Below are 142,955 nucleotides of genomic sequence, written 5' to 3' on the forward strand. Positions count from 1 at the left end.
TCGAGATGGATGTTTTTTCCCATAAGAAAGAAAAGCACATGGTCCCAGTGTTTGAAAGGCAGATGAGAGGTGGCCCCAGGTAGCCAAGGCAGCAAGATCGGTCTGTCCTGGCAGATTTCATCTGAGAACAATCTTTGCATTGAAGGCAATTTGGAGAAGGAATCCCAGTTTTGGCCATGGCCTGGAGGAGAAGGACAGTTCTTTCCCATAGGAAGGAAAACCTAGAGCCCCAATGCTTCAGGGGCCGATGAGAAGCCCTCAACATGCCAAGGTCAGCTGGACCTGTCAGGTGGTCCTCAGGAGGCCCAGCCAGCCAGACCTACTCCATGTTCCCTTGGTTCCATGGGACCCCACAGTGTCACAATGGTCTCCTTGGTTCCATGAGGCCCTGGAGTGTCCCAATGTTCCCCTTCCTTCTGTAGTGTCGCAATGGCTCCGTGCTTCCATGAGGCCTTGCAATGTCTCAACGGCTTTCTGGTTCCACGAAGCCCTGATGTGTCACCATGGCCCCTCGGCTCCATGCGCCCTCGCTGTGTCACAGTGGCTCCTCTATGACACTATGGGCTGCACAAGGTCACCATGGACCCTTGGTTCCTTGGGGCCCCCAAGTTTCACAATGGAGTCCTTGATTCCATGAGGCACCACAGTGTCACAATGGCCCCTTGGTTCCATGTGGTTCCGTAGTGTCACCGTGGTGTCCTTCGACCCTCATTGTCACAACTGACCATGGTTCCATGAGTTTCCATAGAGTAAGAGCTGCAATGAGAGATGTGGGATGCCAGGTGGCTCTCAAAAATGCAGTTTATTGTGTCCAAGATGCTACAGCAGTCCAGGGTCATGGGTGACAGAGCCTGTGCCTGTGGCTGTCAGCTCCAGCTTCAGACAAGCCTGAAAACCCTTTAGTTTAGGTTACAAATGCATTATATGCTTTCCTTGCTGAGCATCCTAATACAGAAGAACCAGTCTATACCTTAACTTTTACCTATAGCCTATCAGAACTATTACAATTACCATATTCATGTTACTATTCTTCAATCATTAAAGTTACTACGTTACAGTTAAGCTTGTTTAGATTAACAAGCTAGAAGTTGGTTTTCAGTTTTCTTCCAGTGGAAAATTCTGAGACCTTTTTTCTACTTGTAACATCGGCAGTCTTGTTTGCCAGTGGTATCTTTTGCTTGGTAAAAACATCTTCTTGTTTGACATGGGTTTATCCTTTGCTCTAAGCCATAAACCCCCTTCTAAGTAAGATACCCTTTGCCTTAGCTATCCAATAAGACTGGCTCAGCAATTCTTTTCTTCTATATCAAAACTTGCTTTCATTTCTATTCCTTCTTCAGATTTTACATTCAAAAATCTTTCTGCCAAGCATACATATCTGTGAGACTTTCTTGTGTAACTTTCATCCTTCCCAACAGAGCCCCATTGCCAGGGGTGGTTGCCTTGGGCACGAGCTCAGAGCTGCAGCCAGAGTCTGTTGCCTCGTGCTGGAGAGCAGAGAAATGATGAACGGCCCCAGACATCTCCAGTGTGTGTTGGGGGCAGGGAGAGTTGTGCATAGGTGGGGTGGTCACTGCCCCACCCCAGCCACTGCAGTCTCTGGTGCAGCTCCAAAGTGGCAGCCAAGCCCCTGGCACCTCAAAAACCCCACCTGGGAGAGGGACCAGAGTAGGTTAGGCTGTGACACGGGTGTGACACTGACATGTCCCACGGCCCCAGAGCTCACAGCAGCTGAGATCCAAGGCTGACTGTGGATCTCTGTCTCCCTCTCTCTCTTCTCCTGACTTCCTCTTCTCAAAATCTGGTTAACTTGCAATTGGACAGGTTAGAGTTTGCTCAGTCAGTGCTTTGTCAAGTGCTTTACTATAATTCAATGCTGTTTAAGATTTCCCAAGTACCTCATTCTCTGAAGTTTGCAACTAAAAGTTTGTTCTCCACCCTTCTGAGAAGTTTGCTGTTTTCTCCCCCTGCCCATCTGCAGGCTGTGCCCCCTGTGCGTGCTGCTCCTCTGCCCTGGCCGGCTGCACTCGCCCATCTCGCTGTGCCCCAGCATTTCTCACCCAGCGTTTCTGTGCCCTCCCTGGGCTCCCTGCACCCAGCGCTGCTGGCTCCTGGCACACAGAGCCAGGGCAGGAGCCCACCCTGCCAAGGGGCTCTGGAGCAGGGCAGGGGCTGCGATGGCTTCTGAGCTCAGTAGCTGCTCCTGGCATGGTTCCATGGAGACCGAGCACAGCAATGCTGCTGAGCATTGTCCCTGCTGAGGGTCACACACTGCTGGGGCACATTCCCTGCCTGCAGGATTGCTGAGCATTGTCCCTGCTGAGGGTCCCACACTGCCGGGGCACATTCCCTGCCTGCATGTTGCAGACATCTTTTCATTAAAATCCTTTCATTAGGATTTTTCCTGCTGAAGCTGAGAAGTTTCAGCAACAAATGTAAACAATGGTTATCTGCTGCTGTGAAATGCAACAAGTTGATCCATGATTGGTCTCCTGTGGATGTTTGGATGTACTGACTACTCATGGCAGAGCTGGCTCTTGCTCTCTGCCGAGACACAGATCTTTGTTATCATTCTTTTCTATTCTTAGCTTAGGAGCTTCTGAGGAAACTTTCCATTTTCTTTTCTTTTTAGTATAATTATAATGTAATACATATATATATATCATAAAATAATGAATCAAGCCTTCTGATCATGGAGTCAACATTCTTGTCTCTCTCTCTCATCCTGAAAACCCCTGTGACCACGATCACGGCTGCAGGATTCGTGCCCGACCCAAGTAATCCCATCTGTTCTTTTCAAAATCCTTTCCTGGAGACTGAGGTTGAGCTCCTGTCACAAGATGTGCCACCACCTGCAGCTTCTCTTGGCTTTCCACACTGTGCATGCAGCAGGACTTGCAGCAAAGCAGGACAAAGGTTTTGAGGACTTGACAACTTGTCCTTTCTTTTCCTGGTGGACAGGGGAGTTGTGCTGTGGGTAAGGTTTTCATTGCTACGTTCTAGGCTAAGAAAATAGGAGGTGGTACCAGGAATTGTTAGGGAATACAAACATGGCTGAATGCAGAGAAAGAATTTCCAGAGCCTGCAGCCACAAGTGGAGAGTTGTGTGATAATCATTCCAACCTGTCAGCAGAAATCTTGAAAATTATCTGGAATGTGTAAATGCTCTGATAGAGGGAGTTTGTTTCTGAGTTCAGTGTAGATGATTCCACATCTGGTGCTTTGGTGCATAAATCAAGAGCACAAGCAGTTCGTGATAAGCACCAGAACACAATGGACCTCTCAGAGTACCTGACTGAAACATTCGGAAAAGGAGAAATGCAGGGAATGACCTGGTGAACCTCGCCTGGAAGAAGGGTGAATTTTTCTAATAATTACTAATCCATTCCCTCGTCTTTTTGCTTTCTTAGCAAGGCCATTTGCATCCCAGATTCCCCATGAAGTACGAAGCCTGAGCTTGTGCAAGTGCCTGAAAGATGCCCTGTTCCTCTGAAAGGACACTCAGGCTGGAACAGGAGCTGGAGCGTTCTCTGGGGAAGCCTTCTCCGAGCTGGAATTTGTGCCGTGCTGGGAGAGGAGGAGGAGGGGGAGAAGGCTGGCGCTGTGTGGCAGGAGCAGGAGGTTTGGGCCTCAGGACATTCTGTCTCCACCGCTGGCCCGCAATGGGCAGCCGTGCCCCGGGCTCTGGGCCTGGCCCCGCGTGCGCTGAGCTCCCTGGGCTGGGCTCAGGTTCCCGCTGGGACTGGGCAGAGCCTGGGCTCAAACTGGGGGAAGCAGCAGTGCAAAACACCTCTGGACACCTACATTTCCTGCTGCTGGGAAGGAGCAATGAAGCGAGCTGAGAAGTTCTGGTTTCTGTTACTCCTGGTGGATTTTTTGATTTAATTCCACATTGCGGAGGCAAATTCTGTGACAGCCTCTGTCAGCTTATCCTATTTACACAACGCCAGCAACCGGGCTGTGTTTGAGCACTGCAAATGTGGCCTGTGTGGCTTTAATTCCCCTCATCTTAGTGTTCAGGTGCTGGTGAGCATTCCAGTATTTGCTGATCGTTATGCCTGTGACAAAAATACTGACTTCACTGTCATGAAAACACCGTGGGTAGCACCAACTGAAAGAGGCACTTGCATTTTTATGGATAAAATTCAGGTTGCAAGAAGAAGAGGGCCAAGAGCAGCCATGATCCCCAATTCCCAAGGCAAAGGCACCAGCAGCCTGCTCCTGTCACCTCAGGGTGAGTAAAAGAGCATTGAAAACAGCACTGGAACCTGATCCTTTCTTCCTCTGAGGGCTGGCTCAGGGCAGCACAGGCAGGCCCTGAGCAGTCAGGGCTGTGTGTGGGTGATTGCTGCTCTAGTCCAGAATTGAGCTGGAAAAAGCCCTTGGGAGCCGACGCAGGAGCAGGCGGGAAGGGGCTGGCGCTGCTGCTGCTCCTGGCCGGGAGCCCCGGCTGGGCCGGGTCGGCGCCCCCTGCACTGCGGCTGCTGCTGCTGCCAGAGCCGGGCGGGACTCGGGGACAAGGAACGGGCACGGGGGGACAGCAAAGGCCTGGCGGCTGCAGGGATGGTGGCGCTCGGGCCAGCGCCAGCACAGAGCTTCAGCCTGCAGTTAACCCTGAGGGAAATGCTGGGGAAAGGCTCCATTTCAGCCTTTCTGCACTCGTGGCTGTGAAGGGACTGAAATGAAAGCAGAACAAGTAGGGCCCAACCTGTTCTCCTGCCTTGGGTGGAGCCCTGGGCCTAAGGGTGTAAGGGGCTGTGAGGGGCCATGAGGGGCTGTGAGGGGCCATCAGTCATGAGGCACCATGAAGGGCCTTGAGAGGCCATGAGGGGCCATGGGGAACTCAGAGAGGCCTTAAGGGTCTGTGAGGGGCTGTGGGAGCCCAGGCCCCCCATGGAACCAAGGGTCCATCATGTCCCAGCAGGGCCTTGTGGAACCAAAGGGACCATGGTGACACTATGGAGCCTCACGGTACCACAGGTCCATTGTTACACAGCAGCCACAGCAGGGCTGCAGAATCAAGGAGATCATTGTGACACTGCACAACTGTGCAAACCTGTGAGCCTACCAGGGAAAAGGCAGTAGCAATGCCCTGCAAAGACACACCACAGGCTCCGGGCACTCCTTTACAGCTCAGGGTGAGAAAAGAAACTTCCCCATGGTGTTCTGCAGCACTAGGTTAATTTGTCCCCGTTCTGTCCTCTCCATTGGCCTTCTCTACCCCTTTTACACTTATATGTTCATGTTCTGGTGAGTTCTCCCTTCCCATTGGTGTGTAATCCTGTCCATCTACCTTGGCATTCCCTACTTATCCCTTCTGTTATCAATATTGTTTCTGTTCCTGTTTGTTCCTTATCTCGTTGCTGTTCCCAATATATGGTTTTTATCCCAGCCTGGGATCTTTGCCTCTTGTGCTTTCCATGGGAGGCGGGAGGGCAGCGAGGGCAGCGCGGTTTTAGCAGGAGCAGGAAATTGGGGAATCCCATTCCTGAACCCCGGCCCGTGGAAACCGAGCATCCCAACCGGTCCCAGCCCTGGTGGCCATGGCAACAGCCTTGGGAGTGGGTTCCTGGCTGGGGCTGTGGGAACCTCTTCCCTCTGGTGCCCAGTGACAGGAGTGGAGGGAATGGCTGCAGCTGAGTCAGGGCAGGCTCAGGTTGGATGTCAGGAAAAGCTTTTTCCCTGTAGCCTGCTCTGCGGCTACGGGAGCTGGACAAATGCTGGCTAGCCGCTCCCAGTGTGTGGCCGGAGGAGACCACAAGATCTGCCACTCCAGGGTTCTCCTCAAAAACCCATGGGTAGTGGTGCTCTCTGTGGGCATGGGTGGTGCAGGTGAGAGCATGGCTATGAAACCCCGAGATAAAGGAAGGAGGGAGGGAGTGCACACTCGTGTGGATGCCAAGGTGCGTTATTTCCTAGGCGGGACCAGTGATGGGTGTCAGAGGAGGACAGTTTAGGGAGGCACTGATGAAGGGAATGAGCGTGACAGGAGGAGACACGAGGTGACCAATAAACGAAGCTCAGGGAAGGAGCGTGGGACACAGCTGGACAAGGATTACATAGGCGAGGGAAGAGGCTCTGGAGGAAAATTATACATTGAGTAAGGGATGATTGACACGGAAGGTTCTAGAAATAAAGAGGGGTGGTTACAATGATATACAGGGGAAGTGGGCCGCACCAGGAGGGAGGAAATAAACTTATAAGGGCATAAAGGGAAGGATCAAGGGATCAGTCACCTTGAGGGACAAGCCATTGGTGGGAAAACAAGGGGTAACCAACTTAGGGAGAAACCATTATGAGGAAGTACATGAGGGGAACCGAGGACCAAACCATATTTTTAACTTATAAAAGGGATAACCAACTTTAATACTGAACTCATATAACCATTTTAAAACACGACACCACAGAGCAGTTATACCAGTTTCTGGGGCCCAAAATTTATACATGGGAAGAGATGCAATCATTAATGATTATGTTGTTCACACCAGAAGAAAGACACATGATCCAAGCAGCTGGGATACAAATATGGGAAAGGGAGCGTGTGCAAGGACCTCCTGGGGATCTGAAAATGCCCGTAGTGCACCCTGCCTGGGAGCACAACAGCACTGGGAGAAGGCAAGACATGGAGGAATATAGAACATTGATTATAAGAGGTATCAAAGAGGCAGCTCCATGGAATTAAAATCTCATAAAGCTTTTGATGAGCAGCAAAGGAAGGAAGAAACCAGGACAGAGTGGCTAGAAAGATTGAGAAGGAATATGAAGCAATAATCAGGGGTTGACTCTGATACAGTTGCTGAACAGATCTTAATAAAGATAAATTTTGTCATTCATGCCTGGCCAGATATACTGAGAAAGTTAGAGAAGTTGGTAAGAAAGAAGGTTAGAGGATCTATTAAGGGAAGCACAGAAAGTGTGTGTAAAGAGGGACTAAGAGAAGATCAAGAAAAAAGCCAAGGTATTAATAACTGCCAATAGGGAAGGAAACCAGCATGTAAAGAACAAACCAGATAAGGCAGGGGGATTCCGAGTGCAGAAAGATAGATGGAGGGGAGATGCAATTCCTTGAGACTGGGCACAGAAAGGAGAGTTTCTGAAACAGGAGAACCTATGACCAGTTTGCTTTTACTGTAAAGAGAGTGGGCATATCAGAAAGAATTGACCCCAGAAGGAAAGGGACCTGAGAGTCTGTGAAACTGAGCAAAAAGGAGAAGTGGAAGACTAGGGGTGTCAGGAGGTACCTGACACCATCAGGAGCCCTTGATAACTTTAAAAATAAATCCCCAGGAGGAAGAATTTGAATTCTTTGTAGATGTGGGGGCTGAAAGAACTTGTGTTTGTAGAATCCCAAAGGGGTGCAAAAAGGGTCAAGATACTGTGCAAGTAGTAGGTGCTAAAGGGGAAGAGTTCAAAGCACCAGTTATAAAGCAAACAAATTTTGAAGAAACAAATAAAATAGGAACTGGGGATGTTCCATTAGTTCCAGAAGAAGGGTGAAATTTATTAGGACAGGATTTACAGGTGCAGTTTAACATTGGAGTGCTTCCAGAGGAAGGGAAAATAGTAGTTAAGCTTCTCCAATTAAGCGAGGAAAATCAGGAGAAAATTAAAGAGATGGTGTGGGCAAAACAAAAAAAACCCTGGTAAACAGAACATAAACCTATAGTAATAAAAATAGTTAATAAGAATCATCCAGTTCAGGTATGACAATACCCATTCTCCCTGGAGGGGAGACAAGGACTGCAGCCACTGATCCTGGACCTACTTGAGGAGGGGACCTTAGAACCATGTATGTCCCCTCATAAAACACCCATATTACCAATAAAGAAGTCAGATGGGACTTACAGGCTTGTTCAAGATTTGAGAGAAGTGAACAAAAGAACAGTGAATCCTTACCTAGTAGTGCCTAACCCCTCTACACTACTGAGTAATATCCCCCCAGCACACCAGTGGTTCAGTGTGATAGACCTAAAAGATGCTTTTTGGGGATGTCCACTGGCAGAGGAAAGTGGGATATTTTAACCTTTGAATGGGAGTACCCTGATTCCGGGAGGAAGCAACAGCTTTGGTGGACTGGGTTTCCCCAAGGGTTTTCTGAATCCCAAAACCCCTTTGGTCAAACCCTAGGAGAAGTAACACAACTCTTCTTCATTAAACCTGAGAAAAAGCTCATCCAATGTGTAAATTATTTGCTTTTCTCAGGACAGGAAGAAAAAGAAGTTTGGGAATCCACTATAGTATTGTTAAATTTTCTGGGGGACCAAGGACTTTGGGTATCAAAAGGGAAACTACAATTTGTAGAGTAGGAAGTAAAATTCCTAGGACATGTGATTTGTCAAGGGGCCTGGCAGCTGAGCCCTGAGAGATTTATGGGCATAGTCTCACTCCCATGGCCAAAAACTAAGAGGGAAGTCAGAAGGTTTTTAGGCCTGTTGGGATATTGTAGGCTATGGATTGAAGGCTACATGCAGGCCATCTGGTTCTTGTATGAAAAGTTAGTTGAAGAAGAGATTAGGTGGGGAAAAAGATCATGAACAAAAGTTTGAAGCTTTGAAGCAAAAATTAGTCAGTGCACCAGCATTGAGTCTTCCTGCCTTAGACAAACCTTTCTATTGTTTGTGGATATAGAAAAAAGTGGTAGCACATGGAGTACTAACCCAGGACTGGGGAGGATCCAGGAAATCAGTGGCCAATTTATCAAAATTACTAGCTCTTGTCAGCTGGGTGTGGCCAACCTGCATTCAGGCTTTGATAGTGACTGCCCTACTCATATCAGAAAGCAAAAAAATTAACCTTTGGGGGAAAATTGAAAGTATACACCCCTCACTCAGTTAGAAGTATCCTAAGCCAAAAGGCTGAGCAATGGCTCACTGATTCCTAAGTGCTAAAGTACAAAGCCATCATAATAAATAGTCATTTAGAGCTGGTCGTGAGTAACCAACTCAACCTGGCCCAGTTTTCGGATGGAGAACCAAGTGAGGAACTAATACATAATTGCCTACAGGTTATAAACTATCAAACGAAAGCAAGAGAGGACCTAAGATATCAACCATTCCAAGGAGGGAAATGATTGTACATGGATGGATCTGCACGGGTAATAAAGGGGCACAGGGTATCAGGGTATGCTATAGTGCATGAAGGGTTGGTGGCCATAGAAAAGAGAAAGTTACCTTCCAACTGGTCAGCCCAAGCGTGGGAGCTATATGTCCTAAAAGGAGTTCTGGAAATATTAGCACAGAAAAGGGGAGCAATAGATGCAGACTGAAAATATGGTTTTGGCATATTTTGCATATCTTTTGAAAATTTTAGGAAGAGAGGGGGCTATTAAATTCAAAGGGAAAGGAACTGATTAAAGTGTTAGAAACCTTACAATTACCAGAGGAAGTAGCAGTGGTAAATGTTAAAGGACATAAAAAAAAGGAGCAACTCAGCAGGTGTGAGGGAACAATTTAGCTGATTTAGAAGCTTAAAATGCAACTGAATCAGAGACAGAAAAGCTAATAACAGTATTAGCACCCATGAGAGAAATGCAAAAAATCCCTGTATTCAGTGGGATGGAAGAGGAAGAACTCCTGAAAATAGGAGCCAAGAAAGATAACAAAGGGAAGTGGAGATTAGCAGATAGGAAGCAAATGTTGAATAAACACCTTGCCAGGAAAATGCTAGAAGGCATACATGGAACAACACATTGGGGTACACAAGTGCTAAGTGATCAATTTCTGAGGGACTGGGGGTGCATAGGAATTTTCAGAATAGCTAAGCAAGTAACTGAACAGTGTGTCATATGTCAAGAAGTAAATAAGAATGTCATGAGGAAAATACCCAGAGGAAGGCAAGAACTAGCCTTAAGGCCCTTCCAAAACATCCAAGTGGACTTTACTGAGCTTCCCCAGGTACAACAGTGGAAGTTTTGGCAGTGAGAGTAGATCACGTGACTTATTGGGTAGAGGTGGTACCCAGTGTGAAAGCCAATGCCAATGTTGTGAATAAAACACTTCTAGAATCAATCATTACCCAATATGGGATGGCAAACAGGATTGATTCAGACCAGGGAACTCATTTCACATTGAAGATATTGTAGAAAGTTGTTTAGACCTTGGGAGTAAAATGGGAATTGCACACTCCATGGCGTCCACAGACTTCCAGTTGGGTTGAGAGGATGAATCACTCTTAAAAGAGCTGTAGTTAGGTAATGATTGAAACTCAAATGTCATGGGTAAAATGTCTCCCTTTGGCCTTATCAGGAATTAGAAGCCAACCCCAGTCAGATCGGGGGGTGTCACCCTATGAAATGATGAATTGGGTTACCCTTCCTGACCCCCCCAGAAGGTTGCTGCCTATGAGGAAGGGGAAGCCAATGCCAAGAAATAAGTTATGTCTATAGCACAAAGCTTAGAAGGGCTAAGACATAAAGGGGCAATTCCTCAAACTACCACCCTGGATTCCAGAATCCATAATATTAATCCTGAGGATGGGGTGATGATTAGGCCATGGAGAGATCAGCCTCTTACTCCCCAGTGGGAAGGTCCTTTTCAGGTACTGCTCACCACCAAATCGGGTGTGCAAACTGCAGAGTGGGGATGGACTCATGCCAACAGAGCCAAAGGCCCAGTGGAAGACCCCAAAGAGTGGATTATAACATCCAGGCTGCGTGAAACAAGATTGACTCTCAAGAAGAGACTGAAAGACAACCAGAAAGACACCAAGATGCCCAAAAAGTAGAGTCAAGCTTCCACCAACCAGCTCGAGAACTGTCTTCCTGTTTTAGTGGGTGAGAATTACCAGCATCTGTTGAGGAGAAGTACACAAGGGACTGTAAAAGGTAATGGGATAGCTTCTTAAAGACAATAAGACAAAGGAAGGAGAGCAAGACTGGGTTGGCCACTTTGTTTGCTACCAAGAAGGCTCCATAGCCCTGCTGCGGGTATCAACCCCGTAGGCATGGTAAGGTAGGGACAAAAGGCCATACCAGACCTCTATCATTCCTCAGTTGTCTTTTAATTCAACAGAGGCTGGAGGGCAGGACCGAGTTGGCCTCTGTACTCACTCCTAAGATACACTGACTATGGGTAGCAGCCACATAGGCACGGTAGATGGGAGTCAAAGCCATACTGGACCCCTGGGATGCCCTTTTGTCCATTCCAAATAAGTGTGTCTAAGGAAAACCTGAGATTTTTCTCCTGTTCCCACTGTCCTTGCCTACATCAACAGATGCTGGTATGACTCATTCAAGAGAGACAGAAAAATTTTTACTTAATTGTTTGCGCAAAATGACTTCTAGAAAAAGAAAAGGGGGCTTGTTATAGATGAGTAATCCTATGGCTGACTCTCACAATTAAGGGGTGAATATTAAATATATGTTAGGAGAAGTTTTGTATATGTATAGTTATCCTGCTGCTCCCCCTTGTATTGTTATCACGTGATACAATCAGTAGTCGGGGCATTTGGGAGGGTTGGCTTGTTATTATGGCAGCACCTGACTTCCAAAAAAGGTGTTAGACAGTGATCTCCACCACTGGACAGAGAAGAAGGAGTCAATTGAGAAGACTTTGTGAGGGGCTAGAGGTATAAAAGACAGAACATCCATTTTGTAGATGGGCACATGGTGACTGAATCCTTTCCTCCTGATGCTGTATTCTTTTCTTTATTCAGACTTCAGTTGTATTTTAATAGGATCTTAATAAAGCATTTAAATTTTTGAAAGTGAAAATAATTTCTCACATGGGCTTGGGTAATGTGAAGCAAGGTTGTCCACACTGGGTCAGTTTCAAGATAAAACTTCTCTGACCTGGCCAGACCTACTGAAGAGGTATCCTGGATCAATATCAATCACAGAATGCTGCAATCAGCTCTTCTCTAAAGGGAAAAGTAATAAAACACACTCTTTAAAATAGGAATACATATTTCTTAGAAGCTTATTGAAATATTTCTTCATAACTGCAAAAACAAAACTTCCTGTTGAACTGAACTAGACCACAGAGAAATCAAGGCAGAGCCAGGGGTTGTCAGGACTTGCTTGATCCTAATGAGCCCTGTGGTGCATTTGGAGTTGAGCCCTTGAACCCTGGGCCTGAGAGCAGATTGCACAAACCTTTCCAGGAGTCAAACTCACTGAAAAAACTCAAAGTGTCTTCAGGCATGAATGTGTCCCTCTGAGGTCCATTCCCAACACAGGCTCCTCATGGACTCCTTGGAGGAGAGAATTGGAGGCCAGGATGGCATGAAATCCTCTCAGAGACTCAGTGTAGAAAGGAAAATCCAAAGTACCTTAAAAACCTTGAGTATCTTAAAGTATTAATGAGCACTACTAAGTGTCAGTACAAAGCTCTCAAGGGACTCGTTAAAGCAGAAAACTTGGGCTATGATTGCACAAAGCTCTCACAGAGTCTGTATCAAAAGGGAAACACCAAGTAATTTAAAAAACCTGAAGTACCCTGAAGCATTATTGAGCCCACTGAGTGTTGTTACTGACAAAGCTTCTCCAGGGACTAATTACAGCAGATAATTGGAGGCCATGATTGCACAAACCTCTCAGAGACTCCAAGGCAAAAGCCAAACCCAAAGTCCTTTGAAAAACCTGCAGTCCCTGCAGGGAGCATGAAGGGCCATTCCTGAGCAAGGCTCCCCAGGGACTCCTTCCAGCAGATCCTTGAGGCCACTGGGATGTGGGCTAGGGGGGGATGCTGAGGGCAGGACAAGGGGCTGACAGTGCCCAGCCTGGCTGGGGCTGTGCCAGGAGGCCCTAGTGCCTCAGGACAAGGTGTCTCCTCACAGCCCTTGGTGGCACAGACCCTGCTGCTGTGCCCCAGGGCACCAAGACTTGGCTTCTCTTTGTCCCCACTTGTCATCACTGCCTCCAGTTCTCTGCTCTGCCTGGGGCCTGGGGACACTTTCTCAGTTGTGTCCCTCAGCGGGACCCATTAAAAGTCCAAGAAAGTTTGGAGTTGGATTCTGCCTTGGAGTTCTGGAGAGGTTTCTTCAGCTCCCTCTCAGGGACTGATGTTTAAGGACTGAGCACAAAGCCCCAGAGGCTCATTAAAGTCCTTGTGCTGCATCTGTGCTGCTGAGCTGGGCCGGGCTCCTGGCTCAGAGGCAGCTCCTGGTAACCAAGAAGAGTTTCAAAAGCACATTTCTCTTGATGAGCAGCATTTTTCCAGCCCAGCAGGGCTGGGGCACTGCCTGCAGCCACCCTGGGCACAGCAAAGAGGCGCAAAGAGCTTCAATCAGTCAGGGCTGGGAAGGTGCTGAGAAGTGCCTGGGGCAGAATCACTGCCAGCCCTTGGCACAGGAACCTCTGGCTGCAGGACAATGCAGCTGCAGCTCCTAGAGCCATTTCCTAAAGCTGGAACATCGCAATGCCTACAGACTCTGTGAGTACATTCTCTGCTTGTCTCTTGTGCAGAGCAGCCAGGGGTGCCCAGGCTGTCCTGCAGAGCAGGGTCCTGCAGCCCAGGGCGCTGTGCTGAGGCAGGGACTCTGCTGCCTGCCAGGAACAGCTCTCAGCCAGCCCTGGCAGCTTCTCCCAGCACTGGGGGACAAGATCTGGGTGGGAGGAGACAGCTGGTAGGGCTTGGAAGTGTTCTCATTGAGTGGGGAGGATGCTGCATTGTCCAGGACTGCTCCCAGCATGGCATTTAACTGCAGAAAATTTCCAAGTACATTATACAGGGAGCACAGAAAGGGCCTGCATAAAAGGGAAAATCCTGCTTTTTTAATCCACTGCTCTGGGTTGCCTGGATAGGAAATTGCACATAGATATTTATCTCTCTGTTCAGGTTGAGAAACAAACCTTTTTTTTTTTCTCCAGTCTTATGTATCCAGGCAGTTAGAGAAATTAGCACAGGGCAACTTAAAGGCAGCATCAGTGTCACTTTTCCAGCCTCCTCAGGAATGCTCTGAGTTGCCATCAGAGCCTGAAGAGCCAGAGCTGTCCCTGGGCAGTGCCAGAGCTGGGAGGGTCGGAAGGGCAGAGCTGATCCCCCAGGACTGGGCTTGGCTCTGGCAGCACTGGCAGGGCCCAGCCCTGGGCACAGGGAGGAGCTGCTGGCAGGGACAGTTTCAGGCAGCAGAGCCCTGGGCAGGCAGTGGGGGGAAAGTGTCCCCAGGCTGTGCTGGGACATTTAAAGTCCAAACCCAGCTATTCCATGATTATTTTTCTTACAGATCCCCATGCTAAGACAGCTCAAATGTCCAACAGCAGCTCCATCAGGCACTTCCTCCTGCTGGCATTGGCAGACACGCGGCAGCTGCAGCTCCTGCACTTCTGCCTCTTGCTGGCCATCTCCCTGGCTGCCCTCCTGGGCAACGGCCTCATCATCAGCGCCGTAGCCTGCAGCCACCACCTGCACACGCCCATGTTCTTCCTCCTGCTCAACCTGACCCTCAGCGACCTGGGCTCCATCTGCACCACTGTCCCCAAAGCCATGCACAATTCCCTCTGGGACACCAGCACCATCTCCTACACAGGATGTGCTACACAGCTCTTTTTCTTTAGTTTCTTTATTGTAGCAGAGCTTTCCCTCCTGACTATCATGTGCTACGACCGCTACGTGTCCATTTGCAAACCCCTGCACTACAGGACCCTCCTGGGCAGCAGAGCTTGTGCCCACATGGCAGCAGCTGCCTGGGCCAGTGCCTTTCTCAATGCCCTGCTGCACACAGCCAATACATTTTCCCTGCCCCTGTGCAATGGCAATGCCCTGGGCCAGTTCTTCTGTGAGGTGCCACAGATCCTCAAACTCTCCTGCTCTTACTCCAACCTCAAGGAACTTTGGTTCATTGCTGTCAGTGCCTGTTTATCATTTGGTTGTTTTGTATTCATTGTTTTCTCCTATGTGCAGATCTTCAGGGCTGTGCTGAGGATCCCCTCTGAGCAGGGACGGCACAAAGCCTTTTCCACCTGCCTCCCTCACCTGGCTGTCATCTCCCTGTTTGTCAGCACTGCCATAATTGCCTACCTGAAGCCCCCCTCCATGTCCTCCCCATCCCTGGATCTGGCGCTGTCAGTTCTGTACTCAGTAGTGCCCCCAGCCCTTAACCCCCTCATCTACAGCCTAAGGAACAAGGAGCTCAATGCTGCAGTGAGGAGACTGATGATTGAATGGTATCAGAAACACTAAATTGCTGGCCAATTTCTACAAATCACTTGTAATAAAAGTTATCTTTGATAATTCTTGTTGTTTTCATTTTGAAAGTTTTTATCTGTGTTTTAGTTTCTTAATCTTCTCCACAAAGAAAGGCCACTGTTTGTGCCATTTCTCATTTGGCTTCTCTCCACCTCCCCTGTGGCCACAGACTCTGTCAATGAGGGGCTGTGCCACACTTAACGAGGAACCCACTTGCCGCGGCACCTATACACAATCATGAACAGGTACGGGACATTCGGACCAGTGACATGAGCTTTTTATTTCAGCACATCAGTCTCAGCACATTGTTAGACAATGGAGAGAGGATGTTAACAGCTTGCTGATCCACAGGGAATGCCAAGGAGGTGTGGCATTACAGCATAGCATAAAACCATCTCAGCCTAGATTTCAGCCAATCACACATAGAGCAACACATATTGACAAGCATTCTATCCAATCATATAAAACACACTTAATGGTAGTTAAAACAAAGACTTGCTCAGAAGAGACAAAGAACAGAGCTCCATTCATACTAACCTTCTAAAGATATACAATAAATAACCTTGTTGTAATCCATAAGCCAGTTCTACAGAGGTCTATTGTTATTTGTCACCTATGCTCTACAGCTTAGAAAACATTTTTGCTGCATTTGCAATGCTGACAAAACTTCTGTCTGAGGCCTATTCTTTTTTAACCAATTCATTAAAACCTTCTAACTTTATGAATTTCAGCAGGGCTGCGCTCTCGGTGACTTTAAATGAACTAAAGAATCTTCCAGCAAAGTTTTCTGCAGAGATGCCCTTTTGTTGCCTTCCCTAGTGCTGCAGCAGCAATGTCTGTGTGCAGAGCTGGAGGCAGATAAGGGCTGGCCCAGCAGCTGTGCCCAGCAGCAGCAGCACTTGGTGTTGCCAGTGCTGCTGCCATGGCCCTGCCCCACTGCCCTGGTGGCCCTGGTGTTGCTGTAGGGCCTGAGTGCTCTCAGGGCCGGGCACAGCCTGGGGGGTGGCAGTGCCGGGGCTGCAGCAGGTACAAGCCATGGCCACTGCTGTGGCAGCGCTGACGCCTCAGGCCAGGCCCTGGGGTCTCCAGGCTCCTTGCCCAGGCTCTCTCAAGAACATGGCCAGGCCAAAGCTCAGCACAGAGAACCCCCGTGAGCAGCTCCAGGCTGGCCGTGGGCAGGCTGGGTACAAACAGCATTGCTGGGGCTCTGCAAGGGTCCTGGGACAGAAGGGAAGGAGCAGCAGAGCAGGGGCTGATCCATCCCCAGTGCGCTGGACAGCCCAGGGCAGCGTCCCAGAACGTCCTCATGGAGCTGCCAACAACATCCCCCCTCTGCAGCCCTGGCCTCTCCCCCAGCTCACACAGGTGCCCCATCCTTGCAGGCACAGACACGGCAGCACTGGCTCAGCAGCCCCTGTTTGCATTGCACAGAGCAGGGGAAGCACCCCCATGCTGTTGGTGTGGGGACATGAACCTGAGGGAGCACAAATGCTATCAGCCCCTGGGGCCAGCAAGGGCTGGGGGACACCAGGGAAACCACCCAGGTTTGTGGTGGCCTCTGCAGTCAGCCAAAATGTTTGTTCCCATGAGCTGGGTTTCCTGTGCCACTACAGATGTTGTTGCTCAGAGCCAGGGCTGCCTGGCAGCCACCCCCAAACTGCCCTGAGCATTTCCTTGGCTTTACCTTTGATTTCTTTACTCCTCCTGCTTCATATTTCTTCCTCTTGCTCACTCCAGGGGGCCCAGAACTGGACACAGCACTCAAGATGCTGCCCAGCACAGGGGAAGAATCCCTGCCCTGCTCCTCCTGGCCACACCATTCCTGATCCAGGCCAGGAGCCATTGGCCTTCTTGGTCACCTGGGCACACTGCTGCCTCATGTCCAGCTTGCTGTCCATCAGTCCCTGTAGGTCCCTTTCTGCCTGGGTGCTGGGGCAGCCACTCTGTCCCCAGCCTGTAGCGCTGTGGCCAAAGTGCAGGACCTGGCACTTGGACTTGTTAAACCTCACCTTGTGTGATCTGGGCCCTTGATCCAGCCTATGCAGAGCCCTGTGCAGAGCCCTCCTACCCTCCAGGAGATCCACACTCACACTCAGCTTGGTGTGATCTGCAAATATGTCCTTGGTTCCATGGGGCCCCTCAGTGTCACAATGGCCTCTTGGTAGCATCAGGCCCTGCACTGTCACACTGGTGTCCTTGGATCCACGAGACCATGCAGAGCAACAATGGTCTCCTTGGTTCCATGGGGTCCAAAATGTCACACTGATCTCCTTGGTTCCATGGGGCCCCAAAATGTGATAATGTTCTACTTGGCTCCATCGGGCTTCACAGTGTCACAATGCTATCATTGGTGCTGCAGTTTAACAGGGGCCCCTTGGTTCCATGGGGCCCCAGAGTGTCACAATGGGCCCATGGTCACATGAGGTTCCACACTGTCACAATGGTCTCTGTGGTTTCACAAGTCCCCTCAGTGTCACAATGGACTCCTTGTTTCCATGAGGCCACACAGTGTCACAATGTTCTTCCAGATCCCTTGAGGCCCCATCCTGTCACAGTGGCCCTTTGGTTACACAGGATCCTGCAGTGTCACAATGTCCCCTTGGTTTCATGGCGCCCTGCAGTGTCAGAATGGCCCCTTGGTTCCACTGGGCCCTGGAGTCTCCCAATGGTCTACTTGGTTTTGCAGTGTCAAAATGGTGAAGCCCCTTTGTTAATGGAGGCCCTGCTGTGTCACAATGGCCTCTGTGGTTCCACGAGGACCCAGAGTGTCACAGTGCACTCCGTGGGTCCATTTGGCCCAGAGCACAACAATGGACCCCTGGTTCTGTGGGGTTGCACAGTGTCAACATGGTCCTCTTAGTTCCATGAGGCCCTGCAGTGTCACAATGGCCCCAGAATGTCCCATTCATCACAGAATGACAGAATCAAATAGGCTGGAAAAGACCTTTGAGATGATCAAGTCCAAATAATGCCCTAATACTGCCTTGTCACCCAGACCATGCCACTAAGTGCCACTGGAGAAGGACAGTGACTCTGTCACCTCCCCCCCAGCCAGCCCATTTCAATGCCCATTCACCCTTTCTGTGAAGAACTTCTTCCTATTGCCCAGCCTAAACCTCCCCTGGTGCAGCTTAAGGCTGTGTATTCTTGTCCTGCCCTCCAGTAGATCCACACTCACACCCAGCTTGGTGCCATCTGCAATTTGTGAATGGTGGACTCGATCCCCTCACCCAGATCATCAGTGAAGATAGTAAACAGGACTGGGCCCAGCACAGATCCCTGGGGGACACCACCAGTGCCTGGACACCAGCTGGGTGCAGCACCATCCCCACCACTCTCTGGGCCCAGCCTCCAGGCAGCTCTTAAATCTCCCAGTGAGGAGGGAACCTGCCCAAGCCGTGGGCTGCAGCTTTTCCAGGGAATGCTGTCAGAGACAGTGTCAAAGGATTTGCTGAAGTCCAGGCACACAACATCCACAGCCTTTCCTGCATCCACAGGCAGGTCACCTGGTCATAGAAGGAGACCAGGTTGGTCAGACAGGACCTGCCACCCCTAAATCCACGCTGGCTGGCTCTGATCCCTGGGCCATCCTTTGGGTGCCCTGTGATGGCACTCAAGGTGATCTGTTCCATAACCTTGCCAGGCATCCAGGTCAGGCTGACAGGCCTGGAGTTCCCCAGATCCTCCTTCCAGCCCTTCTTGGGGATGGGCTCACACTGGCATCTCCAGTCCTCTGGGACCTCCCCACTGAGCCAGGACTGATGGTAAATGATGGAGAGCAGCTTGGGGAGCTCACTCACCAGCTCCCTCATCCCCCTGGAATGGATTCCATCTGATCCCACACACCTGTGAGCATCTGAGTGGCTCAGCAGGTCATCAACTGCTTCCTCCTGGGTTACAGGGGCTTTTCTGCTCCCTGTGCCCATTTACCAGCTCAGGAGAACACTTGTCCTGAGGACAACCTGTCCTAATATTGAAAATTGAGACAAACAAGGTGTTAAGTAGCTCAGCCTTGTCTTTATCTCTAGTTATTGTATTTCCTACTGCATCCAATAAAGAGGAGAGGTTCTGTTTGTCCGGTGTTTTGCTATAATTTTATTTATAGAAACATTTCCTATTCTTTTTCACAGAAGTGGCCAGGTTAAGCTCTAGTTTAGCTTTCACCTCTTTCCTTTTCTTTTTGCATAACTTAACAACATTCTTAAATACTTTCTAAATTCCCTGTTCCACTTTCCAAAAGTATGCACCCTCTTTTTACCCCTGAGTTCCCACAAATGCTCCATGGGTAGCCAGGACCGTCATTTTCCTCACTAGATAATATTTTGCCACACTGGCAGAGGCTGCTCCATCCCCTTAAGATTACTTTCTTGAAGTGTGTTCATCCTCCCTGGACCCCTTTGTTTTAAAGGGCTTTTTCCCTTTAAAGATTCAGTACCTGATTTGGTACTCCTCAAATCAGCATCCTAAATAAGCCAAAGTCTGCCCTTCCTAATTCCAGTGTAGAAGTTTTGTTGCTGCCCCTCCTTCTTTCACAGAATATTGAAAACTTGATTATTTCATGGTCACTGTGCCCCAGGCAGCCTCCGAGCTCCACATCTGCCACCAGCCCTTCTCTGTTTGTGAACAGCAGCAGACAGAGCTTTCCTTGGCAGTGGGAATGTTACCAAAAATTCTGTAAAACAGAAAAGTCCTTAACCCTAGTGTAGAATTTAGAAACACCATTCTTTATTCAGTGGGATGCACGGGGAATAGCTCCTCTCAAAGCTGTGCATGCTGAGTACAGGAAAGTTTCTGTTTATATTCTGTATTTTGCACACAAATTCATTGATTGCCTTGGACTAAACATACATATTATCATCATTTCCCCGAAATCATTAACATATTTCTCCTCCCCTTTACCCATGCATTCTTCTCTCCTGGGGGTCTCTCTGGTGGTCCCTGGTGGTCACGGACCCCAATGTTCCAGTGGGCCTGGCTGAGCTGCCAGGACACTGAGGCTGGTGAACTTCCAGTTTCCTTCTCACACAATGGGCATTGTGTGGTTCCCATACGCCTGAGGCTTTGGAGAACAAGCTCCAGGTGTCAGCTCAGCTGGTGGAGAAAATTTATCATCTGGTAACATGAGGTCACAGAGTGGTCTATGACATCACAAAGTGGGGGATGTAAGGTCATGGAGGAGCTGTGACATCATAGACCAACTCTGTGACATCACAGGGCAGCAGTCTGACATCACAGAGCAGACTATGACATCACAGAGTTGTCTGTGACATCAGAGACCAGCTGTGTGACATTAGAGACTGGGCTGTGACCTCACAAAGCAGGCTGTGACATCCCAGAGAGGCTGTATGACATCCCAGCAGGGCTGTGTCAGGTCACTGGGTTGGTCACTCCACCCCAGATCCCCCTCACAGTTTCTCCCAACAAGTCCAATGCTGTTCATGCCCAGCAGGGTCCCTGTCCCCCGGGATCCCCCCGGCCCACCTGGAGCCACAGCCTCCACCAACGGATGTTCCACAGGATCCACCCCAGAGCCTGACATGGGGACAAGGGACCAGGGCTGTGTGACCAGGACATCAAGGACGTGGATTATCCAGGTCACTGTGGCCTGGGTTGGGGTTCCCAGGGCAGGGAAGATGTCTGGCAGCTGGAGCAGGGTCTGGGAGAGGCCTCCAAGGTGGGGCTGGAGCCCATGGGCTGTGAGCAGAGGCTGAGGGAGCTGGGCTGGTCCAGCCTGGAGCAGGGAAGGCTGAGGGGCTCCTCATGCCAACCTGGCAGTGCCAGCAAGGAGGGGATGGAGAACACAGAGCCAGGCTCTTCACAGGGAGGCCTGGTGGGAGACAAAAGCCAATGGGTGGAAGGGGAAAGAGGGGAGATCAGCCAGGACAGGAGGAGATGAAATGAGTCAGGCTGGTTTCAGCATTTCCTCAACACCAAAAGCAGCCTGACCTCCCTTCTCCATTCACCACTGACAGCTCCGAAAAACAGGAATTGTTTGAGCTGTTTTGCCCCCACTTCAGGATGAACATCCTGATAGAAGAACTTAATTGTATTTATATCTATCACAGAACCACATTTGTCTGAAATTAATTTTAGTATGGAAATCACTTATGGTTGGTGGACTCATGAGATCCTGCTTGGATGTTGCACATGTCTCAGAGAACAGCGTGGTTGTTATTAAATTGTGTCTTGTTCCACTATGGTCTGTTTGCCATGAAGAGAAAATTTGTGTGCCTCTGAGTCTCACCAGTTCCTGCCCAACAAAGGACACAAACCTGATGATTTGTGGTTCCCACTCCAGGGCTGCACTTGGACCTACCTCCACAGCCAGAGCAGAGCTCCCTTGTCCCAGAAAGTCCCTGGCAATGCAGGGATGAAGGAAACAGGACAGGCTGTGGGGATCAGAGGCAGGGTAGAGCCAGGGAGTAGAATGACTTTTGCATTTGATAGAGCTGTGCCTTCCCTTGGCTTTGCTGGCTGGCAATAAATGGACATCCCTCTGTGTCTTAGGCAGCTCCTTCTCCAAGGAAAGCAGGTGGGAGCTGGAGCCAAGGAGCTGAAAGCTGCAGGTGCAGCCTGGGCTGGAGGGCGCTCAGATTTGCACAAGGCTGCTCTGAGTGCCAGGGCTTGGATGGAGGAAATGGTGGGGTGGGGGTAAGGACAGAGTCTGATTGATGGTCTGATATAAAGGGTCTTGATTTTCATACCTGTTCAAACTGCATGAGGAGGTACTGGGATTCAGTGTCAATTGAAGATTGCACATATCAATTTATTAACAGGGAAACAAAACTAAGAAAGACCTAAAAAATCTCTTCTTGCTGTCTTTATAAATATCATGTATTCACTTTGAATATACTACTGAGATCTACTTAACCACAAAAGATTTGGAAATTAAATCAAATTATTCCCAGAGGCTTGGCTTGTTCAGGTGTTCTGAATGTTAATGAGCCCTGGGACACTGAATTCCTGCACTGAAGAGCTGAAGGCTGAACAAGCCTCTGGAGCAGGAAAATTCAGCAGCACCCTCCAAGGTGCTGAGGATGTCAGCAGCCCCCACTGAGGCCATCCCTGCCCAGAGACCATGGGGGAATGGGCAGACAAGGAGAGCGTCCCTGAGGCTGGGGCAGCACAACTCAGAGGCAGCAGCGGCCCCAGCTGGGAAATGGAGTGTGGAATGTGGCTGGGAAAGCCCTGCCTGGGCTGTGCCCAGCAGGACAGACAAGCCCTGACTCCCATCCCCCATACAACTCTCTCAAGGAGACTTTTAAAATGAATTACATTTGGTTTTGTACCCTGAGTTGGACTCTCTGGAGAAATACCAGTACAAGAGATTCTTAGGAGCTCAAAACAATAAAACAGCCTTTACTGGCAAACTGGAAAATCAAGGAAATTTTTGCAAAAGGTTTAATATGACATACTATCATCAGAAAACACTTCTCAAAGCATTACCTTGGCCCATTCAATTCCTCAAATTGTAAGCCTGTTCTATTTTAAGTTAATTAAAATGTTCAAGAGAAGGAAATTAGAAGAAGACACAGAAAGAAAGAAAGAAAGGCAAAAAAGATACTGAGAGGCACAAACACAGCTACCAATTCCTGGATTCCAGCACTGTTCAGATGGAAATTCCAAGAGGAGGTAGGGTCAAGATATGTGCTTGCCATGTGATCAGCCTTAAGTACCCCTTGGTCTCCCTGGGCCCTTCCCCCAGGTGGGACTTGGGCTCATTTGGTCCCTCAGGAGCTGGGCTGGGGACTGCAGAGGTGGCTGTGGAGCATTGCCTGTGCTGTGCCAGGGACTGGCAGACACTGCTGGGCTGGGATAGAGGTTCTGGGGGGATTGGTGTACCAGGACAGGGCAGGGCTGGGGTTCCAGGGCAGGGCAAGGGTGGACCTGCCCCTTCCTCCCCCTCACACAAAATGTTTTCAGCCAACAATCTCCTCCAGTCTTTCACAACAGACAATATTGGAGGTCGAAATCCCAATTCTGGCCATGGGCACGTGGATGAGAAGAGCAGTTCTATTCCATAGCACAGAGCCCCAGTGTTTAGAAGGGCCTCACTAGGCCTAAGACAGCCAGACATGTCAGTAATGGCAGATTTTGTCTGGAAGCATTCTTCGGACGGAATTTTGGAGGTGGAAGCCCAACCTTGGCCATGAGTGCCTGGAGAAGCAGGACCGTTCTTTCCCATAGGAAGGAAAACTTGCAGACTTCCCCAGTGTTTCGAGGACTGATGAGAGGTGAACCTTGTGAAACCATTGCCAGCCAGACTTGTCCTGGCCATATTCCTATGGGAACAATCTCTGGATATAAGTGAAATCCTAATTCTGGCCATGGGTGCCTGGAGGAGGAGAGTTCTCTTCCATGGCAAGAAAAGCGTGTAATTCCAGTGTTTCAGCAGCAGATGAGAAGAGACCCTCAATATGCCAAGGTCAGCTGGGCCAGTCAGGTGGCCCCTGGGAGGCCACCTGACTGGCCCAGCTGACCTTGGCATATTGAGCCAGACATGCTCTGTGTTCCCTTGGTATTGTGGGGCCCCATAGAGCCACAATAGTACCTTGGATTCATGAGGCCCCACAGTGCCAAAATGATGACTTGTTTTCATAGGGTCCCACAGTGTCACAATGGTCCCTTGATTACAATAAGTCCTGTAGTGTCACAACGGACCCTTGGTTCAACGCGGTCCCACAGTGTCACAATGATCCCTAGGTTCTTGAAGGCTCTGCAGTGTCACAATGGTCCAAATGATTCCATGAGGCCTTGCAGTGTCACAATGGTCTCCGTGGTTCCCCAGGCCCCGTAATGTCACAAGACTCCCTGTTCCATAAGCCCTGCAATGTCACAATGGATCTTTGGACCCTGGGGGTTTGCTGTGTCACAATGGTCTCCTCTGGCTCCACAGTGTCACAATGGACCATTCATGACAGGAGACCCCTATATGTCATCCTGAAACTTTGGTTTCATGCAGCCCAGCAGTGTCACAAAGGCCGCTTGGTTTCACGAGGCCCCACAGTATCACAATGGTCCTCTTGGTTCTGTAGGGACCGCCAGGATCACAATGGTCTCACTGGTTCCATGAGGCCTCACAGTGTCACAATGCTTTCCTTATTCCATGGGGCCTCATAGTATCACAACGGTCTCCATGATTCAATGGTGCCCTTCAGTGTCACAATGGCCCCTTGGTTCCATGAGACTTTGAAGTCTCTTAATGGTGTCTCCACAACTTCATGAGACCTCACAATGTCACAAGGGACCTTTGGCTCCATGGGGTCTTGCAGTGTCACAATGGCCCCTTGGTTCCATGACACCCCAAAGTGTCACAATGGTCTCCACAATTCCATAAGGCCTCTTGTTGAGGAGGATGGAACAGGAAAGCCTTATAAATATGATTGCCTGGCAAAAGATTTTGAGAATATAGAAACTATAAGCGAGATTGAAATGAAAGCAAGTTTTGAGATCCCTTTGATACTGAACAACTGGAAAACAATGGTGTGGCCAGCTGAAGGTAATCCCCTCTTGATGAAACAATACCCTCTGCAAGCAGGCAGGTCCAAGGGTCAGAGCAGACCCTGCAGCTTGGCAGATAGGGCCCAAAGAGTAAGATTTAGGGTTTAAAATGTAACACAGTATGGTAATGTAGTGATTCTTATAGGTTGTATGGAAATGTTATAGGATATGCATGCTGTAGTACATTGGTTAATGAGAATCTGAATATTCAACACTGAAGATGATTTATTGTATTGCAACAGGAACTTCGCTTTCTTCCACTTCTCTTTCCTCCCTCTTTCCCCTCTCTTCCACTTCTCTTTTTCCTCGCTCTTCCTCTTCCTCTTCTCTTTTTTTTTTGTGCTCACCTCTGCACTTCTTCACCCTCTCCTTTCTACATGCTCTCCACTCTTAAACCTTTGTCTTTTAACTCCCTTACACTTTGAGCCTCTCTTCTCTCAGCCCTGCTACGAGCTGCGGCTGGCAGCTCGCAACAGGGCCATGCACCCACGCCCTTTGTAATAAACTGATAGTTTCACGACTTGGCTGCAGAGATCTCTCGTCTCTGTCCGTCCCGACCGTGCGTGACCCCCATCAGTCCTACAGACACTCCCACAGATTCACCTACAGCCTCTCAGTGTCACAATGATCCCTACATTCCATGGAGCCACACAGCATCAGTACGGTCCCCTTGGTTCCATGAGGCCCAGCAATGTCACAGTGCTCTCCATGATTCCATGAGGCCCCACAGTGCCACCATGGTCCCTTGGTCTCACAGGGCCCCACAGTTTCACAATGGTCCCTTGGTCTCACAGGTTCCCACAGTGTCACAATGGTCCCTTGGTCTCACAGGACCCCACAGTGTCTCAATGGTCCCTTGGTTCCATGGGCCCTGTGCTTCTGCATTCCCCCCTCCCCTTCTCAGGCCGCTCTGCCAGCTGAGAAATGCTCCTTGGGCCTGGGCCTTGGCCAAGAGCCCCTGGGCTCAGCTCCTCTGCAGCTCATCACAAACACTGACTGCTCCAGGCACTGCTGCTGCCCAACCAGCTCCTGGTTCCTTTAGGAGCAGCCCTGGGAACTGTTTTTGTTCCCTCCGTGGCACAGTATATCTGTTCTCACATTGCCAAAGAAAGCTATTTGATGCCAAGTGCGGCCAGGATGAACCATTGCTGTGACTGAAGCCCCTCTCTTGGAGCCCTACAAACAGTGCTCCAAAAGGAGCCCTTGGAGCTCTCCTGGGCCAGCGACTCCCTCTGAGTGGGGCCTCTCCCAGCTGGGAACTCTCCCGTTTGCTGCACTCGGGGATCCTGAACAACCACAGAGCCTGGGCTGATCCCCCCACTCCTCCAGGCTCAACCCTTCACCCTCTGGGGAGATGCCAAAGGATCCACAGTGAGCATTTCCTGCCCTCAGGGGAATTTCCCACAGGTGCCTTGCACTGACTCTTGGTGTCTGTGTGCACACAGGAGTACCTGTGTGTGGGAATCCACAAAATCAGAGGTTTCTGGGAAAGCTGCAAAAGGCAGGCCATTGAGACAGCAGAACTGTGGTTAGAGGTAAGCAGCAGCCATGAGATAGGTCAGCAGAAAAATTATTTAAACTGTAGCAAAGCAAGGACAAATAGAACAATGGTCTGTGTATTAACGCTTGTCTAAATAACTCTCTAAGCTAAAGAAAGGTTTATCTAGCAAGATATTAGGAAGGTTGAAGCTTAATAATGGAGCTCTGTGCATTGTGTTTTAAGGCTTCCAAGTAGGCATTGTATTTGAAATAGGCAAGCATTGTTTTAACCCAAAGTACGTGTACTTATGGTGATATGATAGAACTACTGTCAATGTGCTTTTGCTTTGTGTGATTGGTCAAGAAATTTATAAAGTAAGTTGTAACATCAAGTTCTTTGTCTGCTGCCTGGGATGTGAGCTGGTGGCATCTTCCCATTGTCATAAGCATGTAATGAGACTGTTGCTGAAAAAAATAAAACAGCTCAAGGCGTGTTCCACAGCAGCCTCGTTCCGTTTGTGATCTGTAAATAGCCCCCTGCTGGCATCACCTGTGCCAGGTGAGGGGCTTGATTGCTTTGGATAGCTGAGTCAGTCAGATATCCAGATATCAGTAAGTAATTTAAATCACGAGGTCTAAACGAAGTTAAATGCTGCTAAGAATTGTTCTTTTTCTAAATTTTTAGGTTAAATATGACTTATTAGCTAAGTAAAATATTGTTAAGCGTTACTCTGTTAAATTGCTAAGTCATAGGTTTTAAGTGAGGTTAAATACTGTTAAGTGGTGTTCTTTTGCTAAATTGTGAAGTTGAAGGTATCAGTTAAGGTTAAGGTATAAGTTAAGTCCTGTTAAGTTTGAGCTCTGCTAAGCTTTTGGGCCATATTCCTTTTATCCTTGCCTTCACTGTCCTTGTATATCACACAGAAACACGGGGACAGTTCTCAACCCATTTCTGGTTTGATTGCCTAGATTTTGTTTGGTTTTGTTGTTGCTTTGTTTCCTTGGAGTGTCTGAAGTGTCCAGTCAGGAGCAGAGTGACTCTTGCCAAGGAACTTTGTGCTGCTGTCCCTTAATATTAAATCTGGTTTTTCCTGATCCCTTGCTGGGGATTTTTTCAGCGCTCTCAAGGCCTTGTTCGTAACAGGGTGAAGGAGCCCTGGCCCAGGCTCTGGCCCTGGGGGACACGGGGACGCTGCCGGGGGGTCCCTGTCCCCCTGTCCCACCCACAGGGCCCTGGCCCCCCCATCCCTGTGTCAGGCTCTGGGGTCGATCTCGTGGAACATCCTCTGGGGGAGGCTGCGGGGCCGGGGGCGGGGGGACCCAGGGGGAGAGGGGACCCCGCTGTGCACGAGCAGGGTTGGACTGCTCTGGGGGGAACTGTGAGGGGGGCCGGGGCAGAGTGGCCTTCTCAGTGATGTCACACAGCCCCTGTGATGTCACACAGCCCCTGTGATGTCACACAGATCCCGGTTGTGTCACAATGCCCCTGGGATGTCACACAGCCCCTGTGATGTCACACTGCCTCCTGTGATGTTACAGAGCCTACTCTGAGGTGTCATCCTGTGATGTCATGCAGCTGCTGTGTCATGTTGCAGAAGATTTTGTAATGTCACAAAGTCACACTGTGACATCACAGTCTGTTCTGTGACATCACAGCCTGCTCTGTGATGTTGCTCAGTCACCGAGTGATGTCACAACCCATGCTCTGATGTCACAGAGCCCCTCTCTCTGATGGCAGTGTTTGCTCTATGGTGTCACAACCTACTCTATGACACCACAGTCAGCTCTGTGATGTAACAATCCCTTCAGTGATGACACAAAACCCTCTCTGTGATGTCATACTTCCACTCTGTAATGTCACAGCGCACACTTTCACATCACACCCTGCTCCATGCTGTCATACAGCCATGCCATGGTGTCACAGCCTGCTCTGTGATGTCACAGAATCCCCTTCGATGATGCTGTAGCTGCTCAGTGACCTCACACAACAAACTCTGTGATGTCATAGCCCAATCTGTGACCTCACACAGCCCACTCTGTGCTGTCACACAGCCCCTTGCTGACATCCCAGCTGCTCTGTGCCTCTGTGACACAGCCCCAGAGGTGCTGCTGTGACACAACCCCCTCGGGGCCATCCCACAGCCCCTGCCAGTGCTGAGCCCCTGTGAGCTCTGTCTGTGCCCTGCTGGTGTCCCTGAGGGGCCCTGGCAGTGCCCCAGCCCTGCTGGGCTGTGCACAGGAGCTGCTCCTGGCCAGAGCTGTCTCTCTGCAGCGCTGCCCTTGCCAGGAGCTGCCTCTGGGCCAGGAGCCCGGCCCAGCTCAGCAGCACAGACACAGCACAGGGACTGTAATGAGCCTCTGGGGCTTTGGTGCTCTTTGCATCACACTCATCAGTGCCTCAGAGTGTGCTCAAAGAACTTCTCAAGAGCTCAAAATCAGATTCCAAGTCCAAAATTTCTGTAACTTTTAATGGGTCTCACTGAGGGACACAATTCAGAAAGTGTCCCCAGGCCCCAGGCAGAGCAGAGAACTGGTGGCAGCGATGACAGGTGGGGACAAAGAGAAGCCAAGTCTTGGTGCCCTGGGGCACAGCAGCAGGGTCTGTGCCACCAAGAGCTGGGAGGAGACACCTTGTCCTGAGGCACTGGGGCCTCCTGGCACAGCCCCAGCCAGGCTGGGCACTGTCAGCCTCTTGTCCTGCCCTCAGCATCTCCCCCTAGCCCACATCCCAGTGGCCTCAAGGATCTGCTGGAAGGAGTCCCTGGGGAGCCTTGCTCAGCAATGGCCCTGGGGGCTCCTTAATGCTCCCTGCAGGGACTGTAGGTTTTTCAAAAGACTTTAGGTTTGGCTTTTGCCTTGGAGTCTCTGAGAGGTTTGTGCAATCATGGCCTCCAATTATCTGCTGTACTTAGTCCCTTGAGATTCTTTGTCACTAGCAACATTCAGTGGGACTCATTAATGCTTCAAGTTACTTCAGTTATTTTACGGTACTTGGTGTTTCCCTTTTGATACAGACTCTGTGAGAGGTTTGTGCATTCATGGCCCCAATTATTTGCTTTAACGAGTCCCTGGAGAGCTTTGTACTGACACTCAGTGGGGCTTATTAATGCTTTGAGGTACTCAAGGATTTTAAGGTACTTTGGATTTTCCTTTCTACGTTGAATCTCTGAGAAGTTTTTTTTCTGCAATCCTGGCTTCCAATTCTCTCTTCCAGGAGTCCACGAGGAGCCTGTGCTGGGATTGACCTCAGTGGGACCCATTCATGCTTTGAGACACTTTGAGGTTTTCTTCTGACTTTGACTCCTGGAATGGTTTGTGCAATCTCTTCTCAGGCCCTGAGGTTCAAGGGTTCAGCTCCAAATGCACCACAGGGCTCATTAGGATCAAGCAAGTACTGATAAACCATGGCTCTGCCTTGATTTCCCTCTGGTCTTGTCCTATTCATCAGGAAGTTTTCCTTTTACAGTTATGGAGAAATATTTCAATGAGCTTCTAAGAAATATGTAATCCTTTTTTAAAGACTGTATTTTATTACTCTTCTCTTTTGAGAAGTGGTGATTGCAGCATTCTGTGTTTGATATTGATGTAGGGCCACTCCTAAGGAGGTCTGGCCAGGTCAGACAAGTTGTACCTTTCAGCTGACCCAGTGTGGACAACCTTTCCTCACATTCCCTAACCCCATGTGAGAAATCATTTTCACTTTCAAAAATTTAAATGGTTTATTAAGACCTTATCAAAATACAACCGAAGGGTCTTGATTTTTGTATCTTTGATGTGAAATGAGTTCCCCGGTCTGAATCATTCCTATTTACCATCCCATATTGGGGAATAATTGATTCCAGAAATGTTTTACTCACAGCATTGGCACTGGCTTTCACACTGGGTACCACCCAATGAGTCACATAATCTACTATCACTGGCAAACACTTCCACCGTTGTACCTGGGGAAGCTCAGTAAAGTCTACTTAGATGTTTTGAAAGGGCCTTAAGGCTAGTTCTCGCCCTCCTCTGGGTGTTTTCCTCATGATTTTCTTATTCACTTGTTGACATATCACACACTGTTCAATTACTTGCTTAGCTATTCTGAAAATTCCTATGCAGCCCCAATCCCTTAGAAATTGATCACTTAGCACTTGTGTACCCCAATGTGTTGTTCCATGTATGCCTTCTAGTATTTTCTTGGCAAGGGGCTTATTCAATATTTGCCTCCCATCTGCTCATCTCCACTTCCCTTTGTTATCTTTCTTGGCTCCTCTTTTAAGGAGTTCTTCCTCTTCCGTCCCACTGAATACAGGGATTTTTTGCATTTCTCTCATGGGTGCCAATATTATTATTAGCTTTTCTGTCTCTGATTCAGTTGCATTTTAAGCTTCTAAATCAGCTAAATTGTTCCCTCATGCCTCCTGAGTCAGCCCCTTTTTATGTCCTTTAACATTTACCACTGTGACTTCCTCTGGTAATTGTAAGGTTTCTAACACTTTAATCAGTCCCTTTCCCTTGGAATTGAATAGCCCCCTCTCTTCCCAAAATTTTCCAAAGATATGCACTATGCCAAAAGTGTATTTTCAGTCTGTATCTATTGTTCCCCTTTTCTGTGCTAATATTTCCAGAGCTCGTTTTAGGACATACAGCTCCCATGCTTGGGCTGACCAGCTGGAAGGCAACTTTCTCTTTTCTATGGCTATCAACCCTTCATGTACTATAGCATACCCTGATACCCTGTGCCCCTTTATTACCCATGCAGATCCATCGATGTACAATCATCTCCCTCCTTGGAATGGTTGATCTCTTAGGTCCTCTCTTGCTTTAGTTTGATAGTTTATAACCTCTAGGCAATTATGTATTAGTTCGCCACTTGGTTCTCCATACAAAAACTGGGCAGGGTTGAGTTGGTTACTCACGATCAGTTCTAAATGACTATTTATTAAGATGGCTCCGTCATTTAGCACTTAGGAATCAATGAGTAATTTCTCAGCCTTTTGGCTTAGGATACTTCTAACTGAGTGAGTGTCGGGGGATGGGTAGATATAAGTCCAATTGTGTCAGGAACCCACGTCTTACAAAAGGAACCCACTAGGCCGCGGCAAAATATCCAAATATGGATAACATTGTAAACAGACCAGTGAAGAGATTTTTTGATTTTATTTCCAGCACATCAGTCTCATAATACAAAAAGGAGACATGACAGCTCACTGATCCACCCCAAAAAATGCCTCCTCCAGGAGGGCTCATACAGCAATACATAAAATCATCTCAATCTAGAATTCAGCCAATCACACACAGAAAACACATATTGACAAGCATTCTATCCAATCCCACAAAGTATACGTAATCGTAGCTAAAACAAAGACTGGTTCATAAGAGACAATGAACAGAGCTCTATTCATGCTAACCTTCTAAAGATATACATTAAATAACCTTGTTGCCATCCTAAAACCAATTCTACAGAGATCTATTGTTATTTGTCACGTCTACTGCTTGGGAAACTTTTCTGCTTGCATGGGAAACTTTTCTGTTTGCATTTGCAATGCTAACAAAACTTCAGTCTGAGGCCCATACTTTTTTAACCATTTCCTAAAAACCCTCTAACCTTATGGATTCCAACATTTCCCCCTCTCTGTTTGACTTAGAAGCTTTCATTTTCTTGTCGCTTACTACTTGCGTTTCATAGCTCTATTGCAAAATTTCTGCTTATTATCTGTTGAAGACCTATTTTCACTAAACTGAAGTATTGCTATATTACGGCACAGCAACTTAATGCTGTGAAAACCTAATTCTTGAAAGAGGTATGATTCACGTTTGACAACAGTCACAAGTTATCGTTCAAAAAACTCTGGTCAATTCCAAGGCCTTAATTCAAAACCTTCGTTCATGTCAATACCCTCATCTACTGCTTTCGTGAGATTTCGTACACTCTCCGTGCTTCTACTTCCTAATTCTCCTGCTTGAATGACAAAAACTTCTCGGACTGTTTTGTTCATCATTCGCCGAACACAACAGAGTATACAAGGTACCACTATCAATATCAGTATTAGAACACCTAATACGTAAAGACCTATCTTGCAAAGTTGCCTTAGCCAAGGTGCAAAATTCCAATTTTGAAACAAATCATCCAACCAGGAACCTCCATCTGCTTTAATTTGGGCTGTCAGATCCTTTAATTTTTGAATGTTTTGTGAATGGATTCACAGTGATCAGACAAATTCATACAACACAATTCTTCAAATTCCTCACAACCATGTCCTTGTGCCAGTAAAAGAAAATCAATGGCTGCTCTGTTTTGAAGAGTAGCATGTCTAATACTATCAACATCGGTCAACATATCACTGATTGCGGAGGATGTGGCATTAGCTTGTTTGCTCAGCCAACATCCAACTCGATCTAATTGTCTCAATGCCACTGCTGAAGCCAATTGTGGTAAAAATATACCTGCTGAAACCCTTCTGGTGGCATTCCAAGGCATAAAATCACTCTGACAGTTCTCATCATAATGAGGAACAGCTCTCGTTCTCCTTTGTTTCTTTTTCATCACTGCTTTTGCAGTGGGGGCAATTATGGTGAGCATGCCAATGCTACAAGGACCACCTTCAAGGTGAGCTGGAATGCCTTGCCAAGCTCTGTCTCCGCAAATGAACCAATATCCTTTCGGCAATTGTCGTGGATATTGATCCGTCTCCGGAAACACATCCCAACTATTCGAAACATTACACCAAAAACTCAAATTTTTATATGCAAAATAATGAGGAGTAACACTGAACTTTGGGGGATCACCTTTTCGCCAGGCACGAGTCATGAAAGTAAGACAAAAATCCATGGTCAAAGAACCAAGGATTTCCAATTCTTGAGATTCAGATGCTGCCCTAAGGAGTTTTTTGGACCAAATGTTCCAATTGAAGGAAGGACTGTTTCCATTGTCAATTCCACCTGGTTTACCATTAGATTGTTTTTTGATCAAAGGCAACTCTTTCACTGGCACACCAACCAGACAGGTTGAAAAAGGCTTTTCTGGTTCCGAATTAGACAGACATATAGTATCCGATCCAGCAGCCTTGGCTAAGGTCAGCCAAACATTCATTGTCGGTTGATCCACAGGCAAATCTGCACACACAAAAAACAATTAAAATCAAACAAAACAAGTATACCATTTGATTTTTCCCCATCTCTTTCAAGAACTAAGTTTTGGCAAAATTCTTTCTACACAAAAACGACAACCTAAGTTTTCAGCCAAATATTAATTTTGTAAAGCAAACATTCAGCATTCAATTAGTATACTCATGAATAACATTGGCATAAAATCAGAGTTCATGGGTTCCACCGATGCACAAAGAACGTCAGGCACAAGAGGCGTCAGGCGAGACCCGGGATCCTTCGATTCGGTTCACGTCTGCGTACTTGCTTCCTCGGTTCTGGATTCGACAACAGGTTCTGAAGTGCGATATGGTTTGACGTTTTTGGCAGGAACCCACTTAATTCCAGCACCTGTGGAGATAGAAGCATACCCTTTCCCCAAATTATTAATCAAAATGGACCTTCACTTGAAAAACGTACAGAGCCTTACTCAGTCTCATCTGTGGGGTGCTCTCCGTTCCCCCTCTCTGTTGATCTAATATGTGTTTTAGGGTTTGATGTGTTCTTTCAATGATTGCTTGGCTTGTGGGAGAGTGGGGAATACCAGAAATGTGTCGAACACCCCATTCATTTAAAAATGTGGCCAATTTTTGAGATATATATGCGGGGCCATTGTCAGTTTTTACTTCTTGGGGTATGCCCAATGAAGCAAAAGCTTGCAGGAAATGATGACAGGCATGGCTGCCAGTTTCACCTGTGTGAAGGGAAGCAAAAACTGCACCAGAGAACGTGTCTATGGAAACATGAATACCCTAATGTGAGAAACAAAATATGGATTAGTTCAGGGATTATTGCAAAGTTGTAAAAAGACATGAAAGCCAACGATGTAAAGTTTCATTACTAACATCTTTTAAAATTAAACCTTCTATTCTCCTGACTACATTAGCAACATAAGCAGAATCTGTAACTAAATTAAAAGGCTGAGGGAAAAGCTGAAAACTCAAACCACAGTCAAAGTCCAGTGATGAGGTTGTCTTCTTTGAAGAGTTGATGGTCTTTTTTTGAAGAATTGATGTCTCAGTCTTGAATCTTTGTTGTATCCTTGGAGTTTAGTTGTAGAAATGTCAAGTCCAGCCTTTTGGATTTCAGTCCCAACACCAGCACACGTTTGCTGCATCTCTGTCTTCGTCGAAGCTGTGATGGGCAGATTATCCATGTAGTAGTAGAATCTTGAATCCTGGAAATTTCTGTGAACTGAGGACAAAACTTGTACAACAAGACATTAGCAGATCATATACATCATGACAATCACATCCGATGATAGGTAGAAAGTCACTTTGATTGGAATCTTTACATATGACAATCCTTTTGTGACATGACCAGCCTAGTGAGAATATTCACCCATTGCCAGTGGGTACCACAATTTGTGTCTGAGCGCCGTGGAACACGCTGTTTCTGAAGTTTAACGACAGTGGGTTGCCATTGATGTCAAATAGTGAGTGACAGAATTTAGCAAGATGCCTTCCTTTTTGGCATCAAGGGCAAATAGAAATTTGATTTGATGTCCCACGACAATCCTTTTTAAGGTGTCCTAATTTACCACAACCAAAGCAGACAGGCTTTTTATTAGGATCTACTTTTACAGCATTAACAGAATTTTCCCAATGTTTTTCTAAAAACTTTTCAATTTTATCTATTCATTGTGTCAAATTGTGTTCCAGTGTTTTTTCCAAAGCATTGACCTGTGAATTTACAGCATTTTGTGAACCCATAAGTCTACTGCAAGCTGTTAGCATCTGTGTAATTGTTGGAGGCCGATCAGGCAAAACTAAAATAATTTTTCTACATTCATTATTAGCACTTACAGAAGCAAGATTTTGAATGATATAAGAGCGGGCTTGTTCATCTGGACATTGCCTTTCAACTGCTTGACTTAATCTATCCAAAAAAGAACCATAGGATTCAGTTTCACCTTGTCTGATCAGTGGATAAGAATTCAAATGAGAACCAGCAGGCTCAAGTGAAAGCAAGGCCTTTCTAGCAGCGTCCTTAATGTCTGTTAACACAGGCCCAGGCAGTTCAGCTGCTTGATTTTCAGGCCTATTGTAAGGTGAATCACCAGCTAATTGAGCAACATCTAGATTAGCATAATCAGTATTTGCATATCCTTCAACCAACTTGTTAAGTAGTTTTTTCCATTGTATTTCCCATAGTAGGTACTGTGAATTGGTTAAAATCAGAGAAGCCACATTCCTGCAATCAGCAGGAACTAAATCATAAGAGTTAAAAGTATGTTTCAACACACTATTAAAATAGGGAGAAGAGAATCCACTCTCTTTCAAAGCCTGTCGCAACTCCTTTATATCATGATGATCAAGTCTTTCATATTTTGGATTTCTGTCATTTCTTCCATATTTTACTGGTAAAGCAAGATATTGTTCCTTTAAATCCGAATCTTTTTCTAGTTTCTGATTAATATATGACCAATCAGGTAAATTCAATGGAAAATCAAAATTGTCACTTTGATCAAAGACAGATTGACCTTTACTTCTAACCAATACATTTTCTGATTCTGAAAAATCACTAAATCCAAACCTTCCAGGCACTCTGGCCAAATCCAAATTCCTGACAGGGACACTGTACTCTTGTCCAGGAGTTCTGCCAACTCCGGGAACTCGGCCAGTTCTGGGAACCCGGCCAGCTCCGGGAACTCGGCCATAAAAGGCAGGGGTGGACTCCCGCAAACAACACGCCTCCTCCGAAACCCGGCCCAAATGGGCAGGGACAGAGGCGTGTTCCTCTCTTCTGGGAACAGTGCCATTTAACCTTGAGTTTGATACTTTACTACAAGTTTCACATTGTCTCCCTGCCAAGAAAAACTCAGCTTGGGAGTCCCCAAATCCAGGTTTTAAACTTACATGGTTTTGTTTTAAAGTACAAGAATTAGGATCATGGCATCTTAAAAACTCAACACGTGTTTTTTCAGGTTTTTGAGAGTTATCCATCCTTTCAAAGGACTCCACCCTTTGAATTGAAACCAGTTGCTCTTTCTCTGTATCTTTAGATTGACAACCACCAGAACAACCATATTTTTGCTTAACTGAAAAAGAGTTCCTTGGAACCGCAATTTCCCGAGTGGAAGCAGCCACCTCAGTCTCCACCCCAGGCCCAACAGAATCCCATTCAGGTTTCAGTGTCCCTGTGCAAACAATTTTAGGAAGTACAATCACTTTTTCATTCCCATCTTTTACACACTTTGTCCCATCCCCCTTACAATGGTCACATATTTTTTCATTAACAGAACAACATGAAGAAAAGTCCGAAAGAGTCTCATTTTTTCCCAGAGAGAGAGAAGGAGGATTTTTTTCAACAGAGTTCAAAGCATTAGTGTCAACATTTGAAACAACACTTGTTACATTCTCCGATACACACACAGTCTCCAGTTTACTGGAATTTAAAGAGACAGAGCCAGAAGCTTTGTTTTCTGAGTCCAAGTTGATCTTATTATTATCAGTTTGTTTAAAACACTCCAACAGAGCTCTACAAATCGGCATAAGTTCTCTTAAGCTTTCATCTTTTTTGAGAGAGACTAGATTATAGATTCTCCAGTTTATCTGATCCCAAAAATGAAAAGCAAAAGCAGACTGTAAGTTCAAATCCTGAGTATTCGCTTTAAGCCAGATAAGTAAGTTTTTAAGCTCAGGTTTTGAGACTGCAGAACGAGCTTTCTCTTGTAACATTGTCTTTTTATACAGTCTCTTGTAACATCCAACTTTTGATAACTTTGTTCCCATTTTCCTTTTCTCGTTACCCAAGCCTCTCCCGAGAAAAATTACTTACAAATTCCTTGGCTTTGGCGGGAGAGATGTTACTGTCCTGTTGATCAACACTTGAGTCTCCGCGGCTGGTACATCCACGATTTTTCTTTTTTCTTCTATTCTACGTCCTCGGACAGGGCACCATTTGCTGGGGGATGGGTAGATGTAAGTCCAATTGTGTCAGGAACCCACGTCTTAAAAAAGGAATGCACTAGGCCGCGGCAAAATATCCAAATATGGATAACATTGTAAACAGACCAGTGAAGAGATTTTTGATTTTATTTCCAGCACATCAGTCTCATAATACAAAAAGGAGACATGACAGCTCACTGATCCACCCCAAAAAATGCCTCCTCCAGGAGGGCTCATACAGCAATACATAAAATCATCTCAATCTAGAGTTCAGCCAATCACACACAGAAAACACATATTGACAAGCATTCTATCCAATCCCACAAAGTATACGTAATCGTAGCTAAAACAAAGACTGGTTCATAAGAGACAATGAACAGAGCTCTATTCATGCTAACCTTCTAAAGATATACATTAAATAACCTTGTTGCCATCCTAAAACCAATTCTACAGAGATCTATTGTTATTTGTCACGTCTACTGCTTGGGAAACTTTTCTGCTTGCATGGGAAACTTTTCTGCTTGCATTTGCAATGCTAACAAAACTTCAGTCTGAGGCCTATACTTTTTTAACCATTTCCTAAAAACCCTCTAACCTTATGGATTCCAACAAGTGAGGGGTGTATACTTTGAGTTTTTTCAGAATGGGTAATGTTTTGCTTTCTGCTATGAGTAGGGCAGTCACTGCCACAGCCTGAATGCAGGTTGGCCACCCCCAGCTGACGGGGTCTAGCACTTTTGCTATATAGGCCACTGGTTTCCTGGATCCTCCCCAGTCCTGGGCTAATACTCCATGTGGTACTCCTTTTCTATATCTACAAACAGATAGAAGGGTTTGTCAAAGGCAGGAAGACTCAGTACTGGTGCACTGACTAACTATTGCTTTAAAAGCTTCAAACTTTTGTTTGTTGTCTTTTCCCCACCTAATCTCTTCTTCAACTAACTTTTCATACAAAAACTTGATGGCCTGTTTGTATCCTTCAATCCACAGCCTACAATATCCCAACAGGCCTAAAAACCTTCTGACTTCCCTCTTAGTTTTTGGCCGTGGGAGTGAGACTATCCCTGTAATTCTTTCAGGGTTCAGCTGCCAGCTCCCTTGTCACATGTCCTAGGAATTTTACTTCCTGCTGTACAAATTGGAGTTTCCCTTTTGATACCCAAAATCCTTGGTCCCCCAGAAAATTTAACAACACTATGGTGGATTCTCAAACTTCTTTTTCTTCCTGTCCTGAGAAAAGCAAATAATTTACATATCAGACGAGCTTAATCTCAGGTTTGATGGAGAAAAGTTGTAGTACTTCTCCTGGCACTTGACCAAAAAGGTTTGGGGATTCAGAAAACCCTTGGGGTAACCTAGTCCAGCAAAGCTGTTGCTTCCTCCCAGAATCGGAGTCCTCCCATTCAAAAGCAAATATAACCCACTTCCCTCTGCTAGTGGGTATGCCCAAAAAGCATCTTTTAGTTCTATCACGCTAAGCCACTGGGATGTTACTTAGTGGTGTTTAGGGATTAGGCACTACTGGGTACTAAATCACAGCTCTTTTGTTCACTTCTCTCAAATCTTGGACATGCCTGTAAATCCCATCTGACTTCTTTACTGGCAATATGGGTGCATTATGGGGGGACATTAATGGTTCTAAGGTCCTGTCCTCAAGTAGGTCCTTGATCACTGGCCTTAGTCCTCATCTCCCCTCCAGGGAGAGCGGATGTATCGTACCCAAACTGGATGGTTTTCATTAACTATTTTTATTACTATAGCTTTCATGTTCAATTTACCTCAGTTTTTTTGGTTTTGCCCAAATAATCTCTTGAATTTTCTCCTCATTTTTTCCCCTTAATTGGAGAAGCCTAACTACCATTTTCCCTTTCTCTGGGAGCACTCAAGAGAATGTCAAACTGCACCTGTAAATCCTGTCCTAATAAATTTCACCCTGCTTCTGCAACTAATAGAACATCCCCAATTCCTATTTTTTTTTCTCCAAACTTTGTTTGCTTTATAACTGAGGCTTTGAAACTTTCCCCTTGTTAATGTCTGAAAAGACAGGTGTCAGCTAATGAAGGCAGGAGCCACCACTGAAATGGAAAATGTAAACCCCCCTCCCTCCAAATTGTTATAATTTTGAAATTAAGGGGGCTCTTAGGCACAGATATGGGAGCAGGAAATAACAGTTCTTTAATAGGGAAGAAAATTAAACGAATAAACAATGCAGTACACTAGAGCAACATTTCCAGAGTCACAACTCAACCTGACACCCTGTGGGTCAGGGTGTTGGTAGCAGTCGAATTGGAAATGTGGCTGCAGTCCTCCTGGAGTGGCAGGTGTGGTTCTGTTGGAGCAAGGAGGTCCTGTAGAAAAGGATGTAATCTTTCTCTGAAGATCCAGTGGAAGAAGAGACAGCTGCTGTTCCTCTGGGGAATCCCGTGGAGAAAGCTGTTCTGGTATTCCAGAATCTCCAGATTATATCTGGGTAGCAATGCCTGGCTCCTCCCTCAGGGCAGAGCATCTCACAATGGGATGCTGTAGTTCTTATCAGTCATGCAGAGTGTCGTGGGGTGACAGCCTTTATCCCAGTATCGTGTGTTGTGTCTGGCAGCTGTGCTTTTTCTCTCTCTCTCTCTCTCTCTCTTCCTCCCCCCCCCGCCCGGCTGTCTTGCCGCGGTGGGGCGGGGAGGGAGGAGTGAGGGGGACTGGGGCACTTTTGCTTTCAGCTGTTTGGCTTGGCTTGCCGCTTGCTTGCTTGCTTGCTTCTGCCTTAGCCCTAGCTGATAGCTGCTTTTTTTTTTTCCCCTTTGCTGCTTTCTGCGCTGTTTTTTTCTTTTCTTTCGTCCTCTCTTTCTTACCCTCCCCTGAAGATACTGGACCGGCTCCGGACCTGACCTGAGATGTCCGGGATCCCCGGAGTCTGCGAGAGAAGCTCAGCGCCCTCCACAACACTGCCTGGTTTCTTTTTTTTTCTTGTGTTGGGGAGTGTTCTTTTGTTACTTGTCAATAAATAGGTTTTGTTTTCTACTTTGCTCCTCCGAGAAATTCCTTCCCGAACCCGGTATTGGGGGGAGGGGTGGTTGGAGGTTTGTTTTTTTGGGGGGGCTCCCTTTTGGAGATTTCCCCTAATTTGTCCTAAACCAGGACACAGTGACATTATTCAATAGCCTGTTATCAGCAGATGTCCCTTCCCGAGGGAGGAGTGATTGTGAACACTCAGAGAGAGATAAGGAAAACTGCCCATTGGCAAAAGACAACTGCCATACAGATGGTAAGAATACATCCTGCCTTGCAATCTGGAACAGACTCCAGCATGGACTCAGCTGCCAGTCACTCCCAGGTTCTTCCCTCTTGATCCCATTTGCTCACAACCACTCCCAGTCAACCTCAGTGTAGCCATACTCACTGCCACTATAATCCAAATCACTTCCAGCATGATCACAGTTCATCCCAGTACAAGCCCAGTTGCTTCCAATCACCCCCAGAATGCACCCAGTGATTCCCAGTTCATCCCAGTTGCTCCCAGCATGATTCCAGTTGCTTCCAGCTGCTCCTGGTCACCCTCAGAATGATTCCAGTGGCTTCCAGTATATCCCATTTGCCCCCAACATGGTCTCAATTGCCCCTGCAGGCCCCTACTCCATCCCAGAATGATCCCAGTATGATCCCAGTACAAACCAGCCCCTCCCAGTGCTGCCACTGCTGGGATCCCCCAGCCCTGTGTGCGTTCCCCCCAGCGGATGTGCCGAGAGGAGCCCCAAGGGCTGGCAGTGGCCAGGCCGGGTCCCCAGCAAGGCCCAGTTTGGATGTGCAGCCCCCAGTTTGCCCAGTTTGCCTCTCCATAGGCCCGGGCCAGGTTCCCCCCGCCCGCAGTGGCTGGGAGCAGCCGAGAACCCCGCGCTGCCCATCCCAACCTGTCCCGGCTCCATCCCTGCTCCTGCCGCCAGCTGCAAGGGCTGCAGGAATGGGGCACCGAGGGTGTGGCTGCTGCTGGGGGAGGAGGAGGAGGGAGGGAAGAGGAGGAGTGGGAGGAAGAGGAGAGACAAAGGAGGATCAGGGAAAGGAGAAGGAACCATGAGGTGGAGCACTCCCTGAATTCACAGCCCCCACCCATTGGATCATCACCCCCCATCCCACGGGTGCCCTGGACAGGAGAGCTCAGCCCAGATATCCTGGAAGGTCCATCAATTAGGTTTTTTTGGGGGGATGTTTGGAGAATGAAGAAGTCCAAGGCTGAGTGGAAAAGGCCCCTTGGGGGGACATCGGGGATGGCGGTGGCGGCTGCTGACAGAGGCAGCCTGGAGGAGCAGAACCCTGTGTCCCCCCAGGAGCCCAAAGTGGGGAGCCCAGAGAGGGGGGAGCGCCGCCAGTGGCGGGAGCCTCAAGAGCCTGGAGAGGGGCAGGGGGGACTCCTTGGAGCCGCTGCAGCCCAGAGCAGAGAATGAGGGGAGAAGGGAGCCTGGGAGCCCAAAATCCCCAACATCCCTAAGTGGGGAGATGGAAAAGGGGGAATCTTTTTTGATTGCTGGGACTCCCAGCAGCTGGGGAGGGCGGGGACCGGGTAAACAGAGGACCCCCAATACAAGCATGACCCCCAGCAGCTGGGACAGGGGGGAATCCCCAAACAGGAGAGACCAGAGACAGGGAACTCCTGGGAGGCATTTTCAGGGCTGAATCTTGGTGTTTGGGAGGTTTTTATGGTCACCAGATGGCTGGTGATTTCTAGAGATGGACTTGCACAAAGGGGCCTTCAAACTCAATGTGCTAATTCCTTGTTTTCCCCCTAACCAGGATTTCCCATTCCCAAGTCTTGGCCGCATGGAGGAGAGGAAGGTTTTGAGGAAGTGGAAGATGCCCAGGGACACCCAGGCAGGTGAGGAGGAAGTCAGTGCCCCTTTCTCCCTCTCTCCTGCTCCATCTCCCAGCCCAGCATGGCCCCCAGCTGCAGGACAACCCCTCTGCCATCGCCATCCTGCTGGGGATGCACTGGGAGGATCTCCTTTCCCTTCCTTCTGGCAAGGAGGCAAATCCCATCCTGTCCTTGTCCTTCCTCCCCAGGGAAGGAGCTGAGGATGGAGACCAGGGAGGAAAAATTCCCAGGGCAGAACCTAGTGGAAGAGTCTGTTTTGAGTGGCTCCATGGCAATGGGGAAGAAAAGCCCTGGATGTCCCACAGGAGGAGGGGCTGCAAACCCAGCCCAGGATGCTCTGAGGAGGAAAGACCCACCCTGGGCCAGGAAGGTGAACAGAGCTTCAGCCAGAGCTCAGAACTGGTGGTCCATGGTCAGCTTCACAATGGGGAGAAGCCCTACAAGTGCTTGGAGTGTTAGAAGAGCTTCAGGCAGAGCAGCACCCTGATCAGCCACCAGTTGATCCACACCAGGGAATGGACCTATGAGTGTGGGGAGTGTGGGAAGGGCTTCAGCTGCAGCTCCACCCTTGTGACCCACCAACGCATCCACACTCGGGAAAGGCCCTACGAGTGTCCACAGTGTCAGAAGAGGTTTCAGACTAGCTCCACTCTCCTCCTGCACTAGCAGATTCACTCAGATGAGAGGCCCTTCTGCTGCCCTGACTGTGGGAAGGGCTTCAAACACAACTCCACTCTCATCACCCACCCTCAGGCATCCACACTGAGGATAGGCCCTACAAGTGTCCCCAGTGTGGGAAGAGCTTCACTCAGAGCTCTCACTTGACCAGACACCAATGGAGGCCCTGGTAAGGGAATCCCTGCAAATGCCCCTATTGCAGGAAGAGCTTCATGCACTGCCCTAGCTTCATCCCAATGGGAGGATCCACGTTGGTCAGAGCCCTGGTGACCCACATTCCCAGTGATCTGCATTGGGAGGACACCTGGCTGGCTATCCTTTTAGTTTGGTCCCAATTTCCTCTTGATTTGTCATTATCACTTAAAAACACCTGAAATAGAACTAAAAGGTAAGAAATTGGTAAAAAATGTCTAAAGTTTCATCAATTAACAGGTACTTGACCAGGAATTCATGGTTTTGGGACATATTCTCAAAGATTTATGGGTTCTTTAGGGATTTCAGGAAGTGTTCTCCATATCCTTGCACTCTGAAAGTAAAGACAGATTGATCTGACATCTCAAAATGACTCAGTCTCACCAAAAACACCACAATCTTACCCCAAAAGGCTCAACTCAACCTCAAATTGCCTTGTTTGCATCTCAGAAAAACCCAGTCCCGTGCAAAAATTACTCAATTCCACAGCCTCGACGATGAGATGGGATTGGAAGGAGATGGGGAGAAGTGGGATCCAAATTTGAGGGTGTGGGATCAGGATTGTGTGGGCTGGGTGTGTGGGATGTATTTTGTTATTAAATAAAACTTCCAGAATTATTGATTTCTGTCCCATTCATTTTCAGTCAGTTGCAGTTCTGTTTTTAGAATGCCGCCTTCTCAGCTGATTGTGTTTGTGTCCTCCTTTCTCTCCTGCCTTTCTCTGCCTGCTCTGCTTCTCTCTCAGTGTCTCCCTTGACCCAGGGCAGCTCCCACCAAAGACCCTGCCCTGATTTAATTCCCAGTAGAGGAGCTACAACAACCATGGGTGAAGTTATTAAAGTGGGCAGTGAAATGTCACTGTAGGATCTTGCTCCACTTGGCTTTTGGCACCTTCTTAAAAGCTTTTCCTTTCAGGGCAGAAACATCTTTTCCTGGCTGGGAACTGGAATTCCAGCCCCTGGGAGTGTGTGCCATGGATGCCAGAGGGGCATTCCCGAGGCTCCCAGGGTGCTGCTTCTGCTGTGCCTCCCAAGGAGCTGTGCAGGGCCAGGGGACAAGGTCCAGCAGCTCTGTGGGCTCCAGAGCACACAACAAAGGTGGCTTTGCCGGACATTTTCCAGCACATTTCTGTCTGGAACCAGACGGAGGGAGGAAATGGAAGTGGGTCACTGACAGAATCCTGAACGATTGGGGTGGGAAGGGATCCTGTCCATGGCTTACGATTTTGCGAGGGAGAGATGTCTCTGCCCCAGTGAAGGTGCGAATGAGAGCATGGGAGCACAACCTGTGGATTTGATTGAACATGGATTGAACTGAAAAAGAAATGGGGAGGAGAGAGGGAGTGAAAGAAATAGGAAAATGGTCTCAGAGAGAAAAAGAAATAGGAAAGAGTCTCAGAAGGGGAGATAGAAGTAGGAAAATGGTCTCAGAAACACAAAGAGATATAAAAGGCTCCGGCCCGGACTACGCAGCTCCCGGGGACACCCGCAGGGCGCAGCGCCTTTCACAATTCCAGCCAATCAGAAGACGCGCTCAACAATTCCAGCCAATCACAGCTTTTCCCGCCGATGACTCACCGGGTGCCAGGCGAACCCGCAGAGCCCGGCGGCCCCGGAGCGGAATTTGGGGCTCGGGCCGGGGGGACGGATCCGCCCCGGGGGGGTCCCCGAGCCCCCTGCCCAGCCCTGGGGCCGATCGGGGGCTCCCCCACCCAGCAGCCGGTGCTGCGGGGCCGCGGGGCAGAGCGGTGGGAAAGGAGGGTCCGGGCTGGGAGCAGAGGAAATGCGGGAGGAAGAGGAGGGACAGGAGGAGCAGCAACAGGAGCTGGAGAATCGCGGCGCTCGCAGCGCCCGCACGCCGAGCCTGCAGTACCCCCTGCCCCGGGAGCATCGCCCCCAGCCCCGAGCCACAGGTGAGGGCGGAGGCCGAGCTTGCCCCGGCTCCAGCCAGGGGTCTCCGGGAGGATTTTTTTGGAGAGTGTTCGGAGCCGGCAGATCCCGGAGTCGAGCCCCGGGTATCTCCGGGCTCCCTAAGAGGAGCTTTTTCGGGGGGAGAGGAGCCGCGATCGCCCCTCGGGAGGGTCCCGGGGGGTCCACGTGGGGATGGCCCGGTACCGACGGGGCGGGACATTGGTTTTGGGGATCCCCGTGAGAGCCAGGGCTGTGGAACGGGGGACCCCCGGGGCGGGGAGAGGGGAAGGGGCGATACCGGAGCTGGGGGACCCCCGGCAGCCCGGAGATGAGGCGGGGACGGGACCCCCTGACCCTGACAGGGGCGTGTCTTCATGATGCTCCTACCCTCATCGGTCTGTTTAGCCCAGAAATGAGTTCTGTGCCTTTAAGGCTGGTTCTGAGAGTGAAGGGGAGGAGGAAGAAGCAGCAGTTTGTTTTCAGAAACTGCACTCATTCCTTCACATTCCGGCTCCTGGATGGACAGACAGCAGGACAGAGCTCTCCTTTGCTTTTAGTTAGGTTTTAGGTCTCTGAGGCAGAGAAGTTCCCTGGACTGTGGTTTTTCTTTTTCTTTGGAGCTGTTTAAACCTGCTCTGGACTGAACACCCAGAGAGCACCGGCAGCTCCCACCTGTGGCCCATCTGGCCAAGCCTGGGCTGTGGCATTTCCAGCAGTGGAGGGACTGATAAGAGATTGAGTGAGCTGGGCTGCAGCTCACGGAGGGACTTTCTGAGTTTGTCATCTCTTTTGCAGCAGCAAGAGGTTTTATTGTTTAATATTGCTCATTTTTTTTTTGTGCTGGTGAATGCTTTGCCTGTAAAATAAACAGGTTTTTCCCCTTTTCTCCATGGAAATCTTTTCTCGATCCAGTTGGAGGAGGGGCTGCTTGAATCTGCTTTCTAGAGGAAAATCTTTTGGAGATTTTCTCCCAAATTTGCCCTAAATGAGGACAGGGCAGTGGGGAGAGGGGGGAGCCCCAAGTGGCTGGATTGCAGGGAGGCTGGAGAGGGGGACCCGAAATGCCCCCAGCATCCCTAAGCAGGACCCTGGAGAGGGGGGATCCCCAGGACCCATGGGATCCCCAGCAGCCCTGAGATGGGGGACCACCAGAACCCCAAAGGGATGAGACTGGAAATGGGAAACTCCTGGTGGCTTTTTTTTATTCACTCTTGATTTTTGGAGGTTTTTATGGACATCAGGTGACTTCTGGAGGTGGACTTGGGCAGGAGGAATCCCCAACCCAAGGCCTTCACACCTTGTTTTTCCCCAACCAGGATTTCCCATTCCCAAACCTTGGCCAGATGGAGGAGGAGAAGGCTGCGAGGAAGAGGAAGGAGCCCTGGGATACCCTGGCAGGTGAGGAGGAAGTCAGTGCCCCTTTCCCCCTCTCTCCTGCTCCATCTGCCAGCCCAGCACGGCCCCTGGCTGCAGGACAACCCTGGTGCCAACGCTGTCCTGCCGGGGATGCACTGGGGGGATCTCCTTCCCCTTCCCTCTGGCACAGAGGCAAATCCCATCCTCTCCTTGTCCTTCCTCCCCCAGAGAAGGAGCTGAGGATGGAGACCAGGGAAGACAAATCCCCACAGCAGAACATGGTGGAAGATGCCATCTTGCGCAGCTTCACGGTGCAGGAATCCAACAGGGAGGAAAAGCCCAGGAGATCCCTCAGGAGCAGGGCTCCAAATTAAGCCCGGGGTGCTCTGAGGAGGAAAGACCCACCCCGAGACAGGAAGGCAGCCGGAGATCCAGCCAGAGCTTAGAGCTGGTGGTCCATGAGCAGCTTCATGACAGTGAGAGGCCCTATGAGTGCTTGGAGTGTGGGAAGAGCTTCAGGAAGAGATTCAACCTGATCTGCCACCAGAGGATCCACACTGGGGAACGGCCCTTCAAGTGCTTGGAATGTGGGATGAGCTTCAGCCACACGTCTGACCTAGTTGTCCACCAGAGGTTCCACACTGGGGAGAGGCCCTACGAGTGTCCCCAGTGTCAGAAGAGGTTTCAGACCAGCTCCCATCTCCTTGTAACTAAACGAATTCACACCGAGGAGAGACCCTTCTGCTGCCCTGACTGCGGGATGGGCTTCAGGCACAACTCCACCCTCGTCACCCACTGGCGCATCGACACTGGAGAGAGGCCCTACAAGTGTCCCTAGTGTGGGAAGAGTTTCTCAGACCGCTCGTTCTTTACCCAACACCAACGGATGCACTGGTAAGGGCAGCCCTGTGAGTGCCCCAACTGCAGGAGGAGCTTCATGCACTGCTCCAGCTTCATCCCCATCAGAGAACCCACATGGGGTCACATTGGTCAGAGCCCTGGTGACTCACATTTCCTTCGATACACAGTGGGAAATGGCTGGTGTTCCTTTTATTTTGCCTCTCTTTATCTTTTGATTTATCTCTCTCCCTTTAAAACAGAGAAAATTGGGGTAAAAATCAACAAATTCATCAGTGGCATCTAAAGCTTCACATTTTACTTGTGTTTTGGGGGAATCTTGGATTCCAGGAGATATCTGGGAGGATATGGGGAGGGGTTGGGGGTTATTTGGTTTGATTGTCTTTATTTCTTGGCAAAAGACAAGAGGGATATATTTGTCAGCTCAAAACCACTCAATGCCACAGAAACCTCCGCAATCCCACCCCAAAATTACTCAGTTACTGAGCCCCTCAGAGTAGAATAGGGTTGGAAGGGGATTGGGTGAAGTGGGCTTCAAATCAGGAGGGGTAAGATGGGCATTGGGTGGGGCAGGATGGATTGGATGGGGTTTGAGAGGTGGGAAATGGGGGAAGTATGGCTTGGGAAGGGGGCGTTGATGTCCAGGAGGGGTGGGATGGGTTGAGGTTGGGATTGGGGAGGTGGGCTGGGGTCTGGAATCAGACAGCCAGAGTTTGGGGATGATAAAGGAAGGGAGAGCCCATTACTGAGTTTTTGAATAATCCACATTTCTGAAAACATTTTGAGGTCTCTCATGTTTCTGAGGCAGTTTTGGGGCACTCCCCAGCTTTCGGGGGTTTTCCTGAGAGCAGCTCCATGGAGCCCCATTGCCAGGGGTGGTTGCCTTGGGCACGAGCTCAGAGCTGTAGCCAGAGTCTGTTGCCTCAGTGCTGGAGAGCAGAGAAATGATGAACGGCCCCAGACATCTCCAGTGTGTGTTGGGGGCAGGGAGAGTTGTGCATAGGTGGGGTGGTCACTGCCCCACCCCAGCCACTGCAGTCTCTGGTGCAGCCCCAAAGTGGCTGCCAAGCCCCTGGCACCCCAAAAACCCCACCTGAGAGAGGGACCAGAGCAGGTCTGGCTGTGACACGGGTGTGACACTGACACATCCCATGGCCCCGGAGCTCGCAGCAGCTGAGATCCAAGACTGACTATGGATCTCTCTCTCCCCCTCTCTCTTCTCCTGACTTCATCTTCTCAAAATCTGCATAACTTGAAGTTGGACAGGTTAGAGTTTGCTCAGTCAGTGCTTTGTCAAGTGCTTTACTGTAATTCAATGCTTTTTCAGATTTCCCAAATACCTCATTGTCTGAAGTTTGCAACTAAACGTTTGTTCTCCACCTTCCTGAGAAGTTTGTTGTTTTCTCCCCCTGGCCATCTGTCCTGCAGGCTGTGCCCCCTGGGCGTGCTGCTCCTCTGCCCTGGCCGGCTGCACTCGCCCATCTCGCTGTGCCCCAGCATTTCTCACCCAGCGTTTCTGTGCCCTCCCTGGGCTCCCTGCACCCAGCGCTGCTGGCTCCTGGCACACAGAGCCAGGGCAGGAGCTCACCCTGCCAAGGGGCTCTGGAGCAGGGCGGGGGCTGCAATGGCTTCTGAGCTCAGCAGCTGCTCCTGGCATGGTTCCATGGAGACCGAGCACAGCAACGCTGCTGAGCATTGTCCCTGCTGAGGGTCACACACTGCCGGGGCACATTCCCTGCCTACAGGATTCGTGCCTGACCCAAGCACTTCACTGATGGCTCCACTGCTGCTTTCCAGCAAAAACAGGGGAAGGCAAACTGTGTGCAGCTCATGGTATTTTAGAGTGCCTAAAACTCGCTAAGTCATCGATCTTAGAGGTGGGATGCATTTTGAATTAATGGCATGGAGAAATAGTGTAAGATGGAAAAGGGGAGCATAGAAATAAATTGAGGAAAATATTTCAGATGATTCCTTACCATTTTCATTTCAGTTCTGGAAAGCTGTTTCAGTTTTCCAGGAATCTTCTCTGTAACCCTGTCTGCTCTTTTCAAAAACCTTTCCTGGAGAATGAGGTCGAACTCCTGTCACAAGATGTGCCACCACCTGCAGCTTCTCTTGGCTTTCCACACTGTGCATGCAGCAGGACTCTTGCAGCAAAGCAGGACAAAGGTTTTGAGGTCTTGAAAACTTGTCCTTTCTTTTCCTGGTAGATTGGGCAGTTGTGCCGTGGATAAGGTTTTATATTGTTACTTTTCCAGGCTAAGGAAACAGGAGATGGTACCAGGAATTGTTAGGTAATACAAGCCTGGCTGAATGCAGAGAAAGAATTTCCAGAACCTGCAGCCACAAGTGGAGAGTTGTGTGATAATCATTCCAACCTGTCAGTGGACACCTTGATAATGATCTGGAATGTGAAAATGGTCTGACAGAGGGAGCTTGTTTCTGAGTTCAGTGGGGACGATTCCACATCTGGTGCCTTGGTGCATAAATCAAGGGCAAAATCAGTTCATGAGAAGCACCAGAACAAGCTGGACCTCCCAGAGTAACTGACTAAAAGAATCTGAAAAGGAGAAATGCAGAGAATGACTTGGTGAACTTTGCCTGGAAGAGGGGTGATTTTTTTCTAATAACTACTAATCCATTTTGGCTTTTGTCTTTCTTAGCAAGGCCATTTGCGTCCCAGATTTGCCGTGAAGGGAGAAGCCTGAGCTTGTGAAAGTGCCTGAAAGACGCCCTGTTCCTCTGCAGGGACACTCAGGCTGGAACAGGAGCTGGAGCCCTCTCTGGGGAAGCCTTCTCTGAGCTGGAATTTGTGCCGTGCTGGGAGAGGAGGAGGAGGGGGAGAGCGCTGGCACTGTGTGGCAGGAGCAGGAGGTTTGGGCCGCAGGACATTCTGTCTGCGCCACTGCCCCGCAATGGGCGGCCGTGCCCAGGGCTCTGGGCCTGGCCCCGCGTGCGCTGAGCTCCCTGGGCTGGGCTCAGGTTCCCGCTGGGACTGGGCAGAGCCTGTGCTCAAACTGGGGGCAGCAGCAGTGCAAAACACCTCTGGGCATCTGCGTTTCCTGCTGCTGGGAAGGGGCAATGAAGCAAGTCGAGAAGTTCTGGTTTCTGCTTCTCCTGGTGGATTTATTAATTTAATTCCCCACCATGGAGGCAATTTCTGTGGTGGCCTCTGTCAGTATATTCTATTTCAAGAGCTTCAGCAACAGGGCTGTGTTTGAGCACTGCAAACATGGTCTGTGTGGCTTTAATTCCCCTGGCCTTAGTGCTCAGAGGCTGGAGGGCATTCCAGTATCTGCTGATCTTTATCTCCGAGACAAAAATACTGACTTCACTGTCATGAAAGCACCGTGGGTAGCACCAACTGAAAGAGGCACTTGCATTTTTATAGATAAAATTCAGGTGGCAAGCAGAAGAGGGCCAAGAGCTGCCATAATCTGCAATTCCCAAGGCAAAGGCACCAGCAGCCTCCTACTGTCAGCTCAGGGTGAGTAAAACAGTGCTGTAAACGGCGCTGGAACCCGATCCTTTCTTCCTCTGAGGGCTGGCTCAGGGCAGCACAGGCGGGCCCTCAGAAGTCAGGGCTGTGTGTGGGTGATTGCTGCTCTGGTCCAGAATTGAGCTGAAACAAGCCCTTGGGAGCCGAGGCAGGAGCAGGCGGGAAGGGGCCGGCGCTGCTGCTGCTCCTGGCCAGGAGCCCCGGCCGGGCCGGGCCGGCGCCCCCTGCGCTGCGGCTGCTGCTGCTGCCAGAGCCGGGCGGGACTCAGGGACAGGGAACGGACATGGGGGGACAGCAAAGGCCTGGCGGCTGCAGGGATGGTGGCGCTCGGGCCAGCACCAGCACAGAGCTTCAGCTTGCAATGAACCCCGAGGGAAACGCTGGGGAAAGGCTCCATTTCAGGCCGTCTTTACTCATTGCTGGGAAGGGACAGAAATAAAAGGAGAACAAGCAGGGCCTGCCCCCTTCTCCTTTGGGAGGAGCCCCAGGCCTGAGACTGTGAGGGGCCATGGGGGCCATGAGGGGCTGTGAGGGACACTTAGGAGACATAAGGATCTGTGAGGGTCTGTGGCTGCCCAGACACTGCGGGGAACCTAGGGTCCATTGTGGCACAGCAAGGCCTTGTGGAACCAAAGGGACCATGGTGACACTATGGACCCTCATGGTACCACAGGTCCATTGTTACACAGCAGCCACAGCAGGACTGCAGAATCAAGGAGATCACTGTGACACTGCACAACCTTATGGAATCAAGGCATCCATGTTACGCTACTGAGCCTCATGGAACCAAAGGTCCATTGTGACATTATGGGGCCTCATGGAACCATGGAGACCATTATGACACTTTGGGACCCACTGGAACCAAGGGGCCATTGTGACACTGTGCTGGCTCATGGAATCAAGGAGACCATTGTGAAACTCGGGGGTCCCAAGGAACCAAGGGTCCATGGTGACCTTGTGCAGCCAGGAGTGTCACAGAGGAGCCACTGTGACACAGCGAGGGCGCATGGAGCCTACGGGCCATTGTGACACATCAGGGCTTTGTGGAACCACGAAGCCATTGTGACATTGCAAGGCCTCATGGAAGCACGGGGCCATTGTGGCACTGCAGAAGCAAGGGGAACATTGTGACACTCCGGGGCCTCATGGACCCAAGGAGACCATTTTGACACTATGGGGTCCCATTAAACCAAGGGAACATGGAACAGGTCTTGCTAGCTGGGCCTCCTGGGGACCACCTGACAGGTCCAGCTCTCCTTGGCATGTTGAGGGCTGCTTCTCATCTGCCCCTGAAGCACTGGGGCTCTGGGCTTTCGATCTTATGGGAGAGAACTGTCCTTTTCCTCCAGGGGCCCATGGCCAAAACTGGGATTCCTTCTCCAATTTTCCTTATATGCACAGATTGTTCTCAGATGAAATCTGCCAGGACAGACAGATCTGGCTGCCTTGGCCACCCAGGGCCACCTCTCATCTGCCTTTCAAACACTGGGACCATGTGCTTTTCTTTCTTATGGGAAAAAACATCCATCTTGACCAGTTGCTTATGGCCAAAATTTGGCATCTGCCTCCAGAATTCCCTATATCCAAGGATAGCTCCCAGACAAAGCTGCCAGGACTGACAAGTGTGGCTGACCTTGGCTTCCTGAGGGTTGGCACTCATTTGCCTCTGAAACACTGGGGCTCTGTAATTTCCTTCCTAATGGAAAGGACTTGTCTTCCTGTCCAGGTACCCGCAGCCAAATATGAGATTCCACTTTCAAAATGCCCTATGTCCAAGGAGAGTCCCTAGATGAAAGGTGGCAGGACAGAGAGGTCTGGCTGTGTTGGCCTAAGGGTGGCCACCTCTCATCTTCTTCCAAAACAATTAGACTTGGCATTTTTCTTTCCTACTGGTAAAAACCATCCATCCTGACCCGGTGCCCATAGCCAAACCTGGAATTCTACCTCCAAAACTCCGTAAATCCAAGGATTGCTCCCAAATGAAAGCCAGGGAGGTCTAGCTGCCCTTGCCGCTTGGGAGCTGTCCCTCACCTGCCTCAAAACACTGTGGCTTGATGCTTTCCTTCCTATGGAAAAGAACCATCCTTCTTGTCAAGGAGTCCAAGGTCAAAATTGAGATTTCTCTTCTGAAATTTCATATATCCAAGGACTCCTCCATGACAAAAGCTGCCATGACAATCAGGTCTGGCTGGCTTGGGAGCCAGGACAGGAGCCACCTGTCTCCTCATCTGCCTTTGAAACACTTGGGCTCTGTGCTTTCCTTCCTATGAAAAAGAACTGTCGTTCTTATCTACAAAGAAATGGTCAAAATTGGGATTCCACCTCCCAAATTCCCTATATCCAAGGATTACTTTCATACAAAAGCAACTAGAACAGAGAGGTCTGGCTGACTTAGGCCTCTGATGACCAGCTTTCGTCTGCCCCTCAAATACTGGTGTTCTGTACTTTCCTTCCTATGTAAAAGAACTGTCCTTCTCCTCCAGGTGTCCATGTCTGAAATTGGGATTCCACCTAAAAAATTATGTATATCCAAGTGTTGCTCCCAGGTAAAATCTGTCAGTACCATCAAATCTGGCTGGCCTTGGCCTCTGGTGACTGCCCCTGCAACACCGGGGCTGGGTTCTTTCCTTCCCATGAAGATCCCTGGGACACTGTGGGAACCTCATGGAACCAAGGGGATCATTGTGGCACCACTGGAGCCCATGGAACCAAGGGGCCATGGTGACACAGCAGGCATGGAGCACAGAGACCATTATGACTCTGTGAGGCCTGATGGAACCATGAAGACCATTGTGACCCTTCAGGGCCTTGTGTCACCAAAGGGGCATTACGACACCTCAGGTCCTCATGGAAGCAAGGGACCACTGGGACACTATGGGGCCCCATGGAACCAAGGGAACAGGGAGCAGGTCTGGCTGCAAGCACCAAGCCTGGCCGGGGTCACAGAACCATCTGCAGGCCCCGGGTGAGATATTACCTCTTTCACTGCTTCCATCCTCCCTCGAGTGAGAGAAAAGAACAAAGTGCAGACACATACAGGAGCAACAGGAAGACACCAAGGTCATGAAGAGGAAGTCGAGTCCCAGATGGGAGGGATGAGGAGATGTCCTGATCTTGGGGCTGAAATCCTCTTGTAAAGCTATGGAGAAGGATGTAACTGATACACCAGACTCTCTTTTTCCCTGTGTCGCATTGAAAATTATGGAGACTTGACTTGTTCAGCAAAGGCCTCCATGCTAAAGTAAGCAAATGTTGAAGTAGCTGTGATCCCGTGAGAAGTTAGAACATTAAAAAAGGGAAGAGTGATGAGATCCTGTGCCTTCACAGGGAGAAGAAAAAGATCTCTGTTCTCAGAGATGAAGATGATTTCAGAAATAGATGAGGAAAACCTTTGCTCTTAAACAGCTCATCTTTAAACTAATGCTCCATAGGTTGACATGGCCCATAAACACATCTGTAAAAGAGCTTTGAAAAACTGGGAGGGATGTCACAATTGCAGATGGTTCTGGGCAGTTGCTATTCATGGAAATTGAGAGCCACAAGAGAAGTGTTTCTTCTGGAGAAGTCTCCATAGCATGAAAGAGAGACTTCTCTCCCTAAGTAAGCTCAAGAAAGACTATTCCAGTTGGGGTAAACTGACTGAAAATTCTAGGTTTGTCTCTCTATATTGTCAGTAGGAAAGAAAAGGTTGCAGGGAGAGGAGAAGTGTTCTGAAAGTTTTGTTCTTCTTACTCTTTCTTTTAGTTGCTATTGATGAACTTTTCCTCATGCCCTCTTAAAGTTTTGAGCCTGCTTTGCTGTTCTCCTAACCTTATCACACAAGAGGAAATGAGTAAGTGTATTCTACTGAGTGCACTGGTAATTACCCAATACTGAACCCACTACAATAATTGCTGCATTCTCCAAGAAATCTCAAATTGGTGAATGAAAACCACTACAGAAATATTTCTGATGAACTGCACTACAGCAGAGGGAAATCAAGGCAGAACCATGGTTTGTCAGGACTTGTTTGATCCTAATGAGCCACACAGTGCATTTGGAGCTGAGCCCTGGAATCTCAGGGCCTGAGAGGAGATTACACAAACCTTTCCAGGAGTCAAAGTTAGAAGAAAACCCCAAAGTGTCTCAAAGCATGGATGGGTCCCACTGAGGTCCATCCCCTACACTGGCTCCTCATGGACTCCTTGGAGGACAGAACTGGAGGCAAGGATGGCACAAAAACCTTTAAGAGATTCAGTGTGGAAAGGAAAATCCAAAGTACTTTAAAAACCTTGAGTACTTCAAAGTATTAATAGGCACCACTGAGTGTCAGTACAAAGCTCTCCAGGGACTCGTTAAAGCAGATAATTGGGGCCATGATTGCACAAACTTCTCACAGAGTCTGTATCAAAAGGGAAACACCAAGTACCTTAAAATAACTGAAGTACCTTGAAGCATTAATGAGCCCCACTGAGTGTTACTGACAAAGCCTCTCCAGAGACTCATTACAGCAGATAATTGGAGGCCATGATTGCACAAACCTCTCAGAGACTCCAAGGCAAAAGCCAAACCCAAAGTCCTTTGAAAAACTCTGTGAGCATTAAGGAGCCCCCAGGGCCATTGCTGAGCAAGGCTCCCCAGGGACTCCTTCCAGCAGATCCTTGAGGCCACTGGGATGTGGGCTAGGGGGGGATGCTGAAGGCAGAACAAGGGGGTGACAGTGTCCAGCCTGGCTGGGGCTGTGCCAGGAGGCCCAACGGCCTCAGGACAAGGTGTCTCCTCACAGCCCTGGGTGGCACAGACCTTGCTGATGTGCCTCAAGGCACCAAGACTTGGCTTCTCTTTGTCCTTACCTGTCATCACTGCCTGGAGTTCTCTGCTCTGCCTGGGGCCTGGGGACACTTTCTCAGTCATGAACCTCGGTGGGACCCATTAAAAGTCCAAGAAACTTTGGAGTTGGATTCTGACTTGGAGTTCTGGAGAGGTTTCTTCTGCTCTCTCTCAGGGACTGATGTTCAGGGCCTGAGCACAAAGCCCCAGAGGCTCATTAAAGTCCTTGTGCTGTGTCTGTGCTGCTGAGCTGGGCTGGGCTCCTGGCACAGAGGTAGCTCCTGGTAACCAAGAAGAGCTTCAAAAGCACATTTCTCTTGATGAGCAGCATTTTTCCAGCCCAGCAGGGCTGGGGCACTGCCTGCAGCCACCCTGGGCACAGCACAGAGGCGCAAAGAGCTTCAATCAGTCAGGGCTGGGAAGGTGCTGAGAAGTGCCTGGGGCAGAATCACTGCCAGCCCTTGGCACAGGAACCTCGGGCTGCAGGACAATGCAGCTGCATCTCCTGGAGTGATCTCCTGAAGCTGGAACATCCCAATGCCTGCAGACCCTGTGAGTACATTCTCTGCTTGTCTCTTGTGCAGAGCAGCCAGGGGTGCCCAGGGCTGTCCTGCAGAGCAGGGTCCTGCAGCCCAGGGTGCTGTGCTGGGGCAGGGACTCTGCTGCCTGCCAGGAACAGCTCTCAGCCAGCCCTGGCAGCTGCTCCCAGCACTGGGGGACAAGATCTGGGTGGGAGGAGACAGCTGGTAAGGCTTGGAAGTGTTCTCCTTTTCGGTGAGGATGCTGCATTGTTCAGGACTGCTCTCAGCATGGCATTTGACTGCAGAACATTTCCACGTAGATTATACATGGAGCGCAGGAAGGCAGGGGCTGCATAAAAGGGAAAATCCTGCTTTAATAATCTATTGCTCTGGGTTTCCAGGATGGGAAACTGGAGATATATTTTCATTTCTCAGTTCAGGTGGACAAAAAAAAAGTGTTATCTAAGATCTGGATAAACCAGGGAGTGACATAAATCAGCACAGGGCCCGTCACAGGCAGCATCAGTGTCCCTTTTGCAGCCTCCTCAGGGTTGCTCTGACGTTGCCATCAGACCCTGCAGATCCCGAGCTCCCTTGGGCAGTGCCAGAGCTGGGAGGGGTCTGCAGGGCAGAGCTGAGCCCCCAGGGCTGGGCTGGGCTCTGGCAGCACTTGCAGGGCCCAGCCCTGGGCACAGGGAAGCAGCTGCTGGCAGGGACAGCTCCAGGCAGCAGAGCCCTGGACAGGCAGAGGGGGGAAAGTGCCCCCAAGCTGTGTTGGGATATTTAAAGTCCTTTCCAAACCCAGCTATTCCATGATTACTTTTTCTACAGATCCTCATGCCAAGACACAGCATATGTGCAACAGCAGCTCCATCAGGCACTTCCTCCTGCTGGCATTGGCAGACACGCGGCAGCTGCAGCTCCTGCACTTCCGCCTCTTGCTGGGCATCTCCCTGGCTGCCCTGCTGGGCAACGGCCTCATCATCAGCGCCGTAGTCTGCGGCCACCACCTGCACACGCCCATGTTCTTCTTCCTGCTCAGCCTGGCCCTCAGCGACCTGGGCTCCATCTGCACCACTGTCCCCAAATTCATGCACAATTCCCTCTGGAGCACCAGGAACATCTCCTACACTGGATGTGCTGCACAGCTCTTTTTCTTTCTGTTCTTCATTTCAGCAGAATTTTCCCTCCTGACCATCATGTGCTACGACCGCTACGTGTCCATCTGCAAACCCCTGCACTACGGGACCCTCCTGGGCAGCAGAGCTTGTGCCCACATGGCAGCAGCTGCCTTGGCCAGTGCCTTTCTTTATTCACTGCTGCACACAGCCAGTACATTTTCCCTGCCCCTGTGCCATGGCAATACCCTGGGCCAGTTTTTCTGTGAAATCCCCCAGATCCTCAAGCTCTCCTGCTTTAATTCCTACCTCAGGGAACTTAAGGTTATTGTATTTTCCATCTCTTTGGCCCTTGGTTGTTTTGTGTTCATTGTTTTCTCCTATGTGCAGGTCTTCAGGGCTGTGCTGAGGATCCCCTCTGAGCAGGGACGACACAAAGCCTTTTCCACCTGCCTCCCTCACCTGGGAGTCGTCTCTCTGTTCATTAGCACTGCTGTATTTTACTACCTGAAGCCCCGTTCCGTGTCCTCCCCATTCCTGGATCTGGCACTATCTGTTCTGTACTCAGTGGTGCCTCCAGTCCTGAACCCCCTCATCTACAGCCTGAGGAACCAGAAGCTCAAGGCTGCAGTGTGGAGACTGATGACAGGATGGTTTCAGGAACATTAAACTATTGAAGTGAAGGGAGACGACCATCCGATTGATGAGCATCGACTCCGATTTATTGATCAAATCAGCCACCTTTTATAACAATGTTAATTGACTTCGTGCATATTGCAAAATTCGAGCTCACGATAGGCTACAGAGAAAACTCTAACCCTCGTTTTGTTTACCATACCTGTGGTTTGTTTATTGAAACCAGGATCAGTGTTCTCACCGTGATATGAAAAGTTCTCAAAACCTTCATATCTGTTCCCAGAGCAGCCATCTGTTCCCAGAGCAGCCAAGGACTGAATGTTTGCCTGTTATGAGAAGACTGTCTGAGAATCTTATTGTTTATAAAAATGTGCTTGAGAACCTAATTATTTACAGAATCAAGCCTGGGAAATGCTGCTTTACAGCTACCTTTTACTTTTCCATCAGCTGTATACCTTCATGGCCTCTTTCTTTAAGCCATGCTTGAACCAGGCTCTCCACATTAAACTGCTGGCCAATTTCTGCAAATCACTTGTAATAAAAGTCATCTTTGATACTTCTTGTTTGTTTGGTTGTGGTTTATCTTTCTTTTTTTGTTTTAATTTAATAATATTTGCACAATGAAAATCCATTGTTTGTGTCATTTCTCATTTTCTTTCTCTCCACCTTCCCTGTGACCACAGATTGTGTCAATGAGGGGCTGCACTCTTGGTGTATGTGAAGGAACTAAAGGATCTTCCAGCAAAGTTTTCTACAGAGACGCCCTTTTGTTGCCTTCCCTAGTGCTGCAGCAGCAATGTCTGTGTGCAGAGCTGGAGGCAGATAAGGGCTGGCCCAGCAGCTCTGCCCAGCGGCAGCAGCACTTGGTGTTGCCAGTGCTGCTGCCATGGCCCTGCCCCGCTGCCCTGGTGGCCCTGGTGTTGCTGTAGGGCCTGAGTGCTCCCAGGGCCGGACACAGTCCTGGGGGTGGCAGTGCCGGGGCTGCAGCAGGGACAGGCCATGGGCACTGCTGGGGCAGCACTGATGCCTCAGGCCAGGGTCTGGGGGCTCCAGGCTCCTTGCCCAGGCTCTCTCAAGAACACGCCCAGGCCAATGCTCAGCACAGAAAAGCCCTGTGAGCAGCCCCAGGCTGGCCGTGGGCAGGCTGGGGGCAAACAGCATGGCTGGGGCTCTGCAAGGGCCCTAGGGGAGATGGAAAGGAGCAGCAGAGCAGGGGCTGATCCATCCCCAGTGCGCTGCACAGCCCAGGGCAGTGTCCCAGAGCGTCCTGATGGAGCTGCCAACAACATCCCCCCTCTGCAGCCCTGGCCTCTCCCCCAGCTCACACAGGTACCCCATCCTTGCAGGCACAGACACGGCAGCACTGGCTCAGCAGCCCCTGTTTGCATTGCACAGAGCAGGGGGAACACCCCCATGCTGTTGGTGTGGGGACATGAACCTGAGGGAGCACAAATGCCATCAGCCCCTGGGGCCAACAAGGGCTGGGGGACTCCAGGGAAACCACTCAGCTTTGTCCTGGCCTCTGCAGTCAGCCAGAAAGTTTGTTCCCATCAGCTGGGAGTTTCCTGTCCCACTGCAGATGCTGTTGCTCAGAGCCAGGGCTGCCTGGCAGTCCCCCCCAAACTCCCCTGAGCATTTCCTTTGCTTCACCTTTGATTTCTTTACTCTTCCTTCTACAAATCTCTTCCCATTGCTCACCCCTGTTCCCTGCCCTGCCGACAGCCCATCCCTGTTTGCTCTTTCCTCTCTGGCCCCACTCCGCATTGCAATTCCTGACTTGGCCCATGGGAACATCCCTTGGCCAGCAAGATCATCCTACAAGTGCTGCAGGAATTGTCTGCAGGCTCCTACAGTGCCTGGTGCTGCTCCCTTGCCAGAGGCACCCCAGGCCAGGAGAGCACATCTGGGCTGCTGTGTCTGGCTCTGGGGTTCCCTGTTCTGGGCAAGGAGGAGGAGCTGCAGAGGCCCTGCAAGACTGACAGGATGGGCTTTGGGGCTGTGAGGAAAAGCTGAGGGACATGGGCTGCTGGAGCTTCTGAAGAGGAGGCCCAGGGCTCCTCCTGCAACTGCTCCAAGAGTGGTTTCAGAGAATCCCAGAATCAGCAAGGTTGGAACAGTCTTTGGAGATTATCAAGTCCAGCCTGTGCCCTGACTCCACCTTGTCTGCCCTGAGCCTTCTCTTCTCCAGGATAAACAACCCCAGCTGCTCCCTCAGCCTCTCCTCACAGGACTTGTGTTCCAGACTCTTCCCCAGCCTTGTTGTCCTTCTCTGGACATGCTCCAGCCCCGCAATGGCCTTCCTAAATTGGGGGACCCAGAACTGGAAACAGCACTCAAAGTGTGGCCTCACCAGTGCTGAGCACGGGGAAAGAATCCCTGCCCTGCTCCTGCTGGCCACACCATTCCTGATCCAGGCCAGGAGCCATTGGTCTTCTTGGCCACCTGGGCACACTGCTGGCTCATGTCCAGCCTGCTGTCCATCAGTCCCTGCAGGTCCCTTTCTGCCTGGCTGCTGTCCAGTCACTCTGTCCACAGCCTGTAGCACTGCAGGGGTTGTTGTGGCCTAAGTGCAGGACCCAGCACTTGGACTTGTTAAACATCACCTTGTTGGATTTGGGCCCTTGATCCAGCCTGTCCAGGGCCCTTTACAGAGCCCTCCTACCCTCCAGCATATCCACACTCCCAGCCAACTTGGTGTCACCACAGTTCCATTGGGCCCCACAGTGCCCCAATGGTCTCCATGATTCAATGAGGCGTCCCAATGTTACAATGTCCCTTTGGTTCCATGGGACCCCTTGGTGTCACAAAGTCCCTTGGATCCTTGGGCCCCACAGTGTCACAATGGTGCTGTGGTCCCTCAAGGCCCTGCAGTGTCACAGTGGATCCTTGGTTCCACGAGGTCTGGCAGTTCAGCTATGCTCTCCTTGGTTCCACAGTGTCACAATGGCCTCTTGGTCCCAAGGGCCACCATGGTGTCAAGCATGTTTCTTTCATTCCAGGAATCCCTGAGGAGCAGCACTAGCCCCTTGGTTCCATGAGGCTCTGCAGTGTCACAATGGCCCCATCCTGACACCAGGTCCTGCTCTGTCACAATGCTCTGCATGGTTCCACAAGGCCCTGCAGGGTCACAGTGGCCTCTTGGTTCCATGAGGCCTCAGAGTGCCACAATGAATTCCTTGGTGCTGCAGTGTCACAATGGAGCCCTGGTGACAAAAGACCCTGCAGTGTAATCAGGGACCCTTGGGTTCCATGGCACACCACAGTGTCACAATTGTTCCCTCAGTTCCCAGAGTCCTTGCAATGCTGCAATGCCCACTTGATTCCATTGTCCCCACGCTCTCCCAAGGGTCTCCTTGGTTCCGCAGTGGCACAATGGCCCCTTGGTTCCACAAGGCCCTGCAGTGTCCCAGTGGCCTCTGTGATTCCAGCAGGACCCAGACTGTCACAATGGACTCCTTGTTTCCATTCAGCCCCACAGTGTCACAACGGCCCCTTGGCTCTGTTCTGCCATGTCACACACAGTGTCACCATTGTCCCCTTAGTGCTACCAGGCCTCTTGCTTAGTGTCACAATCATCAGAGAATCAACCAGGCTGCAAAAGACCTTGGAGAGCATCAAGTCCAACCTGGAATCCAACACCACCTTGTCACCCAGACCATGGCACTGAGTGCCACATCCAGTTTTTCCTTAAATACTTCCAGGGATGGTATCTTACCTGTTCCTGATCCATAGGATTCTCAGGGTTTCGATGAGGGAAATTGTGGGTAAGTGGTGGGGACAAAGCATTACTGATCGTCAGCTTTAAAACTCTTGATTTTAATATTTATTCAGACTGCATTAGAAGGTGCTGGGGTCAATATCAATTGGACATTGCTGAAATCACTCTATAAACAGGAAAAGAAAACTTAACAGGATAAATAAGTTCTCTCTTCATTGTTTTCAATACAGTATATTCAGTTTGAATACACTTCAGAAATGTGACTAATTAACCACGAAAGAATTGAAAACCTAGAGTATTCCCTGTGGCTTTTCTTGTTCAGGTGCTTTGAACAAATGTTTATGAGCCTTTTCCCGTGAATTCCTGAACTGAAGAGCTCAAGAAAGAAGAGGCCTCTGCAGTAGGTAAATTCATCATCAAACTCCAAGTGGCTGAGAACCAATCCCCATCAGAGCAGCAATGAACAGAAATGGGCACAGCTTTGTGGCTGCCCCAGCTTTGGCATGGGCCCTGGGCGTGGAGCAGGAGCAGGTCTTGAGGGCCCCCAGGCCAGGGCTCTTGTGCTGCCCTGGGCAGATGGGATGGCAGCCGGGGCTGCAGAGCTCTCAGCACCTCAGGCAGAGGGGAGCAGGGCAGCTAGGGAGCCTCCTTTGGCCTTGGCCAAGCACCTTCCCCCATGGCTGGGACTGAGTCCTGTGGCAGCTGCACCTGCTGCTGTGCCCTTGCCAGAGGCTGAGGCCATGGGGCAGTGCCCAGAGCAGCCTGGCCTGAGCAGAGGTGTGGGGCCAGAGCTGGCTGGGCTGGGCTGGGGAGAGGCCCTTGGTGCTGCCCAGAGTTCAGGGCAGCTGGCAGAGCTTGCAGGGAGCTGGGCTGGGCTCAGAGAGCCTGGCCCAGAAACCATCAGTGTCCATCTCAGCCTGGCTGAGTGTGCAGGGGCAGGACTCAGGCCAGGCCTTGTGGGGCAGGGCCAGCACCTGTGCAAGGCATTGCATACACGCAAGTGGCCCAGAGAGGAGGCTGCTCTGTGCCCTTGGTGGCATGGACAGAGCAGGGAGGGAGCCCAGGACATTTGTCAGCGCCAGCCTCTGTGCCCAGCCCTTGGCAGCCCTGGCTGCTGAGCCCAGCTTTGGCCTGGGCTGAGTTTGGCTGTGGCCCAGCTCCATCCTCCTACGGGGCTCAGGGCCTGTTCCTGGCCATGGCCAGCCCTGGCTGCCTCTCTGCTGGCCCAGAGGCTGGCAGAGCCCGGGGCAGGGCTTTCTGTGCAGTCCCACAGGTGCCACGGGCTCTGCAGGAGCTGGCAGAGGCTGCCCAACAGGGAGGCCATGGGGCACAGAGCCCCAAGGCTGCTGTGGGCACCACGGCACAGGGGCCGTTCCCAGCCGCAATGCTCCTGGCCTTGGCTGGGCCTGCACAGGGGCTGGGCCACCATGGCTGGGCCAGCACAGGGCCACAAAGGGGCCACGCAGCCGCTGCCGGGGCTGACAGCAAGGCCAGGCACACACAAGCAATTGCTGAGCATGGTTTGCGCTGGCCAGGCCTGACTGTGCCAAAGGCAGAGCTCAGCTGCCCTTGGGGGCTGCAGGAACAGTCCAGAGCCCAAAGAGCCTCCATGGCTGTGCTGGAGACCAAGGCTGCAGGAGGGAAATGCAGGGCTGCTGTGAGATGGGGCGGGCATTGAATTCCAGCACACACCTCAGCTCTCTGATGATCCCGGCACCATGCTGGGCCCCGTTTCAGACTGGAGCAGAGCAGATGTTGATGGGACAGGAGCCCTGCAGGGCTGTCAGGGACCTGCAGCTTGCAAGGTGCTCTGCTCTCCCTCGGGTGCTCTCAGAGGGATCCAATCCCAGCTGAGCACCTCAGGGCACAAGTGGCACTGCCTGTTCATGGGCACACAACTGATGTCTTCCTGGAAAGGGGCACAGGTATATATATTTACAATACTTGTACATTTCATAATATGGAAGCACATTTTTGTTTTCTGAGTCACTTGAGTACTTTTAAGAAATGGCGAAGTTTTTTCACCAGGAATAGGAATTTCCGTAAGTGTACTGATGGCAGAAGGAGAAATACTGATCTTCCTGTCTATTTCTGTTACCAGTATTCAATCAATTATTTCCTCTCCCTCTTCCTTCAGGAGTTTCCAGCTCTCCTGTTTAAATGGCCATGTCTAAGGACATCTCTTCACTAGACCAGATGGATCTATGCCTTTCCCATTGCTCTCAGAATTCCTCCTCTAGATGCACTCTGGCCATTCAAGTGCCTCTCAACTGACTGGTTTCATGCTTTGAGCAGCAGGGAGTTGCCAAACATTTCTGATGTTCAAATAAATACCACATTAGTCAACATCTTAATTGTGTTTATCACAGAATTGAGGATCATATGTCTTTGTCTATAACTGTTCCTGTATGGAAATCTCTCTTGGATGGTGGGCCTGTCAGATGCTGCTGGAACATCCCAGAGAGCTCAGGGAAGATCTGTGATGGTTATTAAACTGTTCAAATGTACAACTTGTGTTTGTTGGCAAGAAACCTTTCTGTGCCTCTGAGTGTCACCAGGACCTGAGTCCAAAGGACACAAACCTGAGGAGTTGTAGTTCCCACTGCAGGGGCTGCACTTGGACCTTGGCTTTGCACAGGAGAGCTCTTCATCCCCTCTCCTCTTTTCCCCCCTCTGGGCATGGAGGGAGCTCCTGACTTCAGCCTGTGACTCGTGTGTGCAACGAGCAAATCTGGGCAGAATTGGGGCAGGAAGGATTTGGGGGGACCTTGGGATCTGTGCTGGGCACAGAAGGCATTTTCTATTGCTCTGAGGCTGTCTCCTGTGGAAAGTGGATTCAATATCCAACAGAGGAATGGCTTTAGCATTTGATGGAGCTGTGCCTTTTCTTGGCTTTGTTGGCTGACAAGAAATGAACATCCCTCTGTGTCCCAGGCAGCTCCTTCTCCAAGGAAAGCAGGTGGGAGCTGGAGCCAAGGAGCTGAAAGCTGCAGGTGCAGCCTGGGCTGGAGGGAGCTCAGATTTGCACAAGGCTGCTCTGAGTGCCAGGGCTTGGATAGGGGAAATGGGGATGGGGGTAGGGACAGAGTCTGATTGATTGTCAGCCATGAAGGGTTCTTGATTTTCATCTCTGTTCAAACTGCATGAGGAGGTACTTGGATTCAATGTCAATTGGAGACTACATATATCGACTTATGAACAGGAAAAAAACCAAAGAAGGACCTAAAAAAAGTTTTCTCATTATGTTTGGAAATAGAATATATTCTGTTTGAACACGCTCCTGAAATCGGTCAAGTTAACCACAGATAATTTGAAAACTGAAATCAAATTATTCCCTGAGACTTGGCTTGTTCAGGTGTTCTGAATGATAATGAGCCCTGGGACACTGAATTCCTGCACTGAAGAGCTGAAGGCTGAACAAGCCTCTGGAGCAGGAAAATTCAGCAGCACCCTCCAAGGTGCTGAGGATGTCAGCAGCCCCCACTGAGGCCTTCCCTGCCCAGAGACCGTGGGGGAATGGGCAGACAAGGAGAGTGTCCCTGGGGCTGGGGCAGCACAACTCAGAGGCACCAGGGGCTGCAGCTGGGAAATGGAGTGTGGAATGTGGCTGGGAAAGCCCTGCCTGGGCTGGGCCAAGCAGGACAGACAAGCCCTGACCCCTAAACGCCAAACAGTTTTCTCAAGGAGACATTTAAAAAGAATTACAATTGCTTGTGTACTGTGAGTTGGACTCCCTAGAGATATACGAACTGGAGGTTCTCAGGAACTCAAACTAACAAAACAGCCTTTACTGGCAACTTTGGAAAGTCAGAGAAACTTTGGCAAAATGTTTTTTATGACACTGTAATGCTTTTCATTTATTAATTATAGATCTTTCTAATCTTGAGATTTCTTAATTAATGTACTGATGAATATGTTGGGTTTTAGTGCTGGTTAATTATTTATGTATTTATCTTGTTGTGAGATAAGATTACAAGAAAGGTATAGAAAGCTTAAAATTTTAAAAGGGTATAAATAAAAATTTATTAAAAGTAAAATTAAATAAAAGGTAGTAAGAATTAAAATAAATTTTTTAGAATACTTTTTTTTTTCTTTACATCTTTTTCATTTTACTGAAAATGTAAAGAAACTAAACTAAAAATTTCTAGTCAGTTCACTATTTCTAGAATCGACTTTTTTTAATTTACTGTGGGGAGAAGTTTTTCTTGTTAAGGTTATGGAGATTTTTTTACAGGAGGAAAAAATAGGTTGTTTTTTGTTCTTAGTTTTGTCATGGATAACAATTGTCTGGGAATCTTTGTCATTGTGATGTTGTTTTTATTGCTACAAGCTTTTTTACAGCTTGTTGATGGGTCATGTCAACTTAAGGGGTATTGTTTTAAAGATGAGCTGTTTAAAGGTAAAAGTTTTTATTATTTTCTTTTAAAATTATTTTTATCTCTGACAATAGAGATCTTCTCTTGGGGATACTGGATTATTTTTTTCCCCCCTGTTTAAACTTTTTGTAAAATTACAGTTATTTTAACTTTTTTTTTATTTTACATGCAGGTTTTTCTTTGATTAATTTGAAATATTTTGATTAATTTGAATTTTTTTTATAGTTTTATGTGTTATACAGGAAAAGAGTTTTTTCTTTATAGTTTATAAGATGATTTTAGTTTTAAGATTAGGGCATTTTTTCTTCTTTTTGGGGAGGGATTTAATGTTTTACTGACTTTTATGGTTTTATGGTTTTTTTATTATATTTACTTTTATATTTTTTTTTAGTTGAGGGAGGAATGAAATACTGAAAGGATTTACACCTGACCCGCTGAAAACTTGTGGGGGAAGTTGTGGTTGAGTTATATTAGGATTGCTTTTATGACTGGTTTGGGGCTTTTTATTGTGTTTAATATTAGTTGTAGGGTTATTTTGTATGGGTTGTAGGTTGTAGGAGTTTTTAGTTTTAATTGTGTTGGGGGAGGGGACTTGGTGGTACGATTTTAATTGCTGTGGCCAGCTTTGTTCTGGTTGGGGTTTTGTAGCCTCTTTTGTTTTCCTGTTTGGGAGTTGTTGGGGTTTGGTTTGGTTAGAATGGGGGATGATGGGGAGGGGACAGCCTGGGGAGGGGGGAAGGGGCTCAGCCCACAGCAGGGTTGCTTGGTTTGGTTTGGTTTGGTTTGGTTTGGTTTGCTTTGCTTTGCTTTGCTTTGCTTGAGATGGGGGCTGTGGCCAGGGCCCGCTGTTCTTTGTTGACTGGAAAAGAAAGAGGAGGTTCCTGGGTTTTTTTGCCTTTAACATTTGTGTTTCACAGAGGCCTGTTCAGTATCTCAGTGGTTTAACAGATTGTCATTGCACAAAGAGTTTTTTATTACCTTTAAAAATTCTTCTCATTTCAAACTATGACAGACATTCAATCAACAAAAAACACTTCTCAAAGCATTAACTTGGCCTATTCAACTTCACAAACTCTAAGCCTGTTCAATTTACTGTTAATCAAAATTTACAAGAGCACAGAAACAGAAGAAGAAGACACAGTAGAGAGAAAGACAAAAAAGATACAGAGAAGCACTCAAAGACCTACCAAATCCTGGATTTCAGGAGTGTTCAGATGGAAATTCCAAGAGGAGGTAGGGTCAAGATGTGTGCTTGTCTTGTTGTCAGCCTTAAATACCCCTTGGTCTTCCTGGGCCCTTCCCCCAGGTGGGACTTGGGCTCATTTGGTCCCTCAGGAGCTGGGCTGGGGGCTGCAGAGGTGGCTGTGGAGCATTGCCTGTGCTGTGCCGGGGACTGGCAGACACTGCTGGGCTGGGATGGAGGCTCTGGGGGGATTGGGGTTCCAGGGCAGGGCAGGGCTGGGGTTCCAGGGCCGGGCAAGGGTGGACCTGCCCCTTCCTCCCCCACACACAAAACCAGCCAAAAATCTCCTCCAATCTGTCACAACAGGCAATGTTGGAGTTGAAATCCCATATCAGGCCAAAGGGACTGGACAAGAAGGACAGTTCTTTTCCATAGGAAAAGAGTCCAAGTGTTTGGAAGGCAGGTGAGAGCCTCACTAGGCCAGGGCCAGGCAGACTCGTCAGTAATGGCAGACTTTGTCTTGCAGCAGTCTTTGAATATAGGGAATTTTGGAGGTGGAATCCCAGTCTTCGTCATGAGTACCTTGAGAAGCAGGACAGTTCTTTCCTATAGGAAGGAAATCACGGAGCCTTCCCCAGGGTTTTGGGGACAGATGAGAGGTGACCCTTGCAAAACCACTGCAAGATAGACTTGTCTTGGCAATATTCCTATGAGAATAATCTCTGGATATATGGAAATTTGAAGGTGAAATCCCAATTCTGTCCATGGGTGCCCGGAGGAGGTGAGTTCTTTTCCATTGGGAAGGAAAGCACAGACCCCCAGTGTTTCAACAGCAGATGGGAAGAGACCCTCAACATGCCAAAGTCAGCTGGACCAGTCAGGCAGTCAACAGAAGGCCCAACCAGCAAGACCCATTCTGTGTCTCCTTGGTTTTACGAGGCCCGGCATTATCACCATGGTCCCCTTGGTTCCATGGGGCCCCACAGTGTCCCAATGGTGCTTTGATTCCATGGGGTCCAGCAGTGTCACAATGGACCATTGGTTCAATGGTCCCACAGTGTCACAGTGGCCCCCAGGTTCCAGAAGGCCTTGCAGCATCACAATGGTCTCTGTGGTTCCCCAGACCCCACAATGTAATGTGACTCCTCTGTTTCATGAGCCCTGCAATGTCACAATGGACCTTTGGACCCTGGGGGTTTGCAGTGTCACAATGGTCTCCTTTGGCTCCACAGTCTCACAATGGACCATTGATGACTGTAGGCCCCACTGTGTCACCCTGGAGCTTTAGTTCCATGCAGCCCTGCAGTGTCACAAAGGCCTCTTGGTTTCATGAGGCCCCACAGTATCACAATGGTCTTTTTGTTCTGTGGGGACCCCCAGGATCACAATGGTCTCACTGGTTCCATGGGGCCTTACAGTGTCACAATGCTTTGCTTCTTCAATGGGGCCTCATAGTGTCACAATGGTCTGCAAGATTCCATGAGTATCCTCAGTGTCACAATGGCCCCGTGGTTACATGAGGCTGTGAAGTCTCTTAATGATGTCTCCATGATTCCATAAGGCCCTGCAATATCACAATGAAGCTTTGGCACCATAGCGTCTTGCAATGTCACAATGGCCCCTTGGTCCCATGACACTCTAAAGTGTCACAATGCTCTCAACAGTTCCATGAGGCTCGGTGGTGTCACAATAGACCCTTGGTTTGATGGGGTCTCTCAGTGTCACAATGATCCCTACATTCCATGGAGCCACGCAGCTTCAGTACAGTCCCCCTGGTTCCATGAGGCCCAGCAATGTCACAGTGCTCTCCATGATTCCATGAGTCCCCACAGTGTCACAATGGTCCCTTGGTGTCACAGGGCCCCACAGTGTCACAATGGTCCCTTGGTTCCATGGGCCCTGCGCTGCTGCATTCCCCCCTCCCCGTCTCAGGCTGCTCTGCCAGCTGAAAAATGCTCCTTGGGCCTGGGCCTTGGCCAACAGCCCCTGGGCTCAGCTCCTCTGCAGCTCATCACAAACACTGTCTGCTCCAGGCACTGCTGCTCCCCAACCAGCTCCTGGTTTCTTTAGGAGCAGCCCTGGGAACTGTTTTTGTTCCCTCCGTGGCACAACATCCCTGTTCTCACACTGCCAAAGAAAGCTGTTGATGCCAAGTGCGGCCAGGATGAACCATTGCTGGGACTGAAGCCCCTCTCTTGGGGCCCTACAAACAGCGCTCCAAAAGGAGCCCTTGGAGCTCTCCTGGGCCACGACTCCCTCTGAGTGGGGCCTCTCCCAGCCGGGAACTCTCCCGTTTGCTGCACTCGAGGATCCCCAACAACGACAGTGCCTGGGCCGATCTCCCCACTCCTCCAGGCTCAACCCTTTGCCAGCTGGAGAGTTGCCAAAGGATCCACAGGGAGCATTTCCTGCCCTCAGGGGAATTTCTCCCATGTGCCTTGCACTGATTCTTTGTGTCTGTGTGCACACACGAGTGCCTGTGCTGGGGAAATGTGGCAGAAATGCTGCTCTCTGAGGGGTGGAGTGCCTTGGATAGCTGAGTCAGTCAGATATCCAGATATCAGTAGGTAAGGTCAAATCACAAGGTCTAAGCTAAGTTAAATGCTCCTAAGAGTTGTACTGTTTGTAAGTTGTTAAGTTTAAGTTATTAGCTAAGTTAAATATTTTTAAGTGTTATTCCTCTGTTAAATTTCTAAGTCATAGGTTTTATTTTGGGTTAAATACTGTTAAGTGCTGCTCTTATGCTAAATTTTGAAGTTGACGGGATCAGGTAAAGTTAAGGAATAAGTTAAGTCCTGTTAAGTTTGAGCTCTGTTAAGCTTTTGGGCCATATTCCTTTCATCCTTGCCCTCATTGTCCTTGTGTCTCACACACACACAGAGGGACAGTTCTCTGTTAAATTCTGGTTTGATTGCCTGGATTCTGTTTGGTGTTGTTGTTGCTTTGTTTCCTTGGTGTGCCTGAAGAGTCCAGTCAGGAGTAGAGTGACTCTTGCCAAGGAACTTTGTGCTTCTGTCCCTTAATATTCAACCTGGTTTTTGCTGATCCCTTGCTGGGGATTTTTTCAGTGCTCTCAAGCCCTTGTTCGTAACAGGGTGAAGGAGCCCTGGCCCAGGCTCTGGCCCTGGGGCACACGGGGACGCTGCCGGGGGGTCCCTGTGCCCCTGTGCCACCCCCAGGGCCCCGGCCCCCCGTCCCCGTGTCAGGCTCTGGGGTCGATCTCGTGGAACATCCTCTGGGGGAGGCTATGGAGGTGGGGGCGGGGGGACCCAGGGGGACAGGGGTCCTGCTGTGCACGAGCAGTGTTGGACTGCTCTGGGGCAAGCTGTGAGGGGGGTCGGGGCAGAGGGACCTCCCCAGTGACCTTACACAGCTCCTGTGATTTCACAGAGCCTCCAGTGATGCCACACAGCTTTTTTGCAATGTCACACATCCTCCTGTGATGTCACACAGCCCCTGTGATGTCACACAGCCCCTGTGATGTCACACAGCTCCTGTGATGTCACAGAGCCTCCAGTGATACCACACAGCTTTTTTGCAATGTCACACATCCTCCTGTGATGTTACACAGCCCCTGTGATGTCACACAGCTCCTGTGATGTCACAGAGCCCCAGTGATGTCACACAGCTTTTTTGCGATGTCACACAGCCACCTGTGATGTCACAGCCCACTCTAGCATGTCACAGAACACCCTTGTTATGTCACAGAGCCAACTCTGGGATGTCAGCCTGGAATGTCATGCAGTTGCACTGTGATGTCACAAAAGACTCTGTGATGTCAGAAAGCCATAATGTGATGTCAGAATCGAGTCTGTGATGTCACAACCTGCTCTATGATGTTACACAGCCACCCAGTGATGTCACAATCCATTCTCTCATGCCACAGAGCCACCCTCTATTATGGCAGGATCTCCTCTATGGCCACACACCCTACTCTATGATGTCACAGAAGCTTTATGATGTCACAACTCCCTCAGCGATGTCACAAAACACTCTCTGGGATGTCACACTGTTATGAGTAGAAAAGTTGCCCATTTTATTGAAAGGTTGCAGAGTTCCCAGGTTGGGCCAGTTACTGCCAGGGTGGAGTTCTAACTGTTGTTGTAATCACCTGTTGTTAATAGTTTTTCGTTAACTACCTGCTGTTGATGGTTCGGAATTCCCCTTTTTGTTGAGTGGCTCCCCTCTGCTTCCTGGAGGATGGCACCCGGGACAGTGAAGGGGAGGGGACAATCAAGGATGGGACAATCATTTGATTGGCATGCAAATGACATCAGGGTTGGCAAGCAAATGAGGAAGCCCTTCACCAAACCTAGCCAAAAACCCCTAAAAACAACAAACCAACATGGAATTGAGGGATCAAAGTGATGTCTAGACGTGAAGAACAGAATCCAGTTTATGCTAAGACCCTTTTTACCCCTCACCCTAACCTTAAAACATGTTGGCTGGAAAGAGGACCTCGAATGTCAAACCAAAATACTGGGAATCTCCTGGTGCTCTCGTGAGGAAGGAACCCCCAGCTCTGCCAGCGGACCAGTGGCCAAACTGGACTCTTCCTCCTCCTCTGTGCCACTTCTGGGGGCAGCGGCGGTGTGAGACCCATCGGATCACCCCACCTGAGCTGATTTTTAATAAAGGCATTAAAAAGGATAAAGATCTCCTGCCCTATTTATTTCGTTTATATTAAAAAACCAATACATTTTTAGGAACAAAAAAAATTATTGGTCATTGGTTCTAAGTAACACAATTCCCTTCATTCATTCGTTAAACTCCATTGGCTATTTATTTATTTCTCTTTATGGTAACTAGTAATATTTGAGTCTTTTTGTCACCTTTTTTATCATCTTTTTCTCAGAAAGGGTCAAGGGAGGCACTTTGGGCTCCCTGGTGACATTTCTGGGGCACATTTGGGGCAGTTCTGGGTCTGGAGAGGGAATTCAGAGAGAACTTGAGGGTCTGGAGGACACCTGGGGGAACCAAGTGGGCACTTGGAGAGGCACTCAGGGATTCTGAGGGACAGTTTGGGGTCCAGGGCAGCACTTGGGGGTCCAGGGGGGCCCTTAGAGGTCAGGGAGGGGAATTTGGGGCCCTTCGGGGTCCGGGCGGGCCCTTGGGGGCCTCTGATGGGGCCCTCTGGGGCGCAGGGGGTGATGGGAGTTGAAAACGTGGGTGTAATACTGTTAAACGGGGCCGCGGAGCATCACAGGAGTTCGAGGCGCAGCTGCAATGGCTCTCCGTAGAGGCGCAGGGCATGATGGGAGATGAAGTCCTGGCTGGAACAGTGCTGGATGTGCGCGCTGCATGTGAGCCACGGAGCATGATGGGAGCCGTAGTCCCGGAAGAGGCTGGAACGCTTTGTTAGTGGGTCCGGGAAAGCTCTTGGGGGACACTTCTGCGTCTGAACCGCGACTTGAGATCCTCGGGGGAATGTAAGCAGTTCGGGAACACTTGCGGGGAGCTTGGGGATCTCTAACCAGGCTCTTTAGGGTGCAGGGCATGGCAGGAGTTTTAAGCACAGGATTTTTCTGAGGGGCTCTGGGGCCACGGGGGATGAGAGGAGATGAATTCCCAGAAGTGACTGTACCGGGCATCTGTGGGGTTGGGAGCACTCAGGGGTCCGGGGACGCTTTTGGGAGTCCCGAATGGGCGCTGAGGGGGCACTGAGAGATCCTGGAGGGTCTGGGGGACACTTAAGGGACAGGTGGGGGGCGATCCCAGGGTTCTGTGGAGCGCGGGGCGTGATGGGCATTGTAGTCCAGCTTCAATGGGGCTCAATCGGGCCGCGGGGCATGATGGGAGTTGTAGGCAAAAAAAAGTCGTGCCAATATCAGGCACTGCTTACGAGATCCTAAACCAGGCGCTGATTGGCTTTGGGCAGTGATGGGCAGAAACCTTGGCAAATGGGATGTGGCAGAGCCGGGAACATCCAATTCAACCTCTCCAGTCCCTCCCAGTACAGCCCAGTTCATCCCAAGTAGAACCCAGTACAACCCCAGTGCCCCTCCAGTCCCTCCCAGTACACACCAGTATAACCCCAGTACAGACCAGTACAACCTCAGTACAGACCAATTGATCCCAAGTAAAACCCAGCAAAACCCCAGTGCCCCTCCAGTCCCTCCCAGTACAGCCCAGTCCCTCCCAATACACCTGTGCCCATTCCCAGTCCCTCCCAGTTCATCCCAGTGACATTCACAGGATGCCCCAGTGTCCCCAGTTTTCTCTGCAATGGCCCCAGTGTTCCCAGTTGTGGTGGTTGGACCGGAAATGGGATTTCTGGGATGCTAGGGTCACTACCATCAGGCCAATGGATGCTCAGATTGTAGAACCGCCTCTGAGAAAAACACAGGGGTTAAAACCCAGAGCTGTGCTCGCCCAGAGTCTCTTGGGACTTCCATCGGGAAAGGCTTTGGATCTCTCCCCCTGTCCCAGCTGCCAGCTGGGCGGGGGGAGGGGAAAAGCCACGGGGCCATGAGATAGGCCCAGCCCAAGGATGGAAGGGTGGAAGAGCACCAAGAGACATCAGGCAGCCATTCCCCCCTAGGAGAGAGAGGGAGAGCCGGAATCTGAATTCAATAGCGGCGCTGGCCCAGGAGGAGAAGGGGGGGAGTGCGAGGGCAGCATGGGAGTGACGGAGCTCTGGAACAGGCAGAGACTGAAATTTTTAACCCTTTTTCTTGCATGATTGGGACCTTGCAAATGCTGATCCTCCTGGAGCTGAATAAGAAGAGAGATAAGAGATGAGATAAGAGGGAATGGGCCACGAGGGAAGTGCAGAAGACTCTTGAGTGGGGGAGAGATGACGGAGTGGCCTTTTGGCTGGACTTTTCTTGTGTGGCCGTAGACTGAACCAGTTTTTTCCTGTGACACAGAGACTGCATTTAGGGGGAGGCAGTGCCTCAGAACAGGGAGGGTTAAGTGTGGGTACCCCTCGGCCCCAGGGGGTGAAAAATTGGGGGGGACAGATGTCCCGAAGGAGAGAGTGTGCCTTTTTTGGAGTGAGACAAGGCATCCTTGAAAGACAACCGTAGACGCAGCTCTGGTCCATGCACAGTGATGAGAGCACTGGGCATGGAAGGAGAGGTGTCACGATGGCAAAGTATTGAAGTGAAGGGAGAAACGACCATCCTGGTAATGCATTGAACTCCAATTTTATTGATCAATCAATCACCTTAAATAACAGTGCTAACGAACTTCATGCATATTCTGTAATCCAATTTCATGACAGGCTAACAGAGAAACTTCTAACCACTCCTCTTGTTTTAGAATACCTACAATTGTTTACACAAAACAGAACCAGAGTTCCCAAAACTTCTACATCTGTTCCCAGGATGCCAGGCCTTCCCAGAGACGGTGTTCTGCTTGTTATGGGAAGACAGTCTGAAAACTCTATTGTTTATAAAGTGATGCCTGAGAGAGTCTAATTGTTTATAGAAATCAGAAGGGTGAGAACGGTTAGAAACTGCTTTACTTTTCCCTTATACTTTTCTCTCAATTGTATGTCTCATGGCCTTTTCTTTAAGTCATTCTCCGACATTTCCCCCGTTTTTTCTTTTTTAAGAAAGGAGGTTAGTTTGCAGGTTTTTTCTATTATCTTACTGACTATTTTTTGAATGCAACAAGGTAAGATAATGGTGAAGTTTTTCCTCACAGAAACTCTTGTGGAAGAGACATTACCTCCTGTTCACTATCAGGGGCAAAGAAAAGAGAAGGGAACTCATCCACTATGCTTGGCAACACTTCAAACCTCAGAGCAGCTTCGTGTGGGGGCCTCGTAAAAACTCCAAAAGTGCAGACCCCACTCTGCCAGGGCTCAGCTGCACCAAAGGCCTGAGGACAAACAGGACACTCAGTGTCAGAAATGTGATCCTGTGGAGAAGGATCAGAACCAGTGCTCAGAGGTGGAATAATGATAACTTGCTTAAATAACAAGATCCACCCTGAGGTTGGGCTGGTATTCCATTCCAGGCTCTATCTCCACAGATTAGAAATATCCCTGTGGGTAATTTCTTAGGTGTCATAATAGTAGAGCCTTTACACTGGTTATAAAGCCGTTTGGACACTTTTTCCAGGTTTAGAGATGAATCCAGAGTAGCCCATGTCTGTTTATGCTGACTCATCCTTTGAAAATTAGAGTAATCAAAACTGAACTGCAATTATCTAATGCTTGATTGGGATCTCTTCTTATAGGACCTACAACAGAATGTTGTGTTAAAGGCACCAGTTTTCTACACCTTATCGAGGCTATATATGATGCACTTTGAGCTTTAACCCTTTTCAAAATACACTGTACCTCCCACCGGTAATAAGCCAAGATTTACTGCTCATGAGATTTATAAAGGTCTAAAGTTGAAGCAGTGTTTAGCCCTGTCTCATTCCGTAGTGCCTGCTCCCAATTATGTTCTTAGATATATTTATAATTACAGGTGTGGTACTATAAATGAAAAAGTGACAACTGATCCACCCAAAAAGTATTATCACAACCCCCGCAACACAGTGCAACCCAAGCAGCACAATTTGGGCTGTGATATTCAAAACAGTTCTCTTTCGCTGGTCCTTTTATATGAAAAGATGATAATGAGTCAATAATGTCAATCAGTTCTCTGGTTGTCCGGCAACGGCGTGTTACGGCCTTATCAGGCATTGCACGACAGGTGGTAATTGGACTAAGAAAAGAAAGCTGTTAGCTGTTTTCATTCATGCAACCTGGAGAGAAGGTAAACAAGCCTGAAAATGATTCTTTCTGTCCTTGAATTTATCACATCCACCTTTTTTCATGGGCTTCCCAGAAATGTTCAAAGTCAGTTTTCAGTCTGTAATCCTTTAGTCATTTGGCTCAAATGGCATCAACTGGGAGATTCTCAGTCCTTTGTTAATTTGGAGTGGTGAAAAGATAGTATGCATTTAAAACACCTAAAATATTTAACTTAGCAGACTTATTTGTAAATCATGTAAAATCACTTAAATCTAATGCAAACTTAACAGAATCTAACTTAACTTACTTAATAATACTTAACAAAAATTAATTTTCTTCAAATCCCACACAACTCAAACCTATATATAATTTAAACTTAGAAGACCTCGAACCCAACCGAAAACAAACTCAACAAACTTAACCTTAACATTTAATGGCACTTAATTGATAACTTAACTTAAACTACTTAATAACAGATAAAACTTACTATAGAAATAATATATATCATTTACTATAACTTCCTTACGGGCCTGATTCCAAAACACTCAACCAAAACAACCCTTCTCACATTTTTGCTGCAGCATTTATACCAAAAACATACTCACAACATCTCATCCATACAATCAATCCAACACATCTCAACATTTTTAAAATTTTTCAAAACACAGCTTTAGAGTCTAATGTTCCACCGGCCCAGCCATCCGGGCTTCTGATGTTCAAAGTCTCTGGTAATACAGGTGTTTCCAAGACAGCATACCCAATGCCGAGCCAAATCGGCTGAAATTTGACTCCTGAATTCATTTACGCTGATTTCTGCTTTACAGTCTGTGCTGGGGAGAACAAAAGATCTCTCTAACTTAGGTGAAAAACATCCCGACAGCAACAGTCCTTGGTGTCGCTTGTTTAGTTTCACTGGTCTTTTAATTGCAATAGGAATCTTTTCTTTTGTTGACAAGAGTCACAATTATTACGGCTGTTATTACGGCTGCTCAAACTGTAGCTTTTGCCGGCTACGGGGCGGAGGGAGAAGCGCTCCCGCTCGAAAAAGCACTCTGAAGTCGGAATCCGCTAAGGAGTGTGTAACAACTCACTTGCCGAATCAACTAGCCCTGAAAATGGACGGCGCTGGACGCTCATCAGAGCCCAGAAAAGGTGTCGGTCGATCTTTTTCTTACAACTAGCCTAACGAAACACAAACTCAGTGGCCATCATAACAATAACAATCCAACGAAAACTATCAAGGCACAGCATGATTGCTCCTCCATCACCTGCTCTCTGATGTCGAGTCACTGTTCCCAAGCAGCAACTGGCCGCCTGTGGACATCTGGCCCCCAGTTCACACATGAGGGTGACGCGGCTCCGGTCGCTCCCCCCGCGGCGCTCTTTGATCACTTCCGGCGAGGCGCGGCTTGGTTTCTGCGGCGGCGGCTCCGCTCTCGGGGCAGCGCGGCTCGGCTCCTGCGGCGGCGGCTTTTTGATCTTTCCGCCGCTGCCTCCGGTGCGCCCGTGCCGAGTTTGGAGTAGCACAGCACCGCAATTCCACCATAAATCACCGAATTTGCACATTTCTGTTAATCCGTAAACCATATGGAAAATCCCTTTACCGTAGTCATAAGCCCAAAGTCCTGTTGAATCCCTCTGCTAATTCATCTCTGCTCTGCGGGTCACTCCCTACGCGACAGTTCGGCTTCGCCCGCGGTGGCTCCCTGTGGTGTTGGGTTGAAGGCTCCCTGTTGCAGAGGATTAGAGGCTCCCTGCTGCAGAGGGTTAGAGGCAGGAAAGAGTACCAATGCTGTAGCGATGACTTCTGTTGGTGCTTGGCGTTCCCGGCGCAAGTGGCCAGTGCCTTCGCATCGGCAGCATTTCGTGCGGCCCTCTTTATTTGATGCTGCAAACGCAGCTGACCCTTGAAGAGGTGCAAAAGCGGCTAACACCTGACTCTGAGAGGACCTTGCCTGTTTTCGAAAACCTATTCCTATCTGTTTGAGTGCATCTGCCACAAAAGCCTGCTGCCCGTTAGGAATAAGAGCCATCCTCTCTAATGCTTCCTCTACAGTCCAATCTGCACCTAAAGCATTAAGTATGTTTCTAGTAGCAGAATTACAATTTTGAAGGACACACTGCCTGAGTAGGACCCTGCGCAAATATTCTGGCACGCCAGCTCTTTCAATTGCAGCAGCAGCTTTATCAACAAAAGCGCCAAATGCTTCCTCTCTGCCTTGCTTAATTCCTATAGACACTGATATCTCTCCTGGCTCCTTTACCATGTCTATTGCGAGTCTGACTAACCTCATTGCCTCCCGGCACTTTTCTTGACCTATTAAAGCTTGTGCATCAGTACGAAGGAAACGTCCCAGACCCATAAGTTCATCAACAGTGACGCCACGCAAGGGGTCACCCGGCTGTCTCTGAACTACCACACACTCACTTACAAGTATCCGCCAATGATCATTAAACAGCAATTGTTGATGGTGGGTAAAGATTAATTTAACTATGCCAAGACAATCATTAACAAGGAGGATACTGTTGTTAAAAATATAATCGAGCATTTGCTTAGCTGGTTCGCTTTTAAATCCAAACTGACTAACAGCAGCTTGCAATTGAGATAACAATTCCCAGTCAAGAGCACTAATTGTGGCTTGAATTCCTCCACCAGCCTGAGGGTTGAAGACAACCGGACAAACCAGCTCCGGAGCCGAACTTATTGGCACTTGATCTCCCTTTTCAATTGCATCTTTGGCCAGGGCAGCCCACGCACCCCGTCTTTCCCCCGCAATCGCCGCCACCAAGCCGTTTTCCGGCCCAGGGACCGGCTGATTGCTTGTCGGGAATGGAGTATGCGTTTTTGGCCCCAGCTGCTGAGACGCAGCAGGTACGGGAGACTCAAAGGTGCTCTGTGTAGCCTGCGGCAAAGCGGACAACAAGGCACCCTGCGGAGCTCGGCCCGTTAAGGCAGCCTGCGGAGCTCGGCTCGTTAAGGGGGGCTGCGAGGCGGGTAATAAAGCAGTCTGCATAGCCTGGCTTGTAGGCTGGCTCGTAACTGGGCTTGTAGCCTGGCTCGTTAAGGGGGGCTGCGCGGCGGGCAGCGAGGCGGTCTGCGCCTGGCTCATAGTGTGACTCATAGGCTGACTCATAGCCTGGCTTTCCGAGGGCGGTGGTGAAGCAGGTAATAAAACTGTCCGCATCGCGGGGCCAAGAGGAGTTCCCGTGTTCTTATCAAATTCCCTATCTTGATCGTATTGTTTGTTACAATCGTGAGCGGCAGTAGCCTGGTGAGCAGCCCTTTTTTCAGCTTGAATTTGCAACAGTTCGGTGTTAACGACCCGCCATAATTTACCCCACTTCTTAGCACTTTTATCATCATCTAACGTAGCCTGCCACAATAAATCACCAAATTTACGCCACTCAGACAATTCGTGAAATGTGTGAGGATTTATAAAGATTCCCCTCTCTACACCATAAGCTAAAAGACCCGGTAATTCTTTCTGTAAATCTATTCCCTTAATTTGCCTTTTTTGCAAAAGGGTAATAAAAAGTTCATATGCGGCTTGCCTTTCCATACCTATGTGCGCACGTTGCAGCTCTTCAAATCAAGGTCGCGGCCGCATGTATTGGACGAGCCTATCTGTATAGTCGCTCGCAGCACGGCGCGGGCTGGCGGGTTACCCTCCGCTTTGTCTTCCGTGCTTCTTTGCCGTTCCGGCTGCAGTTTCGATCTTTCAGAACCCGAACCTGGCTTCACTTCACGTGGCGTTCGCTTCCCCGTGGTGTTCGCTATCACAGTCGGAGGTCACCATATATTGAAGTGAAGGGAGAAACGACCATCCTGGTAATGCATCGAACTCCAATTTTATTGATCAATCAATCACCTTAAATAACAGTGCTAACGAACTTCATGCATATTCTGTAATCCAATTTCATGATAGGCTAACAGAGAAACTTCTAACCACTCCTCTTGTTTTAGAATACCTACAATTGTTTACACAAAACAGAACCAGAGTTCCCAAAACTTCTACATCTGTTCCCAGGATGCCAGGCCTTCCCAGAGACGGTGTTCTGCTTGTTATGGGAAGACAGTCTGAGAACTCTATTGTTTATAAAGTGATGCCTGAGAGAGTCTAATTGTTTATAGAAATCAGAAGGCTGAGAACTGTTAGAAACTGCTTTACTTTTCCCTTATACTTTTCTCTCAATTGTATGTCTCATGGCCTTTTCTTTAAGTCATTCTCCGACAGCAAAGGACCTGAGTGACATGGAAGCACACGAGGTTTCAACGTGGTTCCAGGGGAAGCCTATGGTGCAAGAAGGACTCCTCTCCTCTTCATGAACTGAAGATTGAGTATTCTAAAGGGTGCTGCCAGACTGAGAGTTGGTGATTTTGGGGGAATGTAATGCATTGGGAAATTTGGTGGGGGGAAGGAGAAAAGTGCTTTTGTAAGGTTTTTCATTTTTTCCCTTTCGGTTTTTTTTCTTTCTTCTTTTCTTGTAGTTTAGTTAACAAGGTTATCTTTGTTTCTAAGCAGGAGCCTGCTTTGCTTATTCCTGGTCACATCTCACAGCAGACACCAGGGAGAGGGTATTCTCATGGAGGCACTGGCTCTGTGCCAAGGCTAAACCATGACACCTCCCTTGTACTCCCAATCTAGATCCATCTTGGACACCTCTATCTTTGCATCCTGATCTGCCTGCTCATTGTTTTTGTGCTCCTCATTGGCTCTACTCTTGGGGACACGGGCATCTACATGGCAGACTTTCACAGGTAGCCTCCCTACCCTGGTAGTGATGTCTTTCCACTCATCAGCGGCCCAGATCGATTTTCCCCTACACTGCCAGTTTGCCTCTTTCCACCTCTCCAGCCATCCCCACAGAGCATTGGCTACCATCCATGAATCAGTATAAAGGTAGACCTTTGGCCATTTCTCTTTTTCTACAATGTCCAGGGCCAATTGAACGGCTTTGAGTTCAGCAAGTTGACTTGATCCAACTTCTCCTTTGGTAGCTTGTGCAACCTGTCATGTGGGGCTCCATATGGCCGCTTTCCACTTCCGGTTCATCCCTACGATGTGACAGGAACTGTCAGTGAAAAGAGCGTAGTGTGTTTCCTCTGGGGGCAGTTGGTTATATGGAGGAGCTTCTTCAGCCCGTGTCACTAGTTCTTGTTCTTCTTCTGTGACACCAAAATTCTCACCTTTGGGCCAATTTGGAATTACCTCCAAAATCCCAGGGCGATTCAGTTTACCTACACGGGTGCGCTGAGTGATAAGAGTAATGCACTTGCTCCGTGTAGCACTGGTGGCATGGTGGGTGGAAGGAGCCTTGCCTTTGAACATCCACCCCAGCACCGGTAGTCAGAGTGCCAGGAGGAGTTGCGCTTCTGTACCAATCACCTCTGAGGCGGCTTGGACTCCTTCATAGGCAGCCAAGATTTCCTTCTCTGCGGGAGTGTAGTTAGCTTCAGACACTCTGTAGCTTCGACTCCAAAATCCCAGTGGTCGAACCCGAGTCTCCTCAGGCACCTTCTGCCAAAGGCTCCAGGACAAGCCATTGTTCCCGTATGCAGAGTAGAGCATGTTCTTCCCATCTGGTCCCGTCCTGACCTGGCCAAGGGCTACTGCATGAGCGATCTCCTGCTTGATCTGGGCAAAAGCTTATTGCTGCACAGGGCCCCACTGGAAGTTTTTCTTCTTGCGGGTGACCAGGTAAAGAGGGCTCATGATCTGACTGTACTCAGGAATATGCATCCTCCAAAAACCTATGGCCCCTAGGAAAGCTTGTGTCTCTTTCCTTTTGGTGGGTGGAGACATTGCTGTGATCTTGTTGATGACATCTGTAGGAATCTGACGCCGTCCATCTTGTCACTTCACTCCCAGGAACTAAATCTCACAAGCTGGTCTTTTTATTTTGCTCTTTTTAATGGCAAAACCAGTTCCCAGGAGGATTTGGATGATTTTCTTTCTTTTCTCAAACACCTCCGCCTGTGTTCCCCTGCACAATGACGTCATCAATATACTGCAGATGTTCTGAGCCTCTCCCCTTTCTAGTGCAGTCTGGATCAGTCCATGGCAGATGGTGGGGCTGTGCTTCCACCCCTGGGGCAGTCGGTTCCAGGTGTACTGCACTCCCCTCCAGGTGAAAGCAAACTGAGGCCTGCATTCTGCTGCCAGAGGAATGGAGAAAAATGCATTGGCAATGTCTATAGTGGCGTACCACTCTGCTGCCTTGGACTCAAGCTCATACTGGAGCTCTAATATGTCTGGCATGGTGGCGCTCAGTGGTGAAGTCACTTCATTCAATGCACGATAGTCCACAGTCAATCTCCATTCTCCTTCAGATTTTCGCACAGGCCAAATGGGGCTGTTGAAGGGTGAGTGGGTCTTGCTGACCACCCCTTGGCTCTCCAGCTCTCGGATCATCTTATGGATGGGGATCACAGCATCTCGAGTGGTTCTATACTGTCATCGATGCACTATGGAAATGGCAATTGGTACCTGTTGCTCTTCTCTCATCAGGCATCCTACTGCAGATGGATTCTCAGACAACCCAGGCAAGGTGTTCAATTGCTGGATGCCCTCTGTCGCTACAGCTGCTATCCCAAATGCCCACCTGAGTCCTTTGGGTCTTTGAAATAGCCACTTCGAAAGTAGTCTATGCCCAAAATACACGGGGCCTCTGGGCCAGTCACAATAGGATGTTTCTTCTACTCATTTCCAGTCAGGCTCACATCAGCTTCCACCAAAGTGAAATCCTGGGATCCCCCTGTCACACCAGCAATAGAAACAGACTCTGTCCCCACATGTCTTGATGGGATTAATGTACATTGTGCACCAGTGTCAACCAAAGCTTTGTATTCTTGTGGTTCAGATGTGCCAGGCCAACGAATCCACACAGACCATAAAACACGATTTTTCTTAGCCTCTACCATGCTAGAGGCATGGCCCCTCTAAGCCTGGTTATCCTTCTTTCCCTGGGCATATGTCTTAGATGTTCCTTCAAGGGGATCAGACTTGTCATCATCATCATACCTGGCAGTTCGGCTACCGGCAACTGGAGCTGCTTTCCTTCTGGTGGAACTTCCTCTCTCAGCCCTGTCTTCCTTCAATTCACACACCCATTGTGCCAGAGCAGCAGTAGGTTTTCCATCCCACCTCCTCATGTTTTCTCCACAATCACGCAGGTAGAACCACAGCTCAGCTCATGGGGTGTACTGTCTCTCACCATCTGGGAGACGTCTGCATTGGGTACCAGAACCTCTGATCCATACTGCTGAGATTTGGAAAAGGTCTTCTTTAATCTCCTCTCTGAACTTCTTATGATTCTCCTCTATCTTATCCTCTAATTTCTGCATACGTGTTTCTACTGCTGCGATTCTGGCATGTGTTGCGCCATACACAGCATCTGCATATGCTCGGAGCTTCTTTGCCATATGCAGCACAGTCTCATCCCTGTCATCCCTCTTCATTATGGCTAAAGCAGAAGCGTTATCATGTGGCCCAAGTCGCACAAGTTTTCGCCACATCACAGACGTGCATGGTACTAAGTCTGGATTCCTAGTTGTCACATCATCTGAGAATCTCTGCCACTGCCATTTCTCTCAGGCATTGGATCCCTTGCTCTGTTGTCTTCCACTGGGTTTGTTGCATATAAAGATCATCTGCACACAGTTATCTTCGTGCAACACTGTCCAAGACCCGTGCCCAGAAGCTGTGTGGGTTAGCCCCCCTCATCATTTCTTTGTCGATGACAGGGTCCTGTGACAAGGATCCCAAATGCCTCGCTTCAGTTCCATCCAGAATTGTAGCCTCACGTGCAGCACCCCAGAGCCGAACTAACAAACTAATTATGGATTCATCAGGTCGTCGGGTGTAATCCTTCTGTAAACCACGAAGGTCCTTCAGGGAAAAGAACTCAATATTTGCGTCTGATCTTGCACCTGCTGCTTGGACTCCTGATTTTATGTCAGGAGGCATTGAGGTTCCTTCTCCTGTATCACCAACATCATCATCTACTGGTCGATTAGTTTTTTCCGTGCATTTCCCACTTCTAGTACTGGTAGCAACAGCCATGGGTTTAGATGCTGGCTTAGGCTCACTGTCTGGTCTGGCTGCTAGCTTCGAGCCTGGGTTGTTGGCTACAGCTTGAGTGACTGGGATAGCTGATTTATCTCCCTGCCCCCCTGCCTCTGTCTGCTGCCCTACACTATCTAACAGAGTGTGATAAGCATAGGCCAGGGCCCAGCTTATTGCAAGAAGGCTTTTCTCCTTAGAATCATCATGGCCCTTCTCTTTTAGGTATTTCCCCACTTCAGCTGGGTTCTGAATTTGTTCCCGTGAAAAATCCCAGTCTACAGGATCAGAAAATTCCTTCAGGGTTTGGCCTATATTTTCCCACTGTCCACACCACTCAGGATTTTTCACGCCTGCATCTGCTTCTGGGTCAGGGGTCTCACCAGCTCCTCTGGATATCTCAGCCCTCATTCTAGAGAACCTGCAGACCATATAGAGGAAGCTTACCAGATTAAATACCAGAAAGGTCTCTTTAACATTCAGGGGAAACTGAACATTCTCAAAAAGTGACATAACTGATCCAAAGGAGAAGAAGGAAAGGGAAGGCTGAAAAGTCTCATTCTTGGCTCCTCCTCTAACAGACTGAGTGTAATTACTAATAAATTCCCAAAACCTACTACTGGAATTGGGATGCAGGGTAGGATGAAGAAACCATAAACCATACATATCGTAAACAGATGCCAGTATCTTTGTAAATGCTTTATAAATCATTATCACCAAGGCCAGCACAACAGCTATTCCAATCCGTACCCCTCTACCGTAAAAATTACTTGTTAAGGACAATAATCCTAATGACCAGAAAGGTATTGAAACCTCAAAAAGGTCTAGAGCCCAGAGCCACACGGAGGCTTTCACAACCAGAGACATCAGGGATCCAAGCATCATGGCTACTAACTGCTTAAACAACAACAAACACACAATTAATAGGGCTTTTTCCACCTTTTCCAGCTGTGCGTTGGGCGCCAATTCATGTATTTGTCCAGGTTTAGAGCAACTTTGGGAAAGAATTCCCCAAAGGAGCCCCAGTGGGAAAAGCAGATCAAATCGGCCCCTCCCCTCAACTGGTCCGGGAGGGAAAAAAATACCTCCTTGGAGAAAGGTGGAAAAAAACTGTTTATTAAACAATAAAACTAAAACAATATCAAACAATGAGACCCCTTGCCACTCTAAAAGAGATGACAAACTGAGAAAACCCCGGGTTGAAACTCAGCTCACTCAGTCTCTGATCAGTCCCTCTGGTGCTGGAATTGTCGCAGGCCAGGCCCGGCCTGGTGGGCCACAGCTGCAGCTGCTGGTGCTCTGCTGGTGTTCAGTCCAGAGAGTTTCAAGAGGTCCAAAGAAAAAGGAAAAAACACAGTGCAGGGAACTTCTCTGCCTCAGCTAGCTAACACTAACTAAAAAGCAAAGGAAGAGCTCTGTCCTGCTGTCTGTCTGTCCGCAGACAACACAGTCCAGGAGCAGGAATGTGGAGGAGGAGTGCAGTGTCTGAAAACAAACTGTGCGCTTCTCTTCCCCCCTTCACTCTCTGGAAGACTCTTAAAGGTACAAAACTTATTATTCAACATAAACAGAATGAGACGATTGGGGACAGAAGCATCATATAGTCAACCCTGGACACACGGCCACTCCCCCTGCAGGTTTAACTTAGGCCAGACTTCCATACAATAGTGAATAATTTTTATTTTGTCTAAGCCTTTTGTGGCCTCCTGAGTGTCCCATTGATCTAGCATCTGTCCAAGAGGACTATCAGGGGAATATTCTTCTCTTTTTTCTCATCATCCCTTCCAAATCTTCTTCTTTTACGCAAACACTTTCCCATACTGACTCTAAATTGGTTCTTTACTGAAATCTTTAGTTGCCCCTACCCGAACGAAAACTACAGACGGGCAAAACAACACTTAATATTATTTTACTGACCAAGCAGTCATTCACTTTCACACTGGTAAGTATGGGGAATTTACTCACATACTCGGGAAAGGAGGGGAACCTCACCCACACTCAGGGGCTTGACCTTTCACTTCCCAGGGGTTAGGTCCCATTGAGGCTCCCTCTGGCCCCTCCTTTGTACCCCTAGGCTAGGTCTGGGGTTAGGTCCCAATGGGGCTCCCTCTGGCCCCTGCCTTGCACCCCTAGGCTGGGGGTTATGTCCCAATGTGGCTCCCTCTGGCCCCTCCCTTGCACCCCTCCTAACCAGGAGGTGGGGTCCTACCCCTTTTGGAGGCACCTCAACCACTGATTCCACTCACTTCCCCCCGTGCCCAGAAACGCGGTACTTGGGGCCCTCACTGACGTCGGGGGTCCGAGCTGCCGGCCCTCGTCTCACTCACTCGCCACTCGCCCGCCTCCAACTCCCACCACCGGTTCTTCCCAGGTCCCGGCGCTCCTCTGTGTTGCCAGTCCCAGGCTGTCTTCCCAGGTCTGGCGTAGCCAGCTGTTCCCTGGAGGCCCAAAAGGGGAGGCAACTGTCCTGTCCTCGGTCCTCTTCGGATGTGACTATCCCGGAGGAGTCCCCAAGCTGTGATAAATAGGGCCAGGAGAGCAGCTCCTTTAAAAAGGCCTTTATTAAAGACAGCTCTGGCTGGGGAACCCGAGGGGTCGCGCACACCACCACTGCTCCCTCTGGACGACGCTGAGGAGGAGGAGGAGTAAAGCTTTGTCTCTCAGCAGAGCTGGGGCTTCCGTCCTCACCAGAATCCTTAGGAAGGCAAATATTGGTTCGCAACCAAGGGGTATATTCCAAGCTGGGTACTATCAAAATTATAGTGACAGGACAGAATCCGGCTCTGGCCAAGAGTGGGTGACTTAGTGTGGTTCTGATGGGCTAAAGTCAAAGTTTGTGTGCTAGTTCGTTGTTTTGAGAGGGTTCCTAGAGTTCCCACAGCCTCTCATTTGAATTCAGTCTGGGTGCAAGTCCTCCTGGGAGCAGGGGAGTAGGGGAAGTGGTTCCCGAGGAGAATGGATATGAATCCCGGGTGAGACAGAAAGGGGAACAAATACAGAGTATGACAGGGAAAGATACAAATACAGGGTAAAATAGCAACATTGAACAGCAGCAACTAAAGGCAAGTCTTAGAATACTGACATTCAAAGTTTAACAAAAGACTAACAAGGGGTACAAATACTGAGTATGACGAGGAGAGGTACAAATACAGGGTAAAATAGTAACAGTTAGCAAGGGCAACTGAAGGCAAGTCCTAGAACTCTAACATTCAATGTTTAACAACAGACCAACACTTCAAATTAAGACCTTATCAACTTCATTAACATCAACTACCAATTACTACTCTGAAAAAGAGCTCTCATCCCCACGATTTCATTCCTCACAACTGCCACCTCCTCTGCCCATGCATATCCCTGAGCTGCATTTATCTCTTTTTTGATCCTCCTCTGTCCCGTCCCAACCCATTCCCGAGTTCTTTTAGAGACCCCAGGAGCAGCCCAGAAACCTCCAAGCCCCTCCTGAGTCCAACATGTCCTTTCCTCTGCCCCCGAGCCTCATGGTCCTGGCCTCTAAACAACACAGACATTGACCCACCTCTGCAGGAGTATCTGATGGCCCCTTCTTCTATTGCAATAAAGAGATGGAGCTTTCACCCCAGTGTCCGGGTGGCAGCGGCAACAAAGCCCAGCCAGCAGCAGCGCTGGCTGAGCTCCATGGCCAGGAGCAGCCGTGGATGCCCACGGTGTGGGCAGGCAGGAGCCAGGCAGGGGCTGCTGTGACCAGCGGCGGGGTCCCCAGGGCTGGGGGAGCCCAGGGGGCAGGCAGCAGCATGGGGCTCCCAAGAAAAAGAAACCCCATTTGCTTAGTTTTTCAGGTTTAGAAATTAGAAATTTGTAGAAATATTTCAAAATATTTTTTCTGTAGAGAGACATCCGCAAATATTCCTTCTCAATTCCTATAGTCGTTAAAGATTTTCTAAGTAGTTTTAGAATCCAGGAAAAGTGACCTCATTTTGTCTTCACTTTTCATCTTTAGAAACATTTAGAAATATCTTTTGTAGAGAGAAATCCCCAAATGTTTCGTTCCTGTTTCCACAACACATCTGTATTTTTGAAACTGGTTTTGAGTTCAGGAAAATATTTTCCCCTTATACAATAAAAACTAAAATTGCACTTCAGTGGTAATCTTTATTCTAGGAAGAAGTAAGACCCCTTCAGCCAGCCAGCCTGCTGCAGAGGCTCTTTTCCCACAGGAGCTTTGTACCTAGTCACAACCAACATACCTAAAACCTTTTCCCAGGTATTTCCTGGGATTTTTTACAAGCTCCTGTCTTAGTCTTCTCAGACAAACTTTGAGCACAGTGGGAATGTCTTCAAGTTACCATCTTTGTTTGCTTCTGGTGGAACTCCCTCAGTTCTAGAGCAGGGCCTTCTCTCAGCTTCCTGCTGCCCCCGGGCTCTCCTCCCACCCTGCGGGGCTTGGTTGGGTGGCACAGCCTGTGACGTTGCTCCCACATGTGACTTAGGGCACAGCTTAAGAAGAACCTATCCATCCTCTCTGCAAAAACATTTATCACTGAAAGACACCATTTATTGAAATAATTTGGGGAGAATCTTGGTCATGAAGCTTCTCCACCAAAGGTGGGCCTTTCCAGGTGATATCAGCACACCTTTCAGGGTGGGCAGGTGCCTTACTGCGCAGAGAACTGTCTCCCAACCCACTGGGCCTGAGGGGCATTTACTCTACCACAATGCCAAGATTTCGGCTGCAGCAGGAGGAGGAGCTGTGCTGAGTGAGAAGCTGAATCAGAAGCTTCAGAGTGCTCAGAAAGTCCTCACAAATAGGTCCCTGTCCCTGGGGATGTGGATCATTCCTCTTGGGTTCAGGTGCAAACAGGGCATTTTGAGTAACATTTGCAGCCAGTACTGGCTCCCTCAGGCCTTACACAACCCACGGCAGCAAAGGAAGACTTGGAAAAAAACATTAATTCCATAAAAGTGGTGTTGGGAAAGCAGGAGATAGCAAAGCACTGCTGAAAGCACGCAGTGTGTATGATATAAAATTTCTGTTTATTGATATTCTGCAACATATTGTTCTAATGGTGGGAGGGAAAAGAAATAATGATCAGTTATCTCATTAATAATGTTCATTTTCTCTTCCAGTATTGCCAGCGAGTTGAGTTATTTATTAAGCATGATAGTTGGGCTTTAATATATCAGATGTAGATTCCAGTCACAGAAGTCTAGTTTAATAATTGGGTTTCTTTCTCCCTCATTTTGACTAATAGCATACTTATAGCAATTATTAAAATTCATCATAGCACAAAAATAAACCATTTGAAACCTCACCAAAAATGGCGGCACAACAGAGCTCTGCTTAGCATTTAGTGGAGAATTCAGAACAGTTTCTTGGAAAACAAGGAACAGCTTCTCTGATAATTCAACAGCCACCATGTGAACATGGACACTCAGTGAAAGCCAGGAGTGCTTCAGGTGAGCCAAGGCAGTGTTGAATAGGGTGCTGTCACTAAAAAAGCACATTCAAACTTCACGGGAAATTCCCTCTGAAAATGCAAATTCATATGTGGTTCTTCAGCTACAGGTAGTTCAGCCAAGCCATGGCAGTTTACCAGCACTGGCAGAAAGTTGTTTCAACACTGCATCATCAAACTGTTCTGGAGACTTCACAGTCTGCCTTGGAATGGCTGTAGGTGCCAAGTGGACACAGCTTCTACTGTGAGGAACTTAAAATCCTCCTTACTGCTCTTCCAGACTCTTTAAAGACAAGGTTTAACTTCCAGCATGAGCACAGCTCTGCAGAAGCTCATTGACCCTAAAACCTATAGGCATCAAGGCACCCAGCAGAAATCCTGCACATTCTCACCATGCCAGAGAGAAATGGGGCTTATTCAAGGACTGACAAATAGGCAAGACTTTGAGGGGTGAGAGTGGAATGAAAATAGAAAACTTGAGTAAAGCCTGGTGTTTATAGCTTTGGGAGAAAGAGCAGCAGGACTGTAAGCTGCATGCTCACCATCTCCTCCTCCAGGTGCACACAGGGATGGAGCAGCCCCAGTGAGGGGTTTCAGGCATTGAAACCACTGTAGACTTGGAATCAATTCACAAGTGAAAATAAAGACAGAATAATCACAGAATCCCAGACTAGTTTGGGCTGGAGGGACCTCCAAGCCTGCCCAGTGCCACCCCTACCATGGCAGGGACACCTCCCACTGTCCCAGGCTGCTCCAAGCCCCAGTGTCCAGCCTGGCCTTGGGCACTGCCAGGGATCCAGGGGCAGCCACAGCTGCTCTGGGCACCCTGTGCCAGGGCCTGCCCACCCTCACAGGCAGGAATTTCTTCTCAACATCCGACCAAGTACCTGGTTACACAGACACCAGGAACTCTGCAGCAGGCTGCAGCGAATGTCTGCTGAAATATGACGCACAGAATCCACCACAGGTTCCTCCTGCACACATTGCCTGCACTCCTCTCAGGACACAGCTCTCAAAACCAGTCCCAGAGTGCTCCTGCTGCCCAGGAGGAGATGGGAAAGGGCTGTGCCCTGGCTACAGCCTTGGCAAGAGCTCAGCAAGAGCCATGGGTGTCACCGCAGCCCGAGAGACAGAACAGGGAGAGAATTTCTATATGCCCTTTGAAGCTAAGAAGGGACCAGTTGGTGTCTGAACAGCATTCCTTCACGCCTCCCCATATTATCTAAAAGTAGGAGACTTAGCAATTAAGCAACCCTCAGATGAATAATTGAGGAAAACTAAAGACTGGAAAGATACCAAAGGCTTCCCTCACAGGACTGCAGAGTGATGCATTGTTTTGGAACTGCAGATAAACCAGGCTACAAGCAACCTCATCCTCTGGCCACTATCTAAGAGCCAGGAGGAAAAGACTGGAAGCAAGAAGACACCAGCTTACTAAAAGTTTTGCCCTGAAACTCCATTGGCACAGGAGCCCCAGGCTTTCCTGCATGATGCTTCGTGACTCCACGATGCTGTTACAGCCACGCTCAGCTGCTGCACAGCCCATGCCTCGTTCACTTGAGCAGCCTGAGCCTGGGAACACCAGAGAGCATTATCAGAGCACAGGGAATGCTGCTCTAATTGTTGGTTTGCAATGTTATGTGGATAAATGATCATCTGGGGAAAGAAACGTGGTGTATGTATAGTTAATCTACTTAGAATTTGTTGTAAATTAATCATATTGAATATTAAAGCTATTCCCTATTCTCACATTAAAATAACTCCTCAGTATTTTCATCTGATCTTACCAGAAATGATGAAGCTGGACTTTGCTGTCCACCTCTCCCATTCTTCTGTCCACCTCTCCCATTCTTACCTCTTGCACTGCCAGGAAAGTGCTAAATAGAGGAATTGCCAGCTCCCTGCAGCAGAGAGCTGATCTTCTGGGCCCTGTGACACACAGATGAGGGAGTCAAACCACAGATGCCTTTGGAGGCTAAAATCCTGTGTCTCTGTGGTGCTCAGAGCAGTTGGTCCCAGGCAAGAGGTGAGCAGCTGCACAGGTGACCCGAGGGCTGTGGGGAGTTTGAAATCCCACAAATTTTGTTCATGTGTCAAATCTGGGCTCTGTTTCTTGTGCTCACCCCATAAACTCCATAGGTGAACACACTAAAAATGGCATCCCAGAGATCCCTGCAGATCAGCCAAGTGCAGATATCAGGTCAAGGACTGGACTTTCTTACCTTGGAGATCCTTTCCAGCTTTTATGATGCCTGACTATATAAACTGAAGCTGGTCTTTTGCTCATACTGCATTTTTGTCATAGCTTCTGAATCAATCTCTTCAGAACATCAGCTGAACAAGTATTGCTCTCCAGGCAGCTTCTCACACAGTAGAGGGATGGGCAATAGAAACCACACAATGTTTTTTACAAAGGTGTGTTTGTTCTTTCCTAGGACAATTTTGGAATCAAGTGCTGTAGCACAAACATGTTTTTCCAGGTTTACAAGAGCCTCTCACCTTTACTGGTTCTGCAAAGCAAATTGGGTGCTGAATACCACTCACATATGAATTAATGGCCAATTGGCCAAAACTCCTTTCTTGTCTCCAGCCCAGCTTAGCCATGACTCTGCACACTCAGAAATCACAGGGCAATGGAAGATTTGTCCTCTTAACAGCAGTAATGCAAGATGACTGCAGATGAAATTTTACATTCTAATTAATACTTGGTCCCCAGTGATGCTCATGAGCGTCCTGGCTGTTCAGAGGTGTCCCAGCTCCCTCAAACACAACTGCACCAGCCAGGACATCTCATTTCATGGCCCGTGGCAGCAGAAACGCACTGCTCTGAAAGGCTCTGAGGCCAGTGGGCCGCACTACAGAGCAGATAATCTCCAGCAGGGGTTGGAGGAAGAGTTCTGCTTTGAGCTCACCTGAAGATGATCAATAGCTGCACCCACCAAATTTGTTTTGTTGTTGCCCATCAGAACTAAGGAGAAGAATTTCTCAGGAGCTCCTGCCAACCATTGCCGTGAGCTATTTGAACTCATGTCCTTGTCCCTTTCCCAGGTCTGCTGTGTGAGGAGCCACCTCCACAGTGCTATCAGACACCCTGGGACCACCAGCCCCTCGCTGGAAGGGTTCCAGCCAGGTACTGCCAGCTCTGCGTGTGCTGGGGATGTCACCTCCTACACACACACCTCATAAACGCCCTGTAAACCCCCAGCACTGGAGTGCTGCGTGTGCATTACTATCAAGTTATGTCACTGCTTCCATAATAAAATTATTTCAGTGGGTTGTAAGTCAGCTCTAAAACTCTCTTTGGGCTAAAACTTGGCATGTCCACATATGCAAAGACACTCAGCCTGATTTCTGGGAAGGGGAGAGACTGTGCATTACTCCTGAATTCTGCACAGGGGCAGAGGGTATTCTCACGGGGAGAAGCTGCAGAGGACCCGTGAGGCCAGTGGGGGAAGGCAGAGACTGCTGGAAATGGGACTGCCACAAACCCACCCATCACTGCCATTCCAGCCTCCTTTCCATCCCCCAGCTCCGGGAAAGGGGTACAACATCTTGTCTGCTCTTGGGGACGGTGAGCGGAGGGTTATATGTTTTCCCAGCTCTGTCTGAAACTCAGAGCGTACAGGGACACTTCAGAGTCCCCCTGCATAGGCTGCTTCAAAGGAGGAGTCCTTGGAAGCTCACCGGCACTAAACCCATCCTTTAAACAAGCTTTGCTTTGCAAGAGTTTGGATGCTCCTTGACTGTTACTGCAAACTGCAGAGAGAAAACATGTTTGCAGTGCCAGGACTGTCGTGGGATGTTGTGTTGTTTCTGTAGAAGTTGGACTTTTCTGTTCCCCCTATCATGTAGTGGTTCTGCGCTGCCCTTCCCTTGTGCTGCCAGTTATCCCAACTCCTTCCCAGTTGCCTTGGAGACTAATGTATCCTTTCTCAAATCCCTCCCCGGTGCCCTGTCCGTCACTCAGCGCTCACACCCTTCTCTCTAGAAACTTCCAGCGAGAGCGTTGAGTGATTGGTTCAGGGACCAGGGCCCCACCCTCAAGTTATCCCCATTGGGGTTCTCCCTAAGTCAATCTTTTGTATTCCACTCCCCTCTAAAACTCTATTCGCCCTAGGGTCGACTCCTCCCCTGTCTCCCTCCCTCCTTAGAAGCTGTTGCAAGTGTTTCCCCCCTTCCCTGTCCGGCTGTCGGTTCCCCTGGGACCCAGTGAGCCTGGATTCCCCACAGCTGGAGAGCGCTCTCTTTTTTCTGCTGGCTGCAGCCATAAGCCATGCCACGTCCCACTGCAAGGTGTGGCTGCTGTCACAGCACAGGGCGTTTGCCTTAGGCCCTGTCCCGAGCCATGGAGATCGGGACAGTGCTGCCCTGCTGCGAGCGGTGCTGGATAGCTGGCCGGGCTGTCCGAGAAGGACAATCCTTGCCCAGCTTGACCGCTTCACTGGGACATGGCTGCTGTTAAAGAGTGTAAATCCCACTGCTCACAGAGGTCCCTCCTGCAGGGCCCTGCGAGCTTGGCACTATCACAGCAAGAAGAAATCTGCCGCTGGAAGCTGCATCCAACACTGCCTGCACAGTTAGTGGGAAGAGGGGAGGGATTTTTAAGAAGCATAAAGAAAAGGGGAGCATAGAGAAAAAGGGAGCCTCCTGCTGCCTCTTGAAATCTCCCCAAGCCTGAACAAGCTCTCTTTGGGGCTAGAGACTCCCAGAAGCAGAATGGGGCAGCGCCTGCTGTAAACACAGCATCCTTGTGATGTCTGCAGCTGCAGGTGTTTGTACACTTGACCTTTTGTGATAAACAGTAAGGACATTTCCTTCATACTTACTTTGCAAATCTTCTAGGAAACACACCAAACTCCAGACAGTCATTTGCTGTGATGTTTTTTCCCTGAATAACACAAAACTCTACCTTTATATCAGTGTTCCTCTGGTTTGCTGGATCAAAATCCACATCTGGCCTGAGGGAGATGAGTCATTTGCCTGGGTGCTTCCACTCCTGCTGCAGCCCTGAGATGGTCCACATATAGAAAGAAGAAATATAGGGAAAGAACTATAACAATGTATTATCATGTAATCAGGTGGTAAAAAAGGGGAGTGTAATTGAAAGTAAGGGTATTCTTCTTTAATTTGATGCAACTATATTCAGTGATATTAGTGGTTTGAGCATTGCTGTACATCCTGCTGTTATGTTTGCCCAATTATCCCATCATTAAAAAAGCCAAACAATATTAAAAGTAGTAACAATTTTGATTGAATAATTGAAATGAAAAATATAAAATTGGATACAATATAATTCGATTAAAATAAGGGATAATTTGGTTCCAATAATAGTGCATAAGCAAGAGATACCACGGGGTATGGAGTGCAGGTTTCAGTGACCCTTGCCACTTCACGTACAAGCTTGCCAAGTGAAAGTCACCCCTTATATGCCATGTGTCAATGCCATCTCCTCCTATTTTTGGTTTGTCACTTTTCTGTCTCCGCCTTTATTACCACCCTTATCACGCATGCGCCACCACTGGGTTTGGTGGTCGCACAACTCTTTGGGGCTCGTCACTGATGAAGGCCCTGTAGTCTTCTTTGTTGTCCTGTAATTCACCTTTGGGTTACACATGCGCACCAAGCCAGTACAATGTAAGCCAAGACTAACGTATCACTGCATCTGCATATCAAAGCGATAAGTCCCTTATAATTAGCATTTTCTGGGACCCAACCAGGTTCTTGGTCATTTTTAGCAACTGTATCTTCAGCTTCTTTCCTGTGGTCCTTGAGAACATCTGCTGGGAAAAGGGGGGGTGGAGCCCCTCCTTTCCCTCTCCTCTTTGGCATTACTATTTTTAACTTATTTTATTATTTCCAGATATTAGTTACTGTATCAATATTGATTACTGTTTCAATTTTTATCAGCAGAATCATACCTATTTACCACACTCCAAACTAGAAATTATCTGGTTCCACCATGTGGACTGAGGAGAATGTAACAGCTCCATCTTTTCAGAGACGAGGCAGCACTAGGACCACAGTGATTGTTTCACACAGTAGACCCGAGCACACAGTTTGCTCCAGCTCGGAGCATGGGCTCATCCCAGCCTAAGAACTCCTGAAGGCTAAATTATTAGAAATAGCATTACCACAGGATCTATGATGGCTATCATGAGATAATCATCACACATCTGGATTTTTAAGACACAGAGCGTTGTCTGGTGCTTTCCAGTCCCTGGTGACATGACCTAATAGCAACACGTCCCTGGGGCTGCGCTAGTGCAGCACTCTGTGCTGGGGGAAGGAGGCACTGCTAGGCTGGGAGAGCACACAATTGGCAGCCCATGGCTGTGATTTACACAAAGCTGTTTGTGTCTTGTAAATAGATTTCTTTTCCTTCAGTGGTCGGGAGCCAGGAGATGCATTGGTCAGCAGCAGAACAGAGAACATCTTGGTGCAGAGCCAGGAGCAGGGGAAGGACAAGCCTTCCAGCACAGGGTACTCACATGGCTTTTGAAATGAAGAGCTGCAGCAAATGTGGAAGGGTAAATAAGGCCAGGAAATATTTTGCTCTATGAATGAACTCCCTGCTATTTATGACGCAGAGTTTCCAGGGATGTTGCTTTGGAGCTGGGCTCCTGCTGGGCAAATGATTCTTCCCAAACTGAGGTGGGTGCCATGTTATCACTCCCTGGCTCTACCTGTCACTGTCTGGCTGCTCCTCAAAGCTCTGGCTTCAGCCCAATCTTCTGCCTTCTGAGCAGCAAGATTTAAATGGTCCTTATCATTCAAATGACTTGACTTCAAATTGAAATGATTTGATTATTTTAACAACTGATAAAATCAGCTCCCTCTGATCTAATGGTGTTGGTGTCTGGGAACAGTGCAGCCAGGACTGAGATGCTCAGTACAGGCTGCAAAACCTGCTGGAAATGCATGACAGCATTTAGGTTGTTTATGACACTCCCCTCCCATTTTCTCATGCTGTTCCTGCACCTGTACTGGGTGGACGAGGCTGTGCATGCCCTTTGAGCAGAGATGAACTTTTGGGGTCAGCTGCCTAATGGCCAGGAGGTGCCAAACTGTTTGGGTCACTGGTGTCTTCTGCCTGCCCTGCAATTCATAGCCACCATTTCTCTCACCTCTTATTTCTTCTCCCTGGTACCTCTGCCACTACTTCAGCTTCTCAAACCTTTTTTTCTGTTTCTCCTCCCCTCTGGAAGTTGCCAGATCTTCTCTTCCCAAGGAAGTGATGTGGGCTCATTTTCTTTTTCCAGTCTTCACACCTGGTTTGTTCCTTCCATGTGCTGGAAGATGCATTGGCACATGGATGTGGAGAAAACATCAGAGAGTGAACCAAGTCATGTACACCAAGAGAGATTAGATTATGTTATCACTGGGTTGTTTAGAATCATGGAATCAGAGAATCCTTAAAGTTGGGAAAGACCTTCACAATAATCAATTCCAACCATCAATCACACCATCACTATGTTCACCACTAAACCACATCCCAAGTCCCGCATCAACATGTCTTCTGAGCTCTTCCAGGGATGGTGATTCTACCAGTGCCCTGGGCAACCTGTTCCAATGCTTTACAACATTTTCCAAGAAGAGATGTTCCCTAATTTCCAATCTAAACCTCTCCTGGTGCAAGTTGAGACCTTTTCCTCTTGTCCTGTCCCTTTTCCCATGGGAGCAGAGCCCCACCTGGCTCCACCCTCCTGTCAGGGACTTGTGGAGAGCCACGAGGCTCCCCCTGAGCCTCCTTTTCTCCAGGTTGAAACCTGGAGAAACTCCAACCCACAGTTCAAGTTGATTCAGAGGAACCAACAAATCTGTTTTAGGTACTGGTAAATGATGCTGGCTGTTCTTAGTAGTAAAAACCAGAAAACAAATGAGATATGCCCAGGAGCTCAGTGTGCTTAGTTGTGCTAGGAAAGAGCCCACTCCAGACTCCAGTGGTGCAAGCATCAGCACCAGATTTTGCCTGGGATAATCTCTGTGAATTCCTCCTTCAACTTAGGCAGCTGAAATAATAACTGATCCACATGAACCAAATCTTCACAGTGGGTACATTTCTTCCCTACTGTTTCCAAACAAAAATCAAACATAAACAGTGAGAAATTATTTTATCTCTACTAATGAGTGGCAGCATGAGAACTCAGCAATATGTTAAGAGAAAATCTCCCTGGTACACTGAATTACACTTTTCCTGGAGTGAAGCAAGAACCCCTGTGATTGAAAAACTCCCTTTCCAGACTCAGAGATTGTTTTTATAAAGTATTAAAAAAAAAGCATAATGTTCCAAAACTCAGCCAGGAAAGCAGCGGTAATAATTCTTCCCTAATGCCTCTGAAATTAAGTTACACTTAGACTGATTTTTTTCAATTTGGAGTGCATGTATACACAATATTGCTAACATATCCCTGCAGTAGATGTGTGCAGTGTGTGCTGCACTGCCCAGCTGCTGGCTCTGTCACCCCAGAAACTGCTGCTCCATCCCCACGGGCTACAGGCCCCCATGGGCAGGGCTGGGGCGTGGGGGCTGCTCCCCTGCACGGCCTCCCCTTCACATCCCTGCCAGAGCCATGGGCAGCTGCCTGTGGCCCCCGAGTGCACTCAGGAATTGACCACTGCTGCTGGAGGCCTTGGTGCTGAGCCCCTGAATCATCTCTCACTTGGACATGCTGACAAACAAAGGAGGAACAGGGCCTCAGTGGCCCGAAGAGCTGCCCACAGAACCAGCAGGACCTGGACGAGTGGGATTGCAGAAGCGGCGCGGGGAGAACATCCAGGCAGGCTGCCAGGGGCTGAGGCTGGGGCAATGGAAAATCTGCAGTGGGAAGGAAGCAACACAGCATCTGGTATTTTGAAACACAGCTAGAGTTTTCCTGTGCATTCTGACTATGAGTCACCAATGGTAGGCTGTGAAATTCCTAATACCTGTCTGGCCCTTGGGGCTGAGCTGTGGATGAAGCTGTGGGAGGAGACCTGGGAGAGATCCTAGAGTGAGCCAGGGGCCCTCATGTCAGAGCAGAACCCAGAACAGCGGGAAGGGATCCATGGCAGCCTCGCTGCCCCGCTGCTGCTTCCATGCCCTGCAGGGCAGTTTCCCAGCCTGGCCTGGCTGCAGCTTCTCCCAAGCCTCTGCAGGAAGGCATTGGGTATCAGCTGCCGCGCAGCCCAAACTCACCAGGGATCTCCTGCATTTTCCCGGTCCCCAGTCACATCCTGAGATGTGGCTGCTTGGAGGAGGTAAAGCCATAGCCAGCCCCAAAGGCCTGGAGGGATCAGGCTTTTACCAATCCTTATCCATGTTTTGGAGAAGTATTGCCTCCTGAAGAGGCCACCTCCTGCATGTGCAATGATTCCATCTGATCCAGCTGTGCCTCTTCCTTTCTCAAGGGATGGACAGAGGGGCTCTATGGAAGGCGGCATTTCCTGCAGGAAGGGAGGCGATGCCAGGCACAGTCACAGGAGGTAATTGCTGTGCCTCTGGGTCTGAGCCCTGCTGAGGCTTGAACTGCCCTCTCTGCAGCTTGGCACTGCGGGCACAGCCCGGACAAGACGGGCACAGCCCAGAGGAATTGTCCCAAGCAGGCTCAGGGCACTCGGGTACTGAGCTGTCCTGCTGGGCTCCCTCCGTGGGAGACACGTCCCGAAACCTGGGAGCGGCTGCACAGGGTGCCCATGGTGGGGAAAGGGCCGAGGGGGAGAGCAAGGCTCCAGTGTGTTCTGAGAGGGCCTGGCTATGTGCCCGTGGGCTGTGGGAGCTGTTCCATGGGCAGGTGGGCAAGCAGGAGGGAGGTACGGAGGTTGGGAGAGACAGCTATGGCACTGCAGATTTCCCCAAGCATTTAGTGAGGGTTTCCTGTGTGGGAGGGAGAGAGCCCCAGGGCCCTGGGCTGCTCCAGCTGCCCCTCCAGGCATGTTGCACAGGACCTGCTGCCCCTCCAGGCATGTTGCACAGGACCTGCAAAGAGCGTGGAGAGTGACCAGGAGGCACAGGCTCCCACAGCCTTACCCCACCCCCTTGCAGTGTCCAATTCCCCAAGGCAGAAGGGGATCCCAGCACACCATGGAAATGCTTCTGTAGGATCTGTGCTCCCTTCTCGACTGGGATCATGACTTGGATTAGTTGGAAATGCTGGTGAATGGTGCTTTGAAGACCTTGCCAGATGTTGGAGGCATGTTCTGAATGTACCTTTCCTGACAGAATAATCTGTGTCAGTGTGGCAAGAGCTCACTCATGAGCCAGTTCCCTTAAGTTCCTCTGAAGGATGATCAGTTCTGGAAACCTTACCCTGCTCCCTTCTGGAGCCCTGAGGGATCCCACAGGATTGATGTCAGTGGGAAGAAGGGGCATTTAGCTGTCCATCCTCCTCCCATGTGCAATGACACTGTGGCCTTCTGTGTGCTCTGTGCAGCCACAGAGAAGAGCAGAGAGGGAAGGGGCTGGGCCCAGGGCTGTGCCCCGGGGCTGAGCCTTTCTCAGCTCATTTGCTGCCCCCAGGGAGCCTGAGATGCTCCTGCTGCCTCTGCCAAGCCCTGGCCCTGCCTGGGGCTGGGTTTGGAGGTGCTGGCAGCTCCAGGAAGTCCTTTCTGCCCCCGCTTGCCTCACAAGGGGCTCCTTCAATCCCAGTGTGGGGCCACTGCAGGCACAAGGTCTCCCTGGCCCTGCTCCTGAGTGGAAGGCAGAGCCAAGGGAGTGCCTTGGAGGGCACCAATCACCCAGGTGCCCTCACTGCCACTCGGGCCTGAAGGAGAATCTTCAGCAGTGCCATAGGAGCTGTTCTGTCCTGCCTTTCTTTGCAGCTGAGCCTGTTCCTAAAGGTGAACTGGCTTCCCAGCCCACGTTCAGGATTGAGCCTCTGGGAGAGGGTGAAGGTACGTCAAGGCCTTTCCCCTGGGAGAGCTGCCAGCTCAGAGCCCTAAGCTCAGCCAGGGGGGCATCTCTGCAGGCGCCAGGACAGAGCCATGCACGTGTGTGCCCTCGCCCTGCACGATCCACTCACAACTTCTGCTCAGCACTGGCAGATGTTTGGAGGAAGGTGGGCCCTGGCCCAGTGGAAAAAGCCTAGATGATTTGTTGATTTGACCTGATTTTGCATAAGCATGACGTTCTGAACATGCCATCAAAGTAATGGAGAATAGTTCAGTCTGTTAAGGTGTACTTTTTGTTTCTCAAGTGATAGGCCAAAAGGCAGGACAGAAGGAGGTGTTTCCCCAAAGAAGCCAAGGCCAATTGGCATCCCCTGCTGCAGGAAGGAAGGCCAAGCCAAACACAGGCATGGGCACGGGCACAGGCTCAGAAGGTAATTGCTGTGCCAGGCTCAGCAGGGCTCAGCCCTTGGCAGGGCTGGGTGGCTGCAGCTCTTCCACTAGGGCCTGCCCTTGCACAGCCCAGCAGCAGCCAAAGCTGGAGGCGCCTGTGGAGTTCGTTCACAGCCCCGGGGAAAGGGGACTCGTGCACCAACGTCCCTCCTGCTGCAGCTGCTCTGGAGCTGGCCCTGAGTGTCCAGAGGCCCAAGGCACAGGAGCAGCCCCGAGCGGGAGCCCTGCCATGAGCCCAGGGCCAGAGCCAGCCTTGGCTCCCGACTGGGCAGGGGCTGCACTGGGTCCTGACAGAGCCTGACTCTGTGCCCTGGGGCTGGGGGAGCTGTCACGGGGCAGGGAGGGCCAGGGCTGGCAGTGGCTGCCCAGGGATGGGTTTGGCCCGTGTCCCTCCAAGCAGCGACTGCCCAAGAAGCTGCACAGCCCCCGGGGTCTCCTCCCGGCCTGCTGGGGTTTGTTGAGTGGTACAGCCTGTGCCAAGGGGCAGCAAGGTGCCTGCAGGCTCCAGCTCTGGGGGAAACCGAGAATGTTCTGCCCGCATCCACCGTGCTGCCAGCTCAGCAGTGCAGCACAGCATGGGCTGACCCTCCCCATTGCTTCCACAGGTGCAGCAGCTGGAACCACAGCACATGTTCCTGATGCCCAGAAGGGCCTTGGAAAGGGTTTCTGTAAGGGAACAGGCTTCTGGCTAGGGTTACTGGCAGGCCTGCTTCTCTTGGAGCTTATCTTCATCTTATGCTGTGTCCGAATTTGGACTTGCTGGAAGAGAAAAGGGTGAGTGTTTAGTTCACATTTCCCTCAAACAGCTTATTTTGAAATTGTATTTCAGACAGTAAACATTGCCAGTGAGGCTGCAGTGTAGGTGTGGCCAGTCCATGATGGTCCAAAGAACTCTGCTGAGGGTTCTGCTGCTGCCCAGAGCTTTCATTGGCCTCCTAATTGCTGGGCCTTGTCCTGGGGGGCCCGCTGGGGCTGCAGCCAGTGCTGGCTCCCACTGAGGCTGCCTGGCCAAGAGCAGCCCCAGGGGCACAGGACAGAGGCAAAGCACGGTGGGGAGGAGAAAGAGCAGGGACGAGATTGCCCTTGAAAGGCAGAGGCACTCTGGGGCCTGCTCCTGGCCAGGGAGCCTGGCCAGAGCCGTGCCCTGCAGGCCGGGGCCTTGAGGGACAGCTGTGCAGCTGGGCCAAGCTGTGCAAGCAGCTCCAGCCGTGCTGGGGAGCCTTGCCCGCTCTGGGCCCTGCTGTGCAAGAGGCTCCCTTTGTGCCACTGGCAGCTAGGGCCTCAGCCACCTCCTCTTTCCACAGTTCCACCTCTGGACAGGAGTTGTAAGATGGTGGCTGCACCTCACACCCAAAGAGCAAGAGCAGCTCATCCAGCAGTTAGAAGAGCCTGGGCAGCCCTGTCAAGAGTTCTGAGAAGAAGACTCCAGAACAGCCATTGTCAAGGAAATCTCATATTCTCCTGGAGATCCCACTGCCACCTCCTCGTCCCATGTATATCCCCAAGCTACTTCCATCTCTTTTTTGATCCTCCTCTGTCCCGTCCCGACTTCTTCTATAGACCCCAGGAGCAGCCCAGCACCCTCCAGCCCCTCCTGAGTCCAACTTGTTGTCTCCTCTGCCCTTGAACCCCCTGGTCCTGCCCTCTAAACAACACTGAAGTTATCCCCGCTCTCTGCCAGTCTGGGTGATGGCCCTTTCTTTAGTTGCACTACAGGGAAGGTGCCGTCACCCCAGTGTCTGGGTGGCAGCAGCAGCAAAGCCCAGCCGGCAGCAGCACTGGCTGAGCTCCATGGCCAGGAGCAGCCGTGGATGCCCACGGTGTGGGCAGGCAGGAGCCAGGCAGGGGCTGCTGTGACCAGCGGCAGGGTCCCCAGGGCTGGGGGAGCCCAGGGGGCAGGCAGCAGCATGGGGCTCCTGAGAAAAAGCAACCCCAGTTGCTTAGTTTTTCACTTTTCGATATTAGAAATTTGTAGAAATATTTCAAAATATTTTTTCTGTAGACAGACACCCCCAAATATTTCTTCCCAATTCCTATAGTAGTTAAAGATTTTTCTAAGTAGTTTTAGAATCCAAAAAAATGACCTCATTTTGTCTTCACTTTTCATTTTTAAAAATATTTAGAAATATCTCTTGTATAGAGAAATCCCCATATGTTTCATTCCTTTTTCCACAAGACATCTGTATTTTTGAAACTGGTTTTAGAGGTCTGGAAAATATTTTCCCCTTATACAATAAAAAAATAAAATTGCATTTCAGTGGTAATCTTTATTCTAGGAAGAAGTAAGACCCCTTCAGCCCACCAGCCTGCTGCAGAGGCTCTTTTTCCACAGGATCTTTTTATCTGGTCACAACCAACATGCATAAAACCTTTTCCCAGATATTTCCTGGGATTTTGGACAAGCTAACGTCTTAGTCTTCTCAGACAAACTTTGAGCACAGTGGGAATGTCTTCAAGTTACCATCTTTGTTTGCTTCTGGTGGAACTCCCTCAGTTCTAGAGCAGGGCCTTCTCTCAGCTTCCTGCTGCCCCCGGGCTCTCCTCCCACCCTGCGGGGCTTGGTTGGGTGGCACAGCCTGTGCCAAGGGGCACCAAGGTGCCTGCAGGCTCCAGCTCTGGGGGAAACCGAGAATGTTCTGCCCGCATCCACCGTGCTGCCAGCTCAGCAGTGCAGCACAGCACGTGCTGACGCTCCCCATGGCTCCCACAGGTGCAGCTGGAACCACAGCACATGTTCCTGATGCCCAGAAGGGCCTTGGAAGGGGTTTCTGTCAGGGAACGGGCTGCTGGCTGGGGTTCCTGGCAGGCCTGCTTGTTTTGGAGCTTATCTTCATCTTATGCTCTGTCTGAATTTGGACTTAAGAGAAGACAGTGAGTGTTTAGTTCACATTTCCCTCAAACAGCTTCTTTTGAAAGTCTACTGTACATAGGAAACTTTGCCAGTGAGGCTGCAGGGGAGGTGTGGCCAGTCCATGACTGTCCAAAGAACTCTGCTGAGGGTTCTGCTGCTGCCCAGAGCTTTCATTGGCCTCCTAATTGCTGGGCCTTGTCCTGGGGGGCCCGCTGGGGCTGCAGCCAGTGCTGGCTCCCACTGAGGCTGCCTGGCCAAGAGCAGCCCCAGGGGCACAGGGCAGAGGCAAAGCATGGTGGGGAGGAGAAAGAGTAGGGACGAGATTGCCCTTGAAAGGCAGGGGACGGGAGAATGTCGCTTATCGGAGGAAGCCCCAAAGAGCGGCTGGAAGGGGTGCCGGCTGATCAAGGACCCCCAAGGAGTGGAGGGAGGGTGTATAGGCTGATGGAGTGTCCCGAGGAGCGGTTGGGGAGTGTAGGGGTGTCCGTTGGTGGGGAGGAGCAGCCGGAGCGCTTGCACGGTCCGGTGATGGGGAGACCGGCGGGGCCTGTCAGAGTAGGCTCAGCCCGGCCGGTGGGTACGGCTAACGCTGCCCGCCCGCAGGACCATGGCGCAGTTCCTGTTCGAGGTGGACCTGCGCGGGCTGCTGAAGCTGGACACGCTGATCCCGAATGCGCCGCCTACACGATGGCAGCGCAAGGCCAAGGAGAGTGGCCCCGGGCCCAGTCCCATCGGCGTGTCGCCCATGAAGCCGGCCAGTTGCTCCCACAGCTCCAGCAAGACGCCGTCCAAGACACCCGGTGAGTGCCGGCCCCCAGCGACAGAGGTTGTGTGCGGGAGCCTCGCCCAGGATGCTTGTCTGTAGCCATGGGGCTCTGGGCTCCCTGCCACGCTGCCCTACTGGCTGCTGCTCAGGCAGGAGGAGGTGGGCTGTGCTCCTGACAGCCACCCACCCCCTTGCCAGCATTAGGGGCAGAGCTCTTAGCACTGGGGCTGGCGAGCTGCTGTTTGCCCAGCTGAGCCTTGCTGGCACAGCTGAATGCTAGGACGAGTGTGGGCAGGACTGTTAGCTGACAGCTTTACATCTTGTGAGCATTTTAGTATCTTCCCCTTATCTCTGGACTCTGGAATTGTTGCACTAGACCCAAGGAGTTGCACCACACTGTCCCTAATCAACTTGGTGGCAGGGAGGAAAATATAAGTTAGTTGTGACTGGGTGGCATGACACCTCAGAGTCCTACTTGTCTGGTGGGTGTGATGTGGAGGAGTGTTGGGTTTGCTCCCATGAAAGCTCTAATACAGGCTGTTAAATAGCTGTAAGACAATATTTTCATATGTGAATGCAGGTAAATCTGGATCCAAAATTCAAAGCACCCCCACAAAGGCTGGGGGGGATCGCTACATTCCCAAACGCAGCACTATGCAGATGGAGATGGCAAATTTCCTCCTAACCAAAGAGAATGACCCTGATGAGGATTCCCCTACCAAGAAGGTGAGCATGTTGCTAAGTTACAATTACTTCACAACCGCTACTCCTTCCTGCCCCTTTACTCTATCAAGTGGGCACATGGGACTGACAAGTCCCAGCCATCACTACTTGCAGCTCTGGGCTTCAGGAGCCTAGGATGAGATTGAAGCTGTAGAGACTGCCATGCACTCTAAGCCTATGCTGCTTCTAGCAGCAAAATCTACCTTTGACTAATGAGGCTTTAAAATGTAGCAGGCAACAAAAACACAAAGCTGTGAGCCTATGCAAAATGAAACTGCTGGTGGTAGCTATTCTAGGACAATGTCTCCACAGGGAACACTTCTGGAATGTTTTACACTGTGTTCTGAAATCTGTTTATGAAGCATTTGGTGGCTTTGTGGCTGTGGCTTTTCCCACTGGCAATGACACTGAATTTGCCATTGTGTGAAAATGTGAGCAGGATGATGTATGTAAGTCTGAGGGAAAACTGCTTTGACCTGCCTCTGTGTGACTGACCCTTGCAGCACAGTCAAACATCTTCAGATTCTAAGAGAAGGGGACTTAGGTGTCTGTTTAAATTGCAGTGTGGGAATTGTTTTAAATGCATTGCACTGAGGGTGATTTGTCTCTGTAGGAGCAACAGAAAGCCTGGGCAGTGAATCTGAATGGTTTTGATGTAGAAGAGGCAAAGATCCTCCACCTCAGTGGAAAACCACAGAATGCTCCAGAAGGTATGATACAGAGTCTGTGTGAGCTGAATCAGCAGGAGAGATCAGGTTAGGGGAACAGCAACACAGAGACTCTGTGTGTGGTCACAGGAGAAATCAACTGGTTTCTGAGAGCTGTACAGGCTGGAGTCTCCTTTCTTACGGTTCCTGAGGTCGAGGGAGGGCATAACAGTTACAGTGAATTTATTTAGGAGACTTGTTATGACTGCCAGTTGGTCACCTGTTTCAGGGCTTGCAAGGGTCTTCAGGGCGGAGAGAGAAATGATAATCTGACCTCATGTTCAGAAGGCTTGATTTATTATTTTATGATATATATTACATTATTACTATACTAAAAGAAATAGAAGGAAAGTTCTCAGAAGCTAGCTAAGCTAAGAATAGAAAAAGAATAAATAAACAAATTTCTGTGTCTCAACAGAGAGTGAGACCCAGCTCTGCTCTGAGTGGTCAGTAAATCCAAACATTCACCCAAGACCAATCACGCATCCACCTGTTGCATTCCACAGCAGCAGATAACCATTGTTTACATTTTGTTGCTCAGGCCACAGCTTCTCAGAAGGGAGAAAAATCCTAAAGAAAGGATTTTTATGAAAAGATGTCGGTGACAGTCACCTGTACTGCAGGTTCCAAGCCTTCATGAAGTCTGTAAGAGCATCAAAGTCTCTGCTGTGCATTTTCTAGCTTAAACTGCAACTAAATATAATGGGATTCAAAAACCCAAGTGTTTGTTAAATTTGTTTCCATGAATGAGCAAATTGTGGCTCACCCCTGTTCAGCAGTTCATTCTGCCAGTGATTTTCGTGCACGGCAGGCTTGTGAGTGTTTCTCTTAGGACTTTATTTTCACTCCAACGGATTCCTAGTTGGGTGGGCAGCACTCAGCTGGGAGGAAACTAACTCGGTTAACAAACCTGTTCCCCTGCACACAGGCTATCAGAAAAACCTGAAAGTGCTCTACAGTCAGAAAATGGCACCTGGATCCAGCAGGAAGAAGAGCAGATATATTCCCTCAAAGCCAGACTGGGTCTTGGATGCACCAGAGATGTTCAACAACTACTGTAAGTAGGCTACAGGGTTGAGTGCTGGGCATCCAGAACATTCTGCATTGGATTGCTGTTCCTAGGACAGTGTGACTGGGCTGTCTGTATTATTTTGTGTACCCAGGCTAGCACAGACCACTTCTGGAGTGTCCCTGTGTGGCCTTACAGGGACAGTGGTCTAGGGCACTGTGTAGGTGCCTTGGAGCAGGGTACCTGGCCCCAGCAGCTGGGCATAGTGACACTCAGAAGGCTGCCCCTCACCTGTACGTGTGTCTGTGCACATGTGCACCCACACCTGCTGCATCAGCACAGGTGAAGGGCAGGGCTCTCTAGCCAAGCATGGTGTGACTTGCATTGCTCTTTCAAATTGTAGATCTGAATCTCACAGACTGGAGCTCCCAGAACTTCCTGGCAGTGGCTCTGGACAACGCTGTTTATCTGTGGAATTACGGTACTAGGGAGATTATCCCCCTACTGCAGACGGAGCATCCATATCCTTACATTTCCTCTGTGTCATGGATTAAAGATGGAGACTATCTTGCTGTTGGCACAAGTAGTGCTGAGGTTCAGGTGAATGCAGGACTAAAACTAGAGGTGTTTTCTAGGGATTGACAGAACTGTGGGGCCTTGGCTGGCAGAGGAAGGATGCCATGCACCTGAGTTGTCTTCCCTGGTGTGGGGTGGAACTGCCCAGTGTGCAAGGCAGGGTTTGGTTTGGGGGTTTTCTGATAAGTAGCGTAACCTTCTGTGCTATAGTCATGAGATACACATTTTCTCTGTTCCCTTACTGAGTAAGCTGAGAGAGCCTGTACAGTGAGGTTCCTAGGGCATAGAAACAGGATTGGGTTTCTTCTGAAGAACTTTTTGCTTTGCCTCTCCAGCTATGGGACGTTGAGCAATAGAAATGTCTCCGAACCATGACCAGCCATTGTGGCCTTGTGGGAACCCTCAGCTGGAAAGCTGCATCCTCTCCAGGTAAAGCAGCGGGTCAAGGGCAGTTTCCAGTTGTGTCAAACTCCTATCCCTCAATCTACATGTGGCATGGGTTAGGGATGGCAGAGAGAAGTTTGTCCTGGCTTGGGATTCTTATTTAGCCTTATCTGTTGGGGCTGTGAGGAGAAGGCCTCTTTCCTGTATTGCAATTTGTGCTGAAGTTGTAAAGAGCTTGTGTGGGTGTTTCACTCACACCAACAGACCTGTGTTGCTGGTAACACTGATTGAAACCCAGTGGCAGGTATAGCAGCCTTGCAACAACAAAAATGGATTTGGGTGAAAATGTGCAGCGTGACTCTGTAAGCCTTCTCTTCTCTCTGCAGTGGTGCACGGACTGGGCAGATCCATCACCACGATGTCCGAGTGGCTGAGCATCACGTGGCCACCCTTGCTGGCCACACACAGGAGGTGTGCGGACTCAAATGGTCTCTGGATGGCCACTACCTGGCCAGTGGTGGCAGTGACAGTCTGGCGAACGTCTGGCCATGCACCCAAGGTGGGGGTGGAGACTTTGCTCCTGTACAGACCTTCACTCAGCACCAGGGTGCTGTCAAGGTGAGCACAGAGCTGCCACAGGCGGATATGTGTGTGCAAGGCAGGCATGCAGCACTGGCTGGGTGCAGGTTGCCTCTTGTATATTTTAAAATGAACTCTCCTCGCTCAGGCCTGGCGTGGTGCCCATGCCAGATGAATGTTCTAGCCACTGGAGGTGGCACTAGAGACAGACATATCTGCATCTGGAACGTGTGTTCTGGCGCCTGCCTCAGTGCTGTTGATACCCGTTTCCAGGTGAGATATGAACATCAGCTTGGAGGCAAACACCTTCTGGCAGCACACCTACACAGAGCTGCTGGCTCCTCAGGCCCAAAGGCACAGGGAAGGAGGGGGACCATGCTCACCTCCGAGTGGTGAGCATCAGCGCAAGGACCTCGTCTCACCTGTGTTACTGCCTCTTTGCAGGTCTCTTCTATCCTATGGTCAACAAACTACAAGGAGCTCATTTCAGGCCATGGCTTTGCACAGAATCAGCTGGTTATATGGAACTATCCAACAATGACCAAGGTTGCAGAGCTGCAAGGTAGGTGGACAGGGCCTGGGTGTGGGGGGGCTGTTAGAGGCTGGAGACAGCTGCACTCCTTGGTTTGAGCCTGCAGCATCACTGATACAGGACAGTATCCGGGGCCATGCTGCTAGGAGTAAAGCATGCCCACGGGGCTGTGGAAGAGATACCACTGATCCAAGTATGTGCTTGGGGTCTGAAATCACGCTGCCACAGCCACTGGGGGGACAGCTGTGCAAGCTGGCAGGGCTCATGGGAGCATACAGGAGTAAATGTGCATGTGCTGATCAGCTCAGCCCGGATTGCACATTCCTTCTCCTCCTCAGGTCATACTGATAGAATCTTGAACCTGACCATGAGTCCTGATGGTACAACAGTGGCCTCAGCAGCTGCTAATGAAACAGTGCAGGTCTGGAGCTGTTTTGAGATGGATCCCATAAAGAAGGAGAAAAGAGAAGGCAAACAGTGCCAAAAGTGGGATTCTTCACCAGAGCATCCGCTGAGAGCACGGGATTGTTGTGGGGAGGGGGATATTTGGTTTTACACACTGTACAGTATTTTAAATGTCAATGAACTGCTTAACTTGACTTTTTCTTAATGGAGTCTGATGGAAGAAAAAGCCATGGCTCCTAAACCCAAGTCCTCCCTGAGGCTGGGGATCTGGGCAAGGAGTGGAGACCTAGGTCTTAAGGGCCAGTTTAGAGGCCCCTGAGCTTAGCACAGCCTAGCAGAAGGATGCTGTGCAAGGGCTGTACTTCTGTTTCTGTCCCAGCTAAGACAGATATGTCACCTGCCCCATCTGGATGCTGACTACAAGCATAGCAGCTCCACCACAGGCTCAACTGAAAGCACAACATGGCTGTGGCCTCAGTTTGTGTTGTCCTGGCCTGTCTCACAAGCCCAGAGACACCTTACCATGGCTCTGCAGGCAGATCTCAGTTTGTCTTGTTAGCTACAGGCAGCCATCACTGCCTGCCTATGGTGCTGGAGTAGAATAGCTGTTGGAAAAAAAAGAAGGGAGAGAAATATAGAGCAACAGCTGTAATCACCCCAAAGGCTGGAAAGGGGCTGGCTCTGGCATGAAGCCTGATGCAAAAAAAAGGTTAGCTTACACTGCCACGCCCAGCCTGGATGTCATGCAAGAGCCACGCAAAGCACCACCAACCCTGTGCTCAGCCTTCGGTCACATATTCTTCCAACAACTCTGATGTCCCTTCCCCTCCTGCTGACAGGAGGCCCTGGTGCCTCATTGAGGCTTCATGCAGGGGAGCCAGCACCAGGGCTCAGCTGACATTTATTGGGGCTTGACTCCCCTACACTTGTAAAAATGCCTTTTTTCCAGGCTGAACTGTGCTGGAGCAAGTTGCAGAAAATATATTTGAGCCCTTACCTGACCAACAGCCAGCTCAGCCATGCTGCTTTGCACGGTGGAGCCGCAGTGTCTGAGGTTGTGGGGCTGCACCAGACCCATCAAGCCTGTCCTTCAGCTGCACCAGCATTGCCAGGGGCTGCTGGGGATACCGCACAGCTGATAAGCACCTTGGCCTGTACAAAGCAGCTCCACCAAGCCTGTGCCTCCCATCAGCCCTCAGTGATTAGCTGAGGGTGGATTATTAACTGTTTTCACCTTTCCCTCAGCACAGTACCACACTGTGCCTAGCACCAGCTCTGCCTCCTGAGCCTTACAGCAGCTGGAACCTTCCAAGGTTCCGACTTGTGCTCTGCCAAGGCCAGTGAGTGTGTAACCACACCCACCAGAGCACCCTCCCCACACACACACAAAGCTGATATGGGGGGCACAGTCTCAAAAAACAGCCACTGAGCCAGCACCTTCCCAGCAGTGCTGCTGGTGCATCCCCATTTGGCCACTTGGGAAAGATCAGGAGGCCCAAGGATGGAGCTCTCCCTCAGACAGAAATCCTCGGGCCACAGCTGTCTCTAAAGGGGAAGCAGGCAGGAACCCAGATGCAAGGCTGGGCTCTCACACAGAGCTGTGCTGTTGTTGCAGGAGCCCTGCCCCACACCCCTGCACTTGGTGCTGGGAGTTAGCACAGACTTGCCCTGTAGGGCCACAGCTGATTAGGCCTTCCCTGGTCCCTGACCTGGAAGGAAAGCTTTATATGCAAAAAAGTTCCTGTCATTTTTGCAGCCCCATGTAAGAGCAGCTCAGCTTTCTCACAGACTCTTTCTTTCTCCTTAGCACAGGCCCCACACCCAGATGCTGTGCATTACACAGCCCTTAGAGGACCTCTGAGCATTACTAGAGGGTAATGATACTGGCAGGGTCTTTGACCCCATGCTGGTATCCTACAGTCCTAGAGTGAGGAGGGGTAGAGGAAGGAAGTGGGCACTGATCCACCAGGCCCAGTAAACACAGCCCTGTAAGGTGTGAATTCAGTTCACAGCATGACAGCATATTAATTACCAAGTGCCATGGCCAGCGCATAGAAGAGCACAGCTAACAGTGTTATGAATCAGAAGCTTGACTAGGCCAATATTCAAGCAGCAATCAATTTATTATTTAATATGGCAAAGTATGAGCAATACAGCGCTGGGTACAGTGGGGGAAGTTTTCCCTCCAACTGCACACTGATAATTGAGGATTACAGGTATTTATAGGGGTACTCATCAGTTTTTTTCAGCAGTTTCTATTTCCAATCTTTTACTCATCAGCAATTTTTGTTCGAAATTATTACATCACAATTCTATACACTAATGTGATTTTAATTTCTCAGGATGTATCTCAAAGGAGTATCCCCAGATGGTGACGGTCCAGTTTCCAAAAGAAGAAAGATGAATCCCATCTGGTGGGGTCCAGCTCCCCAGATATGGGTCCACCTTTTAATTGCAGAGACTCCAAATCTCATAACAGTGATGTCCAGCTTCCCTTTGGTTGAAACCATAAATCCTTGAGGTGATGTTCATCTTTCTTTCTCAAACTGTTTTTCTCTGTTTCAATAAGGTGTGAGATAGGCATATTTCCTTTATATATATTCCAAAGCTACAGTTTCCAGGATACAAGTAATATTCTAAAATTATACTTCAAAAGGTTATTATTGCAGAACTCTTTATGGATTAAATGCAAGCAAAAAGCAACATCTGTAACACTTTAATTCAAATGCTCCTAAATCAACTAGGGTTAATTTGCAAACAAAAGATAGGTTCAAAAGTCTTTTTCCATGCTTTATTTTCCTCAGTTATTACTAGAATTCACAGCTCTCCCATTGTTGGGGTCCACACATTTTGCATTCACAAATACACACATCGCCTGTTTGTGCCTAACACGAAACACAGCTTTGCATCTCACAGCCAAGAAAATGCACTCCTTGCTCTTCTGACACAGCTCTCTCTGTTCATTATGTGGGACAGCGAGTGCCGATGATGTGCAGGAGCTGATGCGAGGGACAGGGATGAGGATGCAGCAGGCACAGTGCCAAGCTGACAGAGGGATGATCTCTGGCAGTGGCACTGAAGGAGAAGAGTTTGCAGGCAGCACAGAAAATGGCTCTTTGTTTCACCTCTTCTTTCAGTGCTGCTAAGAATGTAGCCTGGAGCAAGCTGGGAACACCAGAGCCTGGAGCCCTTTCCAGGCAGGGCTGCATCAGACACAAACCAGCAGGGGACTGAGGAGCCCCTGGGGTGGCAGTGAGCAACCTCGGGCTCTGCTCACTGCTGCTGGCATTTTCTATTGACCCATCTCCAAGGACTTCTGTTGTGCTCTGTATTTCTAAGGGTTTCCCCCCTTGTTTTTTTTTTTTGTTGTCTCCTGCACCTTTTTTTCTCCAAATTTTCCTATCCTGTCAGCAGCAGCCCTTGTCCAGAACTGGCTCTAAAATATCAGCAAAGCAGCTAGGAACAACAATGGGTGGAATCCTGCGGCTCAGGAATTCGTATGCCAGAGCCCTGCCTGTGCCTCATGTTTTGTCAGGACCTCCTTCTCTGTGCAAAACAAGGGACTAGTGGAGTCTTTTTGCCAAAGAGCTCCTGAGAAGCAAATGTTGTGCTAGGTTTCTCAGGAGTGTATCCGTTAAGTTCACTGCTGGCAAACAGAAAGTAAGGCCAGGGTAGCAGAGCAGCTGGGAACTGGTCACTCCCTGCAAAGGGCTGGTGCAGGATGTGGGAACACCACGTTCCAGGAGGGGCGAGCAGGGTCAATGTGCTCAAGGAGCTGCCAATGAGGTTTGGGTTCACTTAGAGAATAGTCAGGAGCAGTGAGAACTGGAAGATCCAGCTGCAGTCCCCATCCATGTCCCTTTCAGTGCCGGCTTTAGGGTGTCTGCAGCCTGGATCCAGAGCGCCCTGGGGGGCTCCTGAGGCTGCCTTTGCACTCAGGGTGAGGATGCCCAGGAGCCCCTGAGGCTGGCAGTGGGCACCAGGGCTGGGGCTTGTGGCCTGGCAGGTGTGGCTCTGGGGGCTGTGACATGCCAGGCCATGGGTCACTGTCACTGCCCTCCGCAGCCCTGGCTAGCTCTGTGATGCTCCAGGGACAATGGCAAGAGTGGGGAACTGGCTAGGTTGGGGTTTTGCCTGAGCCAGAACCTCTAGGCCAAATGCTGAGCAGTAGAGACCCCTGGAGGACCGAGTGAAGGAAGCAGAGGAGGCTCTTCTGCGGTGTAAAGTGCAGGAATTTCATCAGGAGAAATAGGGGGAAGGTTCACAGCTGAGAATTCCCAAACGAACAGATGTTGCAAAAACTCCCAACATACCTGTGACCGGATTTTTAAAATCTTTCAAAACAGGGGGTGGACACCATATAGTAACCAATAAGCGACTCTTGGGGTGTGGTTTTGAGGGCTACAACAAATCAGAACAAGGGGAGGAGAGAGCGTTGGCATAGGGATTGGATCTAAGGGTGAGGGACAGGGAACTTTCTGGAACAAAGGGTAGGGTTTGGGCTGATGGATGGGGCAAAGGGGCTGGGTTGTCTTGACAGACAGGGAAAAATCTGGTGAGGAGGGAGGGGATTCCTTGAGGGACACTTGGTTAGGAGAGCATAACATAGGGGAGAAGCTAACTGTAATAAGTCGGGGAGCACTTGAACATGCCACTATATAACAGAACATTTGGCTCAATAAACTAACGCACTGCAACACAGAAATTCAGGCTTTCGGCAGCTGAGAGGTGGCACTGTTAGAACCCGCAGCAGCTGGTGAAAGCCATCTCTGTCCTTCAGGTTCTTGCTGTGTCGGAAGGTGCTGCGAGTTGTGGTGGCTGCACTCCCCCTTTGCTGGAGGATGATCTGTACCGGGGGAGCAGAAAGCTGCCATGGTGAGCAGAACATGCTCAGAGCATTACAGTTCAGAGAATGGCACTGTCCCTGAAGGGCAAAAAGCTTGAAAGCAGGGAATTCTGTGCAGAACCGTTGCACAAATTTTCTCTTCTAGAACATGCCCATTTTTGTATACTGTAGATGAATACTCTGGGTTTTATAGAATACATGGGGTTTTTTTTCTTAAGGTTTTTGGGAGAACTCTCAAGTTTATTTCTTTTTGTATTTTACATCCAGCATGCATACAGGGTTTTTTTTAATTACTTATTTTTCCGTAGTAAATACTTAGGGAAAAAATACCTAAGCATTTTTTAATCCTTTGGGATATTGTGATTAATATTCTTAGAAAGAAAACCTTGTTGAACAAGTGTGAAAACACACACAGAGAGAAAATAGTATAAAAGTCTTTTAGAATAGGGTGTGTAATAAGGACTGCAGAACTGAGTAATTCCTCCAAGGGCAGAATTAGCAAGGTATATCACCAAGAACACCTGCCAAGATACTTCCTTAAATCAAGGGAAATGTAACCTGCATCCTTACGAAGTACAGCCAAAGCAAATGAAAACCTTTGGAAAAGAGGGAATTTTGCCAGTGACATCAGTCTGTCTGGATAACTGAGGGATGCCCATCAATATTGCACTACATTCCTCAATATTTGCAATGTCTTTTCTCCCAATTTCTGTGAAATGAATAAGCTGCAGTTGTTTACCATTAACTTAAGCTCTTAGGGGAATTACCAAGCACCATGTATGTTTTTCTGTAGCTGAGCAGGTCTTGAGTTTCCCAAATCTTCTGCAAAGCAGAAGGGAATCACAGAGTTACTTGTGCTAATGTTAATGAAGGATTTCATGAAAGCAGGTGAATGAGAGCACTGCATTGTAAAACTTCCACATGCAAGAAAACAGGAGTCCACAAAGAATAAAACATATAAGGCTAGCATGACATCAGAACAGGATAAAATGAAATTGCTAGACAGGAACTGATGCATCAGAAATTAGATGTATCATTTCTGATACATCTGCATGCATTTGCAAGCTAAAACAGAAAAAGAAGGGCAGAGATAATAAGGAATGAATATTTTAAAATTGCACTGTGCAGAAGAGACACACGAACCACCAGTGTGAACACAGCTGGGAGATTCAGCTTGGAGATGGATTAGAGTGGAATCCATTCACTGAAGGTCTCTGGTGCACGAGTGACAAGGACTGAGGAAAAAAGGAAAATGTTGAATTCCTGAAAGCTATTTAGATTCCTGGAAACATTGTCTAGAGATCTAAAAATCTAAAGCCTCACAGAGTCTGAACCTAAACCATCCCCAAATGGATTGATGAGGTATGATGTGCACATCTCTGCTGTTTTCAGAGTCAATGAAATTGACAATGAGTGTCTGGAAATTAGGAATGCCCACCCAGATTTTATCTCCATTACTTTAAGAACACCTTAATAAGGCACTTCAGGAGCTGAACACTGAAGTTGACATTCTCACCCTGCTCTATTTACTTTACATTTGAATACAGGCTGGTAGAAGGAGAAATTGGGCTTTAATTTCTCCCCAAATTACCTGTTGCACTTTCAGGTTAGGAGTAGATGTAAAATTCAGCCAATCACTCTCTCTATGCATGAATATTCCACTAGTGAACTGACATACAGAACATCCTTTTTCTCTTTTGTACCTTCCTAAATGTTGCCCAGTGAACAGGACACTTGCATAAATCTCACAGAAAATCACCAAAATGGCTGAAATTAGCAGTCAATTCCATGGTAAAAGCTTCTGAGAAAAGGCTTGAGAGGATCACTGAACAAACTGCAACTTGGAAGAAAACACGCATTTCTGCACTGATCAAGGGGAAAGAAAAAGAAATGCTGTAAAAATTCCAAGTGGAAGGTAAGGAGAAACACAGGAAGCACAGAAAGAACAAGGCCCTGTCAGATGACCTGTGCAAGGTAACTTTGTGCCCCAGCACTGTTAGAGGACATTCCCTGTCATTGGGGCAAGCAGCTGGAGACATAAATGCTGATTGATTTGGGGGCCACAGTCTTGATAAGTGCAGAGGTGGTTCAATAACCTGACATGAGGGAGTTCCATCAGAGCAACTGGGATGCCAGAAAGAAGTGAACAGCTCACCACAGCCTGGCCCACTCGGCTGCTTTTCCTTCTGACCCCCCTGGGGAGGCTCTGACATTTCCTCTTCCCTGATGGAAGCGCAGCTGCTGCCAAGGGAAACGTCCCCACACTCACTCAGTGTTCCCTTTGCTTGCCAGATGTCCCATCTGCTGTCCCCGTCCAGGAGAGCTGCTCTGCTCTGCTCGGGAGGAGGAGACCGAGCGAGAGCCTGGGAACATCGGCGGCTGCAATCCCTCCTGATCTAGCGCTGTTTATGGATGTGTAGTTAGATTTGGATAGTTACAAATATAGGGATATTAACATACACTGACTGATATTTGTATAGGGATATTATGTATGTATATTGTTATATTGATGCGTGTATATTCATCTGTTTACATACTTGTATAGCTCTGTAGCTGTGCATTTCTATTGCTGGGGATGTATAGAATATTCTATTGGTCCATTGATATTTGTGTACTTATAGACAGGTTTGTTATGTTTGTATTATATTGTCATGTTATATGTCATGAAATATGCAATGCATGTTTACATCTCTATATTGTTATGCCTATATATGTATTTACTTCTATTTATTATGTATGGAGTTGTATAGTTCTAAAATTCTATTTATTTAGTTCTGGATCTGAGATTCTTTAGAGAGGGATATTGATGTTTCTGTATTTGTATATGGGCTGTACGGTTGTAGTAATATGTAATAAATTTAATTGTTGAACTTCAATTCAGTAACTTTAATATTTGTGTACAGTGAGTTTTTGCAGAGGGTTGCAATAAAGTAATTTTTTTTTTTCATTGAAGTTGATATCTCTATATATTTACATAGCACAATTCTCAAAATAAATTAGATTTTAATCATAAATTGGAGTTTCTGTGTTTCTATATTGGTAACACAGGTGTTGCAATTTAAAAGAAATTTCATTTTTAAACATAAGGTAATGTTTGTGTATTTGTACATTAGTAGTGTGGGTGTAACTATCTGCAATAAATGCAATGTTTCAACTGAGGTAAGCGTAGATTTGTGCTACCCAAAGCCATGGGCAGATGTAAATGCTGGAGGATTTTGGCCATGCAAATCTCCGGCCATGCCCAGCACATGCCCCACCTGCACTCAGGCTGGGCAGGGGAAGCGCAGATTTGGGCTGGCAGCAGAGCCCCACGTTGGCTCAGAACTCGCTGCAGAGGCAGCTGAGAAAACCCCCGGGCTCCATGAGCACAGAATCCAAGCAGGAGCACCCAGGGAGGACAAATCCCTCATCCCACAGGCAGCTCTTTAGCAAAGTGCTCCAAGTGTCCCCCTGAAGCTCATCCCAGAGAGCAGAAGCCAGCAGGGATCCTGAGCCAGCTCTGCTGCCTTTGGCAGCACTTTGGCAAATGAACTGCAGCAAGGGGGAGGCAGCAGCGACTGTGACTGCTGCAGGCTGGGGATGAAGGAAGGGCCATGGACACAAGTGCTGAGATGCCCCAAAATCCAGAGGGAGGCTGGAGAGCTGGGAATCAACTTGGCATTTCAGTGCCAAGCTCTCACAGGCACTGAAATGATGGAATCCCTTTGTGTGAAGTTACCTGGAAGAACTGACAGGGAGTTGCTGCTAGGATCAGCAGTAGCAGAAACTGAAATGTACAAACACTAGGAGATCATCTAATATCCCCCACAAGCAATGGCTTCAAAAATGATCTCATATATTTATTATATTATATTATATTATATTATATTATATTATATTATATGCATAAAAATTTAATGCACATGTATTTTTGGACAATTTTATTTTTTGATATATATTTTCATTGAAGATATCTATTTGAAATAGCCTTTCAGCTTGGGATAGTGAAGATTTACAACAGTGCAAAACCATCTGCACACACAGCAGTCAGCCCCCGGGTGTGTGCATGCACACCCACCCACTGTGCTTGCTCTTCTCAGCATCTGGGGTCTGCTGTTTGCACAGAATTGGGATGAATTTAACTCAACAGAGCCCCGAGTGGGGTGTCCAGCTTGTCATGAACACTCATGTGGCAACGAACAACACAGAGCTCTCAAATCCCATTATCACAGGTCATTTCATTCCTGCTGGGCACTGAGGAACTCTTAAAAGACACAGAAAAGGAGTGGAAAACATTGGCATCATGCTACTGCTGGTATCCTCTTGGAGGAAAATCTGTTGGGTTTCTTAAGGTGGTAGCTTTCTAAAACCTAGGAAAACTGCTGAGCACTGGTAGCCCAATTGAGAATGGTTTTCTTGACTTGGCAAAGGCTGGGGTGTTAACAATGGACTCTGTGTTTGGTTCAAATCACCTCCCCTTACCTGCAGACAAAAGCATCACCACCAGCAGCAGCTACATCTGTCAGTTTTCTCAAAAAGCTGTGTTAAATTTGGGAGAGGAAAGGAAAACACATCAGACACTGTGGATTAATGACAAGACTCTGAGGAGCAGTTCCAAAGCAAAGGGCAGCAGCTTCTCTCTGGGCCACTCCTTGTGCCCCAAGGCAGCCGGGCTGCCCTGGCTGCCCAGGACCCCGCGCCCCGCAGGCTCTGCAGAGCTGCACAGCGGGGAGGCAGCTTCGGGCACCTCAGCCCCTGGGCAGGAGGGGCTGCTTGCTCTGCAGGGCTGCCTGTGGGCAAAAGCAGGGTGCTGGCCTTCCGCGCTTGGCCCCAGCCTGGCCTTGCAGGGCTAATCCTGTTCCCTGTTTCAAATGTGCTAAAGACAGACTTGTTTGTTTGCAGCTCTGCACAGGTGTGATTTGCACCACAAAATACTGAAGGACTAAGGCCTGAACAACAGACCCTGACTGAAGCCTCAACTACAGGACCTGAGCCAAAGCTGCCCTCTAGATGACCTTTCCAACCCCATGTTCTATGTATCTGCTCCTTAACTAAGTGTTATTATCAAAAGGATTGTTGCATCCATTCACTGGTGAAACACATCGTCACCTTTCTGCGTGAGGAAAATGGACAAGGCCACACCTGGCCTTGGTTCCTCCTTGAGCCCTGGCCAGGCCCAGGGAGAAAACCAAGAGGAGAATGACACCAGCTGTGCCGCCAGCAGAAGCTCTGGCACATGGCTCGTCCAGCACGATCAGAGCCGGGCTACTCTCACAGCGCTCTCAGGAGCCTCGTGGCCACCAAAGGTGGAGGCACCGCAGGATTTCCCGGTTCCCAGGCATGGCTCTGCAGGGCTGGGCTGGGACAGCTTCCAACAGCTGATGTGCAGCTCTGGATGAAGGGGAAACCATTGGGCTACCTGGTGATGGATCTTCCTGAATCACCAGAGGCACCCTTTTGTAATAATGCTGAGGTGCATTGCTTAGCTTATCCTTTCCTGACTCCTTTTTGCACTTTTGCATTATAGTAAATTACACTGTTCCTTCAGCTGGTGTCTGTGTCTGCATCTCTGACCCTCTCCATCATCAAAACAAACACACAGCCAGTTTAGCACGAGACCTGCCTCTCTGCCAGCCCATCTCTTGGCAAACACCTCTGGTGGCCATCTCCACAAATGAAATTCCTACTTTGCAACTTCCTTTTCTGCAGGCAGGTGAGAAAAGGAGCCACTCCCAGCTCTGGACACCTCTGGAAACCAGCTGCTTTCAGCAGTCACAACCCTGAAATATCAACCTCCTTCCTTAACTTGCCACAGAGAGCTCCCACCAAGAGGCCTTTTGTCCAAGGATACCCACAGAAGAGCTGGAGAAGGGAGCAGTTTGAAACACAACTGCTTCAGAGTTTAAACCTGCCTTTATCAAATGAGCACACACCAACCTGTCCCAAAGGGAAAGCAGGCAGGAAAGAGAAGCTCCTCTCCCACAACCACAAACTCTGTGCTTCCTTCTGTTCCAGCTGGAGAGTGGAGGTCATGGGCTGCGCCTCACTTTGGGAAGGAGCCCTGGGAATTGGCCTGATCTGGGAGGGCAGCAAAAGGAATTGCCCAAAAAGTAGGAAAAGATTCTCTGGAAGGAATAGATGATGACAACATTTCCGCAGAAAAGGAAAAAAAGAATAATTGAAGCATTTCAAGAAGTGCCCAGACTGAAATTTGTTTGCCAATATGACAACCCCAAAGTCTCTGTGGTGTGTCAGGAAGCTCAGGAATGAACCTACAAGCCTTGGATAAACAACATTGGTGTCCATCCCCCAAAGCACAAGCAGCTCCCCAACAAGACTTCAAGACTAAGGGACAAAGCTTCCCCCTTCAGCTCTCCACAGCAGCTCTAGGGAGTCTTTCTCCATTGCAAAACCTCCTTTGTCAGTCTACAGTGACAGGAGCTGGCTGCAGGAGGCATTTGCCTGGGGGGGGAAGAAAAAGAAGAGATGATTCCTGTGGAAATAAAACGGCAACGCCATTTGGGAAGACGTCAGTGTGAGTTTGCTACCACTCAAGGTCAGAAATCTCTTGAAGAAAGCAACATCCATCATGGTGCAGCACTTTGCCTTTGATATCAATGCTGACAAAATTGCTGCCCCTTCCTGCTGCCGTAGCTGACTCCGAATCACCAGAAATGTGCCAATTCTGCCAAAGACAGGCAGACATGGTGAGATAAAACCAGCTAGTCTGCTGAAAAGGAGTCCAAATGAATGTTTTCTAACTCCCCCTTTTCATCCTTTCCGCAGCCAAGACAGAGCAATGTCCTTCCTCTCTGTCCCCGATGGTTACCCAGGCATGGGATGCAGCGTGGGGACAGAGCCTGTCACTGCTCCCAGTGCCCTGCCCTGCCCTTCTGTGCCTGCCTTGCCCTTCCCTGTCCTGCTGGATCCTGCTGTGCTGTGCCGAGCCGAGCCGAGCCGAGCCTGGCCAGCGGTCACGCATTTCGGGAATGACTTTCCCCTGTGTCGCCCACCAGTGTAATGAACATACCACTTTGTAACCTTGACTAGTTAGAGAGTCTTTGTTCCCGATTTTCAGTTTTAACAATTCAGGGAGCTTTTGTTTCCCCTGACAGTACAGCTGCTGCCAAGGGAAACACACCCAAAGACCAATAGTGACCCAGCCTTCCCTTTGCTTCCCTTTTCCTTCCCTCACTGCTACACAGCGCTCTCATACTAGGACCTCAGTGCTGCCTCACCTGAGGATTCAGAGCTGCCTCCAGGCCCTTCCAGGCTAAGTGCAGGTGCTCAGGATTCTGAGGTTTTCCTGGCTTCTTGGGAGAAGGTGTTTGCTTCATCTGGACTTCTTGGGGTTTCATCGGAGGAGCCAGGCACAGGCAAATTTCATCTCCACTGTGAGCTCTTCATTCTGCTTGTTCCCATGAAGCTTAAATGCCAACCTGAGCTCATCGTTCCTCTGGTTCCCGTAGACCATCACAGCCCTTCCATGGCCTCTCCAGAGAGGAGCAGCTGCACATCTTCAGACCAGCAGTTGCCAGCCCACAGCCCATCAGGGAGGGAAAGAGTTTCTACCCTTGCTTTCCAAGCAGGTCCTGATTAATGACCCTTTAAAATGTTTTCCTGCTGTGCTCTATCATGGGTAAATCTTAAGTGAGAATCAGGTAGAAGGGGTCAAGTCGCCTAGGAAGGGAGACCTTGAAAACAGAAAGATTCTCTGCCTGCTTTTCCTGTCCTTGCTGCAGATTTGGAGTGTGTTCTGGGCATTTTGCAGACAGCCTCTCTGTAGGGGTACAAGGGCAAGGTAAAAGACATTGCCTAACAAGTGGTCAGTGTTAGGTGCACTCTCCTCTTTCTTTGAATGAAGTCATACTAGGACTCTGATAGGATATTGCAGCTGTTTAAGACTGTCTGCCCTGCAAATCAAGCCGTGCCATTTGACGCTGGCAGGGGCTATGTAGAAATCACGAATGGGCTGGGGCTGCTTAGGAACGCGCCTCGAGCTGTTTGTTTTCCAGCATCAGTCTCATTACACGGGTATGACAACGGGAAGATGCCAGCAGCTCACATCCCAGGCAGCAGACAAAGAACTTAATGTTACAACTTACTTGAAAAGTTTTTTGACCAATCACACAAAGCAAAAGCACATTGACAGTAGTTCTATCCAATCACTATAAGCACAGGTACCTTTGGTTAAAACAATGCTTGCTTATTTCAAATACAATACCTACTTGTAAGCCTTAAAACACAATGCACTGAGCTCCATTATTAAGCTTCAACCTTCCCAATATCTTGCTAGATAAACTTTTCTGTAGCTTAGAGAGTTATTCTAGACCAGCGTTAATGCACAGACCATTGTTCTATTTGTCTTTGCTTTTCTGCAGTTTAAATAATTTTTCTGCTGACCTATCTCATGGCTGCTGCTTGGCTCTAATCACAGTTCTACTGTATCTGAGACCTGTCTATTTCAGCTTTCCCGAAACCCTCTAATTTTGTGGATTCCCACAGAGGACTCAGTGTCAGAGCCTCTGGAGAAGCGTGGGGGGCAGGGCTCAGGCAGGTTGTGCCAGTGCAGGATTTGAACTCAAGGCACCAGGAAGCACCAAGCCTGCAGAGAGGAACTCAACCCTTCTCATCTCCCTCACTGCCAGAGGCAGGCTCAGAGCAGCCATCCCACCCCTCTCTAAACCAGTGGGGGCTCTGTCCTTACCAGGCTCCTCAGGCTCCTGGGAATTGTTCCCACAGCTCTCGGTGCAAGGCAAAGCTCCCTCTGCTGCAGCTCAGTCCACAGGCTCCCCTCCTGAGGACTCAGGGGCAACATTAATATTCCCCTTGAAAGAGAAACAGAAAGGAAGAAACCCTTCTCGCCACTTACACAAAACACCTGGTCCAACAACTCCATGGCTCACACACTTAATCCCTTGTTCCTGACAAGAACTCTGGGCCGCAAAGCCCTTCAACAGTCAGAAAAATTTGACTTCTCAAACACAGTCCAAAAGCTGTCAAAGCTGACAGTGACAGTGTGGAACATGGGGGTGACACTGAACACATGGAATGGCTGCTAAGGAAATCAATTGCTGCTCTGTTCTGTAAGGCTGCATGTCTGACAGCACTAACATCAGTCATCATGTCACTAATTGCAATGGAAGTCGCACTGTCTTCTTTCTTCAGCCAACACCCCAATCAGTATAATGGTTTCAATGCCTTGCCCAAGGCAAGTTGATGTAGAAATAAATTCGATGTACCTCATTTTGCAGGGCCCTAGGGTCTGAAATTGCTATTACAGTCTTCTTTATAATGATGGGCACATCTTTTTTCTCTGTGTTTTCTCTTGATGGCTTTTTTAACACTAGGTGCTCTCACAGTGAGTTGTCTGATGCTACATGGGCCACCTTTAATTTTTGAGGGAATGTCCTGCCAGGCTCTATCTCCACAAATGAGCCAATATTCTGTTGCTCATTGTCATGGGGACTCATCTAGGTCATATACTCATCAGCAGTTTTACCCTCAGGGGGCACTGGGGTAGTACAATTGCACCAGAAACTTGAGTATCTGTCCTCAGGATGATGGGGAGTAACATTTAACTGTGGATCTCCCTGGTACTGAAACTCAGCACAAATTCCATCACCAATGAACCAGGAATTTGAATTCTTCAGGTTCAGAAGGTGCTTTAAGAAGATCAGGGGCCCAATGATGCCAGCTGGTTATGGGATTGGTTAGTTGGCAGCCTCACACCAATATTTGTCCCGATTGGGTATTGGCTACTCCTTGGCTGGCACAGGCACACCGACCAAACAGGTTGCAAAGGGTTTGTCTGGGCTCAAATTGGTCAAACACATGGTGTCTGAGCCTGCTGACTTGGCTAAAGGAAGGCAAACATTCATTTTTGGTTGATCTACAGGCATGTATGCACAGCAAAAGCAAGCAAGAAAAACCAACAAGTGCCAGTATATCATTTGATCAAACTCCATGTTCCTGTTCAGCTGTTTTTTGGCAGAAGCTTCCCCATCTATTTCAGTTCTCAAGCAAATCTTTTAGCACTTGGTCAGGGACTGGCCAACTATAGGGCACTAAACTGTCCCTCTAACCTTCAATTTTTACAAATTTGGGTATCTTGGAATTCTTTTGAACACAATGGACACCACGCTTTTGCTGAAAGAGATCTATGATACAAACCATTTTCACAGTCCAAAAATCAATATCAAACTCAAGATTTGTAGCTTTCACAGGTTGAACAGGGAACTTCTGGCATGAACCGTCGCTTCTCCATGCGGCTCACGTCTGCGTGCTCATTTCCCTGCTGGTGGAATTGTCGGTGTGCTCCTGTGTATGAGACAGTTTCACGTCCTTCGCGGGGACCCACTTAGGTCCGGCACCTTTGCAAATACAAGCCTACCCTTTGCCCCAAGCGATTAGTGCAAATGGTCCTTCAATTTATCCTTACTCAATGTTTCTGATCAAAACTGGAGGATTTTCTTTCAATTTTTCCTGTGTGCTGTTTGAAAAGTGCCTAAAAATTGGAGGATTAGGTCCTGCAAATGAGCTATTCAAAACATAAAGACATCTAAAGCTTTGCTCAAACTTATCAGAGGTGTTGCTTGGGCCACTTCCCCTTTTGTTGACCTAGAATGGGTTTTCGAGTGTGGTGCATCCTTTCAACAATTGCCTGACCTGTGTGGGAATAGGGAATTCCAAAAGTGTGGCGAACACCCCAGTCCATCAGAAATGTCGCCAATTTTTGAGCTGTGTATCTGGGACCATTTGTCAGTTTTCACCTCGTGGCGGATCAGTTTGGTGAGCTCTGGGCCCAGTGACACTGACAAGGACAAAAGCAAAAGACGACAGGCGCTCTCTCTTCCCAGGACCAAAGTCCCACAGCTTTAATGGAGAACAACTCAAGAGAGAAAATGAGTGTCCAGGAGAGGAAAGAGGATGTCCAGGGGAGGAAAGAGAGCATCCACCTCGTGGCAGGAGACTTTAAACCCTCGGGGAAGGGGATGGTAGAAAGGAACTACCATAGTTCAACATAATAAATCAACACACTGTAGTTTTCTGCATAAATTGCTGCACTTGTTGCAAACAAAATCCTAAAATCTCCCCAAACACAACCGTGCAGTCCCAAATGACCACAGTGTGGGAGAAAAACCACTCAACCGCCTTGTATACCCAAGCACCAGGTGTCACAGGGAGTAGCAAGCCCTGCAATTAGAAAGTCCACACACACAGGCTCACGGGAAAAGGAGTATCTCTTTACGAGGGGACAGAGTGCTCACTTTTCTCAACACAACACACACCATAAATCACAACAGCATCCACTCACATCATCTTCCTCAAACATTCACATACTGAAAACACAACCACAATTACGACACACAGGAAAAAATGCAGCAATAAAACAGGATTTGCTCAATTCACCCCCAGAATTGCTAGCAGGTCCTTATTGACACAGCAAATGCTTTCTGCCAGCAGCCAGACCCAAACCCAAACTGTACAGGCGTGCGTTGTGCGCAGGACATCTCTGTGTGACTTGTGAACAGCCCTTTCCCTGTGTACGCCTTACGGGTTACTTTATACAGAGTTAAACATTCCCTTGCTCCTCAGTCCCAGCAGTCTTGTCTGTCCCCCACGAGGAACAGCCGAGAGCGGAGGTGCCTCCAGGAAAGGAACATCCTGGCAGCACCCAGAGACATCCAGAGCCCGGCTGTTCTCACTGGAGCAGAGAAGCGTTCCTGCCGTGGTCACCAAATGAGGTGTGGAATAGAACTCACCACAGTTAAAGGTAGAAGGGGGTATGTTTATTACAGCGCCAGGCACAGGAGGATTTGTCTCCTAAAGACATGTGTGAAAAATCACTGGCTCTCTCTCTCATCTCTACTCATCTAAAATATCTTACACATTCATATAATTCCCAAAAAACCTAACACATATTCCTTAGATAACACTGCCTACCCTCCTTTGAATTAAAATGTATTACAGTTGAGTCCAAAGTTCCTTCACATTACTGCAGTCTTTCACTTCAAATGGGTTGGTGGGTTTCAAAGTGGGGAATGGTCTCCTTCTGATGAAGGCCAAGACGTCTTCCTCAATTTGACCTCTTTCCTTATGACATGTTGGCAGGCTTTCGCACCCCTTGGCTATAGCTGAAGTTTCAGGGCCCAGGCGCGGGCTATGGTCCTCTTCTTTGTCACAAAGAAATCTGCATCCCATCCTGCTTTTTTAAACATAGTAAAGACAGGCAAGTGATATATTACCCTAGCCTTAACTACCTTACCTGCAAAAAATTAACTATCCCTTATTATTTCAACTCTTCTTGCTATACTCTTTCCCCCTAACTAAATCTTGCTAAAATTTTAACTCTTCCAGTTCTTTTAAGTCCTGGATTCATGGCCTCATCTCACACACCAGCCATGTGTGAGCTGATGCTATAACTGGGAAATTCCACTCCTGAACAGGAGATACCAGGCCTGGTTCTAAGCTGGAAGGGTGAGAAGGATGAGATGCACAGCGTTTTGATCCAGGGGATGTCCTGAAAGTGCACTGCCTACCTGCCCCTGCTGCCGAGCACCACGCTCCATCTCCTTCTCCTACTCAGCAGATTTTTAGGAATCCAGGGGTTGCTGTCTATTATTTGCTATTGCAACTAATAGAATGAATTTGCTTTGCAATCCCCGTTTTGTCCTGGGTTATTTTGTGCATGGGTCTCCTCTTGAACCTGTGACAAAGGCCAGCAGGGACCTACAGGACACTCCTATACTCATGTCAGTAAATGCTGAGAAGTGCTTTAAGTATCAATAAGTCAAAAGGTATCAATGAGTAAATCAAATAATTTGGGGGAATATTTAGCCTGTGAGTTTCAGCAAAGTACTGAATATGTCTTAGATCCAAGGATACAAACTAGTAACTGAGATTGCTGGGTGTGCACGTATTAGGGAAGTGATTACCCACACACCCAGTGCTGAGATCAAGTATTGCCTCTCTTCTAACCCTGAGCTGGCAGCAGGGATCAGGCCCTCCTTGGTAACATTCGTTTTGAAGACTTGTGTTGAGCAGGTAAGAATGGTCAAAATGAAATCTTTTCAAGCTGTTTCCCTTTGGTTTACCTGTTTGAGGGTTAAAATTCTGTGCTGCAGATGACCTGGGGGTGTGCAGAGCAGTGCAGCCCCAGAAACCCCTTGGCTTGCCCACAAGTTGTCATGCCTTGTTGCCAGGTGTGCCCAGCTATGGCAGGAGAAGGAGCCCGCAGCACAGTGGGCACCATGCCCTGCCCAGCTCCCCGCTCCTGCCTTGGCTTCCCCTGGCACACAGAAGCCTCTGGAAATCAGCAGCACCAGTGGCGTTCCCAGCTTGGAGCAGCTGCTGCTGGTGGGCAGATGCTGCCAGTTCGACTGCTGCCAAAGGGGAAGAAAGGCAGAGATGTACACGCACCGGAGCCCTGGGCATGTCCAATAAAGGTGCAAATATGTGGGGAGATTTGTTAGGAAGCATTTCAGCTGTGATGCCAACAGTGGCTTCTCTCCTGGTTCTGTGTGTTCTAGACAAGTAATGCAATGGTTGGTTCTGACAATTAAAGAAGCAGATGTTATGTGGATGTTCAAATGTGCAGTGATGGTATTGTAATATATCCTTCCATAGTCCTCTTTCCCATCCCCCTTGTAATAGCCTTGGTAGTCAGGGCATTTGGGGAGGGCTGGCTTGTGACCAGCAGGCAGGGTGTAACAACACCTGACCTCCAGTCAGGATGCAAGAAAGTAATCTCTGCCAATGGACAGCAGAGAAAGAGTTGTCTGACAAAACTTTTGGAGGGGCTATGGGTATAAAAGGCAGAGCATCCTTTTTGTAGATGAGCATATGGCTGCTAGTCACAGAGACTCCCAATGCTGCAATTTTTCCTTATTCAGTCCTTTGTTAAGGTTTAGTAAACCATTAAAATTTTGAAAGTGAGAGTCATTTCTCACATCTGTAATGCTGTGGGCCATTTTCTTGGTCTGGTTTCCTTTGCTTGTGTCCCATCTGAGTGCTCAGCTTGGGTACAGGCTGTAGGTGCTTGGGGCACCCTTGGTATTCCTCTTGGATCCCTGAAGAACAGGGTTTGGCCCATGAGGGGAGTTTGTGCTGCTTTGTGACAGAGAAGAACTTCCCAGGCTCATTTGTGTTTGCTGTAGGGAAGGTTGATGATTGCTTTGCATAAATTCACAGACTAACATGCTTTGTGATGCTTTGCTTTGTCATACTTTACTTTGTGATATCAGGGCATGGTTGCCGCATTTTCATGGTGACATCAGAAGGTTGCCTTGGTGCACGGAAGGTCTCAGTGCCAGAGCAGCCCTAGGGGTTGCTCAGATCAGGCGCATCTTCCTGATTGTGGCCTTTGTCAGCGTGTAGCTGCACTCTGACAGGAGTCTTGGTTTTTGTAGTGTTGGAGTAGACTTGAACAACAGTGCTACAATGATTGAGCAACTCGCTGCTGCAGTTTGCACTGTGTATGGCACTGTTTATTCTGCCTATTTCATTACCAGCCTGGCAAGTAAGTAGAGATTTCAACTCTGTTTAGATTAGGGTGTAACCTAACCTGGCTTTTGTATGTCTTCCTGTTCTTTCTTGGTGGCTGAGTTTCTGATTTTGAAACAGAAAGAGCATTAGGATGCCACCGGTTTGGTAAAGCTCCTGTCAAGGCATTCAGCTAAAAAGGGGGTGTCTGTAGCCACAGGGGCAGCATTTGCAGGGGAACCTGCAGGGCTTCCGTTCCCTCCACGGGAGAGTCTGTGGCAGCAGAGTCTGTCATTTCCTCAGTTTGCTGCGACAAGCAGGACAACTTACAAAATGCAGACTGGGAGGCCTTCTCAGAAGGCCTTCTAAAGACTTTGTAGTTCTCTCCAGAACTCAGGGAAAGCTTCTTTTATTCCAAATTTTGTAATGAAAGGGTTTGACTGTCCGTTTTGACCCTTGGCTGAGTGCTAAAAGAGTGATTCCCTTTGCAGTGAAGTGCAAACACCAAAGCAGTGAGTGTCTGCTCCTGAGCCTAGAGCTGCTGCTGTGCTGTTTCACAATAGAACTGCCACAGCTCAGGGGGGTTTGGGGCAAGCTTTTCTGGGTGACTGTTTTCAGCAACTTAATGTGAATTAGTGCATGCAACTTCTTTTTTTTTTTTTTAAAAAGTACCTGAAAGACAAGAGAACAAAAGCTGCTTTATCTGTTGGACAGAACAGAATAGAAGCATTGAGTGTTAAAGAACAATTTGCATTTGCTTGATCATATTTGTATTCATTTACTGGCTAAATAGGCTGAAGTGTAGGCACAACCAAGATTATTGTCCTGATCTCTTGCTGGCTGTGTGAAAGTACTATGTCATGTGGAGGGATGTTGATCAAGAAAAATACTCTCTGTTTGGGTTGACTTCTTCTCTTCTGTGAGATTCAGCAGCCCAGGCAGTTTTCTCACAGCACTTGTTCATCTTCCGTTGCCCACTACAAGTCACCTGAAGCGTGTATTCAAAGGTGCTGATCCTGAGGTGAGTGAGAAAGGAACATTTCATGTTCCTGGTGCTTAAGAATTGTAGAGCAAGCTGTGAGCTTGGCCTGTGGCAGTAGAGTGTAGAGGGCCAGCTAGGAAGGCTGAAAGAAAATCCATTTCCATGTCTGCATCAGCAATAACAAAGGCATCTCTGGCTATTTCCTAATTTTCCATTTCAGAACTTTCAAGGAATGAAAAGCTCATGTTGCAGAGATGCAACGATGCCGTGGCCTAAAGTCCTGTGCCTGGCTAGCTGAGAGGGTGGCCAACAGCCCCACTACAGCAGGGGGTGTCAGTCCCGGTGGCTGGGCCCCAGGACTGGCAGCTTCAGGCACCCCTCGGCAGTGAAAGCCTCGGGCTGTGCCTGCAGGACGAGGTCTTCGGAGAAAAGCTGCGAGGCAGGGCGGAGTGAAGAAAGAGCCGGACACTCTCTGGGGTAGAACTGGTTTAATGTCTCGGGGGACGACCAGCAGGGGGTGACAAACTGGGAAGGACCAGCAGAGAGTGACCAAGAAAATGAGCTGAACACGAGATTATAAAGGGAGGTGGTAACTGGGGGTGGAGTTTACAATGGACCAATCCGGGGAGGTCAGGGGAAGGGTTTAACATAACAGACCTGAGGAAAGAACCAATGGATACAATGTAAAGGAGGGGCCCCGGGACCTCAGCCAATCACTACTCCCACTGAAGGGAACCTTCTAGAAGGCTGGGAGTGGTGGGGAGTGATTGACTGGGCCCAGGGAGGAGAGAAAATTATACATATTTGGGAATATGGGGCGGAGAAGTTACATAACAGGGGGGTAACCATGGTAACGAAATAATAGACAGAAACTAGGGAGGGGAAAACTGGGAGGACAGAACCATCATAACAAAGAAGGGAGAACTGGAACAAACCAACACAACACAACATCTCCCCGTTTTTTGTTAAATAAAATTGAAAAGTACGTAAATGTCCATGTTAAAAGTTCAAAAGGCTGGATTCCGGGGCTGGTCAATCCAAGAGATCTCTTCGTCGCCATACAGCTCCTGATGGTATGGGGGAGGCTCCTCTTCCTCTGCGGCTCTGTCTGCCTCTGGGGGGTAGTCTCCCACTTCACCAGCTTCTCCCACTTCTACTTGGTTGACAGTAGGAGCTGTGATCTTAAGAACGAGTCTTTGGACCAGCCCACGGATTAACGAAAAGCAAATCAAAAGTAAAAACAAAACTAAAACAACCTTTAAAACTGATTCTAACACAGAACTGGCCCAACTGCCCAAGCCCCAACCCTTAAAAATGTCCCTCAGCCAATCTGATGTTTTTTGTTCCACCCGGTGAACTTGATCTTTCATACGCTGGATGGTGTGTCTGACGTCCTCAGCTCGTGATGACAAATTCATGCAGCAGAGGCCCTCAAACTCCTCACATTTGTGGTGATGGAGCAGCAATAGAAAGTCTATTGCCGCCCTGTTTTGGAGTGTCGCCTTCCTTGTTAATTCCTCGTCTGTAAGGAGGTCGTATATTGCAGCTGAGGTCAAATTGGCTTGCTTAACCACCCAACACTCTAGGCGGCCCAATTTGCCTAGAGATTTCACCACTGATACCCACGGCAATAAGATGGTAAAAGCGACGGTTTTGGAATGAGACCAATGAGTAATTTCGTCATCACAGTCTTCGGGGAGATCCTTAAGATCCCTTTTAGACCTAGCCAATTCTGCTGTGATGTTTGTTTTTTTCCAATTCACAATTTGGGTCATGTTAGGGGTAAGCAGCATCAGCTTGCCAAATGTGCACGGCCCTCCGACCAGACCAGAGGGGATGCCTGCCCACGCTCGGTCGCCACAAATTAAAAAGACTCCCTTAGGAAGGGCATATGGGGTGCGGCCAGTGGTGGTGGGGCCACTGATCTTCAAAACAGCCTTGCACCACTGGTAAGCCTGATACTCGATTTTATTCTGCTGCACCACTTCATTTCCCTTCTCTATGGGGGAAAGGGAATACTCAAACTGAAAACAAATTGAGGAATTGGTCGAACCAAGTAGATGGAGTTCTGTGGGCTCGGAGGGTAGAGGATCCAGCCTCACCACTCCGTCTCTCCAGGCGTTGCTGGAATCAAAACTAGGTAGGATAGTGAGGCTCTGGGCCAGAATAGGGGAAAGGGCTGATTGAAACGCGGAGGGGAACTCGCCTGGAGAGAAGGGGATCCCCACAAGGCATGACGACATCGGGTCCTCTGCTGATCCTGCGTCGAGGCAGATATGATCTTGCCCCAACGCTTGAGCCAAGGTAGGCCAGACATTCACCTTTGGCTGAGGGATAATCCAGGCTACCCAGAGTGGCAGAAGGGAGCCGACGACCATAAGAAACAAAAGAGTGCTTGGGCGCTGCCACAGTCGAGGGCTGAGTTGGGCCATTCTGATGAAGCAAAGGCCGGAATTCAGGAGATGAACTGGAAAAGCAAAATAAACCTTATTAACTACACAAATTTCAAATGGATGGTTCTGTCCCAAACAATAACTCAAGCTCAGAGGAAGGATCTGACGTTGGGGAGGAAGGTCGGGAGTCAAAAACAACACAAAAAGGGGCACGAAACAGAGGGGGAGATGAAGGGGACTCCGCCGGAGGGAACCTGTCGAGGAGATAAAAATGAGAAGAGGTGAAAGGTTTCCTCCTCCGCCGCCAACATGCCTCTTGTACCTGTGGTACAGCCTCTGATGTCTTCGCCTGCTTGGGATGGAAGGGCTTGACCCATTTAGAGGGTATCCATTTTGGTCCTGAGGGAGTGGACACGCAAGCGTATCCCCTCCCCCAAGTGACCAGGTCAAATGGCCCTTCCATCTGCCAGGTCTCCGGATCCCTTATGAGAACCGGGGGCCTGGCTTTCGGCTGCAGCTGTTGGTGACTGCCAAAATGCCGGACAACTGGAGGATTCAGGTTGTCGAAAGAGCAATTGAGAAAATTAAGAGTGTACAATGCTCTCGACAACCGGACGTGGGGGGGTTCCACCTTCACTGCCGCACGCTGTTTTTCTAAGGTCTTCTTTGGGCTCTGGTGGGCCCTCTCCACCATGGCTTGGCCTGTCGGGGAATAGGGGATGCCGGTCTTGTGTTCTATTCCCCATTGCTGCAGGAAGCTCCGCAGTTCCTTGGAGGTGTATGCTGGGCCGTTATCAGTTTTTAAGGCCCTAGGGATGCCCAGGACAGCGAACGCCAGAAGCAGGTGCTTCTGGACATCCGCTGCCCTCTCACCTGTGTGGGCAGAGGCAAAGATAGCTCCCGAGAAGGTGTCAATGGAGACGTGGACGTAACACAACTTCCCAAAAGATGGGATGTGCGTCACGTCCGTCTGCCACACTTCACAGCTCGCCAAGCCCCGGGGATTCACCCCAGATGCGATGGTGGGCATCTGATGGGCTTGGCATTGGGGACATGTGGCCACGATCGCCTTGGCCTGGTCCTGCGTAAGATGAAATTGCCTGACCAGACCAGGCGCATTCTGGTGGAACTGCTGATGGCTGATCTTAGCCTGGCCGAACACATCTGGGAGCGGGCCCATCGTGACAGCAGCCGCGGCCAAAGAGTCGGCCCGACGGTTGCCCTCAGCGATGAACCCTGGCAGGTCGATGTGTGATCTCACATGCATCACAAAGAAGGGATGCTCTCGGCGGGAGACCAATTCCACTAACTTTGAGAGCAAGTTAAACAATTTTTGATTAGAGACTTCCTGTAGAACTGCCGATTCTGCTCTAGACACCACACCAGCTACGTATGCAGAATCTGTTACCAGATTGAAGGGACCAGGAAACTTCTCAAATGCTCGGACGACTGCGTCCAACTCAGCTATTTGTGGAGAAGCCTCCACGATAGCAACATCAGCCTCCCACCGCTGAGTCTGAGGATCCTTCCAAGTCATTACTGACTTGTGGGATGCTCCGGACGCATCAGTAAAAACTGTCAGAGCATCTAGAGGCTTCCCGCTCTGAATCCCTTTGATTGATAATTTAAATTCCGAATTAAAAAGTTTATGGGCCGGCCGATCGACTGCAACGCGGCCAGTGTAGCTGTCTAACGCAAATTGCAGCATTTCGTTAGTCTCAAGCAGTTCATTGAAAGTCTTTAATTTAAGTTGGCCCAAAACCAATCAAATTGGAAGATGGATGCATGCAAAATCACAACCCGCCAGCTCCCTGATCCGAGATCTCGCTTTCCGGATCAGTTCGGCTATCAGCTCTTGTGGCCTCGTCATTCTTTTGGACCTGTGGTGGCTGAGGAACACCCACTCTATGATTAAGAGGGGGTCGCCCAGACCCTGGTCCTTTAAACTCTTGTCCCATTGGTGGATCAAGCCGTGAAGATGTGGCAGTTTCCCCAAAATTATAAATTTGAATGGCAGTCCCGGGTGGTAACGGTGGGCCTGCCTGGCCGAAATGGTTTTTTGCACCTTCTCTAGGGCTACCTGAGCCTCTGGGGTGAGTTCCCTAGGAGAACACAGCTCCTCTCCCCCTTTCAATAAATTGAAAAGAGGGGCTAGGTCTTCTGTTGGTATACCTAGCCAGGGCCTCACCCAATTTAAAGACCCACACAGTTGATGGACATCCGCAAGGGTCTGGACTGAAGTCCTTATGGCCAATTTTTGCGGAACAATGGTCCGCTTCGTAATTTCAAGGCCCAGGTATTTCCAAGGCGGCATCCTTTGAATTTTGTCTGCTTGGAGCTCGAACCCTGCAGCAACCAATGCACTGGTTGTCAGGTCAAGCGCATGGGCAAGCTAGATCATCTGTTGGGGCGCAGACGAGGATGTCATCCATATAGTGGTGTAACAGGACAACATCCCCGAGGGCTGTACGAACGGGAGACAGCAGCGAAGCAACATACCACTGGCAGATGACAGGACTGTTCTTCATTCCTTGTGGAAGAACACGCCAGTGGTAGCGCTTGGCCGGGGACTCACGGTTGATGGAAGGAACCGTGAAAGCAAAACGCGGGGCATCATCAGGGTGTAGGGGAATTTGGAAAAAGCAATCCTTGATGTCGATAATTGCCAAATTCCAATTTTGAGGGAGCATTGTGGGGGACGGCATCCCTGGTTGGAGGGGACCCATATCAATTATTAGTTCATTAATTTGGCGGAGGTCGGTCAGGAGCCGCCACTTGTCCTTGTTGGGCTTCTTGATTACAAATACTGGGGAGTTCCAAGGTGACATGGTCTCCACCAGGTTGCCCTTGAGTAACTGCTCCTGCACGAGCTCGTTGAGCGCCTTCAATTTCTGTTTGTTAAGTGGCCACTGTACCACCTGTACTGGCTCATCCGATCGCCAATCCAGCTTCCAGGTAGGGCGCTCCTCAGTGGCCACCGCCCGAAAAACCTGGGGAGCCTTTGGGAGGTCAATTCTGGCTCCCCATTGGGCTAACAGATCCCTTCCCCACAGGGGCTCGGTGTAATCTAAAACGAATGGGCGCACAGAAGCCAATTGCCCATCCGGCCCCGTAATTTGCACAATGCTCTTGGATTGTTTTGCCAATTTAAGACCCCCTACACCTTGTATGTGTCCGGCTGCGTTTTGCAAATCCCAATGTGACGGCCAGTCCCGAGAGGGAATGATCGTCACATCTGCTCCCGTGTGCAGTAACCCCCGCACGATCTTGCGATCTGCACCCAGGGACAGTTGACATGTCAACCTGGGCTTCTCTCTCCCCACAACCTGCGCCCAGGCAACCGTTGGAGGCGAGGACCCTTGAGATGACTTGGGTTCCTGCACCTCCTCCGGCACCGGGATGGCTTTGGCAATGACCTGGCCCTTGTGGAGAGAAAGCGGGGGCTGGACGCAGTACAGCCCTAAAGCAAATCGGTCCCGGTCGGTCGCCACCAGCCCCGGGACGATGTGTAAATCTATAGGTGTGTATTTTGTGTCCCCAACAATGATCCACCTGCTGCGTCCAAGTCTCCTCCAGCTGCCGGGATGTTGAACGTCGGCAGTCACCAGGTGGAAATCAGTGTCCGTTAGATGAATATCACGGGTCAGCTGCAGCCTGAATGGGGAGAACGAAGAGATAGTTGTTACGGCAGGCTGAGGCTGTAACCAACAGGTACAATATGTCAAATCCGGTAAGAAAATGTCACTTCTAGTAGAGGCATGTGGCGGGCCTTTCTCTGTTCCCTCCTCCCTGCTCGGTATTAACTTGCCCGCCTTATTTCTATCTTTGCGCAGGGAGGGGCTGCGCTCGCTTCCTAGTTTTTTGAGGATTTCCCCTCCTGTTTCCCAGCGGGACACTCCTTCCTCCGATACGTTAAAAATTCCTCCCTCAGAGGGCAGTCAGGCATCCAGTGCCCAGTCTTCCCGCATAAGTGACACGGGTGGGTGCCTGGATGCCTTCTGGCTGCTCCTGGGGTAGACGATCCAGCCGCCGCCGCACTGTAATCCTCCTCGTCGGCGCTGGATGTCGATGCGAACGCCACCGAGGTCCGTCTATTCTTGGTCTTAAGATCAGGCGCTCCTGGCAGTGGGACCTTCCGTGCCACGACCTCCATCATCATCTCGATGGAAGGCCGCGGGCTACGGGGGAGGGATCGGATGGCTCTCCGGCAGTCCGAGTTTGCGTTTTTAAACGCCATCCTCCGTAATAAGTTTTCCCTCTCGCCTTCTTCCGAAGCCTGGGTCTCCACATACCTATAAAGTCTCTCCAAGAAATGTAAGTAAGGTTCTTGAGACCCTTGCTGAGGCTCTTCCTCATCCTCCTGCGAGAAGACTGCGGGGAGTTTAAAGAAAGCCCTCTCCGCCGCACGACAGGATTCTGTGATATGGTCTGGGAAGAGCACTCGCGCCTGGATCACCCCACCAGCCCATGCCCCTGTACCCACCAGATGATTCGCGGATATTAATTGGCCCTCTGCGTCATGAGCGGTCGCTTGGTTCTCCCAAAGGATTGGGAGAACTTCCGCGACCTCTCTCCCCCACTCTACCGCCCAGGCCCTAAACTCCATAGGACCTAAAAGGCTAGAGAAGAGAGCCCTCAGGTCAGCGGGGACCAGATCTCCCAGAGCAAGGGCCGAGCAGAGGAGCCCCCGGAAATACTCTGATTCCCGGGAATACTCTCTCTGGGCCTTGCACAGATCCTTAATCCGGTCTTGTGCTATAGGAACCCACTGAGCCTGGGAGCTCCCCTCCCCGCTCAGGCGGTAGCTAACCGGGGCGGCTTCAAAAACCGGGGCTCGCCCTGGCTTCCGGTTACCCACCCCCCCCCCCCACCGGAACACGGAGCATGGGAACCGGAAGGGAAGGCGTGAGAACCGGAAAGGGGGGAGGCAGAGGCGGGGCCCAACATTTGGGAGGGGCAGGCTGATGGGCGTGGCGGAACAGGAGGTGGCAGCTGGACTTTCGCCGCCTCCGAGGTGGAGTCTGGAGGCGGGGCAGAGTGAGGAGGTGGGAACGCGGAGGGATTACTGAGGGGAGGAGCGCAGGAAGGAACAGGGGGCGGAGGCGGGGGAGAAAAGGGTGGAGAAAGGGGTGGATCTAGGGGTAGGAAGGGGTTGGGTTGAGAGGCAAAGGGATTGTGGGAAGAAGAAGAAAAATTGGCGGGAAAAGCAACGTGGCCGCCTCCATCTTGGGCTCCATAGGAGCCATCTTATGGAGGCGGTGGGGCATTAACAGGGGGGACATTAAACCGAACATGTTTAGGGTCCTCAACTGGGAACTGGGGGGAATGGGAAAAGGGGTAGGAAAACCTGCTCCGAGGAGTCTGGCCAGGATCTCCTCGGAGTCCTCCTTTAGGAGGGCCAGGTCGGGCTGCTCGAGAGGGGGCAGAGGGAGGATGGAGCCTCTGCTGCGTGTTGGCCTTAAGGACCCCCCTCAAGGGCTCCGACCGAGGAACACGGGGTGAGGTAGACGGGGTAGGGACAGCAGAACTGGGAGAACTGGGGTGAGAACCTGAAGAAGGTGGATTTTTCCGCAGCTCCCCCTGTGGATTCAGCTGGTGCAAAACTTTACCCGCCCAATAGGCGGCCGGGTAGAGTTTCGCTTCCCCAGAGCTGACCTCTTGATCTAATTTGGCCAATACGGCTTTCCAATAGTGCGGGTCCTTAAGTTGCTCTGGGGTGGTGTTGGGGAACTGAGAAAAGATCCACCGTACTAATTTCTTTAGATCAACTTCCGGGGGATCCAACCCTCCCCCAATCAACAAACTTCTAACCTGGTGGAAGGCTCTTTTTTGAGGGGAACTCTGCCGCACACCCATCGCGGAATGTAAGGAAAAACAAGAAGTAAATCAAAGAAAAGGGTCCCCTACGATGACAAAAAACCCACTGAACCGAAATCAAAGGCAAACTAAAACAAGAATCAACCGCTCGCCTGCTCCACACTACTGAAGGCTTAGGGGATTGGTCCCAAAGCAGGCATGAACCCCCTAGAGGCCAAGCAGTAAAAAGGTTTAGGGAAAGTGGGAGCCTTTTCCTAATGATGGTCCCCGTCGGGCATGACCACTATGCTGCCGGTCCCAGGGAGGGCATGAGCATGACACCCACAGGGAAGAGAAAACAACAAAGGAAGGGGTGAAGGGAAAAAAGGGATCGGGAACGGTCCCCAAAGCAGGGCTCAGCTCCCGGGAGGGGTTCAAAAGGTGGGAGGGAAGACCCCCAAGGCAGGGGCTTACCAATCAGACGAGCAGCGAAAAGAAATCCGGGAAAGGCAGGTCTCCGCCCTCGGAGCTCTCCCTGGGTGTCGAGAGTGCAGCTCCGGGTCCACCGGGAGCGCCGCTCCTACAACAGAGCATGCTGCAACCGGTGGTAGACTGTCGTCCAGAGGTCCGGTGACCTCGTCCGCGGGGTCCGAGCGACGGCTCTGGCCCCACGTTGGGCGCCAAGCTGCAGCGATGCCGTGGCCTAAAGTCCTGTGCCTGGCTAGCTGAGAGGGTGGCCAACAGCCCCACTACAGCAGGGGGTGTCAGTCCCGGTGGCTGGGCCCCAGGACTGGCAGCTTCAGGCACCCCTCGGCGGTGAAAGCCTCGGGCTGTACCTGCAGGACGAGGTCTTCGGAGAAAAACTGCGAGGCAGGGTGGAGTGAAGAAAGAGCCGGACACTCTCTGGGGTAGAACTGGTTTAATGTCTCGGGGGACGACCAGCAGGGGGTGACAAACTGGGAAGGACCAGCAGAGAGTGACCAAGAAAATGAGCAGAACACGAGATTATAAAGGGAGGTGGTAACTGGGGGTGGAGTTTACAATGGACCAATCCGGGGAGGTCAGGGGAAGGGTTTAACATAACAGACCTGAGGAAAGAACCAATGGATACAATGTAAAGGAGGGGCCCCGGGACCTCAGCCAATCACTACTCCCACTGAAGGGAACCTTCTAGAAGGCTGGGAGTGGTGGGGAGTGATTGACTGGGCCCAGGGAGGAGAGAAAATTATACATATTTGGGAATATGGGGCGGAGAAGTTACATAACAGGGGGGTAACCATGGTAACGAAATAATAGACAGAAACTAGGGAGGGGAAAACTGGGAGGACAGAACCATCATAACAAAGAAGGGAGAACTGGAACAAACCAACACAACACAACACAGAGAGAATGTTGCTTCTCGATAGTAGCCAGGGCGTAATGTTTAATTCAGAACTATTAGCAATTCTGTTGAATTAGCCCATTTAAATTTAGCCACAGTGACTTAGAATCCCATTGTTATCAAAGTTTCTGATTTGTCCTTAGTAGAGCTGGTTGTAGAAATAGAGCTGAATAGAATAAAGTGCTGAATAGAAATAAGGTTATAAATTATAGGTAACTTTCTGTCCCCCACACTGCTGTCTGTCCAGAGATCACAGAACCAACAGCAGTCTCTCCTCTGGCCCCCTCTGCTCATGGAGAGGAGGCCGAAGAGGAGGCAAATGAGGTGGATGAGCACCAGCTTCCATCAGTGCTCACACCACAGCCTGAACATTCTGAGCCAGTAAGTGCCAGCTGTGTGTGCTGCTGTCTTTAGTGCAGGGCAGAGCTGCAAGTTTCTGACCAGCCAGCACTTTACTGTTGCTAGCAGGGCTGAGGATGCTGAGTGCTGGTGTCCCCCCAGGACCCAGTGATTGCCCCCAGCCTGTGACAGCTGGACAATGGGCTTTGGTCTGTCATGTTTAGGCACCAGCTTCCTGGCATTTTGATAGGGGCCAGCCTGAAGCACGAAGGCTCCCTGTTCCCAGAGCAGGGAGCATGTCAAAGACACTGTGCTCAGCCTTGTTGGATACACAGGGGACACTGTGGCTTGGAGAGACCTGTCCCCCTGCACAAACTGGCCAAGTAGCTGCAGGCACAAAAAAATGTTGATCTGACCACACAAGTTCTTTGCAGCACTTTGTCCCCACAAACTTCTTGGGTCTGCTTACTTGGGAGTATTTCAGAGACACACTGGGGATGTAGAGTTGCTGCTTGAAGTCAGGGATTTTGGTGCCTTTGTTGCCAGGTTGCTCTTTTGCCTCTTCAGGCAGAGCAGCCAGTAGCAGAGCAGATAGGTGCTCTGAGTCTGCCTGTTTCTTGGTCCTTGATAAGCACCAAGGAGATGACTGTGTTGTCCATGAAGCTGTGAGGGGCCATTCTTGTCTAGTGTGGCAAAAGAAACAAAGTGAGTAGTTCTGAATACTTCTTCTGAGGCAAAAACCAGACGCTGACTTTGTCTGTTGATACTTTCTATTGTGTAGTCTGCTTTGAAAACTGTATTGGAGCCCAGAATGGGAGCAAAGCTGCAAGTCCTTGACTGCTTTCTTGTAATTCTAAACCCAGGATGTACACCTTGCAATGGTGCCTGCTGGATCTGAAGTGAAATGGGCACCTTTGTGGCTGGGGAGCTGCGTGGGCCAAAAGGACGCAGGGCTGGTGGCCTTGAGCAGCTGAAGATGAGGCAGCGTGGGGCCAGGGGGCCAAGAAGGCCAAGGGCACGGTGCCCTGTGCCAGCAGCAGTGGGGCAGCAGGAGCAGGGCAGTGAGCGTGGCCTGTGCTGGGCAGCGCTGCGGCCACAGCTGGAGTGCTGTGTGCAGCTGTGGGCCCTGGGAAGCAGAGAGTCATGGAGGGGCTGCAGCGTGTGCACAGAAGGACAGGGGAGCTGGGCAAGGGGGTGCAGCACAAGGCCAGTGAGGAGGTGCTGAGGGAGCTTTAGCCTGGACAATGGGGGCTCCTGAGGGACCTTCAGGCAGACTTCCATAGATCCCTGCCTTAGATCCATAGATCCAATGCTCAGCACAAGGGGTGTTTCAGTGCCAAACATCCCTTCACTGCATCCAAGTGCTTTAGACACTGGAGTAGGTAACACTTTCATATTTTGTTTGTTTGTTTGCTAGAAGGGGAAGCCTTGTGTAATTTCTCCTTCTGCAGGGAGCAAGGGAGCTTTTTCTCAGTTTTCCTGCCCTTTTCCAGCACTGGCAGAAACACATCACTTTCAGGTTAACGGCTCCCGTGTCTTTTGGCAGCCCAGGGAATCAGTGTGTATTGTGTTTGGGAATTGAGCAGGAAATCAATGCCCTTGCATTCCAGCTGGTGCTCAGAGATTAGAGGAGCTGGGAGGGGCTGGGCTGCATTTCTGATTCCAGCCACTTCAGCACCATCAGTGTGATCTAGTCCAAGAGAGGAACTTGCCCGAGCACAGATGCACAAAGAGTGCAGTTCCCAGTGCAATGCTCTGGGTGTGGCTGCATTCCATAGGGACCCACATGCTCCAGATTTCCCAAGAGTGTGCTTTTTTGAAGCAACAGGAGAGCAATCTCAGGATTGTAGTTGAGTGGGGCACTGGCTACCAAGTTCTGATGTGTGTAGCAGCAGAGAAGACAGTAAAGAGAGATTTCAGTAATGAGATCTTTCTGTCTATCTATCTATCTATCTATCTATCTATCAAACTATCTTTCTGTTTATCTATCTATCTATGTAACATTTACATAATTGAACCTTCCTGGCTCGGGTCCAAGGCAGCTGGAGGTGCAAAGGTCACCTAAAGCATCCCTTTCAGGAGAGGATTAGAGACATGCTCCCTCGACCAATTCTGAGCAGGTGGAGATGTTTTCCCCTCCAGATATGGTGGTTTTTTTCCCCTCAGAGTTTTTTTCCTCCTCCGGCCTCTTCTGCCCTCAAGTCCCCAGTTAATTCTTTAAATTTCTGCCTGTCCTAGAGAGGTGCAACAATTCCATGTTTAGGTGGTGTTTGGTGACTCTGGTCACACATGCATTATGTGACACACGGTTTCCTTCACTGTCATCCCCAGGGCTGTGCAAATGCATTTGTTCATGGAGCCTTAGGAGGATCTTCTCTTTCCCTCAGCAGCAGCAGCAGCAGCAGCAGCAGGGAGCGGTGGCAGGGCCAGGACGAGGAGGAGGTGGCTGCCCTGGCCCTTTGCGCCTGGGCCCCAGGCCAGGAGGGCTCTGGCTGCAGCAGGGCGCTCCTCGGGCAGCCCCTGACAGCCTCTGCACGGAGCACGGCACGCTGCCCCGTCCTGCTGGTGCCACTTTTCTTCAGCAATACCCTAGCTCCTCTTCACAAGGAAAAAACTCCAGCAATCTAAAAAGAGATCATTCAAGTACAGTTCTACCTGCCTTTGCATTGTAGTTCAGGGCATGTGTTTTTTTGTCTATAATTTCATTATTTTTATGAAAACATGCATTCACATCTTCACATTTTTGTGGTTTTAATTATTCATATACCTAAACACTCCGTTTTAAACTCTTGATTTGTTGCAGTTGGTAATTTTGAGGTAGTATATTTTAAAATGTCACAAAACAACACCTTTTGGGTAGTTTTTCTCACTCTTAAAAAAACCCCATAAGCCATTTTAGTCTCTGTCTCTCCAAGTTGGTTCATATCTGCCTATTTTAAATCAGGGCTACAATATTTTTATAGGATTTAGAGAGGTCCAATGAAATGCACACCAGTTCATTGTGAACATCACGGCCCTACCATAAAGCCTCTATTTACTTTTTTTTTTCTCTCATTAGCTCAACTGCAAACACATGTTTGGTTGAAAACTTACACAAGATGAGCAAAATCAAAATGATGTGATGGGCCGTTGGGAGCTCCTTGCTGATCTTTCTGCTTCTTCAGCTGAGCAAGGCTCTGATCCAGGCAAAGAGATTGCACTTAGTGCTACACAACCATTTGGCTGGAACTCTGCTGATTTCTAGGAACAGCTGGAGGCCTCTAACTCCCCAGGATGTTTTGGCTGAGCCAAGCTTTGCTGGGTTTTGGCTGCAAATACCTTTTGCCCTTGCTTTCTTATATCCACAAGTACCATGGCTGGGCAAAAACTGCCACGTGGGCCATCTTCCAAAGGCACTTTGGTCTGGAGTTTGTGAATGAACGAGAGCCTCATCCACTTCCAAACCACATGAAAAAAATCATGAAAGAGAACTTCCCATCCTTAACAAACAACTGACAATTCACAAGTGGATCTAGAGCTTCTTTACGCAATGAAAAGGAAGGCAATCTTCCAATGGAGCTGTGCTTTCGCGAGTTTTTCTTCTGACTCCCATTCCCAGCTGGCACTGGAAAAAGTCACGTCTCTGCAAGCGTCAGTGTCTTCTGTCTGCCTTGAGTTGTTTTGCTGCAACAATCAGAACAGGCATCAGGCTGGAGAGAGGTTCAGCTGATGCTAGCAACAGGAGCTGCCCCAAGGAGAAAAAAGACATGAACTTTTACCTCCCAAACCCATCTCCCCAGAGGCTCAAGCAGGATTCCTCTGGTTCCCAGAAATACAAAGAAATAGGGCTGAGAAGACCCTTTGCAGCTATGTGTTCATGCCCAAGACTTTGCTGATGGCATTTGAGTT

General features: G+C 49.4%; 2 protein-coding genes and 1 pseudogene across 2 annotated transcripts; all 3 read left to right on the forward strand.

Annotated features, from left to right (window-relative positions):
- Window positions 1-14,186: 14,186 nt before the first annotated feature.
- LOC128945956 (olfactory receptor 14J1-like) lies at window positions 14,187-15,119 on the forward strand. The gene has a single exon (XM_054289888.1). The coding sequence runs from the start codon at window positions 14,187-14,189 to the stop codon at window positions 15,117-15,119; it is 933 nt and encodes a 310-aa protein (XP_054145863.1).
- A 26,807-nt stretch (window positions 15,120-41,926) lies between these two features.
- Window positions 41,927-93,289, forward strand: LOC128945957 (olfactory receptor 14C36-like). Its single transcript, XM_054289890.1, has 3 exons — window positions 41,927-41,981; window positions 56,633-57,543; window positions 93,284-93,289. Exons 1-3 carry the CDS (start codon window positions 41,927-41,929, stop codon window positions 93,287-93,289), a joined length of 972 nt encoding a protein of 323 aa, XP_054145865.1.
- A 10,504-nt stretch (window positions 93,290-103,793) lies between these two features.
- LOC128945958 (cell division cycle protein 20 homolog) lies at window positions 103,794-108,977 on the forward strand (annotated as a pseudogene).
- The last annotated feature ends 33,978 nt before the right edge of the window (window positions 108,978-142,955 follow it).

The sequence above is a fragment of the Melozone crissalis genome, unplaced genomic scaffold (genome assembly GCF_028551555.1).
Source record: "Melozone crissalis strain CALT ecotype California unplaced genomic scaffold, PUWL_Pcris_2 ptg000068l_1, whole genome shotgun sequence".
Lineage (NCBI taxonomy): Eukaryota > Metazoa > Chordata > Aves > Passeriformes > Passerellidae > Melozone > Melozone crissalis.

Bases quoted from the DNA above. Each gene is read 5' to 3' on its own strand.
- LOC128945957 (XM_054289890.1), top strand. From the start codon at position 41,927: ATGGAGGAGAGGAAGGTTTTGAGGAAGTGGAAGATGCCCAGGGACACC. The intron at 41,982-56,632 runs GTGAGGAGGAAG...CTTTTTCTACAG, and splicing joins GCCCAGGGACACCCAGGCAG to ATCCTCATGCCAAGACACAG.
- LOC128945956 (XM_054289888.1), top strand. From the start codon at position 14,187: ATGTCCAACAGCAGCTCCATCAGGCACTTCCTCCTGCTGGCATTGGCA.